This window comes from Oncorhynchus mykiss, chromosome 2 (assembly GCF_013265735.2).
Source record: "Oncorhynchus mykiss isolate Arlee chromosome 2, USDA_OmykA_1.1, whole genome shotgun sequence".
In the NCBI taxonomy this organism is placed as follows: domain Eukaryota; kingdom Metazoa; phylum Chordata; class Actinopteri; order Salmoniformes; family Salmonidae; genus Oncorhynchus; species Oncorhynchus mykiss.
In genome coordinates, this window is record NC_048566.1 from 26,428,296 (window position 1) to 26,549,187 (window position 120,892).

General features: G+C 44.2%; 1 protein-coding gene across 1 annotated transcript; it reads left to right on the forward strand.

Moving 5' to 3' along the window:
- Positions 1-24,385: 24,385 nt before the first annotated feature.
- On the forward strand, positions 24,386-119,208 carry LOC110539173 (E3 ubiquitin-protein ligase znrf2). Its single transcript, XM_021626136.2, has 5 exons — positions 24,386-25,498; positions 89,608-89,703; positions 113,551-113,656; positions 115,262-115,344; positions 115,599-119,208. Exons 1-4 carry the CDS (start codon positions 25,087-25,089, stop codon positions 115,317-115,319), a joined length of 672 nt encoding a protein of 223 aa, XP_021481811.2. The 5' UTR covers positions 24,386-25,086; the 3' UTR covers positions 115,320-115,344; positions 115,599-119,208.
- Positions 119,209-120,892: the final 1,684 nt, after the last annotated feature.

Here is a 120,892-nt window from a genome sequence, read left to right on the forward strand (position 1 = left end):
TATTACCATGTGGTCCTGACCCAACAGCCTGCTCAATAAAGTGTAACGACAACCATAGAGGCTCTCAGTTCAGTCTTTGAACATCATGGAGCATGGTGCAGTCAAGCTGGTAAACTGTATCATTACTAATGAGTTCCAGGGGTTTTCTGTTTTGTGCAGACGGAGTTGATGTGATACAAAAATACTCATCAAAATCCATTGGTTTAAGCTGTAGATATCGGATTTTTGCATGGGCTGCGTCTCAATCCACCGCATCCGCTAATGGCGATCCTCCGCATCATAAGTTTCATCTGAAGTCGCTACTGCTGATCTGCTAACTTCTGTCTGTAGCTTCCGAACGGTTTAGCCTACGAACACGTACATGTCAGTTGTTTTGCTCTGGAACGCCCACAAGCTTCACAAGACTCGTTTGAAGGTAGTCCGTTACCAGTAAAAAAAAACTAATGGAAGTAGTTTAGAGCAAAACAAAAATATGTTAAATATGGGTCATGTTTTTGTTTCAAAAATCATGATATTTCTTCTATCTCTCTGATAGAGGACAGACACTAAAACAAACTTCCTTTTGATACATGTTTTGACTGTTTTCCATGTATGAATATGTTATTCAAGTGTTTCTGTGGGCTAATATCAGGAAGGCCAAATTCAGTGTTTCATCAAAAGGGGTCCTAAAATTCATTATCAAAGAGCTAAATGATCCTTGGTATGACCATCTTAAAAACAATTCCATATGTTAATTTAGTAGAACTCCAACGCTGCTGGGTTTTTCACGATCAACAGTTCCCTGTGTGTATCAAGAATGGTCCACCACCCAAAGGACATCCAGGCAACTGTGGGTAGCATTGGAGTCAACATTGGCCAGCATCCCTGTGGAACGCTTTCGACACCTTGTAGAGTGCATGCCCTAATGAATTGAAGCTGTTCTGAAGGCAGCTGTTCCTAATTAGGAAGGTGTTCCTAATGTTTTGTACACTCAGAGTATAATCTACACAGGCGCTTCTAATCAGCAGGTTTGCATGAGTGAGAGTTTTGGCTTTCCATAGTGACATCACCATACGGTAAATTGGTTAACATACCAATAAGAAAGAGAGTTCCAAACCCGCTGCCAATAACAGCTAGTTTTTAGTTTTCCCCTCCCCACTCAGAACACTCCTAGACAGTCCTAGCAAAAATATTGCTTGAGAAATAGTTTTTTGCTTTAAAAGCATTTTTTGCCCATTTTAATGGAGATCTGTTACTGGTAAACTACTTAATAGTACTGTTATTAGTAAGATACTTAAATGATTGATATTGACATAAAACATATTTTTATTTCTACTTTGCAGTCTCAAAATATACCATTCCAGTGTTTTACTTGCTATATTGTATTTACTTCACCACCTTGGCCTTTTTTTTTTGCCTTTACCTCCCTTATCTCACCTCATTTGCTCACATCGTATATAGACTTCTTTTTATAATGTATTATTGACTGTATGTTTGTTTTACTCCATGTGTAACTCTGTGTTGTTGTATGTGTCGAACTGCTTTGCTTTATCTTGGCCAGGTCGCAATTGTAAATGAGAACTTGTTCTCAACATGCCTACCTGGTTAAATAAAGGTGAAATAAATTTTCACAAATTAAAAAACGGCTGCATTGGGCCTTTAAAACGTGATCACTGTGAATACTATGTGTACATATAGCTAAGGTATGCCAACCGTGTTTCACCAGCAAAATAACAGAACAAAAACAAGGGCGCAATGTGGCTCTGATATCTGGCTTATTTGAAGTGTTGATAGGCGAACAGCCATAAAAAGCCAAGTTATTAAGCAATTTAAAGCTTTAAACCCAGGTCATGATGAAAGTTTAATGATATCAGCACAAATTCCCTGTCACATAATCTCCCCATTTAATAAGTCTCTACTGTCAGCAGCGTTGACGAAAAACAAGCCTAATCCCTCTGATTGACATCTTCAAACTAAATTGTCTGGGAAAAATATTTCAGGCAATTAATAAGTGCATTCTTCTCTTTCTTTTGAAAGCCAGTCTGGAATGTTCGTTGGTGGTGTAGTTATAGAGGTGAGAGATTGACTAACTGAGGCATTGTTAGTGTATTGGTGAGGTCACAGACTGGTCATCTGTGATCTGTACTCATAGTTTATCTCTGAAGGCTATAGCTTAACTACAGTATACACACTGTATGTATCAGTTCTGGATCATTGTGATACTTCTGATACAGTACTGTATATAGAGCACTACAGGGATCACTTTCTGCCTCAGCATGTAGCTGGGAAACATAGGACACTGCACACACACACACTGCACACACACACACACACACACACACACACACACAAACACAGAGATTCATTATGCTAGATTGCTCATGAGACAGGATGTCATTAGACTTGAACCAGGCTCATGTTTCTGCTTAATAAGGGTCATCAGTGTTTTAATTGAACTTTAATCCCCTCTTACGTTTCACACACACACACACACACACACCTGAGCAGAGTGTAATGCTGTCAGTCCATCATCACAGCTGGTTCCTTAAATGGGAAAGGGCTTAGTTATCAGCTGACCCCTAAAGACGCATCCATCTACACCCTAATGTAAAGGTCACAGTAACAGGGGCAGGTGTGTGTGTGTAAAATAGGAGAGAGGATTCAAATAAAGCACTCCAACCATCATTTATTTGATGATGAAAACAACTTCTGGAGTGTTCAGCTGGCAGCTCAGTAAATAGAGAGTTATGTTGTTGGGTTTTGTTTATGACGTTTTGGATGAGTTGCTGCAGGTGTTTTGGGGCGTTTGGTGCAGACAGCAGACCCAGGTCAGAGACAGAAAGAGGGTTGGTATCAGAGCCTGCAGGCTGCAGCACACTGAGAGCGTAGTAAGGCTTCCAGAGGTTGACTGCTTTATGTTCCTCTCCTCCCCTCTCCTCTCCTCTTCTCTTCTCTTCTCTCCTATCTTACTTTTCAGCTCTATCCCACATAGCACACAAACCTCTGCCGAACGTAGGCACGAGGGATACCGGGAAGATGCAGTAGGCAAGACGTCTTGTAGATGTATTTAAAATGTCAACAGTTCTACATCGTTTATACTGTGTGTTGGCTTTTGGCACAGACCAAACTAAACAGAAGCATCGAATGAGAGTGTGGAATAGATATGTAGAAAAAACAAACAAAGAGAGGATTGACACAGTGGAGACAATGTAAACAAAGACAAAGATTCAATCGCCTGAATCCAGTGGAGGCTCCTCAGAAGAGGAAGGGGAAGACCAGCCTCATCAGTGAATTTTGTAAAAATAAAAATTGTGAAACATTAAAATCCTTTTTAGATAAAACTATACTAAATATATTCACGTCACCAAATAATTAATTAAAACACACTGTTTCGCCATGAAGGTCTACAGTAGCCTCAGCAGCACTCTGTAGGGTAGCACCATGTATAGCCGGAGGACAGCTAGCTTCCGTCCTTCTCTTGGTATATTGACTTCAATACAAGCCCTAGGTGGCTCATGGTTTTCACCCCCTTCCATAGACTTATACTGTAATTATGATAACTCAAGAGGACGTCCTCCAACCTATCAGAGTTCTTGCAGGTATAAACTGACATGTTGTCCACCCAACCAAAGGATCAGAGAATTAATCTAGTACTGAAAGCATAAGCTATAGCTAGCTAGCACTGCAGTTCATAAAATGTGGTGAGTAGTTGACTCAAACAGATAGAAAGATAATAGTTGAACAGTTTTGAACAAATTAATTTCTTCCAAAAATGAAGGAGAAGCAAGAACAAGAGAGAGAGAGAGAGAGAGCACTAGCTATATTTTGTAGTGTAAATCTATTTTTTTTTACTTTCACTTACTCAGCTAGTGAATGAAGCTAGTTAGTTTAGCCTGCTCAAACACCCGGTTCAAAAAGAGAGGGACGCTATGTTAGCTAGCTGGCTAAGGCTATCCCAAACTGGAAGTCTTCCAAGCCAAGGTAAGCTAATGGTTTTATTCATTTATTGCCACCAGGGCCCGCTGGTGTAACTTCTAAACAGCATGCTGTACACTGTGCTGTATGATTTTAGTGTGTTTACAAACACGTTAGCTCTAGTAGCTATGTCGACTATGACGTTTAGAGTTCAAGTCAGAAGTTTACATACACTTAGGTTGGAGTCATTAAAACAAATTTTTCAACCACTCCACAAATTTCTTATGAACAAACTATAGTTTTGGCAAGTCGGTTAGGACATCTACTTTGTGCATGACAAGTAATTTTTCCAACAATTGTTTACAGAAAGAGTATTTCACTTATCATTCACTGTATTACAATTCGAGACGGTCATAAACTTACATGGGAAAATCAAAAGAAATCAGCCAGGACCTCATAAAAAAAATTGTAGACCTCCACAAGTCTGGCTCATCCTTGGGAGCAGTTTCCAAATGCCTGAAGGTACCACGTTCATCTGTACAAACAATGGTACGCAAGTATAAACACCATGGGACCACGCAGCCATCATACCGCTCAGGAAGGAGACGCGTTCTGTCTCCTAGAGATTAACTTACTTGGTGCGAAAAGTGCAAATCAATCCCAGAACAACAGCAAAGGACCTTCTGAAGATGCTGGAGGAAACAGGTGAAAAATTATATATTTCCACAGTAAAACGCGTCCTATATCGACATAACCTGAAAGGTCGCTCAGCAAGGAAGAAGCCACCGCTCCAAAACTGCCATAAAAAAGCCGGACTACGGTTTGCAACTGCACATGGGGAGAAAGATTGTATTTTTTGGAGAAATGTCCTCTGGTCTGAGGAAACAAAATAGAACTGTTTGGCCATAATGACCATCGTTATGTTTGGAGGAAAAAGGGGGAGGCTTGCAAGCCGAAGAACACCATCCTAACCGTGAAGCACTGGGGTGGCAGCATCATGTTGTGAGGGGTGCTTTGCTGCAGGAGGGACTGGTGCACTTCACAAAATAGATGGCATCATGAGGTAGGAAAATGATGTGGATATATTGAAGCAACATGTCAAGACATCAGCCAGGAAGTTACAGCTTGGTCGCAAATCTTCCAAATGGACAATGATCCGAAGCATACTTCCAAAGTTGTTACAAAATGGCTTAAGGACAGGAAAGTCAAGGTATTGGAGAGGCCATCACAAAGCCCTGACCTCAATCTTGTAGAACATTTGTGGGCAGGACCGAAAAAGCGTGTGCGAGCAAGGAGGCCTACAAACCTGACTCAGTTACACCAGCACTGTCAGGAGGATTGGGCCCAAATTCACCCAACTTATTGTGGGAAGCTTATAGAGTCTGCCCGACATGTTTGACACAAGTTATGCAATTTAAAGGCAATGCTACCAAATACTAATTGAGTGTATGTAAACTTCTGACCCACTGGGAATGTGATGAAGAAATAAAAGCTGAAATAAATCATTCTCTCTACTATTATTCTGACATTTCACATTCTTAAAATAAAGTGGTGATCCTAACTGACCTAAGACAGGGAATTTTTACTCCGATTAAATGTCAGGAATTATGAAAAACTGAGATTAAATGTATTTGGCTAAGGTGTATGAAAACTTCTGAATTCAACTGTATATGGTGAAAACGATGTAGGCTGTGTGTAGCTGTTAGCTTCTATAAAGGTTTGGCTTGGAAAGGTTTGTTCACCTGGCCAGAGGCATCTGTTGTATTGTGCACTGAAGGCCACAAATGAAAGGAAAGATTACGGTCCCAATCACTCACTCAAGGATCCCACCTTGCATCTGATGGACTCCGGAAGTCCCCGGGCATCTACGCCTCTGAGAGGATTCGAGCTTAACCAAGTTCGTACAAGAGCCTCTGAAGTCTGCTGATTTACCTCGATGCAGCTCGGCAGGGCTACGCTGCCGAACGCAGCCTTAACACCCAAAGTTATCTGTATTGCTGTACTGCTGATCTTTATGTTTCTACCTGTCCTTTCAAGAGACCTAGCTCATTGGTAGGAATTAGCACTCTGGTGGGTCTTAAGGACAATGTTGCTTCTCCCCTTACTCGCCCCCCTCTCCATGCCACCCTGCTGCGGGGCTCATCCTCTCCGATAATCCGTGCAGGAACGTGTTGAACAGTGCTTCTGCGTCCAGACACCCTCTGCTGTTAGCGTGCGGAAATCCACTGCATGGTCGGTCATACTGAGGGAGTCCTGCTGAAGCTGGAGTAACTTCCGGGCAGCCTCTATCCCGGACACCGGAACCTCAAAAACGTTTCTCACCTCTGCCACGAATACCTCCAGACTGATGCAGATGGCGGATTGTTGCTCCCACACCCTCCTGGACATCAGCTTAATAATATACGCTATCCTCTTGTGGTCCGAGGGGAACAAAGAAGGCTGCAGCTCAAAAACGAGACAGCAAAGGGAGAGAATGTTCCGGGGAGGTTCTGGACTCTCCATCGTAGGCTCCGGGAGAGGTAAGTGGGGTTCCCTGGAAACCGGGATGACAGTGCTGCTACCAGCCGGGTTACTGAGGTGCTGGGAGATTACCTTCGTGGTAGGCTGCCTAGTAGACAACCCACGGAATTGCTCCCTCAATGTGTGCAATGTTAGATCGTGAGGTTCGGCCACGTCCTGGAACCCTTCCATCAGACTGCGAAGCAACTCCTCGTAGCCTACCAATGGTTGCTCCTTGGGAGGAGATGGCATTGCGGAGCTGGTCCAAGTCTGCTGGGTCAGTCATGGCCAGTTCGTACTATCATGTTTCAGGAAAGACCAAAATGCAGACTTTGTTGAAGTAACAATGTTTATTACAGCAACAGGGGCAGGCAAACAACAGGTCAAGGCAGGCAGGGGTCGATAATCCAGAGTAGTGGGGCAAAGGTACAAGAGAGAAGGCAGGCTCAGGGTCAGGTCAAGCAGAGGTTGGTAATCCAGAGTAGGGGCAAAGGTACAGGATGGCAAGCAGGCTCAGGGTCAGGGTCAGGCAGGCGGACTCAGAGTCAGGACAGGCAAGGGACAAAACCAGGAGGGTGACAAAAAGAGAGACTGGGGAAAAGCATGAGCTGAGATAAAACGCTGGTTGACTTGACAAACAAGACGAACTGGCAACAGACAAACAGAGAACACAGATGTAAGTACCCGGGGGATAATGGTGAAAATGTGCGACACCTGGAGAGGGTGGAGACAAGGACAGGTGAAACAGATCAGGGGTGACAAAACCTAAAATAAATAAAGAAGTAATTTTGTGTGGAAGTAAAACATTTGTTTCTTATTTTGGAGACAGACACGTTGCATATTCTCAGAACAACAAAACTGGGCCCTTCACATAGCCCTTGTCCCCTGTCTATAGCCCTTGTCCCCCACTGTTTAAGTGGCCCAAATGTTGATTTAGACATTCACAAATGTAACAGATTTTGACTATCACTATTGTCATGATAGGTTTGGTAAATGAATAAAGAAGGGGAAATATTTTGTGTAGATGTTCCTAAAACAGATTATAACTATATATATGGAAATGTGATAAAGTATGAAAAGGCTTATTCATTCATTCACATTTAATTTATCATATCATCATATTTGTATATGTTTTATTATATTTTTTATTATGTACTAGATCATATGTTTATTTTTTTCTCAGACATAAATCAATAATTCCAGGTGAAAGCCTGGTTTTAAAACGACATCTACCTCCACTGCCTGAATCACGCTACTGTGTACTCATAACCTTCTCTGACAATCTAATGCAAATCTATGTTGTGCTAATTTCTCTATCCATATCTCTTTATCCTCCTTCAGCAGTAGATAACAAAAAAATGGATTTAGGCTTAGTATATCATTTAGTGTGGAATATTAAAGACTGGCACCCTATTCTCTATCACCATAGGGCCCACATGGGGCTCTGGCCAAAATTAGTGCACTATAGGGTGCCAGTATATCTTGGACTTGCGTGACTAGCGTGAATAGGAAGTTCTCCCCATCTGTTGCTATGGGTACGCTGCGGAGAATGATGTTCCACTGTGTTGTATGGATGTGACTGGGTTACTTTCATTTATCCAGCACCGCCATCTACTGGACTAACTTGAGCATGGCACGCAATTGCTTTATCAACCATCGGACACGTTTGATTCTGAACCTCTTTGTGTATGGAAACACAGTAAAGAAATGACCCTAACAGTGGTTGATTTTGGAAAGACCCCTAGGCACAGCATACCAGGGTTGAGGTCAATTCCAGTCAATTCAGGAAGTACATTGACATACCAATTCTAATTATCTTCTATGCTTTTCAACATCTGGAATTAGAATTGGAATTTGGTTTGCTTTCTGAATTGACTGGAAGTTAAATGGAATTGAACCCAACCCTGCTGTATACTGTATGTCTTAATAGGTCATTGGAACAATGCTCTTTCTCTCAGTGAGTCCTAGGTGTAAGATATACCTGAACCTCATAGGGGCCTTTATGTGTTATTACTGTGTTATACTCTGCTCCTGAGGGGATTTGTTTATTCATTAACTGCCTTTGCTGGAAGGATGTTTGATCTGAACTCTTCTCTTCTTCTGCTTTGTGTCTTTATTTAACCCCTCAGGCACCGGCTGTGTCTAGAAACAGATCTCCCCGGCCCCCACCCCAATCCTGCTGCTCACTGTAATAAAATTCTAGGTGTTTCAACCAATTATTATTAAGTAGTTGGTTCCATTATTAAGTAACTGGTTTAGTCAACTTTTCAGTTAAAGTTGGCCCAAACTTCCGTCAACATAAAATTATGTGTTTGCTCAGCTTGACTCATATTTTCATTCCACTATTGTTTGGGCAGCTTAACTAAAAAAGGCTGTGCAACTAGTTACATACACAATGCTTTAACATACAATGTTTTCAATTTAGATATTTTACACAGGTTGACATACATGATTACTTTGTGCATGTTAATTTTTGCAGAAATTCTTATTCAACATGTCCTCACCTGAGATTTGAACTCACAACCTTTTGGTTCACGGCATTCCGATCTTCCTGTTATGACATAATATCTGTGTCAATCAGTTAATCTGCCATTCTCTCATCATTGATTTGATGTACTTATTATTTTTTTTAATTTTAGGGTTTTCTGTGTAGTTGTCTGATGTTGGAGGGGCATATTATTCTGTTTTAATGAAAAATCCAAGATGGCTTAGCAGTCGGACGTCTGTTTCGTCTTGTCCCGTCCCGTCCCACGTATATATCGTTTTCTTCATATATATTTTTTATATTTTTAATCTCAATTTCCATCTACGGACTGAACATACTCTCCTGCAACCCACCTCACCCAATGTGGTACGGATCTGCTATTTTTTACACTTTAGAACCGGAACCCCCATCAGAAGCTAGCCAGCTAACTAACTACTGGCTAGTAGTCAGTTAGCCACTGCTAGCGATCATCACCGTTAGCTCGGACATCAGCCAGCCTCAGCCCGGTAAATTCCTGCCAGTCTGCATGGCGCGATACCAACCCAGAGCATATCGGACTGCTTTTTCTCTACCACATCTCCGGATTCCTACCGCAAGCTCTGACACTTTACACTGGATCATCACAGCTAGCTAGCTGCTATCTGAGTGTCTACTCCTGACTAACGTCTGTCCCACAAGCACCAGTTAGCCTGGAGTTAGCCTCAAGTTAGGCCCATCTTCCGGCTAGCCGAAGAAGTCCTTCAGATATTTCTTGGGCTACAATACCTAATTTGTCAATTGGCCTGGACCCTTTTACTGCCGACATCCATCACGACTGATCTGCCAACGTAAATGTCTGAGAGGGTTTCAACAGGCTCTTCCGTTACGATGTCCCCCGGACGCCCATCTGCTAACCCGCTAGCTGTCTTTCTGAATTGACTGGAAGTTAAATGGAATTGAACCCAACCCTGCTGTATACTGTATGTCTTAATAGGTCATTGGAACAATGCTCTTTCTCTCAGTGAGTCCTAGGTGTAAGATATACCTGAACCTCATAGGGGCCTTTATGTGTTATTACTGTGTTATACTCTGCTCCTGAGGGGATTTGTTTATTCATTAACTGCCTTTGCTGGAAGGATGTTTGATCTGAACTCTTCTCTTCTTCTGCTTTGTGTCTTTATTTAACCCCTCAGGCACCGGCTGTGTCTAGAAACAGATCTCCCCGGCCCCCACCCCAATCCTGCTGCTCACTGTAATAAAATTCTAGGTGTTTCAACCAATTATTATTAAGTAGTTGGTTCCATTATTAAGTAACTGGTTTAGTCAACTTTTCAGTTAAAGTTGGCCCAAACTTCCGTCAACATAAAATTATGTGTTTGCTCAGCTTGACTCATATTTTCATTCCACTATTGTTTGGGCAGCTTAACTAAAAAAGGCTGTGCAACTAGTTACATACACAATGCTTTAACATACAATGTTTTCAATTTAGATATTTTACACAGGTTGACATACATGATTACTTTGTGCATGTTAATTTTTGCAGAAATTCTTATTCAACATGTCCTCACCTGAGATTTGAACTCACAACCTTTTGGTTCACGGCATTCCGATCTTCCTGTTATGACATAATATCTGTGTCAATCAGTTAATCTGCCATTCTCTCATCATTGATTTGATGTACTTATTATTTTTTTTAATTTTAGGGTTTTCTGTGTAGTTGTCTGATGTTGGAGGGGCATATTATTCTGTTTTAATGAAAAATCCAAGATGGCTTAGCAGTCGGACGTCTGTTTCGTCTTGTCCCGTCCCGTCCCACGTATATATCGTTTTCTTCATATATATTTTTTATATTTTTAATCTCAATTTCCATCTACGGACTGAACATACTCTCCTGCAACCCACCTCACCCAATGTGGTACGGATCTGCTATTTTTTACACTTTAGAACCGGAACCCCCATCAGAAGCTAGCCAGCTAACTAACTACTGGCTAGTAGTCAGTTAGCCACTGCTAGCGATCATCACCGTTAGCTCGGACATCAGCCAGCCTCAGCCCGGTAAATTCCTGCCAGTCTGCATGGCGCGATACCAACCCAGAGCATATCGGACTGCTTTTTCTCTACCACATCTCCGGATTCCTACCGCAAGCTCTGACACTTTACACTGGATCATCACAGCTAGCTAGCTGCTATCTGAGTGTCTACTCCTGACTAACGTCTGTCCCACAAGCACCAGTTAGCCTGGAGTTAGCCTCAAGTTAGGCCCATCTTCCGGCTAGCCGAAGAAGTCCTTCAGATATTTCTTGGGCTACAATACCTAATTTGTCAATTGGCCTGGACCCTTTTACTGCCGACATCCATCACGACTGATCTGCCAACGTAAATGTCTGAGAGGGTTTCAACAGGCTCTTCCGTTACGATGTCCCCCGGACGCCCATCTGCTAACCCGCTAGCTGTCTGAATCGCCGTGTCTCCAGCTCGCCTAGCTATTCACTGGACGCTATGATCACTCGGCTACACATGCCTATCCCTAATGTCAATATGCCTTGTCTATTGCTGTTTTGGTTGGTTATTATTGTCTTATTTCACTGTAGAGCCCCTAGTCCTGCTCAATATGCCAATATGCCTCCTTTTGTTCCATCCCCACACATGTGGTGGCCCCGCCTGGCTTAAATGGTGCCTCTAGAGACAAAACCTCTCTCATATTCACTCAATGCCTAGGTTTACCTCCACTGTACTCACATTCTACCATATCCTTGTCTGTATATTATCTCTTGAATTTATTCTTCCGCTCCCAGAAATCTGCTCCTTTTACTCTCTGTTCCGAACGCACTAGACAACGATTATAGCCTTTAGCCATACCCTTATCCTACTCATCCTCTGTTCCTCTGGTGATGTAGAGATTAACCCAGGCCCAGCAGCCCCCAGCACCACTCCCATTCCCAAGGCGCTTTCATTTGTTGACTTCTGTAACCTTAAAAGCCTTGGTTTCATGCATGTTAACATTAGTAGCCTCCTCCCTAAATGTACTTTATTCACTGCTTTAGCACACTCCGCCAAGTCGGATGTCCTAGCCGTGTCTGAATCCTGGTTTAGGGAGGCCACCAAAAATCCTGAAATTTACATCCCTAACTATAACATTTTCCCAACAAGATAGAACTGCCAAAGGGGGCGGAGTTGCAATCTGCAGCATAGATAGCCTGCAGAGTTCTGTCATACTATTTAGCTTCTACTATTAAAAATCCACCTTTCCAGAAACAAGTCTCTCACCGTTGCCGCTTGTTATAGATCCCATTCAGCCCCCAGCTGAGCCCTGGACACCATATGTGAATTGATTGCCCCCCATCTATCTTCAGAGCTTGTACGGTTAGGTGACGTAATTGGGACATGCCTAACACACCGGCCGTCCTACAATCTAAACTAGATGCCCTCAATCTCACACAAATTATCAAGGAACCTACCAGGTACAACCCTAAATCCGTAACCATGGGCACTCTCTTAGATATCATCCTGACCAACTTGCCCTCCAAATGCACCCCTGCTGTCTTCAACCAGGATCTCAGTGATCACTGCCTCGTTGCCTGCCTGCCTAATGGGTTCGCAGTCAAACGACCACCCCTCATCACTGTCAAGCGCTCCTTAAAACACTTCAGCGAGCAGGCCTTTCTAATCGACCTGGCCCGGGTATCCTGGAAGGATATTGACCTCATCTCATCAGTAGAGGATGCCTGGTTGCCCTTCAAAAGTGCTTTCCTCACCATCTGAAATAAGCATGCCCCATTCAAAAAGAACTAAGAACAGATGTAGCCCTTGTTTCACCCCAGACTTGACTGCCCTTGAACATCACAAAAACATCCTGTGGCGCCCTGCATTAACATTGAATAGCCCCCGCGATATGTAACTTTTCAGGGAAGTCAGGAACCAATATACTCAGTCAGTTACGAAAGCTTTTTCAAAAATACATTTTCATCCTGTAGCACTAATGGAGAAGAAGTGCACCTCCTCCCAGCTGCCCCCTGCACTGAGGATAGGAAACACTGTCACCACCGATAAATCTACGATAATCGATCATTTCAATAAGCATTTTTCTACAGCTGGCCATGCTTTCCACCTGGTTAACCTTACCCCGGCCAACATCTCAGCACCCTCTGCAATGTAGAATGACATCATATCCTCTACTTTGACCTCTATCAAATCAATACCGCTTCCTCTGTCTGGTTATACTCTGTGTGCTGGGTTGTTGCAGATGCCCCATGCAGTGGCGACCCGTCATTCAGGGCTTTTTTTAGGGGGCTTGCCTGTTTTGCATGTTATTTTTTTTCATTAATACAAGTCACATATCAGTTTTAAAACAATGTAGAAATAATATATATCACTGAGTTAATAAAGCCGCATACAAACATGATCTCTTTTTTGTTTTCTTGAGTAAGGCAGCTCCAAAATTCAGGTGCTTCAGCCTAGCTCAGTGCTTTCTGTGGTGGTGGGGCAAGCCAGCAGAAAAAATTGGCTCAGTGTTTCTACACTCATGGGGACATTACGTCACCGCAAAGTCTAAAAGGAAACCTCAAAATTTCTAGTCATTCGGTGTTGCCATAGAGTTACATTAGAAGTGCCCATCCAAGAAGGCTCAAGGTCACTGGCCACAGATAAAATGACATCAAATCACATTATATGTACAGCAGCTTTGATTGGACTGATCATGTCAACATCTTACTTTCAAAATCTTAGATAGCAGTCATCATCATGAATCAAGTCGACAATCTACTTGCAAATCTTTTTTAATCCTTGTCATATGAAGAGAAATAATGAAGATAAATTATGTATCGGTGCTCATTTGCCATTGGACATAAACATTACACAAAAAGTTGGAAATCGCAAAGGGTGGTTTGGAAGGAATCAGTGACAGTGGCTGTGTGGTCTCAAATCTGGGATTAAGGGGCTCTTTTCCAAAATTGAAATGATTAACATTCAACATTGGCCATGCTGTCAATGACGTATGATTTGTGTCGCGACCAAAACAACTGTTAACTCGAGAATAAACGAGCTCCGACTGGGAAAATAAGTTTTGAACGGTCATCCAAACTCGGAATTGTAAATCCGGCATCCAGATGTTTTGAAAGCACCATAAATCCAGAGATTGCCAAACTTTGATGACAAAAGTTGCCCACGAAGGACCACCGCTCCACCTTCCTGTTCAAGTGAGCACAGCACGACAAGGTGAGTCCAAAAATGTATTATATGCTGCTGCATAAATTATGTAATATGCCATGGAGATGTGTATACTGTAGCAAAACTATGAAATAACACATATGGAATCATGTAATAACCAAAAAAAGTGTTAAACAAATTTTTGATTTTAGATTCTTCAAAGTAGCCACCCTTTGCCTTGTTGACAGCTTTGCGCACTCTTGGCATTCTCTCAACCAGCATAATGAGGAATGCTTTTCCAGAACTCTTGATGGAGTTTTTACATATGCTGAGCATTCGTTGGCTGCTTTTCCTTCATTGTGCGCTCATCCCAAACCATCTCAATTTGATTGAGGTCGGATGATTGTGGAGGCCTGGTCATCTGATACAGCACTCCATCACTCTCCTCCTTGGTTAAATAGCCATTACACAGCCTGGAGGTGTGTTGGGTCATTGTACTGTTGAAAAACAAATGATAGTCCCACTAAGCGCAAACCAGATAGGATGCGTATTGCTGCAGAATGCTGTGGTGGCCACACTGGTTAAGTGTGCCTTTAATTCTAAATAAATCACATACAGTGTCACCAGCAAAGCACCCCCACACCATCACACCTCCTCCTCCATGCTTCACGGTGGACCACACATGCAGAGATCATCCGTTCACCTACTCTGCGTCTCACAAAGACAAGGAAGTTGGACTCATCAGACCAGAGGACAGATTTCCACCGGTTAAAAGTTTATCGCTTGTGTTTCTTGGCCCAAGCAAGTCTCTTCTTATTATTGGTGTCCTTTAGTAGTGGTTTCTTTGCAGCAATTTGACCATGAAGGCCTGATTTACACAGTCCCCTCACTACAGTTGATGTTGAGATGTGTCTGTTACTTGAACTCAGTGAAGCATTTATTTGGGCTGCAATCTGAGATGCAGTTACCTCTAATGAACTTATCCTCTGAAGAAACTCTGGGTAACTCTGGCTCTTCCTTTCCTGTGGCGGTCCTCATGGGAGCCAGTTTCATCATAGCGCTTGATGTTTTTTGTGACTGCACTTGAAGAAACTTTCAAAGTTCTTGTAATTTTCAGAATTGACTGACCTTCATGTCTTAAAGTAATGATGAACTGTTGTTTCTCTTTTCTTATTTGAGCTGATCTTGCCATAATATAGCCTTGGTCTTTTACCAAATAGGGTTATCCTCTATATATCACACCTACCTTGTAACAACACAACTGACTGGCTCAAACGCATTAAGAAGGAAAGAAATTGCACAAATGAACTTTTCACAAGACACAGCTGTTAATTTAAATACATTCCAGGTGAATACCTCATGAAGCTGGTTGATGAGAATGCCAATAGTGTGCAAAGCTGTCATCAAGGCAAAGGGTGGCTACTTTGAAGAATCTCAAATATAAAATATGTTTTGATGTTTAACACTTTTTTGGTAACAACATGATTCCATATGTGTTATTTCATAGCTTTGATATTTTCACTATTATTCTACAATGTAGAAAATAGTACAAATAAAGAAAAACCCTTGAATGAGTAGGTGTGTCCAAACTATTGACTGGTACTGTACATTTCAAAAGTGCTTAACAAATAGTATATTGACTAACTGACTTGCCTAGTTAAATAAAGGTTACAAAAAATATGTATATATGTATATATATATATATATATAAAACGTCCATCCTAGCTCGCTCATTAACGTCTTAATCGGAATTGCAGATTGCCTCTTATCCGCTTGTCGTCCCCTTATGCCATAGTTTGTACATCTCAATTGTCATTAGAAACCACATTTGTTTAAGCAAGTCAGCCATTTCATCTGTTTTTTTTTAAAGGCAGTAAATGAGGCTGAATGAACTGTTTCGCTGTCAGACAAGGCTCCACTGATAGCCAGGTGTATCAGTGGTAAGATGTTGGGACTGTTGTTGGGACAGCTTTATGTTCTTAAGCCCTAACAGTTTGTGAGTACCGTTTGTCACCTTTATAGTGCAATTATTGTATTGTATTGTTTAGTGTTGTGTAGTGGCTTTGCTGGCATGCATCCCACTTGTTTATTCTTTGCCCCACCAAGATTTACATGCTAAAATCGCCACTGGCCCCATGTACTCACTAATTACATTCAGATAGATCAGGTAATGGTGTTGTCTAGTTGTAGTTCTTACACTGGCCAGCAGGGGGAGGTAGCGAACTAGATTTATCTGAGAACTGTTGTGTGTTGTCATTGGAATACTCTGCTTCCCATGCAGCACATGATCTCCATATGTTCCTCTGATTGTCCTCATTACTCCAACCAATTAATCTATTGTAAGAGACTCACAGCACAGTGGAAAAATGCCAAGACTGACTTAGACAATCTGGTGCCTAACTGGATCTGCTAGATATAACTACAGTACAACAAGGGCTTTTCATGAAGTCATATATGAGCTTTAAACAATTTTAGAAATAAAGGCAGCAGCCAGGAGAAATATGACCCATGCTTGACATGCCAAACAGATCCAGCCCTCAGCCTACAATACCCTCTCAATTATGCAAGATTTGATGTATGTCTTAACAGAGATTACCTCTCAATAAAACCATGATAAACAGTTGATAACAGATCCAGGTCTGTTTCTGATTTATGTCTTTATCTTTGAAGACAGCCAGGGCCATTTGGATATATGATGGCGGGTGGGGTGAGGAAGGCAGAACAGCCAGGACTGTTCTAACGGTGGGAGGGGAAAGGAGGGCGAGGAAAGGCCGAGGAGGGAAGAACAGCCAGGACCATTCAGACAGAGGGAGGGTGGGGGTGAATCTATAGTTCTTATCAAACTTCCATATACGGTATGTCTCTAATAGATCTATAGGGTTCTGATCTGTCTCAGAATGGATCTATATGGTTCTGATGTGTCTCAGAATGGATCTATATGGTTCTGATGTGTCTCAGAATGGATCTATAGTGTTCTGATGTGTCTCAGAATGGATCTATAGGGTTCTGATGTGTCTCTGAATAGATCTATGGTGAAGGCCGTCATTGTGAATAATACTTCAGTCTTAACTGTCTTGCTTAGTTAAATAAAGGTTAAATAAAATAAAAACATTTAAAATGTGGTTCTTTTGTGTCTCGGAATGCATCTGTATGGCTATGATGTACAGTGCCTTGCGAAAGTATTCGGCCCCCTTGAACTTTGCGACCTTTTGCCACATTTTAGGCTTCAAACATAAAGATATAAAACTGTATTTTTTTGTGAAGAATCAACAACAAGTGGGACACAATCATGAAGTGGAACGACATTTATTGGATATTTCAAACTTTTTTAACAAATCAAAAACTGAAAAATTGGGCGTGCAAAATTATTCAGCCCCCTTAAGTTAATAATACTTTGTAGCGCCACCTTTTGCTGTGATTACAGCTGTAAGTCGCTTGGGGTATGTCTCTATCAGTTTTGCACATCGAGAGACTGACATTTTTTTCCCATTCCTCCTTGCAAAACAGCTCGAGCTCAGTGAGGTTGGATGGAGAGCATTTGTGAAAAGCAGTTTTCAGTTCTTTCCACAGATTCTCGATTGGATTCAGGTCTGGACTTTGACTTGGCCATTCTAACACCTGGATATGTTTATTTTTGAACCATTCCATTGTAGATTTTGCTTTATGTTTTGGATCATTGTCTTGTTGGAAGACAAATCTCCGTCCCAGTCTCAGGTCTTTTGCAGACTCCATCAGGTTTTCTTCCAGAATGGTCCTGTATTTGGCTCCATCCATCTTCCCATCAATTTTAACCATCTTCCCTGTCCCTGCTGAAGAAAAGCAGGCCCAAACTATGATGCTGCGACCACCATGTTTGACAGTGGGGATGGTGTGTTCAGCTGTGTTGCTTTTACGCCAAACATAACATTTTGCATTGTTGCCAAAAAGTTCAATTTTGGTTTCATCTGACCAGAGCACCTTCTTCCACATGTTTGGTGTGTCTCCCAGGTGGCTTGTGGCAAACTTTAAACAACACTTTTTATGGATATCTTTAAGAAATGGCTTTCTTCTTGCCACTCTTCCATAAAGGCCAGATTTGTGCAATATACGACTGATTGTTGTCCTATGGATAGAGTCTCCCACCTCAGCTGTAGATCTCTGCAGTTCATCCAGAGTGATCATGGGCCTCTTGGCTGCATCTCTGATCAGTCTTCTCCTTGTATGAGCTGAAAGTTTAGAGGGACGGCCAGGTCTTGGTAGATTTGCAGTGGTCTGATACTCCTTCCATTTCAATATTATCGCTTGCACAGTGCTCCTTGGGATGTTTAAAGCTTGGGAAATCTTTTTGTATCCAAATCCGACTTTAAACTTCTTCACAACAGTATCTCGGACCTGCCTGGTGTGTTCCTTGTTCTTCATGATGCTCTCTGCGCTTTTAACGGACCTCTGAGACTATCACAGTGCAGGTGCATTTATACAGAGACTTGATTACACACAGGTGGATTGTATTTATCATCATTAGTCATTTAGGTCAACATTGGATCATTCAGAGATCCTCACTGAACTTCTGGAGAGAGTTTGCTGCACTGAAAGTAAAGGGGCTGAATAATTTTGCACGCCCAATTTTTCAGTTTTTGATTTGTTAAAAAAGTTTGAAATATCCAATAAATGTGGTTCCACTTCATGATTGTGTCCCACTTGTTGTTGATTCTTCACAAACAAATACAGTTTATATCTTTATGTTTGAAGCCTGAAATGTGGCAAAAGGTCGCAAAGTTCAAGGGGGCCGAATACTTTCGCAAGGCACTGTATGTCTCAGAATGTATTTATAGGGTTCTGATGTATGTCTCAGAATGAATCTATAGGGTTCTGATGCAACTTCTGCTGCATGTCTCTCAGACAAAACAGCCCCATGGAGGTTTTCTGGTGAAATTAGATTGTCTGTCATGCATTCTATATGCCCATAAACTTTATGCATGCATAGACGTACATACAGTGGGGAGAACAAGTATTTGATACACTGCCGATTTTGCAGGTTTTCCTACTTACAAAGCATGTAGAGGTCTGTCATTTTTATCACAAAAATCCAGAAAATCACATTGTATTATTTTTAAGTAATTAATTTGCATTTTATTGCATGACATAAGTATTTGATACATCAGAAAATATTTGGTACAGAAACCTTTATTTGCAATTACAGAGACCATACGTTTCCTGTAGTTCTTGACCAGGTTTGCACACACTGCAGCGGGGATTTTGGCCCACTCCTCCATACAGACCTTCTCCAGATCCTTCAGGTTTTGGGGCTGTCGCTGGGCAATATGGACTTTCAGCTCCCTCCAAAGATTTTCTATTGGTTTCAGGTCTGGAGACTGGCTAGGCCACTCCAGGACCTTGAGATGCTTCTTACGGAGCCACTCCTTAGTTGCCCTGGCTGTGTGTTTTGGGTCATTGTCATGCTGGAAGACCCAGCCACGACCCATCTTCAATGCTCTTACTGAGGGAAGGAGGTTGTTGGCCAAGATCTCGCGATACATGGCCCCATCCATCCTCCCCTCAATACGGTGCAGTCATCCTGTCCACTTTGCAGAGAAGCATCCCCAAAGAATGATGTTTCCACCTCCATGCTTCACGGTTGGGATGGTGTTCTTGGGGTTGTACTCATCCTTCTTCTTCCTCCAAACACGGGGAGTGGAGTTTAGACCAAAAAGCTATATTTTTGTCTCATCAGATCACATGATCTTCTCCCATTCCTCCTCTGGATTATCCAGATGGTCATTGGAAAACTTCAGACGGGCCTGGACATGCGCTGGCTTGAGCAGGGAGATCTTACTGGTTGGTAGGTGATCAAATAGTTATTTCATGCAATAAAATGCTAATTAATTACATGCTTTGTAAGTAGGAAAACCTGCAACATTGGCAGTGTATCAAATACTTGTTCTCCCCACTGTAAGTGCACACTATATGTATAAAGTAACACTATTTAAAGTGACACTGATTTGGATCTCACTATACAAAACCCAGTGAGAGTTGTTGACTTTGCCACTTTGAGATTCTGAATTTCAATGAGCTGATTGTCTGGGTAACAGCTCTGAGTGACCTCCCTCCCTCTCCCTCTGATCACAACATCACGTTGAACATAATGACAGAGGGTTACCGTGGAAATCCTGCAGCATGACCATCGATTGATTGACAGGTAGAGAGGGCTATTCTGAGACGGGAAGAGGCGGGATGAGAATTAGTATTTTCATTAGCCAGCTAACTGCTCACCAGGCTGTACTTAGGTCAGAACATGATTTATTTTGGTCTATTTAAAGACAGAGACTTTGCGGAATGAGAACTCTGTTTCTTTTCTCCTTCTATCTCTCTTTCTCTCTATGTCTCTCTCTCTCTCTTTGTCTCTGAGGCAGGCAGAATATTCTCCTGTGAAGGCGTTTGATTGCTGAATGGTGGGTTGCAACTGCTGCAATTCGAGGAATTTTCTCCACAACAGCTAAGAGGAATCCGCCTTCAGCTCGGAGAGAGGGAGAAGGAGACAATCAGCCTGTTTTAGATAAGGAAATGTGAGGACTTACTGTACAGTTAGTTCATGGTTGAGTGTCAATGCTGAGGAGAGGTTCTCCTTCACTGTATTTAATGGGTGTTTCCCAAATGACATTCTATTCCCTACATAGTGCACTAGGGCCCTGGTCAAAGTAGTGTACTATAGAGAATAGGGTGCCATTCAGGGTGCAACAAATTCCTTCCCAAAAATGTCCACTGATAAGCTACATTAAATCTGTTTCAGTTAATGTCTAACTATACAGCAAACTCATCATTAACTGTAACCACGACTGCAGAGGTACAGTGTATTCGGAATGTATTCAGACCCCTTGACTTTTTCCACATTTTGTTATGTTACAGCCTTATTGTAAAATGGATTAAATTGTTATTTTCCCTCATAAATCTACACACAATGACAAAGCTAAAACAGTTTTTTTGACATTTTTGCAAATGTCTTTAAAAAAATGTCAACTGAAATATTACATTTACATAAGTATTCAGATCCTTTACTCAGGACTTTGTTGAAGCACCATTGGCAGCGATTCCAGCCTCAAGTCTTCTTTGGTATGACGCTACAAGCTTGGCACACCTGTATTTGGGGAGTTTCTCCCATTCTTCTCTGCAGAATCTCTCAAGCTCTGTCAGGTTTGATGGGGAGCGTCGCTGCACAGCTATTTTCAGGTCTCTCCAGAGATGTTAGATGCTATTTTCAGGTCTCTCCCCAGGACTCTGATTAGGTCTCTATTTCTCTCTCTGTTCCTGCTTCTGTCTTTGTCAGATTCTCGTTTGAGTTTCTCATGCCAGAACCAAACTATCGTCTTGTTTGCTTCTACCTTGTCCTGTCCTGTCGGAATCTGCCTGTTCATCTGAGGCTACGTGTGATCAGGTACCTCTGTCCTCTACAACACAGCTATTCTCCTCTGCTGCTAGAAGGGGACTCTAACCCAGCTATTCTCCTCTGCTGCTAGAAGGTGAACTCTTCTGTGATATTCAGAAGGAATTTATGTTTCATTTGTCGCCCTCTCTGCGGGTTGTTTATTTTGCCATCACATATATGTGAAGAGGATCTATGTCTTACCTGTGTGTTGACATTAAAGGACTCTGTTTTTGTTAAACCGCTTTTGGGTCCTCACTCACGTGCATAACAGGTTCATTGAACAAGCATGGGAAGCAGTGTGTAAATTCTTTACAATGAAGATCTGTGAAGTTATTTGGATTTTTATGAACTATCTTTGAAAGACAGGGTCCTGAAAAAGGGATGTTTCTTTTTTTTGCTGAGTTTAGATTTGGTTTTGATATGGCGTTGTGGACGGCGATGATCAATAGGCGTAAGAAAGCCATAGAATGTTGTTTTTGAGATTTGTTTTAAGCCTATCCCAAACCTTATCCCTTACCTTAACCATTCGGTGTTAATGCCTAAATGTAAGATTTCGGAGTCAATGTCTTAACCTAAAACACTTTGAAATTTGACATTTGCAACAACTTTGACGGTTTGAGAAACTGACTGTGAGAGCTAGTTTCAGCATTCATGGCATGTTCCATAGGTATAAGCTCTCCATTCAAATGTGATACATTGAATGATTAACACAAGAGCATGTCTCTAGCATAAGATCATGTAGTCCAATTTCAAAAGATTTGAGAAAGAAAAGTATAATGTTTCTGTGTAGAGAATATCTCAAATAATGTCTCATAATATTTATTTTATAAAGCGAAAAGATTATGTAAAAAATATACAAATAATTACTGATTCAAAATTGTGAATTAAAGAATGAATGTAGTGTTCAGAGCAGGGTCGCATCTCAGTAAATATACAGTACCAGTCAATAGTTTGGACACACCTACTCATTCAAGGTATTTATTTTATTTTGTATTATTTTCTACATTGTAGAACAATAGTGAAGACATCAAAACTATGAAATAAGTGTTAAACAAATCCAAATGTGTTTTATCCACCCTTTGCCTTGAATACCACTTTGCACATTCTTGGCATTCTCTTAACCAGCTACATGAGGTAGTCACCTGGAATGCATTTAAACTTGTTAGGGGTAGGGTCCTTTTTTCAGAATTTCCGCCTGACTGACGTGCCCAAAGTAAACTGCCTGTTACCCAGGCCCAGAAGCCAGGATATGCACATAATTGCTACCATTGGATAGAAAAAACTTTGAAATTTGTAGCAATGTTAAAATAATGTTTGAGACTATAAGACAATTGATATGGTAGGAGAAAATCCAAAGAAAAACCAACCAGAATTGATTTTTTTGTTGAGATCCCATACTCTTACAATGGATAGCTACGGGTCCGATGCAATTCCAGCTCCCAGATTGCAATTCCTATGGATTCCACTAGATGTCAATAGTCTTTGTTCAATGTTTCAGGCTTGTTTCTTTCAAAATGAGGAAGAATTTTGAGTTTTGGTACTGGGAATCACAGTTGGAAATCAATCTGTGGGCGCACGACGAAGAGGATGTGCACTTGATAATTGAACTTTTCTATTGAACATACTTCTTTTCGTATGAAATATTATAGTTTAATTACATTTGAGGGTACCTGAGGAATAAATATAAATGTAGTTTGACTTGTTTTAACAATGTCTAGAGGTAGCTTTTTGGATTCCTTTCTCTGCATGTTGAACTCATATCGATGGCGCCAACTAAACAGACTTTTGGGGATATAAAGAAGGATTTTATCTAACAAAACGACCATGTATGTTGTAGCTGGGACCCTTTGGATTACAAATCAGAGGAAGATTTTCAAAAAGTAAGTGATTATTTAATCGCTATTTGTGATTTTATGAATCCTGTGCTGGTTGAAAAATGTGTTGATGTGGGGCGCCATCCTCAATCGCATGGCATGCTCTCACTGTAAAGCATATTGTAAATCGGACAATGCAGTTAGATTAACAAGAATTTAAGCTTTTAACCGATATAAGACATGTATGTACCTAGATATTTAATATCCAGAATTTTTACAATTATTTATTTGAATTGTGCTGACGGGACACCTAGCCCTAAATATGCCAATTCTGTCTTCTTTATTCAAATGTATTACTGACTGTACTGCTATCTGAACGCTGCTATTGCTGATAATATGGAGAGAATACTGACAGAGAGAGAAAGAGCACACTGATATGTTTCGCTGGTTTGAATCGCCGAGCCGACTATGTGAAAAATCTGTCGATGTGCTTAATAAATATATTGCACCATTCTCTATGCATGTAGCCACTGGGATTTTAGTTTTCAAAATATGTGTTTGCAATAATGTTGATTATCTTTAAAAAAAAAATGGCTGTGTGTGTACTTAATTGAACATAACCAAATATGAATCAACAAGAAATATGTGACATCATCATCATCATTGTGACATCATCAACAAATTGAAACATTGTATAATGTTTTACTTGTTCCAGACAATGATATGCAAAATGTTGTGGCATAGGTTATTTTGATCCTGGATTAACCCTTTGTAGGTTACATGACAGTCATGTCTTAACTGGGTTACATCTGACCTACTATTCTAGATAAGTATGGCTGTAGGCCTCTGCAATAAATGTCACCAAAAAATAATTGAATGTTATGCATGTGAATGGATTCTTGAAACTGTAGTTTATCAGTTTATTCCTAGAGTCTATGGTTTATTATGTTTTATAAGAGGGACATGAACCATGACTGAGTTTGCAGGTTTGCCTAGATCTATTTGTGTCTCGTTTCCAGCAACAAATGCGTATAATTTAACAGGTACTAAAAGTATCCTCAGTCCTTTCCCACTGTCCTTGGTCCTATTGCCCAAACTTGCCACTCCTGAGTGAGGCTTGCTTTTGTTATTGATGTCGCTTGGCTTGTGCTCTGCTGGTGCTGACGTAACCTGACGCACAAGGACAGAGGATCCGCCTCCAAACTCGACTCACTCGGCAACCAAGTCAGTGCTCAGTGCTGTGCGCACGTAGCCCCGTCCCGGCTATTGTCGTTTCTGCTCTGCTGTTTCTGTCATCCCCTTCCCTCTATCACTTCCTCCTACATTATAATACTTTCACTGTGACTGCCTGCGGTCGGCTAACAAGGAAGCGTGGGGAACGTGGCTCTTTACTTTCGTATGATAGAGAGGACATATGGCGGCGGACTGTTATTATTCAGAAAACAACAGTCAAAGCATATTAATCCAAAACAAGCAACCGGGACGAGGAAAGATTCGATAACTGCAAAATGGCTACAACTACTTATTCTGGATTATGTTCGTGACATGTTATGAACTATTCGCAAAGTTTTAATGTCAAGCGTGTTTACTTTGTTTTAGCGCACCGTAAGGACAGCTTTCCAACCCGTTGTTTTGCATCGCTGTCAGTTACTTTTATTCATTGACATTTTCAACCTGTCATTGGGGTCGTAACGACGTATAATTTCCACTTTTGGTATTTTTATTTTAAACACTGCCCTGGACTGGGTGGTCGTGTGTTTGTGTCCCTTTGCGTTTTAAATGTGGCACACTCACTGACCGCCACCGTGCTGCACGAGCCCTTTAGTAATTCCGGGTAAATTTGTGGACGTGTGTTTGCACCAGCGACCGACATGGGGGCTAAGCAGAGCAGCCCAGCCGCTAACGGACGGACCAGGGCTTACTCGGGCTCGGATCTACCTTCGAGCACCTCTACTACCAGCAATGGGAACGGTAGGACTGCAGCGATGGCAATGAGCTATCACGTGTACGGCCAGTCGGCTCACGGGGCCTCGGGAACCACAGCGACCTCCAGTCAACACATTGGCCATAGGACGAGGTCCGTGGGAGGCAGTTCTGGAGGGTCAGGGCCAAGACCCCAGTCAGGCATCAACATCCCTGACAGCAGGGGAGCCTACAGCTCACAGGAGTCTGGCAGCAGCACCCCGGAGGAGGCAGAGAGGGACAGGTCCAGCGGGGGGCTAGGGGGTCCCCGGTTGTTGATTGGATCATTACCAGCACACCTTTCGCCTCACCTTTTTGGAGGTAAGAGACTGGCTGACAATAAGGTAGCAACATGCAGCAAGCAACGTGTGTCTGTGTAGTGTTGAATCTGTTTTATTCACTGAACTCTGTCTAAATGTGTTTTACACCTGTTACTCAACAGTGTGGACCAAATGTGTCCTAACCTCAGTTTTACAGCTACTTGCACCTTGACGACATGTTTGTAGTTTTAACTGTGTAACAATAGTGTTGTAACATTTTAGATGATCATAGATTACAGTCAGAATGGATAGGCTACGATTCAATAACCCCCGCCTCATCCTCTTCCTCCTCCTTATCTGCCCCATCTTCATCCTCCTCCTCATCACCATCATTTACTTTTACAGTGCACACCACAGTAAGGAGTGTTCATTATCAGCAGTGAATGTGATACCAAACAGCCTTTTTTGGAACGATGGAGAGCATTCATCTGATCCCTGCAACCACAACCCACATCATGTCCACTTCAGTATGACATAATAGTTGTAGAGGAGACCGGCTACACTAAATCTCACCACAAGTGCCAGCAGACAGACATTCAGGTTACACGGCTATAAACTGTCTGTGTTGAGTGATCAAAGTCCACTCAACAAGGCATGCCTGTTGCTACAAGGACTTGTGTAATATCGCACAATAACAAAGTCTGCATCTGCATCTAGTCTATTCCATTAGCATTGGGCCTGATGTAACTAACAGAGTGACAGTGATATCTGCTTGAAGAAGCAAAGGTATACTAGTTGGTTAATAGTCAGTTATAGCCTACTACTGTAGTTATTGAGCAAGCTAGTCAGTGATATGAGAATCACTCCTCATAAATGAGGCTACTGTCGGTGTCCAGTCTAAGGTGAGACCGCCTTGTCCAGATCAGACTGTCAACTCAGTATCCGCAGGGCTTGTTTGCCTTTCTCTTCCCGACATGCTGTTTGAGGATTAGCTTGGTCTAGGAATTTAACAGATTAGGTCCAGAAAACCACACAAAAGATTGTGGTTACTTTGCAGTGAGCTGCTAAATATGCAGACATGCTGAATAGAGAGAAACAGAGAGATTAATTTAGAGAGAAGTCATTTCACTCTGCTTTCTCCCCATCTCTGAGGGGAATTATCATCATAAAACAAGCGAGAAAGGGAGGGAGAATTTACATGGATTATCTGGGTCTGGGGAGTATTTGCTCAGCAATTATCTTGGCTGTGAATGTTCACTTGCCACTGCCACTTTAACTTTCAGAAAGGGAAGCTTCGACATGCCTCATCTAACATGCCTCAAGTAATTAATCAAATCCAACACGGGATGTATCTCGATAGCCACCCTATTCCCTATATAGTGCACTACTTTTGGACTATAGGAGTAGATTGCCAGTACCATGATGTTTGTAAGGTTACATGGCCATCTTTGGAACGTGTGATTGACCAGTGATGGACCATGCAGGTCAAGGAGGCATGTATTCTCCCATTAGAATGTAGACCTAAACAATCGAGCACCAACTGATTGAGCCATTCATCAATCATCAACTCAACCCATTGAATTTCTCTCCACATTCTGCAGCCCTGCTCATTCAGATGCTGCTTCTCTCTCCCTTGTGCCTTCTTTGATACACTCACCCTGATCTCAAGCTGCAATTAAATTAAAACCCAAATTAGATTTGACCTCCACTCACCTCAGCTGCGCTGTTCACTCTCGCATAACATGCACAGCGCGCAGAAGCCCTGCTATCGTTTCATAGGAAACAACCAGGTTCAGACTTCACAGATGTATTCAACTCAGCTGCACTGTTTACTCTCACAATAGAATAGACTCGCCAGCCTCCAGAAACTCTGATGTCACTTAATAGTCTTAAGAAGCATGTCTGGTAAAAGTTCAGACTACACGTACAGTATGTACAACAGGCCAGCTATTCACTCTCACACAATATAGCCTACAGACTGCAACATTCTTTTCTAACAGTATATGCCTTGGATATCATGTCTGGTGTAAGTTTCAGGCTTCACACAGCATGGAGCACCTGTGGTGAAAATAGAGCAGCCATGTCGTTGAGTGGTTGAGTCGTTGGTTGCTCAGATGGAATTTCCCCGGCAGCTCTTGGGTTCTGTGTTGAGAGGCCAGCCTGTTCTCTGCTCTCGACCTTCTTCCTGCACCCGGGTCGTGGCGTGTTCTGTAAGGGTGAGACTCAACCACATCAGATCTACTCAGATGTAAACACAGTTAGAATTTAGACTCCTGTGTGTCTGAGAGCTGAGGGGGGATATTGTTTTACATACATACATACATACTCACTCACTCACTCACTCACTCACTCACTCACTCACTCTTGGCTTGGTTTTGACTGTGCATGCTCTGACATTGATTGAGGAAACACTGGGGAGTACAAAAGACAGATTAACACGAGAACCCTTGGGCCTCGACAGACCCCCCCCCCCCCCCCCCCCCCCCCTTCAAGCTAATGAGCAGTCATTCCGACTGCAACATTCTAACAGTGCAATTAATACATTTCATATATGCTATCGCACATATAATCATTTAGTTGTGTTTATGAATGCCTTGGGTAACTTTAGAATAAATGCACAATAGCATTTTCATTACTTTATGTAACTACAGGCTACATGTAAAAAAAATATATATATATTTTGTTCAAATTTTCAATAAATTGTATTAATGGATTGCCATTGTTACAACTATGAAACAGAACGCCTATGTGTTGTATTACGGTAAAAGTTTATTTTTATAACGATAAAATAAATACAAATACCCCAACTACCAAGACGCACAGTCAAGACTCGCGGTCAAATGATGAAAACATCAGTACCCTAAATAGTGAAACGCAGCACAAACGCAATAATGGCATTCTAATGAATTTTGACAGCAGTCCAAATAAGTCAGCACGTGCTTCTGTGCGTCTTCACGCAATGGCATCAGTTGGATTTCATTTAGCTGTTATCCACTTGTCTCAATATTTGAGTCAACAGTTGACTCAATATCCGTACCTTTCACTTGCTTGACACACGTTGACATACCTTTGTTTGGTTGTAATACGTAATCGTCTCCGGTTTCCTCTCGTTGTGCCCCGTCGTTATGGAGTGCAATGGCTGTGCAGGTGCCTTATTTTGCACTGAGGGAGGGAGCTCCCGTCTCACTATGTTCACGGTGCTGGCCAACTTGTTTTCTTTGCAAGCAACTTGTTCGCCAATGACAGTGAAGTGAAGAAATTGTCCATGGTGACATTTCTCCCATTGCCAACGCAAGGTTCCACAAGCCTCATCACCACATTCTTCGACACTGGCTCACCTGCTGCCGATGTGTTTTTTTCCCAGAAACTGAAAGCTGTTCAGCATATACAATTACACACGCTCTCAGTAAGTAGCCTACTCCAAGTAGGTTAGAGTAGACTGATAAGACTTCTTTGATTCGGTGGACTGATGTAGGGTACATACCATCTGAAGATTATATTTAGAATGGATCAATACCAATAGAATGGCCCCCTCTGTTCTTCAGTCACAATTGGTGATTACATAATTATGCATTGTTTGCTCCCCCTCACTCATCAACTCACCTGTTCTCCCTCTGTCTCCCCATAATACTTGAATGAAATAATTTAATCAGTTATATGTGTGAAATTAGTTTCGGTATAGTTTATGTTCGAGGCAATTATCCGGGTGATTATCAGCTGGACAATGTGCTTTCAACTGTCGGTCAGGAGGCAGTGTGTTATATAGACTTATTTAGGACAAAGTCAAGGACTGAGCAGAGCAGGCCATACTGTCAGGAGGCAGTGTGTTATATAGACTTATTTAGGACAAAGTCAAGGACTGAGCGGAGCAGGCCCTACTGTCAGGAGGCAGTGTGTTATATAGACTTATTTAGGACAAAGTCAAGGACTGAGCGGAGCAGGCCCTACTGTCAGGAGGCAGTGTGTTATATAGACTTATTTAGGACAAAGTCAAGGACTGAGCGGAGCAGGCCATACTGTCAGGAGGCAGTGTGTTATATAGACTTATTTAGGACAAAGTCAAGGACTGAGTGGAGCAGGCCCTACTGTCAGGAAGCAGTGTGTTATATAGACTTATTTAGGAAAAGTCAAGGACTGAGCGGAGCAGGCCCTACTGTCAGGAGGCAGTGTGTTATATAGACTTATTTAGGACAAAGTCAAGGACTGAGCGGAGCATGCCCTACTGTCAGGAGGCAGTGTGTTATTTAGACTTATTTAGGACAAAGTCAAGGACTGAGCGGAGCAGGCCATACTGTCAGGAAGCAGTGTGTTATATAGACTTATTTAGGACAAAGTCAAGGACTGAGTGGAGCAGGCCCTACTGTCAGGAGGCAGTGTATTATATAGACTTATTTAGGACAAAGTCAAGGACTGAGTGGAGCAGGCCATACTGTCAGGAGGCAGTGTATTATATAGACTTATTTAGGACAAAGTCAAGGACTGAGCGGAGCAGGCCATACTGTCAGGAGGCAGTGTGTTATATAGACTTATTTAAGACAAAGTCAAGGACTGAGTGGAGCAGGCCCTACTGTCAGGAAGCAGTGTGTTATATAGACTTATTTAGGAAAAGTCAAGGACTGAGCGGAGCAGGCCCTACTGTCAGGAGGCAGTGTGTTATATAGACTTATTTAGGACAAAGTCAAGGACTGAGCGGAGCATGCCCTACTGTCAGGAGGCAGTGTGTTATTTAGACTTATTTAGGACAAAGTCAAGGACTGAGCGGAGCAGGCCATACTGTCAGGAAGCAGTGTGTTATATAGACTTATTTAGGACAAAGTCAAGGACTGAGTGGAGCAGGCCCTACTGTCAGGAGGCAGTGTATTATATAGACTTATTTAGGACAAAGTCAAGGACTGAGTGGAGCAGGCCATACTGTCAGGAGGCAGTGTATTATATAGACTTATTTAGGACAAAGTCAAGGACTGAGTGGAGCAGGCCCTACTGTCAGGAGGCAGTGTATTATATAGACTTATTTAGGACAAAGTCAAGGACTGAGTGGAGCAGGCCATACTGTCAGGAGGCAGTGTGTTATATAGACTTATTTAGGACAAAGTCAAGGACTGAGTGGAGCAGGCCCTACTGTCAGGAAGCAGTGTGTTATATAGACTTATTTAGGACAAAGTCAAGGACTGAGTGGAGCAGGCCCTACTGTCAGGAGGCAGTGTGTTATATAGACTTATTTAGGACAAAGTCAAGGACTGAGCGGAGCAGGCCATACTGTCAGGAGGCAGTGTGTTATATAGACTTATTTAGGACAAAGTCAAGGACTGAGCGGAGCAGGCCATACTGTCAGGAGGCAGTGTGTTATATAGACTTATTTAGGACAAAGTCAAGGACTGAGTGGAGCAGGCCCTACTGTCAGGAAGCAGTGTGTTATATAGACTTATTTAGGAAAAGTCAAGGACTGAGCGGAGCAGGCCCTACTGTCAGGAGGCAGTGTGTTATATAGACTTATTTAGGACAAAGTCAAGGACTGAGCGGAGCATGCCCTACTGTCAGGAGGCAGTGTGTTATTTAGACTTATTTAGGACAAAGTCAAGGACTGAGCGGAGCAGGCCATACTGTCAGGAAGCAGTGTGTTATATAGACTTATTTAGGACAAAGTCAAGGACTGAGTGGAGCAGGCCCTACTGTCAGGAGGCAGTGTATTATATAGACTTATTTAGGACAAAGTCAAGGACTGAGTGGAGCAGGCCATACTGTCAGGAGGCAGTGTATTATATAGACTTATTTAGGACAAAGTCAAGGACTGAGTGGAGCAGGCCCTACTGTCAGGAGGCAGTGTATTATATAGACTTATTTAGGACAAAGTCAAGGACTGAGTGGAGCAGGCCATACTGTCAGGAGGCAGTGTGTTATATATACTTATTTAGGACAAAGTCAAGGACTGAGTGGAGCAGGCCCTACTGTCAGGAAGCAGTGTGTTATATAGACTTATTTAGGACAAAGTCAAGGACTGAGTGGAGCAGGCCCTACTGTCAGGAGGCAGTGTGTTATATAGACTTATTTAGGACAAAGTCAAGGACTGAGTGGAGCAGGCCCTACTGTCAGGAGGCAGTGTGTTATATAGACTTATTTAGGACAAAGTCAAGGACTGAGTGGAGCAGGCCCTACTGTCAGGAGGCAGTGTGTTATATAGACTTATTTAGGACAAAGTCAAGGACTGAGTGGAGCAGGCCCTACTGTCAGGAGGCAGTGTGTTATATAGACTTATTTAGGACAAAGTCAAGGGCGGAGGGGGGCAGGCCCTACTGTCAGGAGGCAGTGTGTTATATAGACTTATTTAGGACAAAGTCAAGGACTGAGCGGAGCAGGCCCTACTGTCAGGAGGCAGTGTGTTATATAGACTTATTTAGGACAAAGTCAAGGACTGAGTGGAGCAGGCCCTACTGTCAGGAGGCAGTGTGTTATATAGACTTATTTAGGACAAAGTCAAGGGCGGAGGGGGGCATGACATAAAAAACGGCAGAGTAATAAAATGAATAAATTCATGAGCAGTCAAAATGAGAAGAATAAGGGTGACCAAAGGTGAAATAAAGGAGTGTGTGAGAGAGAGAGAGAGAGAGAGAGGAGGAGAGGAGTACATCTGACGAAATGGCTGCAGTGCAGAGCTAACACTAAACAGATTGAAAAATCAATTGCGGTTGAGCTGCCGATGGGAGTGAACATAATAATTATGGACTGAATATATCAGCATTTGTCTCCTATAACCGGCATGGTTGGATTACAGAGGAATTATTGGTCAAGAGAAAGTGTTTGTGTGTGTGTGTGTGTGCGTGTTTCACATGACTGTAGTGAGTGAGTGGTGAGACAGGCATTACCCATGCTGTTGTACTTTGATCACTGTCACATGAGAATTTACACGACAAAAACAATTCCTGAAGAGGCAAATCATTGTTATGTTTGTGTGTATAAATGTGTGTGAAACTACAATGACTTTTATGTCAAATCAGCAGTGAAAATACTGCTTCCCAGATGGATTCAAGCTGACCCTGAATAACGATTCACCTCTTCTGGAATTATTTTTGTCTTGTAAATTCTCATGTGACAGTGATCAAAGTACAGCAGCATGGGTAATGCCTTTCTCAAAACTAACTTACTGCAGTCATGTGAAACACACACACTCACTCACACACACACACACACACACACACACACACACACACACACACACACACACACACACACACACACACACACACACACACACACACACACTCACTCAGAGAGTGTCACTGTCTTGTTTTGCCTGATGACTGTCCTGTGTTATTCCCATATTGGACTACCATCCTCATAATCTAGCAATATTAGCATAAGAACCGCTTGAGAGGCCTCTCTCTCTCCGTTAACTCCTCCTCTCACCCCTCGTCTCTCCTCTCCAGCACAGCGTGCACTTGATATTTCATGCCTGCCTAACTGCCTGACTGATACCCAGTGCACTTGGCTGCAGACATTAATTAATTTGTGATGGCTCTCCTTCATTCTCTTCAGACTGGCACATTCTTCTGCTCTCAACTTGTAGAGGCAAGAGCTCAACGTGAAAGTCAGTTGAGGGAGAGGGAAAGAAAGAGAGGGGAGAGAGAGAGGGAGAGGGAGGGGAAGAGAGAGAGAGGGGAAGGGAGGGGAAGAGAGAGAGAGAGAAGGGTAGAGAGAGAGGGTGGTAAAGAGAAAGAGAGGGAGAGAAAGAGAGAGGGGGGAAGAGAGAAAGAGAGAGAGAAGGGGAGAGAGAGAGGGTGGGGAAGAGGGAGAGAAGGGTCGAGAGAGAGGGTGGTAAAGAGAAAGAGAGGGAGAGAAAGAGAGAGGGGGAAAGAGAGAGAGAGAGAGAAGGGGAGAGAGAGAGGGTGGGGAAGAGGGAGAGAGAGAGAGAGAGAGAGAGAAGGGGATAGAGAGGGAGAGAGAGAGAGAGGGAGGGGAAGAGAGAAAGAGAGAGAGAGGGAGGGGAAGAGAGAGAGAGAGAGGGAGGGAGGGGGGAGAGAAAGAGAGAGAGAGAGTGTGAGAAGGGGAGAGATAGATAGAATGATGAAAGTGAAAGATGAAAGTGATCAGGAGAGGATAGAGTAAAATACTAACAGGATGTCCCAGAATTCACTATGGGTTGTTGGGTATGGAGTACAGAATGGGTGATATGGGGGAGTGATAGATGACATGATGATGGGACATAGGGAGCTACCTTGCCCTTCTTTTCTCAGATAGGTGGGTCTCGTTCAATCATTGACCACTGTGACAGCTAATCTATACGGAGCCCTGCCTCACCTTAGTCACCTGTAGACAACCCACTCTGTCATTAAGATGGAAATTCCCCACCACACACACACACACACACACACACACACACACACACACACACACACACATACATGCACGCACGCACACACATACACACATTGTCATTCCGTTATGCCATGTCGCTGGTTAGTGTGTCCCAACAACAGGTTGTTAGTTTGTGGATGTGACTCTGCACAAGCTCTGCCTAATTATTAACCTGCCTCTTTAAGTTTCCTCTCTGTGATGAAAGCAGGCTTCCGTTCTGTTTAGACACCATGTGTTTGTGTCTGCCTGCCTGCCTGCCTTTGTCTTGTCTGTCTGCCTGTCCATCTGTCTGTCTGTCTGTTTGTCTGTTAGCCAGCAGCTGGTCTCCCCTCTCCGCCCCAGGCCTGACAGTCATCCATCTGAGCCGTGTCATCTATTGATAGGGCTGTGTGTTAATGTGGCAACATGTCTCATTTGTCCTGTCATTAACTCACATGGTCCTGGCTGCACCTGTAAAACTGGCATTCCACCTTTAACGGTCTGTCATTCCACCTTTAAAGATCTGTCATTCCACCTTTAAAGGTCTGTCATTCCACCTTTAACGGTCTGTCATTCCACCTTTAAAGATCTGTCATTCCACCTTTAAAGATCTGTCATTCCACCTTTAAAGATCTGTCATTCCACCTTTAAAGGTCTGTCATTCCACCTTTAAAGGTCTGTCATTCCACCTTTAAAGGTCTGTCATTCCACCTTTAACGGTCTGTCATTCCACCTTTAAAGGTCTGTCATTCCACCTTTAAAGATGCCGTTTTGTCTTTACGAGTGACACACTTAATGACAGGAGCGTCTGGTGGTCTCTGGAGAACTAGATGTGGAGGCTCATCTTGCTCTGCTGGCAGGGGAGGAGGGCTGGAGGTAGAGATCCAGTTTTTCAGTGTGTCTTTGTAGAGTGGAGCAGAGTAGTGCACACAGAGAGTCGGTTAACTGACAACTGCAGCACCTGCTGCTCACTCAACTGGCTCTAAGTCAACACACATGGAAATGCACTCACACACTCACACATGCACACACAAACCCAAACACACACACTTGTGAACAGAGAGAGCAGGACAAGAGTGGCAGGTAGGAGGAAGTGTGTGTGTGTATGTGGTCTGCAGTTTGCTCTTTGCTCTGTGGGCTATTAAGGTTGGCTGTCAGCAGGTATTGTGCTGGTGCACCAACCGGAACACTCCCGCCCTCCGCCCAGTGAACGATTGTGTGTACACACACCACTAGACATGCAGTATTAGGATAATCCGCTAGCCAATGGGTTTGTTTTGCAGCAGGAGCAGTCTGGAGTGGGAGGGAGGAGACTAAGGGTACTGTGGTGTCTTTGAAGAAAGGACAGGAGAGGAGGAAAGGGAGGAGAAAGCGTGGGGAGAGGGAGGTACTGTTGTGTCTGTGGCTTGTTTGCTGGTACTAAATCTGACTTCTGCTTGCTGGGTGTGAAACATGCGCTGTAAGGCCGGGGCTCTAGCTGTGGCCCTACTCTGCTCTGGTCTGCTCTGTGTGGAGACTCCACATGTCTTAACATGTCTTCTCTTTCCCTACCTTCCTCAAAACACTAACCCTAGCCCAAGTATTATCTCTTTCCCTACCTTCCTCAAAACACTACCCCTAGTACGGGTATTATCTCTTTCCCTACCTTCCTCAAAACACTAACCCTAGCCCAAGTATTATCTCTTACCCTACCTTCCTCAAAACACTAAACCTAGTCCGGGTATTATCTCTTTCCCTACCTTCCTCAAAACACTAACCCTAGTCCAAGTATTATCTCTTTCCCTATCTTCCTCAAAACACTAACCCTAGCCCAAGTATTATCTCTTACCCTACCTTCCTCAACACTAACCCTAGTCTGGGTATTATCTCTTTCCCTACCTTCCTCAAAACACTAACCCTAGTACGGGTATTATCTCTTTCCCTACCTTCCTCAAAACACTAACCCTAGTCCGGGTATTCTATCTTTCCCTACCTTCCTCAAAACACTAAACCTAGTCCGGGTATTATCTCTTACCCTACCTTCCTCAACACTAACCCTAGTCTGGGTATTATCTCTTTTCCTACCTTCCTCAAAATACTAACCCTAGCCCAAGTATTATCTCTTTCCCTACCTTCCTCAAAACACTAAACCTAGTCCGGGTATTATCTCTTTCCCTACCTTCCTCAAAACACTAAACCTAGTCCGGGTATTATCTCTTTCCCTACCTTCCTCAAAACACTAAACCTAGTCCGGGTATTATCTCTTTCCCTACCTTCCTCAAAACACTAACCCTAGTCCGGGTATTATCTCTTTTCCTACCTTCCTCAAAATACTAACCCTAGCCCAAGTATTATCTCTTTCCCTACCTTCCTCAAAACACTAAACCTAGTCCGGGTATTATCTCTTTCCCTACCTTACTCAAAACAATAACCCGAGCCCAAGTATTATCTCTTTCCCTACCTTACTCAAAACACTAACCCTAGCCCAAGTATTATCTCTTTCCCTACCTTACTCAAAACACTAAACCTAGTCCGGGTATTATCTCTTTCCCTACCTTCCTCAAAACACTAACCCTAGTCCAAGTATTATCTCTTTCCCTATCTTCCTCAAAACACTAACCCTAGCCCAAGTATTATCTCTTTCCCTACCTTACTCAAAACAATAACCCGAGCCCAAGTATTATCTCTTTCCCTACCTTCCTCAAAACACTAACCCGAGCCCAAGTATTATCTCTTTCCCTACCTTACGCAAAACAATAACCCTAGCCCAAGTATTTTCTCTTTCCCTACCTTACTCAAAACAATAACCCTAGTCCGGGTATTATATTGACCATGACTGTTATTGTCATTTCCCTACCTTCCTTATTGACGCACACACACACACACACACACACACACACACACACACACACACACACACACACACACACACACTATATATATATAAACACACACACACACACACACACACACACACACACACACACACACACACACACACACACACACACACACACACTATATATATAAACACACACACACACTATATATATATATATATATATATATATATATGAGTGTGTGTGTTTTGGGTCCATATATATAATATATATATAATATATATATATATATATATGCACACATTCATTTAGTACTGTAGATATGTGGTAGTGGTGGAGTAGGGGCCTGAGGGCACACAGTGTGTTGTGAAATCTGTGAATGTATTGTCATGTTTTTTAAATTGTATAAACTGCCTTAATTTTGCTCGACCCCAGGAAGAGTAGCTGCTGCTTTGGAAGAATCTAATGGGGATCCATAATAAATACAAAACACTAACCCTAGCGCAGGTTTTATATTGACCATAACTGTTATTGTCATTTACAGTGAAGGAAGATGAGATGAGACTAGTGTAGCAGGACAGAGCATATGGTACAGCTGACTGGGCTACAGTAAAGGACAGCACATAGAGAACAATGGTCTGAAGCAGGTCATTGTCATGGTTGTTAGTGGAACTGACAGCTTTTTAACTGCTTTGCAGATATGAAACAAACAGACAATCATAATATCAGAAAAAAATATCAAATTCCCAGTTTATGCTACAAAAACAGGTTTTAAAATAGGTTATATTCAAATCAAAATTCCATGATGTAGAGTAAGGCATTGTTGGCAGAATAGATGGATGCAGTTCAATGCCTGGCTAAAATACAGTGACTAAAAATATAACATGTAAAGTGTTGGTCCCATGTTTTATGAGCTGAAAATAAATAAATACAATTCCATAAAAAAAAGCTTTTTTCTCTCAAATTTTGTGAACAAATTTGTTTACATCCCTTTTAGTGAGCATTTCTCCTTTGCCAAGATAATCCATCCACCTGACATGTGTGGCATATCAAGTCGCTGATTAAACAGCATGATTGTTAAACTTTGTGCTGAGGACAATAAAAGGCCACTCTAAAATGTGCAGTTTTGTCACACAACACAATGCCACAGATGGGGCAGATGGGACAATTGGCATGCTGACTGCAGGAATGTCCACCAGAGCTGTTGCCAGAGAATTTAATGTCAATTTTTCTACCATAAGCTGGCTCCAATGTTTTTTTAAAGAATTTAATAGAACGTCTAACTGGCCTCATAACCGCAGTGGTTGGCGCCCGTATGGCGTTGTGGGCGAGTGGTTTGCTGATGTCAACGTTGTAAACAGAAGGCCCCATGGTGACGGTGGGTTTATGATATGGGCAGGCATAAACTATGGACAACAACCACAATTGCATTTTATCGATGGCGATTTGAATGCACAGAGATACCATGATGAGATCCTCAGGCCCATTGTTGTGCTATTCATCCGTGGTCATCTCCTAATGTTTCAGTAAGGATCTGTACACAATTTCTGCAAACTGAAAAGGTCCCAGTTATTCCATGGTCTGCATACTCACCAGACATGTCACCCATTGAGCATGTTTGGAGTGCTCTGGATGGGTGTGCACGACAGCATATTCCAGTTCCCGTCAATATCCAGCAACTTTCGCACAGCCATTCAATAGGAGTGGGACAACATTCCACAGGCCACAATCAACAGTCTGATCAACTCTATGCGAGGAAAGGTGTCATGCTGCATGAGACAAATGGTGGTCATACCAGATACTGTCTGGTTTTCTGATCCACGCTCCTACCTTTTTTTTATGTACAGTTGTGGCCAAATGTTTTGAGAATGACACAAATATTAATTTTCACAAAGTCTGCTGCCTCAGTTTGTATGATGACAATTTGCACATACTCTAGAATGTTATGAAGAGTGATCAGATGAATTGCAAGTCCCTCTGTGCCATGCAAATGAACTGAATCCCTCAAAAACATTTCCACTGCATTTCATCCCTGCCACAAAAGGACCAGCTGACATCATGTCAGTGATTCTCTCGTTAACACAGGTGTGAGTGTTGATGAGGACAAGGCTGGAGATCACTCTGTCATGCTGATTGAGTTCGAATAACAGACTGGAAGCTTCAAAAGGAGGGTGCTTGGAATCATTGTTCTTCCTTTGTCAACCATGGTTACCTGCAAGGAAAGATGTGCCGTTATCATTGCTTTGCACAAAAAGGGCTTCACAGGCAAGGATATTTCTGCCAGTAAGATTGCCCTGTGTCATGCCAACAGTAAAGCATCCTCAGACCATTCATGTTTGGGGTTACTTCTCAGCCAAGGGACTGGTCTCACTCACAATTTTGCCTAAGAACACAGCCATGTATAAAGAATGGTACCATCACATCCTCCGAGAGCAACTTCTCCCAACCACCCAGGAGCAGTTTGGTGACGAACAATGCCTTTTCCAGCATGATGGAGCAGCTTGCCATAAGGCAGAAGTGATAACTAAGTAGCTCGGGGAACAAAATAACAATATTTTGGGTCCATGGCCAGGAAACTCCCCAGACCTTAATCCCATTGAGAACTTGTGGTCAATCCTCAAGAAGCGGGTGGACAAACAAAAACCCACAAATTCTGACAAACTCCAAGTATTGATTATGCAAGAATGGGCTGCCATCAGTCAGGATGTGGCCCAGAGGTTAATTGACAGCATGCCAGGGCGGATTGCAGAGGTCTTGAAAATGAAGGGTCAACACTGCAAATATTGACTCTTTGCATCAACTTCATGTAATTGTCAATAAAAGCCTTTGACACCAATGAAATGCTTGTAATTATACTTCAGTATTCCATAGTAACATCTGACAAAAATATCTAAAGACACTGACACAGCAAACTTTGTGAAAATGTATATTTGTGTCATTCTCAAAACATTTGGAAACGACTGTATCTGTGACCAACAGATCCTTTTATCTGTATTCCCAGTCATGGTAAATCCATAGATTAGGACCTAATGAATTCATTTCAAATGACTGATTTCCTTTTATGAACTGTAACAGTAAAACATTTTAAATTGTTGCATGTTGCGTTTATATTTTTGTTCAGTATAGATAATTCACCAATACATTTCTTGGTACTCCAACAAATATTAGGTTGTCAGGTTGTAAATCACAGATGGTCTGTTGCATTGTTTGCTGCCTTCAGCCATTCAGGCTGAGACTGGGACAGTCCCAAAAAACATTTGACACTTCTCTGTTTTCTCAATGACATTCAAATCAGCATTGAAAAAAGGCGCAAGTTTAAATTTACTCAACGTGAGCGAGTCTGACCACACAAATGTGTTTGATGGATCGTGGGAAAAGAGCAGGAATAGGCTTTTTTAGGCCACAGTCCAAACTATGTCTTCCAATGGTGCGACTGCTGTCGGCATCCAAAGATTATCCAACTTGAATAAACACTTGGAGGTAAAGATGACAGCAGTGTTGTAGTCTACAGCATATGGATATCACTTATTATTGATATCTACATAGCGCATTGATGTGAATCACACTGCTGCTCTCTCATTTAGCTATTTGCGCCTTACGGATTGTGGTTGTTCTGGGTGGCTGTTCACAAATCTAAATGTGTATTTGAACACAATAATGGTTGAATTCAAGCAAAAAGGTATTTAGTCAGCCACCAATTGTGCAAGTTCTCCCACTTAAAAAGATGAGAGAGGCCTGTAATTTTCATCATAGGTACACTTGAGAAAAATTAGAAAAAAAATCCAGAAAATCACATTGTAGGATTTTTAATGAATTTATTTGCAAATTATGGTGGAAAATAAGTATTTGGTCACCTACAAACAAGCAAGATTTCTGGCTCTCACAGACCTTCTTTAAGAGGCTCCTCTGTCCTCCACTCGTTACCTGTATTAATGGCACCTGTTTGAACTTGTTATCAGTATAAAAGACACCTGTCCTCAACCTCAAACAGTCACACTTCAAACTCCACTATGGCCAAGACCAAAGAGCTGTCAAAGAACACCACAAACAAAATTGTAGACCTGCACCAGGCTGGGAAGACTGAATCTGTAATAGGTAAGCAGCTTGGTTTTAAGAAATCAACTGTGGCAGCAATTATTAGGAAATGGAAGACATACAAGACCACTGATAATCTCCCTCGATCTGGTGCTCCACGCAAGATCTCACCCCGTGGGGTCAAAATGATCACAAGAACGGTGAGCAAAAATCCCAGAACCACACGGGGGGACCTAGTGAATTGACCTGCAGAGAGCTGGGACCAAAGTAACAAAGCCTACCATCAGTAACACACTACGCCGCCAGGGACTGAAATCCTGCAGTGCCAGATGTGTCCCCCTGCTTAAGCCAGTACATGTCCAGGCCCGTCTGAAGTTTGCTAGAGAGCATTTGGATGATCCAGAAGAAGATTGGGAGAATGTCATATGGTCAGATGAAACCAAAATATAACTTTTTGGTAAAAACTCAACTCGTCGTGTTTGGAGGACAAAGAATGCTGAGTTGCATCCAAAGAACACCATACCTACTGTGAAGCATGGGGGTGGAAACATCATGCTTTGGTACTGTTTTTCTGCAAAGGGACCAGGACGACTGATCCGTGTAAAGGAAAGAATGAATGGGGCCATGTATCGTGAGATTTTGAGTGAAAACCTCCTTCCATCAGCAAGGGCGTTGAAGATGAAACGTGGCTGGGTTTTTCAGCATGACAATGATCCCAAACACACCGCCCGGGCAACGAAGGAGTGGCTTCATAAGAAGCATTTCAAGGTCCTGGAGTGGCCTAGCCAGTCTCCAGATCTCAACCCCATAGAAAATCTTTGGAGGGAGTTGAAAGTCCGTGTTGCCCAGCAACAGCCCCAAAACATCACTGCTCTAGAGAAGATCTGCATGGAGGAATGGGCCAAAATATCAGCCACAATGTGTGAAAACCTTGTGAAGACTTACAGAAAACGTTTGACCTCTGTCATTGCCAACAAAGGGTATATAACAAAGTATTGAGATAAACTTTTGTTATTGACCAAATACTTATTTTCCACCATCATTTGCAAATAAATTCATAAAAAAGCATACAATGTGATTTTCTGGATTTTTTTTTCTCATTTTGTCTGTCATAGTTGAAGTGTACCTATGATGAAAACAGGCCTCTCTCATCTTTTTAAGTGGGAGAACTTGCACAATTGGTGGCTGACTAAATAATTTTTGGCCCCACTGTATATCCCTGTTAAATGTAATACTATTTAAATAAAAAAACTTCTAATAGTCAAACAAAGCCAAAACAAATGCTAACCAAATCAAATCCTTCCTATACTAATACGCTCTTTCCTTCAGGGGTCCAAAGTATTTTATCTGACAATAACATGAGTTAATAAATCCTGGTTTTGCAAGCCGAAGGTTTATTAAGGGTGGGATATAGTAAGTTTTGTTAGATAGGACGGTTGTTTTGTACAAATAGTATAGCCATTAATTCAAAAGACATACCTAAATAAAGTTTTAACCTAAGTAGTCTACCTGTATATGGGAAGTAGTCTGACTATGAAAAGTAGCGGATAGATATACTAAAACAGGTGAGGATAAATTAGGCTTGGTGAGAAGGCAGGGTAATCCTAGGCGAACGGAGTAACTGAACCTATTCAATACTGAAATAAATAATATCCAAAAGAGTGGGAGGGAAACTTAAAATAGCGAAGTGAGATTTGGATAAATGCAACCCGAGTTTAACCAGGGATGTATGTCCCCTGGGTAATAACTGATAGATGTGGAAGTGAGATCTAATGTCCAGTCGATAGCAACGCTAGAGATACGTTTCCAGGGAAGAGAATTGTATAAATCCATACACATAGATTGTAACTAGGTAACGGTAAACAGCACATACATAGATCATAGATATACATACACATAGATTGTAACTAGGTAACGGTAAACAGCACATACATAGATCATAGATATACATACACATAGAATGTAACTAGGTAACAGTAAACAGCACATACATAGATCATAGAAATATATACACTTAGATTGTGACAGTGTAGAAAGAGAGGATCTGAATCCCCTAATGGAATTACCCAATCCCCAGGCGGGGGAGGGTGATCATGACAGTGGAGCGCGGGACCTGGGGAGCCATTCAGAGCAAAAATTATAGAATTATGTGCTAACCTAACGGAACATTACCACCGACACGCCAACTTCTCTAAGGTAACTGAATACAGACAGGGAGAAAGTGAGACAGTCAGTCAGTACCTAGAACGTTTAAAATATGTATTCAATGCTAACAGTGGTACGCCGGAAGCAGCCCCCGGGGGTGATCAAAATACCCCTTATCATGAGTAACTAAAAAAAATATATGCTGTCCACCATGAACAACACGGACAGGCAGTCAAAAGAAAAATATAAATGTTTTAATTGTAACAAAACTGGACATTTCGCCCGGGAGTGTAACACTCCCCGCAAACGTCACCACCGAGATTGTAATTTAACTGAGGGGGAGAATCTTGGTGATTTACATAGCATTGGTGGTTCAGTGGTGAGTGTAGCTGCCTTCCAAGCTGGAGTCCCGGGTTTGATTCTCAGCCAATGCACTAACTGAAATGTGAGTTTTTTGATTGTATTTAAACTATTTGTATGTTTTGCCTAGAAAGTTATAGTTGCTAGTGTTTGTATAAGATATAAACTGAACGTTTTAAATAGTTTGTTTGGTTCAAATTGAAAGACTAATTCATTCAACTTAAAATAAGGACGGAGCGAATTTTGAGGTAAGACGATGTCTGTTCACTAAATTATCTGTTTGAGTAAGGTATTGGGAATGGAGTTGTAATTAAAATGCTGAAAGTAAGGAAGATAGTTAGTTGCTGTGTAGGCTACTAATTTTCAGAGTAAGTTGTTAGAGGCAGGTAGATTTGGTGTGGAATAACGTAAAACTGCGTCATTACGTTGGATAAACAATAACGTTACTCAAATTGGTTTGACCGTTGTTCAGGTACACTCTTTTCTGTACTTCTGACAGTACAATTTTGATTGAGAGATGTTGATTGATGTTGTAAGTTCTATTCAAGATCCAACAGATGTGATAAATTAGGTTTGGTTTATCAAACCTGTCGCTGCGGCCTGGGCATGGACTCAGCGCCTGTTAATGACATCACTCACAATGCACTTTTGTCGCCACGACAATTAGATTGTGACTGAGGGTGACAGAGAAAATTGTTTGTGTCATTTAGAAGGAAAATGCATGCATTATTGTTTTGCGTCACTTTTCAGAATGTCCAAATACATTTTTAGGGTAGTCAGAAAATATGCTAAAACTAGCAACAGAGTCGCTAGGTGGGCATCATTGATTTGTGGCGTTCATTGGGCTATATTTGGCTGTAAGAAAGGGATATGTGAACGTTTGAATCGTAAAACATTGTGATAATGTATTCTGGTGGTTGATTCTTGGTTTGTTTATTTGGTTACTGGTTATGGTAGATTTTAGAAAAATATTCAAAATTAGCTCCATAATATCGACAGAAACATGGCAAACGTTGTTTATAATCAATCCTCAAGGTGTTTTTCAAATATCTATTCGATAATATATCAACCGGGACTGGTGGCTTCTTAGTAGGATAGAGAGAAACAATGGTCGCATTTGTCCTTTACTCACCAAACACTCTGAGAGACTTCAGCTGACCACTGACGCAATGTTGACGTTCAGACTCATTTTTCAAAATAAAAGACTGAAACTATGTATTGTGACACTAGACACATTAGGGAAGCCATAGACAAAGGAATCTGGTTGATATCTCATTCACTGCTCAATAGGGACGCATAGGAACGCAGAGCTTTCTAAATAAGAGTCCCTTCCTGATTGGATTTACTCAGGCTTTCGCCTGCAACATCAGTTCTGTTATACTCACAGAGAATATGTTTTCTATCCTAAGCTGTCAATTATATGCATATTCTAGCATCTTGTCCTGACAAAATTTCCCGTTTACTACGGGAATGTTATTTTTCCAAAAATGAAAATACTGACCCCTAGTCACAAAAGGTTAAGTTGTATTTTTTTTTTTACAGTAGTGCACATTACCACAGGTAATTTCAGACCTGTCACACACAATCCTTGTATAATGGTCATACAGGTAACCCAATACATCTGTTTGGAATAGCGAAGCTCCTATTATTTATCAATTCTAAACATTTTTAGAACATCAAATCAAAGATAACTTACATCATTCCTCCCAAATTCGAGAATAAAGACTATTTACCGTCATCCTGTAGACTGGGAAAAGCAATGCCGGTTTGATTCCGTCACCTTCTCTGTCAAGCTTAGACAACAAATACCGACCGGCCTGTTCTTTAACCTCAATTCAGAGGCCAGGTCTTTAAATAACGGGACTAGACCCACCCGTGCACGGTTTTCGGCTACTACCTTTGGATGACAGAGGCAGGTCTTCCGCTCTAAGGACCAATTGTTACTGTAATTTCATTATTCCAATATGTTTTCATTAATTGAATTCACTTAGTCTATTTTATGAGAATTTGTAAGATTCTTATTTGCATAAAATAGACAGAGACCAGTCTTATCAATAATAGATAGTATTTATTTTCGGAGCGCGCTGCCATGTAACCACGAACAACAGTTTATATACAAAATATTACTTCATAGGTAATAAAATATTATTTCTCCCAACAGTTTAAAAGTTCATTCGAGATAAACCTTCTGAAGTTTTCATCCATCACCATTCAGCAGACAGTTCCAACTAATGGAAAACCTAAGGAAACACACACTGCCTTATCTAAACATCTCAGAGCTAAGTTGAGTCGGTTCAACCATAGGTTAATGACCCTTTCTGCTTACTTAAAAAAAAACACTTCCAATCTTCTCCAACATGGCTGGAATGGTATTTATTTTATTTAACCTCTCTGATCTCCCAAACCCGGATCCGGTATCGTGACTACAGCCTCAAGCTCATTACCATAACGCAACGTTAACTATTCATGAAAATCGCAAATGAAATGAAATAAATATGCCATCTCGCAAGCTTAGCCTTTTGTAAACAACACTGTCATCTCAGATTTTCAAAATATGCTTCTCAACCATAGGAAAACAATAATTTGTGTAAAAGTAGCTAGCTAGCATAGCATTTAGCGTTAGCATTAGCGTTAGCATCCAGCACGCAACATTTCAACAAAAACATAAAAGCCTTCAAATAAAATAATTTACCTTTGAAGAACTTCTGATGTTTTCAATGAAGATACTCTCAGTTAGATAGCAGATGCTCAGTTTTTCCAAAAAGATTCTTTGTGTATTAGAAATAGCTCTGTTTTATACATCACATTTGGCTACCAAAAAAAAACGAAAATTCAGTCCTCAAAACGCGAACTTTTTTCCAAATTAACTCCATAATATCGACTGAAAACATGGCAAACGTTGTTTAGAATCAATCATCAAGGTGTTTTTCACATATCTCTTCATTGATATATCGTTCTTGGACACATGGTTTCTCCCCTATATCAAATGGAAAAGTACAAGCAGCTGGCAATTGCGCACCAAATTCCACGCAGGACACCAGGCGGACACTTGGAAAATGTAGTCTCTTATGGTCAATCTTCCAATGATATGCCTACAAATACGTCACAATGCTGCTAAGACCTTGGGCGAACGACAGAAAGTGTAGGCTCATTCCTTGCGCAATCACAGCCATATAAGGAGACAATGGAAAACAGAGCTTCAGAAATTCTGCTAATTTCCTGGTTGATGCATCATCTTGGTTTCGACTGTAGAATGAGTTCTGGGGCACTTACAGACAAAATCTTTGCAGATTCTGAAACTTCAGAGTGTTTTCTTTCCAAAGCTGTCAAGAATAGTCGAGCATCTTTTCGTGACAAAATATCGCGCTTAAAACGGGAACGTTTTTTATCCAAAAATGAAATAGCGCCCCTAGAGATCTAACAGGTTAAGTACCCCCTGTTTCAGGCTCCACAATCCCTCACTTATGAATTCATGTTGTTAATCAGATATAATAAAACAGAGTATAAGGTTACTTAGTTACAGTTCTATTTAAAATGGGGATATTGTTTAGTCATTATTCATAAAATTCCTAACACCATCTTAGTCACATTCCAGTAGAGAAAGCCACACGGTCTCTCAGTTAGATATGCATTGTAGGAGTATTATTCTCATACTAAGCAGTTCCGCTTCTTATATCGGCAGCTAAGCAGTTTTCTCCCATTGTTAAGCCGCGCAAACTGTTGCTGACAGTCTTAATTTTGTAGAGAATTTGCATCAAGGATGAAATCTAAGTGCTTTCGACAAGTCACTGCGGTGAAACGGCCACAACATGCGGCGAAGTGAACCATATTCTAATGGTTCCACACATTTGCTTTCAAATGGCCTGTCTGTGCTCTACTCAGTCACTCGGTAAATGTTGACTAACCATCTAATAGCCCAAGCAGGATTTTATTTCTTCATCACACAGAATTCCCTGATATATAAGACCCAGCATTTAACTGATGATCAGTTTGACTTTTACTATGAAAGGGGGTGGATCTTAATCTGGGTCTCCAGTTCTTGACCTGATTATTACTACACTGCGCTGCACTCTCCTGAGGGTACTAGTGTATAAGGCCTACTGCCTCGAGTATGCTGTTCAGATCCTGACTTTTGTCTGTCGTGGGGTAGACTAGGTTTGTTAGTAACATTTAGGATATGATCTGTCCTCCTGCCCAATAACATACACAGTTACACTGAAGAGGAAGTGGGACCTTTGACATTTATGTTGGGAAATAGTGGTGGTTGACCAAAAAGCAGAAAACATAGTTCTCCTCCGCTCCGCTGTTACAGGAGAATTACATCTGTATTTTCCCTGTTGTTTCTCTTCTCTCTTGTTCTTCTTCCCCTGTGAGAGTAAGACAGTTCCTCCTCCTCTTCCCCTGTAAGAGTAAGACAGTTCCTCCCCCTCTTCCCCTGTGAGTGTCACGTTCATGGTATGGAGGAGACCAAGGCGCAGCGTAAGATGAATACATACTTTTAAATGAAGACAAAGAACACTTAACAAACTATACAAAACAACAAACCAAACATGACGCTATATAATACTAGTGCAGACACAGGCAACTAGACATAGACAATAACCTACGAATTACCCAAGGAATATGGCTGCCTAAATATGGTTCCCAATCAGAGACAACGATAAACAGCTGCATCTGATTGAGAACCAATCTAGGCAACCATAGACATACAAAACACCTAGATAGTAAACAACCCCATAAACATACAGTACAAAAACACATATAATACTTGTCTCACCCTGACCTAACCAAAATAATAAAGAAAACAAAGCAAACTAAGGTCAGGGCGTGACAGTACCCCCTCCCGGCAGCACACCGAAGCCTATATGGGAGGGTCTGGGTGGGCATAACTCCGAGGTGGCGGTTCTGGTGAGGGACGTGGTCCCCGCTCCACTTCTGACTCGGCCCACTTACGTAATATCACTGCAGCGGGAACCCTCAACGCCGACCCCGGACTAGAGGACGCCTCTGGACTGAAGGGAGACTCTGGCGGATCCGGACTGGGACCCGTCGTGGTAGGTTCGGGACTGGGACCCGTCGTGGTAGTTTCGGGACTGTGACCCGTCGTGGTAGGTTCCGCACTGTGACCTGTCATGGTAGGTTCCGGTCTGCGGCCCGTCGTAGGAGGTTCCGGTCTGCGGCCCGTCGTAGGAGGTTCCGGTCTGCGGCCCGTCGTAGGAGGTTCCGGTCTGCTGCCCATCGTAGGAGGTTCCGGTCTGCTGCCCGTCGTAGGAGGTTCCGGTCTGCTGCCCATCGTAGGAGGTTCCGGTCTGCTGCCCGTCGTAGGAGGTTCCGGTCTGCGGCCCGTCGTAGGAGGTTCTGGTCTGCTGCCCGTCGTAGGAGGTTCCGGTCTGCTGCCCGTCGTAGGAGGTTCCGGTCTGCTGCCCATCGTAGGAGGTTCCGGTCTGCTGCCCGTCGTAGTGTGTTCTGTTGTTTGTGTGTAGTGTGTTTGTGTCTAGTGTGGTCTGGTGTTTGTGTGTAGTGTGTTCTGGTGTTTGTGTGTAGTGTGGTCTGGTGTTTGTGTGCAGTGTGTTATATTCAGGGCTGGATACTTGTCTTGTGTAATAGTGATGTGTCTCTGTTTGTTGGGGTCTGTGTTTTTTCACTCTGGAAAATTACAAGGACTATGGCTGTTTCGGTGGCTGCTGTGTTGTTGATATGTTTGGCCATTTATTACCGTGTTGTAACACTGAGCCATTGGAGCGACCATTTCAACTTGCCCAGATGAGGGCCTATCAGACCACTACAAATCTACCAAGACCTGGCCGTCCCTCTAAACTTTCAGCTCATACAAGGAGAAGACTGATCAGAGATGCAGCCAAGAGGCCCATGATCACTCTGGATGAACTGCAGAGATCTACAGCTGAGGTGGGAGACTCTGTCCATAGGACAACAATCAGTCGTATATTGCACAAATCTGGTCTTTATGGAAGAGTGGCAAGAAGAAAGCCATTTCTTAAAGATATCCATAAAAAGTGTTGTTTAAAGTTTGCCACAAGCCACCTGGGAGACACACCAAACATGTGGAAGAAGGTGCTCTGGTCAGATGAAACCAAAATTGAACTTGGCAACAATGCAAAATGTTATGTTTGGCGTAAAAGCAACACAGCTGAACACACCATCCCCACTGTCAAACATGGTGGTGGCAGCATCATGGTTTGGGCCTGCTTTTCTTCAGCAGGGACAAGGAAGATGGTTCAAATTGATGGGAAGATGGATGGAGCCAAATACAGGACCATTCTGGAAGAAAACCTGATGGAGTCTGCAAAAGACCTGAGACTGGGACGGAGATTCGTCTTCCAACAAGACAATGATCCAAAACATAAAGCAAAATCTACAATGGAATGGTTCAAAAATAAACATATCCAGGTGTTAGAATGGCCAAGTCAAAATCCAGACCTGAATCCAATCGAGAATCTGTGGAAAGAACTGAAAACTGCTGTTCACAAATGCTCTCCATCCAACCTCACTGAGCTCGAACTGTTTTGCAAGGAGGAATGGGAAAAAATGTCAGTCTCTCGATGTGCAAAACTGATAGAGACATACCCCAAGCGAATTACAGCTGTAATCGCAGCAAAAGGCGGCGCTACAAAGTATTATTAACTTAAGGGGGCTGAATAATTTTGCATGCCCAATTTTTCAGTTTTTGATTTGTTAAAAAAGTTTGAAATATCCAATAAATGTCGTTCCACTTCATGATTGTGTCCCACTTGTTGTTGATTCTTCACAAAAAAATACAGTTTTATATCTTTATGTTTGAAGCCTGAAATGTGGCAAAAGGTCGCAAAGTTCAAGGGGGCCAAATACTTTCGCAAGGCACTGTATGTCCATGCAGTCGATTAGTATGTCCCTCTCATGTTTCCGGGACTCTGTGTACTGATGCCCTGTCTGTGTGCCTGCTGTTGTATGAAGTCCACGTAGACACACCAGACCATCCATTCAGGAATCAGTAGTCAATCTTCCTCTTTATCGTGTGATGAACTACACCACCGCCTCGTCCGCTTGACACACACACATACACAGGCACACACACAAACACACACAAACACATAGACAGACATGTCTGGACGTGCAGGCAGGTAAGGTAGTCTGTGATACCGAGCCCAGTCAGAGCACGACAGAATGTAAGGTATTCATGATTCCACAACAAATGGAGTTAGTTATTAAGCTGAAGTCACATGAAGATCCTCCAGTCTAGCACCATAGGATGGCTGATGTCACTCACGTCCCTGAGACACTGCATATCATGTTCATGCATGTTGCCTTCACAAACACCAACTCAAAGTAGTCTGTAGTAGTAGACTGGCGGGAATACAGCCAACTCCGGACGACATATTCCCCATGAGAGATACTGGGGTCAACTCAATGTACACTCAAAACTCATATTAGAGAAAGGCACAAAATGTGTGTTTGTATGCTTCTGAGGAAGTTGCTTATGTGTCTCTACGTAGTAATAACATTCTGCAGCATGGTGAAGGTAACTTTACTATCTAGCTGGGCCCAAAGCCCAGACACTGTTCCCATGCTGAGCCCTCCTACAGGGGACAACTGTAGAGATATACTGCTACTGCTGCGCTGCTGACTGTCTGCTGAAACTATACCAGTCCTCTTCCTCGCCGCTTGCTACCCTCGCCACTCGCTGGTGTCAATTTGTCTTTACTCCTGTTCATAATAGTGAACTACAGTATATAGGGAATAGAGTGCCATTTGGGACGCAGAGTTGGAGAAAAAATGGTGGGCAATCACGAGCAGACCACCCTGCCATAGCATCACCACATCCCACTTCCAGTGCCTCAACATGCTGCGCTCCACTAACTCTGCTTCTCTAACCATTTGAAAGCCAAAATGCCGCACGAGTATTGAAACAATATCAACATATTGTGTGTGGCAGGGGAAATCATTTACCCAGACAGAAGTGCTAGACCTTGGCCCTTGTCTCGCTCTCATTCTCTCTCTCTCTATGTCCCTCCCTGTTTCTCTGTCTCTGTCTCTCTCTCTCATTCTCTCTCTGTCCCTCCCTGTTTCTCTGTTTCTCATTCTCTCTCTCTCTCTGCCCCTCCCTGTTTCTCTGTCTCTCTCTGTCTCCCCCCTCTCTCAATTTTCAATTAAATTAAATTTGCTTTCTTGGCATGATGTAACAATGTACATATTGCGTACTTTCTCTCTCTCTTATTCTCCCTCTCCCCGCACCCCGTCTTTCTCACTCACCCCAACCCTTCTTTTTTGAGGATGATTATTTATTTTGTGTTGAGGTAGATTAATCAAAGAATTTCCATGTCATTCATCCACTCAGCTATGTAGTGTACCGTCTCTTCACCTCACTCCTCCCTCCTTCTTCCCTCCATCCCTCCTGGAAAAAGTCATTCCCCACAGGGTCAGGGGTTTGAGAAGCCCATCTCCAACACAAGACGCAGGGCTGTAAATCTGTACATTTCTCCACGACATGTACAGTGTTGCTGTTTTTGTCATTCACAACATGTGTTGCTTGTACAATACTAACACCGTAGCTGTTCTCAGTTAAGTTGTTTTGTCTCCTTTGACTGTTCTGTTTTCATATCTCCTGTAGGGCTGCATGTTAACCAAGGACACTGAATGTGACTAGAAATGACTGTTCTGTTTTCATATCTCCTGTAGGGCTGCATGTTAACCAAGGACACTGAATGTGACTAGAAATGACTGTTCTGTTTTCATATCTCCTGTAGACCTGCATGTTAACCAAGGACACTGAATGTGACTAGAAATGACTGTTCTGTTTTCATATCTCCTGTAGGCCTGCATGTTAACCAAGGACACTGAATGTGACTAGAAATGACTGTTCTGTTTTCATATCTCCTGTAGGGCTGCATGTTAACCAAGGACACTGAATGTGACTAGAAATGACTGTTCTGTTTTCATATCTCCTGTAGGGCTGCATGTTAACCAAGGACACTGAATGTGACTAGAAATGACTGTTCTGCCATATTACCATATTATTGTGTAATGCTGTACTGCTGCCAACCACCTAAGCTACTCTAGGCCTTAACAGAAAATACTACACGTGTGCTGGGTTTTCTTTTGTTCCTTACTCATGTACTGCGCTGTTTGAATTGACTGGATCTGAGTTAGACAATACATCCAGTAAGTTTTCCATCTGGGTCAAAGAAACAGTTGCTGAATGACACACATGATGCTACAATATGGTTTGGTTTACATGTGTTCCAGCTGTTCCCTTTATCCTGGTAGTGCTAAGATGCCATGGCCTGGTTTAGGCTGTTCTCTACTGTATGCTGAGTACGTTATGTCCTAGTAGTTAAAACACACCTGCTTTACGTGTGCTACTCTACACTGAGGACGCTGTCATATCCCCTTATGATCCGGATCCTGCAGCGTTTGGTACCCTGATCCGCGCTATAAAGCATGTATGAAATGCAAACAAACCCTGGATGAAATGAATCCTGGACCTGTGTGAATATCGGTACCAGGTATTGTGACACGGCAGCAGGAGTCGCATGGAACTTTTTGGCCCATTGTAAGCTCGCTAACATCATGTAAAATGTGTGTCTTGCTAATCCTACCATGAAACGGTTATTTTCAGGTCTTGTGAAAGCAAAATGTATTTCTAGAATTCTCAAAAATGCTCCAGGAAACCGAACCAGGGTAACGAATTTCATGTAAAAATGCTGTTTTCCCTTGTATTGAAGGTGACTGGCGGTCTGCAGTATAGTACCACTGGAATGCCTGGGAAAACTGTAATATTTTTTTACAAGCCACTGTAGCAGAACATGTCCTTAACTGCTGCCTGGGTTGGCAATTTATGATCCTATTAAAAAGTTACAAAGGCACATGATTATCTGTGTTATGTTAGGAATGAGGCTCTTATTACACTGGGTTATTACACTAGGTGTGGTTTGACAGTTTTCTCCTTTTGTTTATAAGCCTGAGTCTAGATTCCCTGTTTGAAGCTATCGATCCATATATTGTGTGTCACTCCCAGGGTAATCAGGTCTTGTGTTTTCAGGGATTCTCTCTCTTTTGCTCTCTCTCTCTCTCTCTCTCTCTCTCTCTCTCTCTCTCTCTCTCTCTCTCTCTCTCTTTATACTGAGTTAAATATACAAAATCAGTGGCTGCTAATTAGTCTATATCTTTTTTAATCAGACACTATTCATTCTCTGTGTCATTATCCTTAACAGAGTTGTGAGGTAAATCTTTTAAAAAACGCCTACAGGAGATGATGATGAATCTGTCAAGAAGTAGGTGGTGTAGGCCAAGAGTTTTCAAACCTCTCCTCAGGGACCCACAGCCATTACATGTATTTTAACTATTGCTGAGCTAGGGAATATTTTACGAGATACCGGTATTGATGCACGGACCAGTTTGGGTTTTTACTTGACCTTCTATTGTGGTATTTGAATGTTTGTTTTGTTAAATGTGATACGCTGTGTGTCTCTCTCTCTCCCCATGCCGCTTTCCACACAGACCTAGCCCCGCCCCCATCACTCAAGGAGCACATTCAAGGAGTTCTGCCTTGACTACGAGACACTTGTGTTCAGTCTGCATGGTCAATGTAGCACATGCAACAATGTTGATGGCAACGATGCTGTTTTCACTTTGCTTCTTAATATAAATACACTAGTGTTCTATAATTACATTATATGTTTGTGTTTCTTACATCTGCAAACAGCTAGTTTGTCTTTTCTTAGCAAGTTGGGCCTAAATAATTTTAGCCGCTAATGCTAATCGCTAGTTAGCTGGCTAGCTAGCTAATAAATGTACTGAGTCAGAGCAAACATAATTAGCTATACAGCCTGTTAATACCAGTGATGGTGTAGACCTAAATCAGCATATTGTGTGTGCAACAGTATCTTCTAAATCAAAGAGGAATACTAGAAGCATGAATATGTTAGCTACATGAAGTGGATTAGAGAAAACATTCAATGTAGCCAAAGATTATAGGGTCCCCTAGGAAACACTTATCAACACTCTGGTTCCTACCCTGTCACAATAACTCCTCTCTGGCATTTTCATTCATTGTCACGTCCAACAACACTGTATTCAAAGTGCCCAGTTATATATTCTAACTATAGAATTAGAAAAGTCGTTCTATTTCCGTGATTCCAACAGTTCACCCAAGTGTTGCTCTCGCAAGTCAAATCGCAATTGCAACATTTGGTTAAAAATAAGGCCTAGATTGTTTGCCCATATCGTGTAGCCCTACGTAGCAGTGTGGACATTATCTCAAATGAGTGGAGTTTGGGGGGGTTGAAGATTAATTTAACAGTATTAAACAATCAGAATGGAGAAAGACCCATTGAAATCCCATAGAATGTGTGTGTTAACCACCCTAGGATCACTCACTACTCATAAAGCAAATGTAGAACTTGTATTATTTAAAAACATAAAATACTGTCAAATACCGTCATACAGTTTAAATGCCGTGATATGATATTTTGGCCATTTCGCTCAGCCATATCCTAAGCTAGCACACCTGATTCAGCTTGTCAACTAAGATAGTTGAGGCAGAGACAGACCAGACTTTATGCCCTGCATGATGCTGATGACTGTTTGTCTCTTCATTTACAGAAGACATGTCGAGGCACATACAGATCTCACTGTTCCAGCTCCCTTCATTTGCTTTCTTGCACGCTAGCACACACATACACACTCTCTCTTTCTCTCTCACACACACCTCCACATGTCTCACGCTTTATTAAATCTGCTGGATACTCTTAATTACTTCACTGATTAGAATCGATCACATGCTAATGATAGTACAGAGGAGATTTTTTTTTAAACAGACTGAGCATTATTAAGAGCATTGGGCCAGTAACCGAAAGTTCGCTGGTTCGAATCCCCTTGTCGGCAAGGTGGAAAAATCTGCCGTTCTGCCCTTGAGCAAGGTAGTTAACCCCAAACAACAACTGCTCCCCAGGTGCCGATGACGTGGATTAGGACAGCCCTCCGCACCTCTCTGATTCAGAGGGTTAAATGCAGAAGACACATTTCAGTTGAAGACATTCAGTTGTGCAGCTGACTAGGTTTCCCCTTTCCCTTAAGAAGATTCCTAATCAGTGAAGACTTAAGCCAAAGCTTATCTTTAGGTACTGTAGTCAGTTCGTACCAATGTCATTATTACCATTCCATGTCACAGATGGCCATTTGAATCTCTTCACTCATGGCTCTAGGGGTCAATTGATGACTGATTCATGAACTCCAGGTGTACCTTGAGCTCTTTAGTCTTTGTCTGCGCCCAAATGCCACCCTTTATAGTGCACTCCCGTTGACCAGTGTACATATGGCTCTGGGTAGAAGTAGGGCAGTGTAGGCTTACACTGGAATTTCACACTCTCATATGCAGATTTATTCTGTCCATTACGGTAATGATATTGCTGTGTCACTCCCATACAATGAGCTCAGTCCTCGCTCTCATGTATGTTCAGTAGGATATTCTCACATGTGATACTGTCTGAAATCCCACCTTTCAGAGTTAACACTCCATAGATTTTCACACAATAGATTTCTGCTGTACGTCCTGGGTAATTAAATTGGATTTTGACGAGGCTGTGCTGCAGATAAATCTAGGTTTTAGCCTCAATCAACTCTGACTCAAACCTAGCTGCAGCTTTAAATGGTGTGAAATGGCTGTTCAACATCACTTTGAGCCTGAAGATGAAAATGTCTGTGTGGTTACCACTAACCCTTTGTGCTGGTGGAGAACCCTGTAGGGTGGCCATGGTAACATGCAAGTGATTATGTGTGTTCACAGCATTTCGGTTACTGGCCCAAGGCTCTAACCACTAGGCTACCTGCCACCCCTGATAGACTAGCATTCAACAGACACACGTCATGCACACACTGATTGCAGAGCGGGCAGCAGTGTGATTAAAATGTACAGTGCTATGACGTTGATAGAGATAGAGGTAAAGACAGACCTTGCATTGTATTACAGTATCCTAGCAGCATGTAACTGTTTATGTAGTAGCAGTGACACTGAGTCATTGTAATAAAAAATCTGAAATATAGGAGTCTGTTTGCGGTGGTTGTGGCATACAGTACCGGGTCAAATACAAGTCAGAAATACTTTCAATTATTTACCTCAGAGTTTGCAAAAGTGTTTTAGGCGTTTGACCCAAGTCTGTTTGGAATTCATCTCGGGTTAACCTAGAGCCAAAATCTTGCATAATTTGGACATGTTTACATAATCTGTCCGAGAGAGATTAGTTTGGCCTATAGAATAAAAAAGTGAGTTGTCTCTGGCCAGGCTGGTGATAATGTTGTGTAGTTTTACTGCTGCTGCTGTGTCCTCTGTATTAAGGCTTGGGGGAATTCCAAATGGCACCCTATTCTCTTCATAGTGCACTACTTTTGATTAGAGACCTATGGGCCCTGGTCAATAGTAGTGCACTATAAAGGGAATAGATTGCCATTTGACACGGAGCCTTGGTGTTTTTGTAGAGGGGGGTTGCTGTGGGTTTGTTCAGACTACCTAAAGCCAGCTTTGAGCTCACCTTGTCTGGGAGCCAAAGAGGTCAGCCAGGAGAGCTCCAGTGTGGGCCAACAACACAGTCACACATTTTTCCACAGTGTGGAACAACACCGTCACACATTTTCCCTCTGTGTGGAACAACACAGTCACACATTTTTCCACCGTGTAAGCTGCATGAGGAAGGACTGTACTGCACACACTCACACAACACAGTGTGTCCTCCAGAGACAAAGATAAGCATAGTGGCAGAAATGAGCTGAGCAAAATTGAGCCTAGTCACTGAGAGGTTCAGACTCCACAACACCTACAGTATGTGGAACTAGGCCAACTGGGCTATAGCTATAGATATGGGGAGCTAGGCTAACTGGGCTGTAGGTATAGATATGGGGAGCTAGGCTAACTAGGCTGTGGCTGTAGATATGGGGAGCTAGGCTATCTGGGCTGTAGCTATAGATATGGGGAGCTAGGCTAACTGGGTTGTAGCTATGTAGCTATAGATGTGGGGAGCTAGGCTATCTGGGCTGTAGCTATAGGTATGGGGAGCTAGGCTAACTGCGCTGTGGCTGTAGATATGGGGAGCAAGGCTAACTGGGCTGTGGCTGTAGATATGGGGAGCTAGGCTAACTGGGCTGTGGCTGTAGCTATTTTTATTTAACCTTTATCTAACTAGGCAAGTCAGCTAAGGAACAAAGTCTTATTTACAATGACAGCCTAGGAATAGTGGGTTAACTGCCTTGCTCAAATCAAATCAAAGTTTATTTGTCATGTGCGTTGAATACAACAGGTGTAAACCTTACAGTGAAATACTTACTTACAGGCTCTAACCAATAGTGCAAAAAATGTATTAGTGAACAATAGGTAAGTAAAGAAATAAAACAACAGTAAAAAGACAGGCTATAAAAGTAGCGAGGCTACATGCAGACACCAGTTAGTCATGCTGATTGAGGAAGTATGTTTTTTTAAATGTTACCTTTATTTAACTAGGCAAGTCAGTTAAGAACAAATTCTTATTTTCAATGACAGCCTAGGAACAGTGGGTTAACTGCCTGTTCAGGGGCAGAACGACAGATTTGTACCTTGTCAGCTCAGGGATTTGAACATGAAAGCTTTTTGGTTACTAGTCCAACGCTCTAACCACTAGGCTACCCTGCCGCCACATGTATGTACATGTAGATATGGTTAAAGTGACTATGCATATATGATGAACAGAGAGTAGCAGTAGCGTAAAAGAGGGGTTGGAGAGTGGGGGGTGGGACACAATGCAGATAGCCCGGTTAGCCAATGTGTGGGAGCACTGGTTGGTTGGGCCAAATGAGGTAGTATGTACATGAATGTATAGTTAAAGTGACTATGCATATAGGATAGACAGAGAGTAGCAGCAGCGTAAAAAGAGGGGTTGGGGGGGGCACACAATGCAAATAGTCTGGGTAGCCATTTGATTACCTGTTCAGGAGTCATGGCTTGGAGGGTAAAAACTGTTGAGAAGCCTTTTTGTCCTAGACTTGGCACTCCGGTACCTCTTGCCATGCGGTAGTAGAGAGAACAGTCTATGACTGGGGTGGCTGGGGTCTTTGACAATTTTTAGGGCCTTCCTCTGACACCGCCTGGTGTAGAGGTCCTGGATGGCAGGCAGCTTAGCCCCAGTGATGTACTGGCTGTATGCACTACCCTCTGTAGTGCCTTGTGGTCAGAGGCCAAGCAATTACCGTACCAGGCAGTGATGCAACCAGTCAGCAGGATGCTCTCGATGTTGCAGCTGTAGAACCTTTTGACTTCCTCCCTATAGGCTGTCTCGTCGTTGTCGGTGATCAGGCCTACCACTGTTGTGTCATCTGCAAACTTAATGATGGTGTTGGAGTCATGCCTGGCCATGCAGCCGTGGGTGAACAGGGAGTACAGGAGGGGACTGAGCACGCACCCCTGGGGAGCTCCAGTGTTGACGATCAGCATGGCAGATGTGTTGCTATCTACGCTCACCACCTGGGGGCGACCTGTTAAGAAGTCCAGGATCCAGTTGCAGAGGGAGGTGTTTAGTCCCAGGATCCTTAGCTTAGTGATGAGCTTTGTGGGTACTATGGTGTTGAACGCTGAGCTGTAGTCAATGAATAGCATTCTCACGTAAGTGTTCATTTTGTCCAGGTGGGAAAGGGCAGTGTGGAGTGCAATAGAGATTGCATCATCTGTGGATCTGTTTGGGCGGTATGCAATTTGGAGTGGTTCTAGGGTTTCTGGGATAATGGTGTTGATGTGAGCCATTACCAACCTTTCAAAGCACTTCCTTTGTACGGATGTGAGTGCTACGGGTCTGTAAGTCATTTAGGCAGGTTGCCTTTGTGTTCTTGGGCACAGGGACTATGGTGGTCTGCTTGAAACATGTTGGTATTACAGACATGTTGAAAATGTAAGTGAAGACACCTGCCAGTTGGTCAGCACATGCCCGGAGCACACGTCCTGTTAATCCGTCTGGCCCCGCAGCCTTGTGTATGTTGTTGACCTGTTTAAAGGTTTTACTCACGTCGGTTACGGAGAGCGTGATCACACAATCGTCCTGAACAGCTGATGCTCTCATGCATGCCTCAGTGTTGCTCGCCTCGTAGCGAGCATAGAAGTGATTAAGCTCGTCTGGTAGGCTCGTGTCACTGGGCAGCTCGCGGCTGTGCTTCCCTTTGTAGTCTGTAATAGTTTGCAAGCCCTGCCACATAAGACAAGCATCGGAGCCGGTGTAGTATGATTCAATCTTAGTCCTGTATTGACGCTTTGCCTGTTTGATGGTTCATTGCAGGGCATTGCAGGATACCTTGTAATCTTCCAGGTTAGAGTCCCCCACCTTGAATGCGGCAGCTCTACCCTTTGCTCAGTTCAAATGTTAACTGTAATCCATGGCTTCTGGTTGGGGTATGTACGTACAGTCACTGTGGGGACGACGTCCTCGATGCACTTATTGATCTAACCAGTGACTGATGTGGTGTACTTCTCAATGCCATCGGAAGAATCCCGGAACTTGTTCCAGTCGTTCAGGGGGAGAACGACAGATTTTTACCTGTGTCAGCTCGGGGATTTGATCTAGCAACCTTTCGGTTACTGGCCCAACGCCCGAACCACTAGGCTACCTGCCGCAGCTATGTCTCAGTCCCTTCTAACCAGTTTAGTAGAAAGCCACCTTGATAAGTTAATCCTGTGTGGAGGGATCCTGTGTGGATGTAGGGATGTGTTAGAGAGGGAGCGAGGGATGGATGGATAGATACGTGCGTCTTGGTTCTCCTGTATGCTCCTGCCGGCTGACCTGCTTTCCTGCCTGCCTAATCTCTCTCTCTCTCTGCTGCCTGCTCAGTCCTCCCATCTGGATGGAGCAGGTGTAGTGTGTGTTTGTGTGGCACAAGTGTCTCTCCTCTTCTCTCTCCTCTCTTTCTCTCTCTTTGTATTTCTCTCCACTGACCCCTCCACACAGAGCAAGGGTCATGGAGGCCAGAGGCTTTATTGGTTCAGTGACACACAAATCCTCAGCATATCTTTAAGTTTTTTGGCTTGAGATGGAGAGGGAGAGCGAGAGGGGAGAGAAAGGGAGGGAGAGACAGACTGAGGGAGAGAGAGGTCACCTTCCAGTCTCATAGTGTCAGGGTCATTGTGTAAGACTGCCCCACTAGGTCAGTAGTTGACGCCAGTTATATGTGAGCTGACAGGGAGAAAGCAAGACTAATGTCTACTGGGGGAAACCCCTGTTCAATACACTGCATAGCAGATCACAAAATCAATGAACTGTCTGCCCTGGTCTGTCCAGCAGAGTAGACAGCCTTCAGATAACCTCATACCAGCACAGATATAGATAGTACAGTGGATGTGTGTCGTGTACAGTGCAGTATAGCCTAGCAGTGCAGTATAGCCTAGCAGTGTCTCTGTGAGCCCTGTGTAGTACAGTGCAGTATAGCCTAGCAGTGTCTCTGTGAGCCCTGTGCAGTACAGTGCAGTATAGCCTAGCAGTGTCTGTGTGAGCCCTGTGCAGTATCGTGCAGTATAGCCTAGCAGTGTCTCTGTGAGCCCCGTTCAGTACAGTGCAGTATAACCTAGCAGTGTCTCTGTGAGCCCTGTGCAGTACAGTGCAGTATAGCCTAGCAGTGTCTCTGTGAGCCCTGTGCAGTACAGTGCAGTATAGCCTAGAGGTGTCTTTGTGAGCCCTGTGTTACTGAGTGTTACCGATAAGCTCAGGCTTGCAGGACTAATGAGCAGCGGTATGGACACCATGGATACGGTTGCCATGTAGGATGGAACTCACCGGGACGGTTTACTGTGAGTGTGGGTCATTAACAGCCGGGAGCAGAGCTCTAAAAACACACTCCTTATTGTGACAACACACAGAGACAGCACAGTTCTTTAGTTGCAGTGCCGGCCTGCCAGGGTCTGTGGCTTTGTTTTCTACCTTCGCTTTGTTTTGTTGCTTCGACAATTTTTCATCTCTTTTGTTTTTTCTGTGTTGACCATCTGCTGGTTGAGGTGGGATGGCAGGCAGGCAGATGATGATTAACAGAGAGAAGAAAGCCTGCTGATGATAGATAGGTTAGCTGCCTATGCAAACACTCCAGGGCCTAGGGCTGACACTGCCTGTCCTGAACACAACATTTCTCTTCATAGCCCTCTGCTATCTGCTCCAAGGGGCTTGCTCTCGTGTGTGTGTGTTTGTGCGTCCGTCTGTGTGTGTGTGTGTGGTATTGAGATGTGAACAGACGGAGAGGAAGGACTCCCCATCTCCTCAACCTTCCAGTATCATCATCACCTTCACTTGTCAACTCGTCAGGAAGTACCCTACTTCTACTTTCCTCCAGTGACTGAAAGCTGGTTTATTTATACTCAACTCTTCCGCACTCTCCCCTCCTTTCCCTTCTTCTTTCTTCTTCTTCTCTTTTTTGACCCTCCTCCTGGTCCCCTTGTTTGATGGTGCAAGGACCCCTATTTCTCCCTCTCTCTTACTCTCTCTCCCTCTCTGTCTCTCTTTCTCTCTCGCTTCCTCTGTCTGTCTCTCTCCCTCTTTCTCTTTCTCTCTCTCTCTCCCTTTATCTTTCTCTCCTTCTCAATTAAATTTAAATTCAATTCAAGGGGCTTTATTGGCATGGGAAACGTGTTAACATTGCCAAAGCAAGTGAGGTAGATAATATACAAAAGATAATATCCTTCTCTCTCTCCCTCTATCTTTCGCTCTCTCTTTCTCTCTCTCTGTCTCTCTCTCCCTCTACCCCTCTCTCTATCTCTATCTTTCTCTCTCTCTATCTGTTTCTCTTTCTCTCTCTCTCCCTCTATCTGTCTCTCTCTCCCTCTACCTTTCTCTCCCTGTCTCTCTTTCTCTCTCTCCCTCTCTGTCTCTCTACCTCTACCTCTCTCTCTCTCTCTCTCTCTCTCTCTCTCTCTCTGTCTCTCTCTCTCTCTCCCTCTCTTTCGCTCTCTCTTTCTCTCCCTCTACCTCTCTCTCTATCTCTCTCTTTCTCTCTCTCTCCTCTATCTGTCTCTCTTTCCCTCTCTCTCTATCTGTCTCTCTCTGTCTCTCTATCTGTCTCTCTCTGTCTCTCTCTCTCTATCTCTTTCTCTCTGACTCTCTATCTGTCTCTCTCTATCTGTCTCTCTCCTTCTAACTCTCTCTCTGTCTCTTTTTCTCTCTGTCTCGCTCTCTCTCTCTCTCTCTCTATCTATCTCTCTCCCTGTATCTGTCTCTCTCTCTCTATCAATTTTCAATTCAATTCGCTTTATTGGCATGACGTAACAATGTACATATTGCCAAAGCTTACTTTGGATATTTACAATATAAAAAATAAATGAAAATCAAAATTGTCAATGGGACAACAGTAACAACAATAACCAAGTGTCGAAATCACCATACATTGAACAATAACAATAAGCATACAGTAAAGTACATGTGCAGGTTGATTGGTCTGTCAGACACTGTCCCTCATCTTATGTCAGGCAGCAATGTAGTGCGCTGCCAACCCACAGCTCTCTGCGTCCTCCTCCAACAGGACGGGTAGCCTACTCTCATCAGAGAGGTCTTTGAAACCTTGAAAAAGGGTTTCAAATTTGGGAAAATGACACTCTCTAATTGTTTTATATTTTTGACATTTTGTCAGGAAATGCAGCTCTGTCTCAGGTTCTGCTGTTGTGCAGTGGTTGCACAGCCTTTCCTCTACAGGGAGCCAGGTTTTCCTGTGTCTACCCTTCTCAATGTCAAGGCTGTGCTCACTGAGCCTGTACTTTGTCAAGGTTTTTCTAAGGTTTTGATCAGTAACCATGGTCAAATATTTAGCCACGGTGTACTGTCGATTTAGGGCCAGATAGCACTGCATTTTGCTTTGTGCTTGTGTTTGTGTTTCCCAATAAGCAATATACAGTGGGGAGAACAAGTATTTGATACACTGCCGATTTTGCAGGTTTTCCTACTTAGAAAGCATGTGGAGGTCTGTAATTTGTATCATAGGTACACTTCAACTGTGAGAGACGGAATCTAAAACAAAAATCCAGAAAATCACATTGTATGATTTCTAAGTAATTAATTAGCATTTTATTGCATGACATAAGTATTTGATCACCTACCAACCAGTAAGAATTCCGGCTCTCGCAGACCTGTTAGTTTTTCTTTAAGAAGCCCTCCTGTTCTCCACTCATTACCTGTATTAACTGCACCTGTTTGAACTCGTTACCTGTATAAAAGACACCTGTCCACACTCAATCAAACAGACTCCAACCTCTCCACAATGGCCAAGACCAGAGAGCTGTGTAGGGACATCAGGGATAAAATTGTAGACCTGCACAAGGCTGGGATGGGCTACAGGACAATAGGCAAGCAGCCTGGTGAGAAGGCAACAACTGTTGCCGCAATTATTAGAAAATGGAAGAAGTTCAAGATGACGGTCAATCACCCTCGGTCTGGGGCTCCATGCAAGATCTCACCTCGTGGGGTATCAATGATCATGAGGAAGGTGAGGGATCAGCCCAGAACTACACGGCAGGACCTGGTCAATGACCTGAAGAGAGCTGGGACCACAGTCCCAAAGAAAACCATTAGTAACACACTACGACGTCATGGATTAAAATCCTGCAGCGCACGCAAGGTCCCCCTGCTTAAGCCAGCGCATGTCCAGGCCCGTCTGAAGTTTGCCAATGACCATCTGGATGATCCAGAGGAGGAATGGGAGAAGGTCATGTGGTCTGATGAGACAAAAATAGAGCTTTTTGGTCTAAACTCCACTCGCCGTGTTTGGAGGAAGAAGATGGATGAGTACAACCCCAAGAACACCATCCCAACCGTGAATCATGGAGGTGGACACATCATTCTTTGGGGTTGCTTTTCTGCAAAGGGGACAGGACGACTGCACCGTATTGAGGGGAGGATGGATGGGGCCATGTATTGCGAGATCTTGGCCAGCAATCTCCTTCCCTCAGTAAGAGCATTGAAGATGGGTCGTGGCTGGGTCTTCCAGCATGACAACTACCCGAAACACACAGCCAGGGCAACTAAGGAGTGGTACAATGACATATTCAATTCGTTTTTGCTAAATATTAATAGGTATTTCAATTTGAATTAGCTTTTTAATGGCGTAGAATGCCCTGCGTGCTTTCTCTCTCAACTCATTCACTGCCTGAATAAGGTGTCCAGTTGAGCTTATTTTTAAACCTAAGTAATTGTAGTATGTACAGTACTCTATATATTTTGTACAAATTGAGAACTTTGGTCTAATTCCCTGAGATCTGGATCTTCTCTGGAAAAATCATTATTTTAATATTTTGAGGGTTTACTGCCAGGCCCCAGGTCTGGCAGTACTGCTCTAGCAGGTCCAGGCTCTGCTGTAGGCCATGTGCTGTGGGTGACAGCAGGCATAGGTCATCTGCGAAGAGTAGGCATTTAACTTAGGAATTGTGGAGACTAACACCAGGGGCTGAGGATTTTTCTAGAATAGTGGCCAATATGTAAATATTGAAGAGTGCAGGGCTCAGATTGCAACCCTGGCGAAGGCGCCGCCCCTGGTTAAAGAATTTTGTTCTTTTCTTACCAATTTTAATGCTGCATGTATTGCCAGTATACATTGATTTAATTATGTCATATATTTTACCCCCTACACCACTTTCAATAACTTTGTAGAACAGTCCTGTATGCCAAATAGAATCAAATGCTTTTTGGAAGTCGATAAAGCAAGCGTATATTTTTGTATTATTTTGGTGGACATGTTTATCTATCAGGGTGTGTAGGGTGTAAATATGATCAGTTGTGCGATGTTTTGGTATAAATCCAATTTGGCTTTTACTCAAGACATTGTGCTTATTAAGGAAGTTAAGAACTCTTACATTTATAATACTACAGAAAACCTTCCCCAGGTTACTGTTCACACAAATGCCCCTGTAATTGTTAGGGTCAAATTTGTCTCCGTTCTTAAAGATTGGGGTTATGAGTCCTTGATTCCAGATGTCAGGGAAATAACCTACACTCAGGATCAAATTAAACAGTTTTAATATAGCCAATTGAAATTTTGCACTAGTGAGTTTGAGCATCTCATTTAGGATGCCATCAGGTCCGCATGCCTTTTTAAATTTGAGAGCCTGAAGTTTCTTATAGAGCTCCTGGTCAGTAATTGGGGAGTCCAGTGGATTTTGACTGTCCTTTATAGCTTTTTCTAATCCATTCAACTTCTCATGAACTTGGCGTTGTTCTGTATTTGTGTCAATTTGAGTGTTTTAAAATGGGTTGTCCATATGTCACCATTTTGTATCGCTAATTGCTCTTGTTTAGATTTTTTAAAAGTTTTTTCCAATTTTGCCAGAAGTTGTGTGTGTTTATGGACTCCTCAATTAGTGTCAGCTGCTTGCTGTTGTACTGTGCTTTTTTGGTTCTGAGTGTACGTTTATAGAGTTTTAAAGTCTCACAGTAATGAAGGCGTAATTCACCATTATATGGGACTCTGTGCTTTTGCTTGGATAGTGTTCTAAGTTTATTCCTTATAATTTTACAATCTGCATCAAACCAGTTGTCATCTATGGTCTTTTTTGTTTAGTTTTTTTATTAATTTCAATTGTGCTTCTTTTGCCGTTTGCCTGAATATATAGTTGATGTTTTTTACTGCCAGATTGATGCCTTCTTCACTGTGAGTGAATGTGGTATCCAGAAAGTTATCTAAGAGTGTCTGGATATTTTGGTTACAGGTTGCTTTCTGGTATTCTTCTGTGTTGTTTTGGGCCCATCTGTATGAATGTCTGATGTTGTACAGCTTACTGGGCTGTGAATGTGTGGTTGTTTCCATGTCTGTTCTTTTGAGGAACAACGTAATTTGGCTGTGATCAGACAGAGGTGTTAGTGGCTTGACAGTGAATGAGCTGAGAGAGAAAGGGTCAATGTCTGTGATCATATAGTCTACTGTACTGTGGCAGTAGGTGAATCTCCCCGTAACCTACCATTAACAAAGTACAGACCCGGGCTTCTACAGAGATGCAAAAGATCCCTCCCGTTTTTGTTGACGGTGCTGTCACTGTTGTTTCTATGGGGGAGATTAAGACAGTTAGAGACACTATGGCCTGTAATAAAGCTGTCCCCTCGTGTGCTCGTTAGATCAGGTAGTGTTCCTGTGCGCGCATTTGTGTCCCCACAGATGAGCACATTTCCCCATTTCTATCTGTCTTTCTCTGTCTCTGTCTCTCTCCCTCTACCTCTCTATCTGTCTCTCAATTCAATTCAATTCAATTCAAGGGGCTTTATTGGCATGGGAAACATGTGTTAACATTGCCAAAGCAAGTGAGGTAGATAATATACAAAAGTGAAATAAACAATAAAAATTAACAGTAAACATTACACATATAGAAATTTCAAAACAATAAAGACATTACAAATGTTGTATTTACAATGGTGTTTGTTCTTCACTGGTTGCTCTTTTCTTGTGGTAACAGGTCACAAATCTTGCTGCTGTGATGGCACACTGTGGAATTTCCCCCAGTAGATATGGGAGTTTATCAAAATTGGATTTGTTTTCGAATTCTTTGTGGATCTGTGTAATCTGAGGGAAATATGTATCTCTAATATGGTCATACGTTGGACAGGAGGTTAGGAAGTGCAGCTCAGTTTCCACCTCATTTTGTGGGCAGTGTGCACATAGCCTGTCTTTTCTTGAGAGCCAGGTCTGTCTACGGCGGCCTTTCTCAATAGCAAGGCTATGCTCACTGTACATAGTCAAAGCTTTCCTTAAGTTTGGGTCAATCACAGTGGACAGGTATTCTGCCACTGTGTACTCCCTGTTTAGGGCCAAATAGCATTCTAGTTTGCTCTTTTTTTTGTTAATTCTTTCCAATGTGTCAAGTAATTATCTTTTTGTTTTCTCATGATTTGGTTGGGTCTAATTGTGCTGCTGTCCTGGGGCTCTGTGGGGTGTGTTTGTGTTTGTGAACAGAGCCCCAGGACCAGCTTGCTTAGGGGACTCTTCTCCAGGTTCATCTCTCTGTAGGTGATGGCTTTGTTATGGAAGGTTTGGGAATCGCTTCCTTTAGGTGGTTATAGAATTTAACAACTCTTTTCTGGATTTTGATAATTAGTGGGTATCGGCCTAATTCTGCTCTGCATGCATTATTTGGTGTTTTACGTTGTACACGGAGGATATTTTTGCAGAATTCTGTATGCAGAGTCTCAATTTGGTGTTTGTCCCATTTTGTGAAGTCTTGGTTGGTGAGCGGACACCAGACATCACAACCGTAAAGGGCAATGGGCTCTATGACTGATTCAAGTATTTTTAGCCAGATCCTAATTGGTATGTTGAATTTTATGTTCCTTTTGATGGCATAGAATGCCAATCTTGCCTTGTCTCTCAGATCGTTTAGGCCAAGGTATGTATAGTTTTTGTGTGCTCTAGGGCAACGGTGTCTAAATGGAATTTGTATTTGTGGTCCTGGCAACTGGACCTTTTTTGGAACACCATTATTTTGGTCTTACTGAGATGTACTGTCAGGGCCCAGGTCTGTCAGAATCTGTGCAGAATATCTAGGTGCTGCTGTAGGCCCTCCTTGGTTGGTGACAGAAGCATCAGAGCATCAGCAAACAGTAGACATTTGACTTCAGATTCTAGCAGGGTGAGGCCGGGTGCTGCAGACTTTTCTAGTGCCCGCGCCAAATCGTTGATATATATGTTGAAGAGGGTGGGGCTTAAGCTGCATCCCTGTCTCACCCCACGACCCTGTGTGAAGAAATGTGTTGTTTTTTGCCAATTTTAACCGCACGCTTGTTGTTTGTGTACATGGATTTTATAATGTCGTATGTTTTACCCTCAACACCACTTTCCATCAATTTGTATAGCGGACCCTCATGCCAAATTGAGTCAAAGGCTTTTTTGAAATCAACAAAGCATGAGAAGACTTTGGCTTTGTTTTGGTTTGTTTGGTTGTCAATTAGGGTGTGCAGGGTGAATACATGGTCTGTTGTACGGTAATTTGGTAAAAAGCCAATTTGACATTTGCTCAGTACATTGTTTTCATTGAGGAAATGTACGAGTCTGCTGTTAATAATAATGCAGAGGATTTTCCCAAGGTTACTGTTGACGCATATTCCACGGTAGTTATTGGGGTCAAATTTGTCTCCACTTTTGTGGATTTGGGTGATCAGTCCTTGGTTCCAAATAGCGGGGAAGATGCCAGAGCTAAGGATGATGTTAAAGAGTTTTAGTATAGCCAATTGGAATTTGTTGTCTGTATATTTGATCATTTCATTAAGGATACCATCAACACCACAAGCCTTTTTGGGTTGGAGGGTTTTTATTTTGTCCTGGAAGTGATTGAATTTGTTGTTGCCTAATTGTTTTTGGTAGGTTTCCAAACTGCATTCCTTCCATCTATAGCATTTCTTAATGTTACTCAGTTCCTTTGGCTTTGATGCCTCGTGATTATTATTGGGTATTGGGTATTGCTCTGTTCAAGTAGACTGTGATTTTGCTGTGGTCTGATAGGGGTGTCAGTAGGCTGACTGTGAACGCTCTGAGAGACTCTGGGTTGAGGTCAGTGATAGTAGTAGTCTACAGTAGTCTACAGTACTACTGCCAAGAGATGAGCTATAGGTGTACCTACCATAGGAGTCCCCTCGAAGCTTACCATTGACTATGTACATACCCAGCGTGCGACAGAGCTGCAGGAGTTGTGACCCGTTTTTGTTTGTTATGTTGTCATAGTTGTGCCTAGGGGGGCATATGTGGGAGGGAATACTGTCACCTGCTGGCAGGTGTTTGTCCCCCTGTGTGCTGAGGGTGTCAGGTTCTTGTCCGGTTCTGGCACTTAGGTCGCCACAGACTAGTACATGTCCTTGGGCCTGGAAATGATTGATTTCCCCCTCCAGGATGGAGAAACTGTCTTCATTAAAGTATGGGGATTCTAGTGTGGGGATATAGGTAGCACACAGGAGGACATTCTCTGTTAAGATAATTTCCTTTTGAATTTCTAGCCAAATGTAAAATGTTCCTGTTTTGATTAATTTAATGGAGTAAGTTAGGTCCCTTCCCTGTTTCACACCTGGTAGTTTGGTGGATGGGACTACCAGCTCTCTGTAACCTAGAGGGCAACCAGTGGGTCCGTCTCCTCTATACCATGTTTCTTGCAGGATGACAATGTCTGTATTACCGATTTCTTTGGTGAAGTCCGGGTTCCTGCTCTTTAGGCCAAAGACGGATGACCTCAGGCCTTGGATATTCCAGGATGATATAGTGAAGGCTTTTTGTTCCATAAAGTGTCCAATGTTGTTGGTCGTGGTATGGCCTCAGGCCAGTAAGTGTGACCAGAGCCTGCTGAGCATCTGGTACATGCCATTGGCTTGGGCGTGTGTAAGAGTGGGGGTTGGGCCTGTTTGCCCGCTCACTACCTGGGCGTATGTGTGATTTTCATGTTGAGGCCCTCTTTGCAGGGGTGGGGTGCATGGGGTGGGCAGGAGTGGCATAGGTCTGATCTGAGGGGGCCTAAATGGGGTGTGGGCATGGTTGACGTGGGGGGTGTTGATTGGTTGGGGTGGGGGTGTGGATGTGCCTGGGGGTGCTGTGGTCTGGATGTAAGTCCTCTTGGCGTGGGTCCTCTATGTGTAGGTCCAGGGGGGGGGGGTCCCGCAGGTCTGGGAGAGTGTCTCGCTGGTCTGGGTGGGGTGTCTATTGATCTGTTGCTCCTGTGTGAAGTGTTGGGCATACGTTTGAGAGCGATGTCCTTTAGAGTCCGGGCAAAGGTGGGCACAGCTGCCTTGTAGAGGTGGACCTGGTCATAGAGGCTGTTCAAGTCCAGGGTGGAGTGGTGGGCCAGGAAAACATTTGGTTTTGAGGCACAGTCACAGGGTGAAAGGCAGGGTGAAAGTATTTTCATGGCAGCAGGGTGGAGATAACCACTTGTGCGTTGTGGAAAGTAGAAGAAGCCTTTTCAATCACTCCGTTCAGTGCTGTGGCCACCCTTTTCTGCTGTGCTCTCAGGTCATTTGTGCCTGTGTGTATTATTATGTGGCTAGGTGAACCTAGTTGGTCCTCAGACAGAAGGTCTAGGGCGCGCTGGGTGTTTGGACACCAGAATTTAGACACACTGTGTTTGGGAAAAAGTTTATTTTCTTCTATATATTTCCCATTTGAGTCCATAAGGAGTACAATCTGTGTCTTGTGTTTGTCCTCAGTGGGTGTGGGGGGGGGGGGGGGGGGGGGGGGGGGGGGGGGGGGGTTCTTAGAAGGGCTAACAGGGGCTGACAGGGGAGGTGCTCAGAGGGGGTGAGAGCCGCTGGGCTTGGGGTTCTTAATTTGTCTGTTCTGCTGTGATGTCGACTCTATGGTCAGGGTCTGGTGTGGACTGTTCTGCTGTGGTGTCGAGACTTTTGTCGGGTGCTGAGGTGGGCTGTTCTGCTGGCTTCTCTGTGGGGATGGCCACCTCTCTAGTGGGTTGTTCTCTGTCACACGCCATCCCCCTCATCCTCTCCTCCATTCCCCTCAACCTCTCCTCCACCAGCAGTCTGATCCTCTCCTCTAGTCCTCTGTTCTGCTCCTCTTTCTCCTGTTGTCTCACCACTGTCCAGAGTGCAGATATGTCTCTGTCCAGCTCCAGCTCTCCGGGTCTGGTTAAGGGGGTGTTGTTGTGCTGCACTGTTGTCTGGGTCTGTGCTGACTGGAGTGTAATCACCTGCTGTTCCAGCTCCACCTGCCTTACCTCCAGCTGGGTGAATTTATCCTTCATTTCAATGAGGGAGTAGTAATCTGTGCTGGGAGGTTGACTGTCCGCTGGGGGTTGCTCATCTGTGGGGTTATATAATGAAGAGGTCTGACACGTTCAGGGTGGGGGTATCTTTATCAAGGGAGAGCTTCTCCTGCTGGGCTGATTCTTTAATTTGGTGCAAGTCCAGCTGAAACTGTTTGGGGTTACCCTGTACCATTAGTGTTCCGGATTTATAGAGGTTTATATTAGGACTCAGAGTCCTCGTGGTCAAGTCTTCTTTTTTGTTGTTGTTCTTGTAAAAAAAAAATTACCCCTTTTTCTCCCCAATTTCGTGTTATCCAATTTTTGTAGTAGCTACTATCTTGTCTCATCGCTACAACTCCCGTACGGGCTCGGGAGAGACAAAGGTTGAAAGTCATGCATCCTCCGATACACAACCCAACCAAGCTTCTTAACACAGCACGCATCCAACCCGGAAGCCAGCCACGCACTTGGTTAGTGCACACTGCACTGCGCCCAGCCCGCCACAGGAGTTGCTGGTGCGCGATGAGACAAGGACACCCCTACTGACCAAGCCCTCCCTAACCCGGGTGACGCTAGGCCAATTGTGCGTCGCCCCACGGACCTCCCGGTCGCGGCCGGTTACGATAAAGCCTGGGCGCGAACCCAGGGACTCTGATGGCACAGCTGGCGCTGCAGTACAGCGCCCTTAACCACTCCAAAATCAGGTTGCAGGTTTTAAGTTTTGATTTGAAGTGGGGGTTATGTTGTAGAGGGTAGAATCCAGTATGTGTTCCTCACAAAAAATCCAAGTTTATCTAACTCCTAATCTATCTTTTTTTAAGAAAATGCTGAAAAATGCAGGAGCTCATCTGATCGTGACCTCTGCTCTGCTCTCTCTCTCTCTCTCTCTCTCTCTCTGTCTCTCTCTCTCTCTCTCTCTCTGTCTCTCTTTCTCTATATCTGTCTCTCTGTCTCTCTATATCTGTCTCTCCTTCTCTCTCTCTCCCTCTATCTGTCTCACTTTCTCTCTCTCTCCCTCTATCTCTCTTTCTCTCTCCCTCTATCGTTCTCTATTTCTCTCTCTCTCTCTCTCTCCCTCTATCTGTCTCTCTCTCCCTCTACCTCTCTGTCTGTCTCTCTTTCTCGCTCTCTCTATCTGTCTCTCTTTCTATCTCTCTCTCTCTATCTGTCTCTCTCTCTGTCTTTCTCCCTCTTCATCTCTCTCTGTCTCTCTCTTCCTCTCTCTCTCTGTCTCTCTCCCTCTATCTGTCTCTATCTGTCTCTCTCTTCCTCTCTCTCTGTCTCTCTCCCTCTATCTGTCTCTCTCTGTCTCTCTCTTCCTTTCTCTCTCTGTCTCTCTCCCTATATCTGTCTCTCTCCCTCTATCTGTCTCTCTCCCTCTCTGTCTCTCTCCCTCTCTGTCTCTCTCCCTCTATCTGTCTCTCTCCCTCTATCTGTCTCTCTCCCTCTGTCTCTCTCTGTCTCTCTCTGTCTCTCTCTGTCTCTCTCCCTCTATCTGTCTCTATCTTCCTCTCTATTTCTATCTGTCTCTCTTTCTCTCTGGCTCAGGGTTTCACTCAATAGGATGACCCTTAATCGTCCCATTGACCTAGATCTACTCCCCGTCTCCCCCTCCTCTCCCTGTGTGGGTCTGTATGTGACAGTCACAGTGGACACCCATACATAAGCTTAGCCCGGTCCAACAACAGAATGCTTAATGTTAAGACCAGGTCAGTTCCAGAGTCATAGAAACGTTATCCTAAGTGCTATGCAAAATGAGAATGTTTGAGGCTGTAGTTTCAGGTCCTTAACCCCACCCCGCATGTATTAATACGGGTAATAGGGATAATATGGTAATGTGTGTATCCTCCCAGTCCCTCACTCCCTCATGCAGGCCCTCTGTGGCCTACACTGCTTTACTGTCAATGACAGTCAACAGGGCATGTGAGCTGATGAGAGAGAACAGGGCATGTGAGCTGATGAGAGAGAACAGGGCATGGTGCAGTGGCTGCAGTGGGCGGTATAGCTTCTATCATCTCTCTTTCTATTTTCTCTTCTTGTCATGATACTCTGTCTGTTCTGTCTGTCTGCTCCCTAGAGCTGATTGTTTCTGTCTTTCCAGATCCAAACCCAGCCAGGCCCCCCAGACACAATCAATTTCCTCCCTCCTTTTAGCAAAAACAGAGGAAATTACAGGCTTTCTTTTTCTCTTTTCCCTCCCTCCCTCCCTCCCTCCCTCCCTCCCTCCCTCCCTCCCTCCCTCCCTCCCTCCCTCCCTCCCTCCTTCCCTCCCTCCCTCACTAATACCATATCTCCCTCCCATACTATATTTCTGTAAATAGAGAGCCTGTCTGATGTGCCATCAGTGTTGTCCTTGTTCTCTGATTTTAATTATAGTCCCTGACATGTCAGACTGTGACACATGGGGAGAGTGAGGCTGTCTGGCAGATGGGTGGCTGGTGATAGTGTCTCTCTAATATTACCCTCCCCTCTTTCCTCATCTCTCCTCTCTTATCATCTCTCTGCTCTGCTCTCCTCCTCTCTCCTCGTCTCCTCACCCCTCCTCTCTCCTCCCTCTTCCTCTCAGAGAGCTCATCCAAAGAGTGTCATCACTTCACCTCTCTAATAAAAATGCCCTGAGGGGGCCCTAAAATAGGGTTGTGCCTCAAACAGAAGATTATAAACTGGGTGGTTTGAGCCCTGAATGCTGACAGCCGTGAGTATATCAGACAGTATACCCCGGGTATGACAAGGCGTTTATTTTTACTGCTATAATTACGTTGGGTATCCAGTTTATAATAGAAACAAGGCACCTCAGTGGGTTGTGATATATGGCAAATATACCATGGCTAAGGGCTGTGTCCAGGCACTCTGCGTTGTGTCGTGCATAAAAACAGCCCTTAGCTGTGGTATATTTGCCATATAAAACACCCCCTCGGGCCTTATTGCTTAATTAGACAGTGGTTCACTGGACTATTTATGGATATCACGTCTTTCTCTGTAATTAGAGTAGTTAAAACTTTGTGTGTGGTGACAGCCCAGTGCCTTACCTCCTCACTGTGATGTAGCAGTCAGGCCCGCTGGCACGGTTAACCTGGCCCCTATATTCACGCTCTACACTGACTATACTAAACATTGATGTCACTTCAACCAGTGTAGATGAAGGGGAGGAGACAGGTTAAAGAAGGATTTTTAAGCCTTGAGACAATTGAGACATGGATTGTGTAGGTGTGCCATTCAGAGGGTGAATGGGAAAGACTAAATATTGAAGTGACTTTGAGCGGGGAATGCTAGCAGGTGACAGGCACACTGGTTTGTGTCAAGAACTACAACGCTGCTGGGTTTTTCACATTCAACAGTTTCCTGTGTGTATCAAGAATGGTCCACCACCCAAAGGACATAGAGCCAACTTTACACAACTGTGGGAAGCATTGGAGTCAACATGCACTGGGCGATATGGCCAACATATAAACTCACGGTATACAAATAAGGACGGTTTGATGCTATTTCATGTTTTTGAATAGTAAAATCTCTAAACTTTCTTTATGTGTAGTGTGACCCTAGAGACAACACAAACATTCTAAGTGATTTCAATAGGTCTTTCTCCATTCGGATTGTTTTAGACTGTTCAATTCAACTTTAACTAATAATAATTTTCAGCATTTGCATCAACTCATTATTAGGAAGGTGTTCCTAATGTTTAGTATACTCAGTGTATACTCTCTTTCAATCTATTTCTCTCTATTTTACTTTCTATTTCACTCACTATCTTGCTCTCTCCCTCTCCCTCTCTCTCTCTCTCGCTCTCTCTCGCTCTCGCTCTCTCTCCCTCTCACTCTCTCTCTCTCCCTCTTTCTCTCTCTCTCTCTCTATCGCTCTCTCCCACTCCCTCTCTCTCTCCCTCTTTCTCTCTCTCTCTCTCTCGCTCTCTCTCTCTCTCCCTCTCTTTCTCTCTCCCTCTATCTCAGTCTATACTCATGCTTTTAACAGTAATCATACAACATTCATGTTTGTCTGTGTAATAATGTCCCAACCAGTCAGCCGGTCTACCCAGCCAGAGGAACTTTATGTACCACAGAGCTTATCAAGCTAAAGCTACGGAGGTTCCAGGGAGCAGGGAGGTTCCAGGGACCAGGGACACTAGCTCTGCTCAGCCCAGATCCCTCCCTTCATAGCCAGGCAGAGATGCTTCTTCCCTCAGCTCTCTCCTGGGGCTCCAGCCCTCAGAATCAATCATTGATGTGACAGAGAGAGTGCAGGACAGGGGACTGGGGAGTGGAGAACAGCTCCTTGATGGCAGAGAGAGTGCAGGACAGGGGACTGGGGAGTGGAGAACAGCTCCTTGATGGCAGAGAGAGTGCAGGACAGGGGACTGGGGAGTGGAGAACAGCTCCTTGATGGCAGAGAGAGTGCAGGACAGGGGACTGGGGAGTGGAGAACAGCTCCTTGATGGCAGAGAGAGTGCAGGACAGGGGACTGGGGAGTGGAGAACAGCTCCTTGATGGCAGAGAGAGTGCAGGACAGGGGACTGGGGAGTGGAGAACAGCTCCTTGATGGCAGAGAGAGTGCAGGACAGGGGACTGGGGAGTGGAGAACAGCTCCTTGATGGCAGACTCCAAGCTGCATGGCAGCACTGGCTTTTAGAAGGCTTTTTAGGCTGCCGGTCATAAATATGGAAAAGTTCATATTTTAGGCCATTGTCACTATTTATTTGCTGAGGCTTGAGGGTTTGAATATAATCCCCATCGTATTGTACGAATAGGACGACATTGTCCCTGTTCAGTATCATGATAAAATCCTGTCGTTTGAAGGTTTTTGTTGAAAAATAAAAGAACAAAACCTAGTCTCTTCATGCGATAATCTGATGGTTAAATGACTGACTGTGTGTTGCGTCATCTTTGTTGTCATAGTCAGGTTGGTTGTCTCTGCTTGGCTGTCCTGTCCAGCGTGTTAGTCTGGTGAGTGATTATGGGTACTACCTACATCACAAGGATGGAGACATTTTGACAGGATTGTTTTGGTGCTCATGACCAGAGCTGTTGTTTACCATAGGCAATTCCATTCGCATTTTATTTTAAGACTGTAACAGCCCATGAGAAAGGGGGTTCTCCTTTTTCTGAGATGTGTGTTACAACAAATGTCATACCATTTAGGAGCTAGATGTAGTGATTGTCCCTTCACACCATAGTCAACAGACAAGGATGGAAAAGCCTGACTGGGGCCCTGGAGGACTGGAGCTCTTCTCCACACCTGCTCCACTCCTGTGTGTGTGTGTGTGTGTGTGTGTGTGTGTGTGTGTGTGTGTGTGTGTGTGTGTGTGTGTGTGTGTGTGTGTGTGTGTGTGTGAGGGGGGGGGGGGGGTGCGTGTGAGTGTGTAGCTGGGTGGTCCTGGTGACACACAAATCACACAAGTCAAATCGAATCCAATTTTATTTGTCACACTTCGTAAACAAGAGATGTAGACTAACAATGAAATGCTTAGTCATGGTTCCTTTTCCAATAATGCAGAGTTAAAGAGAAAACTAAGAAAAAAAGGAAATCAAATAAATGATTGAAATAGTGACAATAACGCTGCACGGCTGTGAGAGGGGAAGGATGTGCTCAGGCCAGGCCCAACGCACCATCCCATTTAGTGCTAGCCTGCCGATCCATAAAATGATAATGTAATACATAAATGGGATTTAATAAGATCGAGGCTGGGGGCTAGATGGGATAGATGCTGACGCAGGCCTTTGGTTTGGCTTATAGGAGATCCTGAGATAAGGAAGGTGTTCCAATTTTGAACAGAACATGATGTAGCTAATGCTATTTGTTGCTGCAGTACCAAATCTTTGAATATTTGAATATCTGAATGGACATTAGTATTTGTTTACTTGGGAGAGTATTCATTTTTTAGAAAAAAATCTGCCTTTTTTTTTTAAGACGGAAATTTAATACAATGATCTATGTGACATTGCTACACAGCCTACAAGGATAGACCATCTCCTTCTCTACTCTCCATCTCCATCTCCTCCTCTCATCTCCTCCTCTCATCTTCATCTCCTCCTCTCATCTCCTCCTCTCATCTTCATCTCCTCCTCTCATCTCCTCTTCTCATCTCCATCTCCTCCTCTCATCTTCATCTCCTCCTCTCATCTCCTTCTCTCATCCTCTTCTCATCTCCATCTCCTCCTCTCATCTCCATCTCCTCCTCTCATCTTCATCTCCTTCTCTCATCTCCTCTTCTCATCTCCATCTCCTCCTCTCATCTCCTCTCATCTCCTCCTCTCATCTCCTCCTCTTATCCCCATCTCCTCCTCTCATCCCCATCTCCTCCTCTCATCCCCATCTCCTCCTCTCATCCCCATCTCCTCCTCTCATATCCATCTCCTTCTCTCATCTCCTCCTCTTCTCATCTCCTCTCATCCCTCCCATCCCTATCTCCTCCTCTCATCCCTATCTCCTCCTCTCCTCTCATCTACATCTCCTCCTCATCTCCTCCTCTACTCCCCATCTCCTCTACTCCCCATCTCCTCATCTCATCCCTATCTCCTCCACTACTCCCCATCTCCTCCTCTACTCCTCCTCTCACCTCGTCCTCTACTCCCCATCTCCACTACTCCTCTACTCCGAATCTCCTCCTCTCATCTACTCCTCTACTCCCCACTCAACTAACTGGTGACCCTGCACATTGACTCTGTACTGGCTTGCGAAAGTATTCACCCCCTTGGCATTTTTCCTATTTTGTTGCCTTACAACCTGGAATTAAAATATATTTTTTTTTGGGGGGGGGGTTGTGTCATTTGATTTACACAACATACCTAGCACTTTGAAGATGCAACATCTTTTTTATTGTGAAACAAACAAGAAATAAGATAAGAACACAGAAAACTAGAGCATGCATAACTATTCTCCCCCCAAAGTCAATACTTTGTAGAGACACCTTTTGCAGCAATTACAGCTCTCTTGGGATATGCTCTATGTGCTCTATAAGCTTGACACATCTAGCCACTGGGATTTTTGCCCATTCTTCAAGGCAAAACTGCTCCAGCTCCTTCAAGTTGGATGGGTTCCACTGGTGTACAGCAATCTTTAAGTCATACCACAGATTCTCAATTGGATTGAGGTCTGGGCTTTGACTAGGCCATTCCAAGACATTTAAATGTTTCCCCTTAAACCACTCAAGTGTTGCTTTAGCAGTATGCTTAGGGTCATTGTCCTGCTGGAAGGTGAACCCCCGTTAGTCTCAAATCTCTGGAAGACTGAAACAGGTATCCCTCAAGAATTTCCCTCTATTTAGCGTCATCCATCATTCCTTCAATTCTGACCAGTTTCCCAGTCCCTGCTGATGACTAACATCCCCACAGCATGATGCTGCCACCACCCTGCTTGGGTTCTCGGGGTGATGAGAGGTGTTGGGTTTGCGCCAGACATAGTGTTTTCCTTGATGGCCAAAAAGCACAATTTTAATCTCATCTGACCAGAGTACCTTCTTCCATATGTTTGGGGAGTCTCCCACATGCCTTTTGGCGAACCCCAAACGTGTTGCCTTATTTTTGTTTCTTTAAGCAATGTCTTTTTCTGGCCACTCTTCCGTAAAGCCCAGCTCTGTGGAGTGTACGGCTTAAAGTGGTCCTATAAACAGATACTCCAATCTCCACTGTGGAGCTTTGCAGCTCCTTCAGGGTTATCTTTGCTCTCTTTGTTGCCTCTCTGATTAATGCCCTCCTTGCCTGGTCTGTGAGTTTTGGTGGGCGGCCCTCTCTTGGCAGCTTTGTTGTGGTGCCATCTTCTTTCCATTTTTTAATAATGGATTTAATGGTGCTCTGTGGGATGTTCAAAGTTTCCGATATCTTTTTGTAACCCAACCCTGATCTGTACTTCTACACAACTTTGTCCCTGACCTGTTTGGAGAACTCCTTGGTCTTCATGATGCCCCATGCTTAGTGGTGTTACAGACTCTGGGGCCTTTCAGAACAGGTGTATATATACTGAGATCATGTGACAGATCATGTGACATTTAGATTGCATACAGGTGGACTTTATTTGACTAATTCTGTGACTTCTGAAGGTAATTGGTTGCACCAGATCTTATTTGGGGAATTCATAACAAAGGGGGTGAATACATATGCACTTTACCGTTTTTATTATGATTTAAAAAATTTAAACAAGTTATTTTTTTATTTTCACTTCACCAATTTGGACTATTTTTGTGTGTGTCCATTACATAAAATCCAAATAAAAATACATCTAAATTACAGGTTGTAATGCAACAAGACAGGAAAAATGCCAAGGGGGGTGAATACTTTTGAAAGGCACTGTATATGGTCTTGCTATTGTTATTTTACTGCTGCTCTTTAACTACTTCCTCCTCTACTCCTCTCCTCTTCTACCCCTCTCCTCCCCATCTCCTCTACCCCATCTCCTCCTCTACTCCTCTACTCCCCATCTCCTCTACCCCATCTCCTCCTCTACTCCCCATCTCCTCTACTCCTCAACTCCTTTACTCCCCATCTCCTCCTCTACTCCCCATCTCCTCTACTCCTCTACTCCTTTACTCCCCATCTCCTCCTCTACTCCCCATCTCCTCTACTCCTCTACTCCTTTACTCCCCATCTCCTCCTCTACTCCCCATCTCCTCTACTCCTCATCTCCTCTACCCCTCTCCTCCTCTACTCCTCATCTCCTCTACCCCTCTCCTCCTCTACTCCTCATCTCCTCTACCCCTCTCCTCCTCTCCTCCTCTACTCCTCTCCTCCTCTACCCCTCTCCTCCTCTACTCCTCCTCTACTCCTCTACTCCCCATCTCCTCTACCCCTCTCCTCCTCTACTCCTCCTCTCCTCCTCTCATCTACTCCTCTCCTCCCTATCTCCTCCTCTCATCTCCTCCTCTATTCTCCATCTCCCCCTCTCCTCCTCTACTCCCCATCTCCTCCTCCTCATCTTCTCCTCTACTCCCCATCTCCTCCTCTACTCCCCATCTCCTCTACTCCTCTACTCCCCATCTCCTCCTCTATTCCCCATCTCTTCTCCTCCTCTCCTCCTCTCCTCCTCTTCTCCTCCTCTCCTCCTCAACTCCCCATCTCCTCTACTCCTCTACTCCTCTACTCCCCATCTCCTCCTCTCCTCCTCTACTCCCCATCGCCCCCTCTACTCCTCTACTCCCTATCTCCTCCTCTACTCCCCATCTCCTCTACTCCCTATATCATCCTTTCCTCTCCTCCTCTACTCCCATCTCCCCCTCTACTCCACCCCTCTCCTCCTCTACTCCCCATCTCCTCCACCCCCCTCCTCCCCTCATATCCTTCTCTACTCCCCATCTCCTCCTCTCCCCCTCTACTCCCCATCTCCTCCTCTACTCCCCATCTCCTCCTCTACTCCCCATCTCCTCCTCTCATCTCCTCCTCTACTCCTCATCTCCTCCTCTACTCCGCATCTCCTCCTCTTATCTCCTCCTCTTCTCCCCATCTCCTCCTCTTTTCTCCTCCTCTACTCCCCATCTCCTCCTCGTATCTCCTCCTCTTCTCCCCATCTCCTCCTCTACTCCCCACCTCCTCCTCTCATCTACTCCTCTCCTCCCTATCTCCTCCTCTCATATCCTCCTCTCCTCTCCATCTCCTTCTCTCCTCTCCTCCTCTACTCCCCATCTCCCCTCTCCTCCTCTTCCCATCTCCTCCTCTCCTCCTCTCCTCCTCTACTCCCCATCTCCTCCTCTCCTCCTCTACTCCCTATCTCCTCCTCTACTCCCCACCTCCTCCTCTCATCTACTCCTCTCCTCCCTATCTCCTCCTCTCATATCCTCCTCTCCTCTCCATCTCCTTCTCTCCTCTCCTCCTCTACTCCCCATCTCCCCTCTCCTCCTCTTCCCATCTCCTCCTCTCCTCTCCTCCTCTACTCCCCATCTCCTCTCCTCCTCTCCTCCTCTACTCCCCATCTCCTCTCATCTCCTCCTCTACTCCCCATCTCCTCTCATCTCCTCCTCTACTCCCCATCTCCTCTACTCCTCTCCTCTTCTACTCCCCATCTCCTCTCCTCCTCTAATCCTCTACTCCCTATCTCCTCATCTACTCCCCATCTCCTCTACTCCTCTACTCCCCATCTCCTCCTCTCCTCCCCATCTCCTCTACTCCTCTCCTCCTCTACTCCCCATCTCCTCCTCACATCCTCTACTCCCCATCTCCTCCTCTACTCCTCTACTCCCTATCTCCTCCTCAACTTCCCATCTCCTCTACTCCTCTACTCTTCTACTCCCCATCTCCTCCTCTCCTCATCATCTCCTTCTCTCCTTATCTGGCTGTTGCTAATGGAAGCTGGCCTCTCCACTGAGCAAACCTCTCCTCCTCCTCCTCCTCCTCCTCCTCCTCCTCCTTCTCCTCTCTCCTCCTCCCATGGGACTGACTGACTGGGAGAACATTGGCTTGGGGATGTTTTTTAATTTCCACCTTTTGTTTTCTGTTCTGTTCCTTTGCTTGTATTTTCCCAAATATGATATTGAGATCAATGTTTTAGTAACCTCGACTAAGCATGTGTGTAAAAGAGGGGACAGGGGGGTCTTCCTCATTACCGTTCTGTATGGGCTCTATCAGGCTGACGTGTGAACGTCATCACCGTTAAGGTCATGCATACCTTCACTCATGCTGCCAAACATACCCTCGTAAAACTGACCATCCTACCGATCTTCGACTTCGGTGATGTCATCTGTAAAATAGCCTCCAACACTCTACTCAACAAACTGGATGCAGTCTATCACAGTGCCATCCGTTTTGTCACGAAAGCCCCATACACTACCCACCATTGCGACCTGTACGCTCTCGTTGGTTGGCCCTCGCTTCATACTCACCGCCAAACCCACTGGCTACAGGTTATCTACAAGTCTCTGCTAGGTAAAGCCCCGCCTTATCTCAGCTCACTGGTCACCATAGCAGCACCCACTCGTATCACGCGCTCCAGCAGGTATATCTCACTGGTCACCCCCAAAGCCAATTCCTCCTTTGGTCGTCTTTCCTTCCAGTTCTCTGCTGCCCATGACTAGAACGAATTGCAAAAATCTCTGAAGCTGGAGACTCACATCTCCCTCACTAGCTTCAAGCACCAGCTGTCAGAGCAGCTTACAGATCACTGCACCTGTACATAGCCCATCTGTAAACAGCCCATCTATCGACCTACCTCATCCCCATACTGGTATTTATTTATTTATTTTGCTCCTTTGCACCCCAGTATCTCTACCTGAACATTCATCTTCTGCCGATCTACCATTCCAGTGTTTAATTGCTATATTGTAATTACTTCACCACCACGGCCTATTTATTTCCTTATCTTACCTCATTTGCACTCACTGTATTTAGACTTTTTGTTTTCTTTTTTTCTACTGTGTTATTGACTGTATGTTTTGTTTACTCCATGTGTAACTCTGTGTTGTTGAATGTGTCAAATTGCTACGCTTTATCTTGGCCAGGTCGCAGTTGTAAATGAGAACTTGTTCTCAACTAGCCTACCTGGTTAAATAAAGGTGAAATAAATAATAAGAAATACCACCTCTGTCTTTTATAGCCTGCCATGATTTCATGACTTTATTATCATGTTGATTATCTTGACTATGTACCGTGACTTTGGGTGTCTTGAAAACCCACTGACTGTCAAACTGTCACCTCATGTTATTGCTCTGATGATGTCACTAACTCTCGTCTGTTTATCAAGATAAAGGTTCCACTTCAGCTCTCCTCCATCCCTCCATAGTCAATCCTTCAATTAAATGTCCCTCTCTCTCAACATTCACTTATAATTGAATTTAATTCCAGTTAATTAAACAACACCGTGATCAGAGAATGTATGTTTTTTATATACATGACACAAGATCAGAGCCCTGAAATGGAATAATAACCCAGAGAAAAGATGTAGACTAGCTGCCAAGGCTATGTTATGTTGTGCAACTTTTCCCTGCAAGGAGAGGAGAGAATTCTACACATAGTCTGATCTCACTTCTCTCTCTCTTGCTTTCTCTCTCTCTCTCTTCTCTCTTTCTCTTTCTCTCTTGCTCTCTCTCCCTCTCGCTCTCTCTATCTCACTCTTGCTCTCTCTCCCTCTCGCTCTCTCTCTCTCTCTCTCTCTCTCCCTCTCGCTCTTCTCTCTCTTTCTCTCTCTCCCTCTCGCTCTCTCTCTCTCTCTCTCTCTCTCTCTCCCTCTCGCTCTTCTCTCTCTTTCTCTCTCTCTCTCTCGCTCTCTTTCTCACTCTCTTCTCTCTCTCTTTCTCTCTCTCTCTCTCGCGCTCTTCTCTCTCCCTATTTCTCTCTCACTATCTCTTCTCTCTTTCTCTCTCTCTCTCTCTACTCTTCTCTCTTTCTCACTCTCTTCTCTCTCTCTTTCTCTCTCTCTCTCTCGCGCTCTTCTCTCTCTCGTTTCTCTCTCTCGCTCTCTCTCTTCTCTCTCTCTTTCTCTCTCTCTCTCTCTCTCTCTCGCGCTCTTCTCTCTCTCGTTTCTCTCTCTCCCTCTTTCTCTCTCTCACTCTCTCTTTCTCTCTCTCTCGCTCTCTCTACTCTTCTCTCTTTCTCTCTCTCACTCTCTTCTTTCTCTCTCTCTCTCGCGCTCTTCTCTCTCTGACTGTGTTGGTGTGTAGATCATGATAAATCCTTAGTGATGTTGACATAGAGGAACTTGAAGTTCTCGACCCGCTCCACTACAGCCCCGTCGATGTGATTTGGGGCGTGCTCAGCCCTCTGTTTCCTGTAATCCACGATCATCTCCTTTGTTTTGCTGACGTTGAGGGAGAGCTTGTTGTCCTGGCACCACACAGCCAGGTCTCTGACCTCCTTCCTATAGGCTGTCTCAACGTCATCAGTGGTCAGGCATACCATCGTTGTGTCGCCGGCGAACTTAATGATGGTGTCGGAGTCACGCGTGGCCACGTAATTCTCTCTCTCTCGTTTCTCTCTCTCTCTCTTCTCTCTCTCTTCTCTCTCGTTTCTCTCTCTCGCTCTTCTCTCTCTCTCTCTCGCTCTTTTCTCTCTCTCTCTCGCTCTTCTCTCTCTCTCTCACTCTCTCGCTCTTCTCTCTCTCTCTCTCGCTCTTTTCTCTCTCTCTCTCGCTCTTCTCTCTCTCTCTCTCTCTCTCTCTCGCTCTCTCTCTCACACAGACATAGAAACAGATGTTGAAACAAGATGAACATGATTACCAGTACAATTGAGCTCATTATTCCCCTTGCCAGACAGCAGGATTTCTGACAGTTACTGTCTACTGCGTGGTAGCTGGCTTGTAGGCCTATACATTTCATGCCAGTGGATTATCTTCAGATCTGTACATCTAGCTGTACCCCCTGCATAGTTGAGTTAGGCTTGATGTAGGTTGTTGCCTGAAGGAGTACTGGGCTCTGTGTGTGTTGGTGTAAGACGTTTGAGTTGCTGTTCTCTGGCAGTTGGTCCTGGATCTAGCCCTGGCCTGCTCTGTGTTGATGTGGTCATTGGTTAATATGCAGCTGCTCCCCTCCTGTGGCCATGGTTTACAGTAAATAACCCAGAGACACAGAGAGGACACACACACACACACACACACACACACACACACACACACACACACACACACACACACACACACACACACACACACCCACGCTGGCACACACACACACACCCACGCTGGCACACACACACACACACACAAACACACAAATACACACAGACACACACACTTACACAAAGGACAGTCATTAGATAGGAGTGTTACCTTTAACACCAAGCAAGCAGCCGTGTTGGGTTTGTATTACACTGCATGTGGTCAGACAGACAGATAGCTTCTCTTGTGAAGGCTGGAGATGTCAGGTGAACAGTCATACAAACAAACTAAACACGTAGTATGTGACGTTCTGCATCACCTTTAGATGATCTGTATTGACTCAGTGCATCCAGAGTCCAGACTGGCTGGACCTGACCTTTAGTCCCTACAGCTGGCCAGACAGGCCATACAGTCCCTCTGTGCCACTGTGCTCCATTCTGCCCTATAGGCCTAGTTGGCAGACATACCATGCTAGCTACACCTCCCTACTCTGTTTGCGCTATAGTGAGCACTGGGCAGACACAGAGACGGTCACAGCTGCCCTTCTCCCTGTCATAGTCTGCCTCGTCTGCTGTGCCAGAGCAGCAGGGTGTCATGGTGTCTAAATGGAGGGAAGGGGAGGTGAGCGAAGGAGAGATGGTTAACCCCCTCAGTTAGTCAGAGGAGGATTGCTTTCCCAATTTGAATGGATCTGTTGAGGCTTATGCTGAGGGAGTTGTGTAGTAGGTCAGCTTTGACTTTCTCACCTCTTATCTCCTCTAGTCCCTCCTGGAAGTGGGACACTCCTCTCCAATACCCTCCCAACAGAAAGGGATTAGCATTTAGTACAGCCAATATCTACACACACACACACACACTGGTGACTGTTTGTACACACACACACACCAGGATGAGTCATATTATGAAGAGGCATTTTTCAGGAAATTATTCTGAAAATACCCGGACGCACACACACACACATACACATTGGTGTCGGAAGTGGGATTGCACCGGTGAAGCTATTGAAGAGGCCTACAGGGGTGTGTGTTGTGACTGAGTATTTCCAGACTCATTTCCTGGAAAGTGCATCCTCGTAATACATCAGTCATCCTGGTGTGTGTGTCCATAGCTGGGGTTCCATCCAATTGGAGACAGATTGTCATGCGAATATTCTCAAATCTGCGTAAAAACAACATGTGCATTTTCCCACCAGAGGTTTTTCCATCAATCCGACTTGTTGTGAACAAAAGGCTGCGTGATGACGAAGTGCAGTAAAGTTCCCATGTACCAATTAAAAGACATACGTTACGTGGGTTTCAATCACAATCTCAACTACAGATGGTTTTGTCACACAAGCATGCACAATCTAGTTTTTCTTCAGGCTCTCTGTCTAGACAAGACTTGGCTGATAGTGGACGATTAGATGATTAGATATTGATAAGAGCGAGATCATTTTATTTGATAATTGGCAGCCAAGCACCGTTCATTATGTCAACAGCATTCAAATAATAGCCCATATTTAGCCGATTGGAAATGTGCATGATCACCATGCACTTAACCACCATGTGAAGTTCATCATAACTTATTTCATCTGCTTATGAACTTGAAATGCTTTTTCACGTTGTGACGGTGAGCGCATATCATGCCGCGATTCCGAGTTTATTTCAATATGACGGTTATTATATCAATATTTGTGGATAAAGGCGTCTCCAATGCCATTTCTCGCCGAATTCATTTTACCGACACAAGATCCCACCTTGTGGAAGAAACAAATGGTCTTTCGAGATGTATGAAATTGTACCGACATGACTGTCGTTTTAATGCGTCAGGTAATTCTTCTCCATGAAATGGTAAGATGGAAACCTGGTTAATGTGTCTATGGGTCTGTTTGCATGCACACATCAGGATGACTCATATATCACACACACACACACACACACACATCAATACATATACACACTCACTCACATACATACATACATACACAAACTCAGATACATACACACATTTACATACACACTCACTCACATACATACATACACACATATACATACATACACACACTCACAAATACACATACAAACACACATACAGTGCCTTGCGAAAGTATTCGGCCCCCTTGAACTTTGCGACCTTTTGCCACATTTCAAGCTTCAAACATAAAGATATAAAACTGTATTTTTTTGTGAAGAATCAACAACAAGTGGGACACAATCATGAAGTGGAACAACATTTATTGGATATTTCAAACTTTTTTAACAAATCAAAAACTGAAAAATTGGGCATGCAAAATTATTCAGCCCCCTTAAGTTAATACTTTGTAGCGCCACCTTATGCTGCGATTACAGCTGTAAGTCGCTTGGGGTATGTCTCTATCAGTTTTGCACATCGAGAGACTGACATTTTTTCAGATTCTCGATTGGATTCAGGTCTGGACTTTGACTTGGCCATTCTAACACCTGGATATGTTTATTTTTGAACCATTCCATTGTAGATTTTGCTTTATGTTTTGTATCATTGTCTAGTTGGAAGACAAATCTCCGTCCCAGTCTCAGGTCTTTTGCAGACTCCATCAGGTTTTCTTCCAGAATGGTCCTGTATTTGGCTCCATCCATCTTCCCATCAATTTTAACCATCTTCCCTGTCCCTGCTGAAGAAAAGCAGGCCCAAACCATGATGCTGCCACCATGTTTGACAGTGGGGATGGTGTGTTCAGCTGTGTTGCTTTTACGCCAAACGTAACGTTTTGCATTGTTGCCAAAAAGTTCAATTTTGGTTTCATCTGACCAGAGCACCTTCTTCCACATGTTTGGTGTGTCTCCCAGGTGGCTTGTGGCAGACTTTAAACAACACTTTTTATGGATATCTTTAAGAAATGGCTTTCTTCTTGCCACTCTTCCATAAAGGCCAGATTTGTGCAATATACGACTGATTGTTGTCCTATGGACAGAGTCTCCCACCTCAGCTGTAGATCTCTGCAGTTCATCCAGAGTGACCATGGGCCTCTTGGCTGCATCTCTGATCAGTCTTCTCCTTGTATGAGCTGAAAGTTTAGAGGGACGTCTTGGTAGATTTGCAGTGGTCTGATACTCCTTCCATTTCAATATTATCGCTTGAACAGTGCTCCTTGGGATGTTTTAAGCTTGGGAAATATTTTTGTATCCAAATCCGGCTTTAAACTTCTTCACAACAGTATCTCGGACCTGCCTGGTGTGTTCCTTGTTCTTCATAATGCTCTCTGCGCTTTTAACGGACCTCTGAGACTATCACAGTGCAGGTGCATTTATACGGAGACTTGATTACACACAGGTGGATTGTATTTATCATCATTAGTCATTTAGGTCAACATTGGATCATTCAGAGATCCTCACTGAACTTCTGGAGAGAGTTTGCTGCACTGAAAGTAAAGGGGCTGAATAATTTTGCACGCCCAATTTCAGTTTTTGATTTGTTAAAAAAGTTTGAAATATCCAATAAATGTGGTTCCACTTCATGATTGTGTCCCACTTGTTGTTGATTCTTCACAAAAAAATACAGTTTTATATCTTTGTTTGAAGCCTGAAATGTGGCAAAAGGTTGCAAAGTTCAAGGGGGCCGAATACTTTCGCAAGGCACTGTACATACACTCACTCATATACATACACACATATAAATACATACACACACACACACACACACACACACACACACTCACACTCACAGACATACACACACTCACTCACTCACGCATACACACTGTTACGCACGCCTCTATGAAGAGGGAACGCAACACCCTGCTACAACTAAACTCTCTGTGAAGTGAAAGAGGTATGGACTGTAGGCGCGAGTAAGAATGACGACAGAATGTGGTACCGTTTACAAGGACTTTATTCCTTTACACGGTAATATGGGGAAAAGGGGCTGGACTGAACCAAAGCAAAGAAAGTAAATCTCAAAGCCCCCTCTCCTATCTTACCTGCCTACCCACTACTTACCTAATTTAGCACCACCTGGTGCCCTAACCAAAATACAGGGGGTGGTCCGCCCAGGTCTTACCTAGTGTGCCTAGACAGTGAATATACTACGGGTACATGTATGCCCGCGGGCCTATTGCCTAAGCACTCCCAAGGTGCCTTCCCCTTCCCCCCTGGGAACAAATTAAACAGAATATTAAACAATTTCAAACAAACAAAGGACATCAACTAAGCTCTACCTGAGCAACAAACTCACAAAACATACCAACTCTCAGCAATGAACTCCCAGCAAAAATCAACCTCTATCAAAATCTCTCTGTAATGACCTCCAAGCAAATCTCTCTCAGTAATCCCTACCTCCAAAATCTCTCCCTCCTGAACAGAACACTGGCTTTTACATAGCTTCTGAATGAATGTGTAACTGGAGACAGCTGTGTCTTGACGAGGGGGCGGGGTCAGCTCTCCAATTAGCCCTGGAGTCGACCAATCAGCTGCTTGAGGGATTTCAGGAAGCCATTTCCTGAAATAAAACACATGCAAATACACAAACTACAACACATAAACTGGGGAACGTAACACATACACACACACACTCACTCACATACACACACACACACACACACTCATACACATACACACACACACGCTGCTTACCTATTGCAGACTCAGTCTTCCCAGCCTGGTGCAGGTCTACAATTTTGTTTCTGGTGTCCTTTGGCAGCTCTTTGGTCTTGGCCATAGTGGAGTTTGGAGTGTGACTGTTTGAGGTTGTGGACAGGTGTCTTTTATACTGATAACAAGTTCAAACAGGTGCCATTAATACAGGTAACGAGTGGAGGACAGAGGAGCCTCTTAAAGAAGAAGGTCTGTGAGAGCCAGAAATCTTTCTTGTTTCAATGAGTAGTAGCCAGTTTACTCTGGGCACCTTATTCATCCAAGCTACTCAATACTGCCCCCCAGCCATAAGAAGTGTTAACTGTTTAGTGCAGAGCTACCAAACACAATCATTAATAATCTCAGTTTAAAGGGCGTCTCTGCAATCTGCTGCATCATAGTGATAATGTCAAGACAAGCTTTGTAATCAGTGTTAAATATCACCTCATTTTAATTCATCTTTGTTAATATTGCAGGGAGATTATTGAGTGTGACTCATAGAATGTAATTGCAGGAGAATGTAATAGGGAGAACTCCGTTTGTAATGTCAGAGAGAGAATGTCGTGATGGCTGGGCGGAGGAGTGTGGGTGGGTGATGCTGTGTTATGGTAACAGCATAGGTACTTAATGATTTCCCTTTACAGAATTAGATTTCTGATATTTACCACTTGGTCTTCTTTTCCTCCTCCCTTCTCCCTCCATGCAGGCTTCATGTGCCCTGTCTGCTCCAAGTTTGTCTCCACGGATGAGATGGATCTACACATCGTCATGTGCTTGACCAAACCCAGAGTGACTTATAACGGTAAGACTGCTTACTTTACTCCCCTACCCCTAGACTGGTCTCCTTTGCTGAACGGGTGCTTGTGAAGGGGAAGGGCTTAGTGTGTGTGGCCAGACAAGACGTTGCCGTGGCTGTCTGTGAGTTAATTGACAAGCTAATTTATTGCAACATGGTTGCTGTCAGACAGTGTCTGAATGAGCTGCCTGATGTTTGGCAGTTGGAACGACTCCCCTCCTCCCCCTCAATGACTAAAGTGACTAGTGTCACGGCAGGTGTTAGCTCTGTGTCTGTGTAATCATAATGGCAAGACAGCGTGTTTTATGGCAGATCTGTTACAGAGGGGACTGTCACTGTCGCTGGACTTCCTGATCTGTCCAATACTGTCTGCCTAAATTGATCAAAATAGCTCTCCTCTCTCTGCAGTTCGATTCAAACACAAACTCTCTCTCTGTCTCTCTCTCTCTCTCTCTCACTTTAATTTGCCTCCCATTGTGTTGCCGCTTTAATGCCTTAATCAGTCTTTGCACCTTTTCAGTCATTGTCAGTGTATATTAACATATAGTGGAATTACTATGATGCCAAGTACATCATAACAGGCTGGGTAGGGGCTCAGTGGAAGAACAAGTCATATTACTATGGTTATGAGTGATCTAGTCCATAAATAATTGTAATCTAAGGTTCCTAATCAATTGCATCTCTCCCTGGTTTCTTAATCTCTTTCTGACGACTGGTCCAATTGATTTATGGGCCATGTCTTCATAAACAAACAGAGCAGGTCGCAAGTCTTAAGTGGACAGTGAAAACATGTAATGTATTTGATACTGTAATCTCTGCAGGGGAGATGTAAACTAGGATACAGCAGTGAGAGGGGAAAGTTGGAGCCCCCTAGCTTACTTTTAGCCCTGTTTACATTCCTGGTTGAGAAGAAGCAGAGTTCAACAAACACACACACACACTCAGAGCTCAGCCCTCCATCTTATATTAAGAAAGGTCCAGTGGTGTTTGTTTTATCTAAGAACTATCATATCAGTCTTAAAGGGCTGGCTAATTTCCTCTTGCTTCCTCAAGCTCACTGTGTGTTTCTGGAGCACAGAGTAGCACACACCACACACACACCACACACCACACACCCCTCCACACACAAACACACACGCACAAACACACACACACACACACACACACACACACACACACACACACACACACACACACACACCACACACACACACACCACACACCACACCCCCCCACACAAACACACACACACACACACACGCACCACACAAACACACACACCACACAAACACACACACACCACACACACACACACACACACATACACACGCACGCACACACACTCACACATACACACACACACTCACACATACACACACACACACACCCCACACAAACACACACTCAGGGCTGAGAAGCCATTTCTGCAGAGCCTCCCCCACTTGTATCTCCCTGCCTCTCTTTTCCACTCCAACTCTAGGTTTAAATACTTCCTACGATGGTCCCAGGCTCTGGAAGTCATTGCCTAACGCCCTAATGAGGAGTTTGTAGTGGCCCCTTCTAAGGGCTAAGTCAGCATGTAGGATTCAGTTAGTCAGAAAACAAATTACCTCATGTTGTCTGCATCCCAAATGGCACCTCATTTGACTAGAGCCCTATCTGCCCTGGGCAAAAGTAGTGTACTATATAGGGAATAGAGGGCCATTGGGAAGAAGTTCAAATCAAATCAAATTTTATTTGTCACATACACATGGTTAGCAGATGTTAATGCGAGTGTAGAGAAATGCTTGTGCTTCTAGTTCCGACAATGCAGTAATAACCAACGAGTAATCTAACCTAACAATTTCACAACAGCTACCTTATACACACAAGTGTATATGGTACAGAGTGATGGTACAGAACGGCATAGGCAAGATGCAGTAGATGGTATCGAGTACAATATATATACATATGAGATGAGTAATGTAGGGTATATAAACATTATATTAAGTGGCATTGTTTAAAGTGTCTAGTGATACATTTTTTACATGTATGGCAGCAGCCACTCAATGTTAGTGGTGGCTGTTTAACAGTCTGATGGCCTTGAGATAGAAGCTGTTTTTCAGTCTCTCGGTCCCTGCTTTGATGCACCTGTACTGACCTCGCCTTCTGGATGATAGCGGGGTGAACAGGCAGTGGCTCAGGTGGTTGTTGTCCTTGATGATCTTTATGGCCTTCCTGTGACATCGGGTGGTGTAGGTGTCCTGGAGGGCAGGTAGTTTGCCCCCGGTGATGCATTGTGCAGACATCACTACCCTCTGGAGAGCCTTACGGTTGTGGGCGGAGCAGTTGCCGTACCAGGCGATGATACAGCCTGACAGGATGCTCTCGATTGTGCATCTGTAGAAGTTTGTGAGTGCTTTTGGTGACAAGCCAAATTTCTTCAGCCTCCTGAGGTTGAAGAGGCGCTGATGTCTGTGTGGGTGGACCAATTCAGTTTGTCCATGATGTGTACGCCGAGGAACTTAACTTTCTACCCTCTCCACTACTGTCCCGTCGATGTGGATAGGGGGGTGCTCCCTCTGCTGTTTCCTGAAGTCCACAATCATCTCTTTTGTTTTGTTGACGTTGAGTGTGAGGTTATTTTCCTGACACCACACTTCGAGGGCCCTCACTTCCTCCCTGTAGGCCATATCGTCGTTGTTGGTAATCAAGCCTACCACTGTAGTGTCGTCTGCAAACTTGATGATTGAGTTGGAGGCGTGCATGGCCACGCAGTCGTGGGTGAACAGGGAGTACAGGGGAGGGCTCAGAACGCACCCTTGTGGGGCCCCAGTGTTGAGGATCAGCGGGGAGGAGATGTTGTTACCTTCCCTCACCACCTGGGGGCGGCCTGTCAGGAAGTCCAGTACCCAGTTGCACAGGGCGGGGTCGAGACCCAGGGAGCTTGATGACGAGTTTGGAGGGTACTATGGTGTTAAATGCTGAGCTGTAGTTAATGAACATCATTCTCACATAGGTATTCTTCTTGTCCAGATGGGTTAGGGCAGTGTGCAGTGTGGTTGAGATTGCGTCATCTGTGGACCTATTGGGGCGGTAAGCAAATTGGAGTGGGTCTAGGGTGTCAGGTAGGGTGGAGGTGAAATGGTCCTTGACTAGTCTCTCAAAGCACTTCATGATGACGGAAGTGAGTGCTACGGGGCGGTAGTCGTTTAGCTCAGTTACCTTAGCTTTCTTGGGAACAGGAACAAGTGTGGCCCTCTTGAAGCATGTGGGAACAGCAGACTGGGATAAGGATTGATTGAATATGTCCAAAAACACACCAGCCAGTTGGTCTGCGCATGCTCTGAATACGCGGCTGGGGATGCCGTCTGGGCCTGCAGCCTTGCGAGGGTTAACACGTTTAAATGTTTTACTCACGTTGGCTACAGTGAATGAGAGTCCACAGGTTTTGGTAGCGGGCCGTGTCAGTGGCACTGTATTGTCCTCAAAGGTCTTTAGTCTGTCCGGGAGCAAGACATCCTGGTCCGCGACGGGGCTGGTTTTCTTTTTGTAATCCGTGATTGACTGTAGACCCTGCCACATACCTCTTGTGTCTGAGCCGTTGAATTGCGACTCTACTTTGTCTCTATACTGACGCTTAGCTTGTTTGATTGCCTTGCGGAGGGAATAGCTACACTGTTTGTATTCGGTCATGTTTCCGGGAGCCTGTCTTGTAGGCTGTATGTCCTCTGGTCATCTCAGGAACTACCATCATGGTGAGGTTACTTGGGCCATCTATGGGGGAAAATCAATAACAATGAAGTGTTGGGTAAACATTACCTAGAATATGTTTCTGTCCTGCTCTACTAAACACAGTCTACTAATGATCTCTCCAAATAATGATCTGGATCATGTGTACACAGAGGAATGGTTTGGGATGAAAATAGGCATGTTACATCATTGCATGGAAGGCTGGCTCTCAATGACAAGGTACAATCCATGTCTGTTGTGTATGATTAATGTACAGTATACTGCATACTCTGATACTCACATCTAACATTGAGGCCAATGGCTGGTGCCGTTGCTGATTCCGTTGATGACCTCACATCTGAACGGCCCTTCATCGTATCGTGTCACACTGACTATGGTGAGAGTGCTGTTCCCACCACCAAGCCAAACTCGGTCACTGGCTGCCTTGCCCTGGTTAAAAGCAGTGGTTCGCGCTTTCAGTTTCGCACGAATGCTGCCATCAATTCACGGTTTCTGGTTGGGGAATGTTTTAATAGTTGCTGTGTGTACAATGCACTTGCTAATAAACTCGCTCACCGAATCAGCGTATTTGTCAATGTTGTTGTTTGTCACAATGCGGAACATATCCCAATCCACGTGATCAAAGCAATCTTGAAGTGTGGAATTGGGGGGGAATATATGCGGCTGTGATTATAATCGAAAATAATTATCTTGGTAGATAATGCGGTCAACATTTGATTGTGAGGAATTCTAAGTCAGGGAAACAGAAGGACTTGAGTTCCTGTATGTTGTTATGATCACACCACGTCTCGTTAATCATAAGGCATACCCCCCCCCCCCCCCCCCCCCCCCCCCCCCCCCGCCCCTATTCTTACCAAAACGATGCTTGTTTCTGTTGGCGCGATGCGTGAAGAAACCAGCTGGCTGCACCGACTCCGATAGTGTGTCTCGAGTGAGCCATGTTTCCGTGAAGCAAAGATCGTTACAGTCTCTGATGTCCCTCTGGAATGCTACCCTTGCTCGGATTTCATCAAACTTGTTGTCAAGAGACTGGACATTGGCGAGTAGTATGCTAGGGAGCGGTGTGCGATGTGCCTGTCTCCGGAGCCTGACCAGAAGACCGCTTCGTCTGCCCCTTTTACGGCGCCGTTGTATTGGTTCGCCGGCTGGGATCCGATCCATTGTCCCGGGTGGTGGGAAAAACACAGGATCCGCTTCAGGAAAGTCGTATTCCTGGTCGTAATGATGGTGAGTTGACGTTGCTCTTATATCCAGTAGTTCTTCCCGACAGTATGTAATGAAACCTAAGATGACTTGGGGTACCAATGTAATAAATAACACGTAAAAAAACAAAATACTGCATAGTTTCCTAGGAACACGAAGCAAGGCAGCCATCTCTGCCGGCACAGGAAGTTTACTGATAAGATTAATAATAATCACACAAATGTATTGTTAGCTCTTGTATACTCCATGACTTCCTCAACATCAACAACATAGCCCAGTGTGCATTCAACACTGAGACATAGTGACTTCTGATGCAATAACATGTGTCTGTTTCTCTTCTCTGAGCAGTCCTCTCACATGCCTCTGGCAGCTCATATGGCCAATATTATTTTTTTCAGCAGAGGTCAAATTCTGGACACTTCTATAACTGTTATATTATTGGATAATGGAGCTTCAGTCCACAGTGACTTGCTGTAAAAGCCTAGTCAAACAGGCATTCATCTTGGCTCAGGAGTGGGTAAGAGTAGCAGCAGCAGTTTCTCTGTGTCTACTGTGATGGAACAGCATTGGGCTGATGATGGCTGAAGGTCAGTAGACCTGGTTTGTCATTCATCAACAAGACGGAGGGAAAGGCATCCTTCATCAAACAGTGGGGGGGGGGGGGGGGGGGGGGGGGGGGGGGGGGGGGTGAATTAAGGGGTGGTAGCCCGTTTTGTGTGTTTGGGTATGTGTGTGTGTGCTTCACTCCTGATATTGTGGTTGTGTTTATGTGCTGTCTGTGACACAATCTCTCCCCTGCCTATCTATATTACAAGAGACCAAGTATGAGTCAAGCCCCAGACAGATGTATCAGTCATGTGGACTTTAAACCGCTTGTTTCGTCTCCCTCAGCCTGAAGAAGGGCTTTTTAAACACACCCAATTGACAGAGACGACAAGTGCTGCTGTTTAAAGATAATCCCCAGGTTTTAAACAGCCCAACAGCGTTTAAACAAAACCTGCTGGTCATCAGAGATGTGTCACATTCTCCAGTAATGGAGGCCATTTTACTGGGCTAATAGACCTTAGAGAAGACTGGCTGGGGTATGAGTGGTGAGTCACGACTTTCACTCTCTTTACTCCCCCCTCTCATCCTTCTCTGAATAGGTTTCTCCCCCTGTCCTGGCCTGTCCTGGCACCCCTGTAGACAGCCTCTTTTCAGCCAGTCATTATCTTCCTGAGCACTGTGTCCTATGCTGTCCTCCAGGCTTTCTGCACTCTCCACTCCTCTCTAGCTAATCTCTGTTTCAGGAGAGAGAGGGATAGAGGGGGAGTGAGGGAGAGTATGAGAGAGACAGGGATAGAGGGGGAGTGAGGGAGAGAGAAAATGAAAATTGAGAGGGAGATGCAGAAGGAGGGTGAGAGACAGATATACACTATACTCTTAGTAAAGAGTGTGTATGTTTCTGTGTCTGAATATGTAGAAAGAGAGAGAGACACACACAGAGAGAGGGAGAGAGAGAGAGAGAGAGAGAGAGAGACACAGAGAGAGAGAGACACAGAGAGAGAGAGACACAGAGAGAGAGAGACACACAGAGAGAGAGACACAGAGAGAGAGAGAGACACAGAGAGAGAGAGAGACACACAGAGAGAGAGAGAGATGATTGTTAGTGTTCCCTTTGTGCAGGTCTGGTCTGGCTCATCAGTCATGTGAGGAGGAGTGTAATGGAGGTAGACAGGAGAGATTATCACTGAGCCTTCTCCTCTCCTCCCTACTCTCCTCTCTCAGCACCACTCTGACAGCCAGCTCTGTGTTTCTACCTCTCCTATCCTCTCCTCTCTCAGCACCACTCTGACAGCCAGCTGTGTGTTTCTTCCTCTCCTCTCCTCTCCTCTCCTCTCCTCTCCTCTCCTCTCCTCTCCTCTCCTGTCCTGTCCTGTCCTGTCCTCTCCTCTCCTCTCCTCTCCTCTCTCAGCACCACTCTGACAGCCAGCTCTGTGTTTCTACCTGTCCTCTCCTCTCCTCTCCTATCCTATCCTCTTCTCTTCTCTTCTCTTCTCTTCTCTTCTCTTCTCTTCTCTTCTCTTCTCTTCTCTCCTCTCCTCTCCTCTCCTCCTAGTTCTCTCCTCTCCTCTCCTCTCTCAGCACCACTCTGACAGCCAGCTGTGTGTTTCTACCTCTCCTCTCCTCCTCTCCTTTTCTCTCCTCTCCTCTCTCAGCACCACTCTGACAGCCAGCTCTGTGTTTCTACCTGTCCTCTCCTCCTCTCTCCTCTTCTCTCCTCTCCTCTCTCAGCACCACTCTGACAGCCAGCTCTGTGTTTCTACCTGTCCTCTCCTCCTCTCTCCTCTCCTCTCTCAGCACCACTCTGACAGCCAGCTCTGTGTTTCTACCTGTCCTCTCCTCCTCTCTCCTCTCCTCTCTCAGCACCATTCTGACAGCCAGCTCTGTGTTTCTACCTGTCCTCTCCTATCCTCTTCTCTTCTCTTCTCTTCTCTCCTCTCCTCCCATCTCTCAGCACCACTCTGACAGCCAGCTCTGTGTTTCAACCTCTCCTCTCCTCTCCTCTCCTCTCCTCTCCTCTCTCAGCACCACTCTGACAGCGAGCTCTGTGTTTCTACCTGTCCTCTCCTCTCCTATCCTCTTCTCTTCTCTTCTCTTTTCTCCTCTCCTCTCCTCTCTCAGCACCACTCTGACAGCCAGCACTGTGTTTCTACCTCTCCTCTCCTCCTCTCTCCTCCTCTCCTCTCTCAACACCACTCTGACAGCCAGCTCTGTGTTTCTACCTGTCCTCTCCTCTCCTATCCTCTTCTCTTCCCTTCTCTTCCCTTCTCTTCTCTTCTCTTCTCTTCTCTTCTCTTCTCTTCTCTTCTCTCCTCTCCTCTCCTCTCCTCTCCTCTCCGCTCTCAGCACCACTCTGACAGCCAGCTCTGTGTTTCTACCTCTCCTCTCCTCCTCTTCTATCCTCTCCTCTCCTCTCTCAGCACCACTCTGACAGCCAGCTCTGTGTTTCTACCTCTCCTCTCCACTCCTCTCCTTTCCTCTTCTCTTCTTTCCTCCTCTCTCCTCTCTCAGCTCCACTCTGACAGCCAGCTCTGTGTTTCTACCTGTCCTCTCCTCCTCTCTTCTCTCCTCTCCTCTCTCAGCACCACTCTGACAGCCAGCTCTGTTTCTACCTCTCCTCTTCTCTCCTCTCCTCTCTCAGCACCACTCTGACAGCCAGCTCTGTGTTTCTACCTCTCCACTTCTCTCCTCTCCTCTCTCAGCACCACTCTGACAGCCAGCTCTGTGTTTCTACCTGTCCTCTCCTCCTCTCTTCTCTCCTCTCTCAGCACCACTCTGACAGCCAGCTCTTTGTTTCTACCTGTCCTCTCCTCTCCTCTCTCAGCACCACTCTGACAGCCAGCTCTGTGTTTCTACCTCTCCTCTTCTCTCCTCTCCTCTCTCAGCACCACTCTGACAGCCTGCTCTGTGGGTTTACCTCTCCTCTTCTCTCCTCTCCTCTCTCAGCACCACTCTGACAGCCAGCTCTGTGTTTCTACCTGTCCTCTCCTCCTCTCTTCTCTCCTATCCTCTCCTCTCTCAGCACCACTCTGACAGCCTGCTCTGTGGGTTTACCTCTCCTCTCCTCCTCTCCTCTCTCAGCACCACTCTGACAGCCTGCTCTGTGTTTCTACCTCTCCTGTCCTCTCCTCTTCTCTCCTCTCCTCTCTCAGCACCACTCTGACAGCCTGCTCTGTGTTTCTACCTCTCCTGTCCTCTCCTCTCCTCTCCTCTCTCAGCACCACTCTGACAGCCAGCTCTGTGTTTCTACCTCGCCTCTTCTCTACTCTCCTCTCTCAGCACCACTCTGACAGCCTGCTCTGTGGGTTTACCTCTCCTCTTCTCTACTCTCCTCTCTCAGCACCACTCTGACAGCCTGCTCTGTGTTTCTACCTCTCCTGTCCTGTCCTCTCCTCTCCTCTCTCAGCACCACTCTGACAGCCTGCTCTGTGTTTCTACCTCTCCTGTCCTCTCCTCTTCTCTCCTCTCCTCTCTCAGCACCACTCTGACAGCCTGCTCTGTGTTTCTACCTCTCCTGTCCTCTCCTCTTCTCTTCTCTCCTCTCTCAGCACCACTCTGACAGCCAGCTCTGTGTTTCTACCTCTTCTATTTTTCTGCAGTACGGGACAGGAGAGAGAAAGAGAGGGAGAAAGAGGAAGCTTATTTTTCACACCTGGCTCTACCCCCCAAGCGAATCCCATTACCTCTCTCACTTACCCCCCCCCTCTCTCTCTCTTTCTCTCTCTTTCTCTATCTCCTTCACTCTGTCTCCCTCTCTCTCTCTCTCTCCCTCGCTGTACTCCTTCTCTCTCGCTCTCTCTCTCTCCTTCTCTCTCGCTCTCTCTCTCTCCTTCTCTCTCGCTCTCTCTCTCCTTCTCTCTCTCTCTCCTTCTCTCTTGCTCTCTCCTTCTCTCTCGCTCTCTCTCTCTCCTTCTCTCTCGCTCTCTCTCTCTCCTCTCTCGCTCTCTCTCTCTCCTTCTCTCTCTCTCTCCTTCTCTCTCGCTCTCTCGCTGTACTCTCTCTCCCTCGCTGTACTCTCTCTCTCCCTCGCTGTACTCTCTCTCTCCCTCGCTGTACTCTCTCTCCCTCGCTGTACTCTCTCTCTCCCTCGCTGTACTCTCTCTCTCCCTCGCTGTACTCTCTCTCTCCCTCGCTGTACTCTCTCTCTCCCTCGTTTCTCTCTCTCTTCTCTCTTCTCTCTCTCTCTCTCTCTCTCTCTCTCTCTCTCTCCTTCCCTCAGGCTCATACATACACAATGTGATGCTGTTCATACTGTATGCCCCCCACTTTACTGCAGACAGAGGGGACCTATCTGCATTCTGTTCACACACACACACACACACACACACACACACACACACACTTAGTAGGAGAGACGTGCTAGGGGAGAGGTTTGCTCAGAGCTGCAGGGCTGTAGCAGGACATCCTATGGACCACTCTACATCCCTGTCACATGACACCATCTCACTAGGGAATACCTACCTACACTGTCCTGTTCCTGAGACACTCTGATTGGACCAGGAAACAGGAAGTAGCAGTAGGACTGAGCAACCAATGAGAGTGAGGGAGGGGACTCTCCCTCCACAGTCCAGGCACTCAAACTGGACACTCCAGATATTGCATCTACTGTCCAGCCCCCTCCTTGTCTGTGCACAAAACACACTCACACAGAGACACACAGTACAGTAGCCTGTCAGATGTACTGTTACAGAGGGGTGTTGGTGATGAACTCTGAGAACACTGCAGTACTGCTGTTAGTGCTGGAGACTGGTGTTGTGACTGTCTGTCTGTCTGGGGAGAATGTCTGGGCTTTTATTAGGGGGGCAGGGGGACATGTCGTGTGGGTGTCTACCTAAGAGGGAAAGGCAGGTGTAGCTTAGCTAGTATTAGTATATTAGGGAATAGAGTGTAAGTGTACTGTAGTAGTGTACTGGGAGACAGTGCTAGGACAGGGAAACTAGTGAGCACAGAACTGCTAGACGCCTTCTCAGCAGGGGATTTCTATCGTCATGGAAATGCACACACATCAGCAAAGATCAAAACACAGGTTCTCACATCCTTTAGTAACTTTGTTTTTCCACCATGTCCCAGCCAAGAATAACAGAGAAAAACAGGAGTGTTGTGAGGTGTCAATCATGGTACAATATTACCATAAATCAAACGGTGAAACCCTATTCTAACATGGAACAAACCGTAGAACATGTGGCCTATCTATTTCTATCTGTCAGAGCAACAGACTCTCTGACCACCACCAGGAGAGGGCTGTCTCCAGCCTCCACACTCCAGCCTCCACACTCCAGCCTCCACACTCCAGCCTCCACACTCCAGCCTCCACACTCCACACTCCAGCCTCCACACTCCACACTCCACACTCCAGCCTCCACACTCCAGCCTCCACACTCCAGCCTCCACACTCCACACTCCACACTCCAGCCTCCACACTACAGCCTCCACACTCCAGCCTCCACACTCCACACTCCACACTCCACACTACACACTCCAGCCTCCACACTCCAGCCTCCACACTCCACACTCCACACTCCACACTCCAGCCTCCACACTCCAGCCTCCACACTCCAGCCTCCACACTCCACACTACACATTCCACACTCCACACTCCAGCCTCCACACTCCAGCCTCCGCACTCCACACTCCACACTACACACTCCACACTCCACACTCCACACTCCACACTACACACTCCACACTACACACTCCACACTCCACACTCCACAATCCCACCACCACACTCCAGCCTCCACACTCCAGCATCCACACTACACACTCCACACTCCACACTCCACACTACCACCTCCACACTCCACACTACACACTCCACACTCCAGCCTCCACACTCCACACTCCAGCCTCCACACTCCACACTCCACACTCCCACCTCCACACTACACACTCCACACTCCAGCCTCCACACTCCACACTACACACTACACACTCCACACTGCACACTCCACACTCCAGCCCTGTGGTTCTATGCAGGCTGTGAGTAGGGCTGTTTTCAGACTGTGACTAGGGCTGTTTACAGACTATGACTAGGGCTGTTTACAGACTGTGACTAGGGCTGTTTACAGGCTGTGACTAGGGCTGTTTACAGGCTGTGACTAGGGCTGTTTACAGACTGTGACTAGGGCTGTTTGCAGGCTGTGACTAGGGCTGTTTACAGACTGTGACTAGGGCTGTTTACAGACTGTGACTAGGGCTGTTTACAGGCTGTGACTAGGACTGTTTACAGGCTGTGACTAGGGCTGTTTACAGGCTGTGACTAGGGCTGTTTACAGACTGTGACTAGGGCTGTTTACAGGCTGTGACTAGGGCTGTTTACAGACTGTGACTAGGGCTGTTTACAGACTGTGACTAGGGCTGTTTACAGACTGTGACTAGGGCTGTTTACAGGCTGTGACTAGGGCTGTTTACAGGCTGTGACTAGGGCTGTTTACAGGCTGTGACTAGGGCTGTTTACAGACTGTGACTAGGGCTGTTTACAGACTGTGACTAGGGCTGTTTACAGACTGTGACTAGGGCTGTTTGCAGGCTGTGACTGGGGTTGTTTACAGGCTGTGACTAGGGCTGTTTGCAGGCTGTGACTAGTGCTGTTTACAGACTGTGACTAGGGCTGTTTACAGGCTGTGACTAGGGCTGTTTGCAGGCTTTGACAAGGCTGTGGAGGGGAGAGTGCAGCTGGTTTTGGCCTGGTTGATTAAATGGTCAGTCTGGCTCTTTCTCTGTTTCTCTCTCTCCACCCCCCCTCTCGTTCTCTCTCTCTCTCCTCTCTTTTCCCTCTCTGGGTATGCCTGCCTGCCTGCCTGCCTGCCTGCCTGCCTGCCTGCCTGCCTGCCTGCCTGCCTGCCTGCCTGCCTGCTGCCCTGCATGTTAAAGCTGCTCCTCTTGGCTCAGTGTCAGAGCAAGGTTCTCTGCTGGGACTCTCCACATTCCAACTTACTGCCAACTTCCTTTTCAGCAAAAACACCACAGAACAGCCCGAAAAGCAGGGACTAATCGATACCTGTCCACACTGACTAATCATCATGGCTTTATCTCCCTGTCCTTCTGTAATTAGCCTATAGGGGCTTCCTGCCCAGCCCGTGCCACACAGAGAGGACTTCAGTGTGTGTGTGTATGCGTGGCCCTCCAGGTCTAAAAGGAGTCCTTGTGTCTTTAGAGTTACCCAGGATCTGTGCTGTTGAATCAGACTCAGGGCTCAGTGGTGTGTTGTGTTCACTGTTAAGAATGAGAGGAGGCTCAACATTGATCCTGTGGTATCGTCTAAATTAATCTTTAGCCATGGTTTAGTGCTCTGTTGTGTATGAACTGGACAGAGAAAGCAGACAGGGAATGTATTATACTAGATAGGATTCGTTATCTAGCCTAATACAGTCACGTTGGTCTAAATCATGTTTTTGAGAGAAGTAGAATACATTCTGAACACTATTGATGATGATTTTTATCTTGGTGGTGTTCATCTGTCGGCTACATTAGAGGGCATTCAGGTTAATAATACACTGTATTAATATGCCATTCCTTCTCTTGGTCAGCGCTCATGATTTAAATTAGGCCTAGTCCCAAATGGGCCCTGGTCAAAAGTAAGGGAATAGGCTGCCATTTGGGGCGGACACTTACTGTCACGTTTCCTTCCTCCCATTTCTAGCTAGAGAGACAGTTTTTCCAGAGATTGTTTTGCTAATCATCCGTTCTGTGTCTGTCTGGTATATAGACGACCCATGACACACGCTAACGTCACCGACCCCATTACCACAGTAACATGGTCCTCCATCACGACGCAGGCCTCTGACCTGTCGTTAGACTCAAAGATGGTGAATCAGCTGCGCATGTTAACGAGGGTGTGTGTGTGCGTGCATGTGTGTGTGTGCGTGCGTGTCTAATGAGGTGATTGAAATGAGTGTCCAATGGACTGTGTTGAGGGAGAAGCTAATGATGTCTTTATGAGGCCTGTGTAGTTTAATGTTGATCAAGCCTGTTCTCTGGGTCCCTAACTGTCCCTGTCTGTGTGTCCTGAGACTATGACTAGCTGAGCTCAGTCCAGACAGCACACACTAACAGAGGTTAGAAGCTGTAATCTTTTACTTTTAGCACACACTCACACATGCATGTACACACGTGTGTACAAACTCTATCTCTCTCTCGCTCTCTCACACACACACTCACACACCCCTTACACCAAACACACTCACTCGTAAAGACACACACACACTACATCCTGAAGGTGTTTAATCAGCATGTCCATGTGCTTCTGAGCTGTTTGCTTTGTGCACCTCAAGGACAGTCTCTAAAAGCCTCCTCGCTTCCTCCTCCCTCCCCATCCTCCTCCTCCCCACCTCCTCTCTCCCCCATCATCCTCCTCCCCACCTCCTCCTCCTCCCCCACCTTCTCCTTCCCCCATCACCCCCCCTCCCCCAACCTCTACCTCGTCCCTCCTCCTCCCCATCCTCTCATACCATCCCCATTGCCATCAATTGAATTTAAACACATGACATTGCCACAATGTCTCCTCTTTGTTTAAGCAAACAAGTATAGCCTGTAAAACTAGAATGGCCTAGAATAGTGTGTGTGTGTGTGTGTGTGTGTGTGTGTGTGTGTGTGTGTGTGTGTGTGTGTGTGTGTGTGTGTGTGTGTGTGTGTGAGAGAGAGAGAGGCACTCTGTTATCATAAAAGGGAGAAGGACAGATAGAGTAGGAAACAGGTGGAGGAAAGAGGGCTTACCCTGCACACTCCCCCCTCCCACCTTCCTTTATTGAGGGAACCAGACGAGGAAGGGAGCAGGGGAGGTCTTGACCTGGGTTGGGTCGGAGTGGAAAGTGTCAGAGGTCATGTTGAGATATTGTCTGATACCCTGCTGGTGCTTTGGTCTGATCACTCCCTGATCCTGCACTGGCTAGTCTGTTTCAAATCAAATTTTATTTGTCACATGCTTTGTAAACAACAGGTGAGACTAACAGTGAAATGCTTAGTTCCTGGCCCTTCCCTTCAATGCAGAGAGAAAAGAAGAAATAATAGAAAAATAATAACACAAGGAATAAATGCACAATGAGTAACGATAACGTGGCTGTATACACGGGGTACCAGTACCAACGTATTGTCACAGTCTCACGTCAGAGTTAGACATTCATCCATGTTTCTCAGATGTCAAATTTCAAAGATGTTCCAAATGTCACATTTTTAAGTGTTTGGTTACTTCTCTGTATCATTCCAAGTTTAAGTTTAGGCATTAACTCTGAAATCTTAAGGTTAGGCATTAACTCTGAATTCTTAAGGTTAGGCATTAACTCTGAAATCTTAAGGTTAGGCATTAACTCTGAATTCTTAAGGTTAGGCATTAACTCTGAAATCTTAAGGTTAGGCATTAACTCTGAATTCTTAAGGTTAGGCATTAACTCTGAAATCTTAAGGTTAGGTATTAACTCTGAATTCTTAAGGTTAGGCATTAACTCTGAATTCTTAAGGTTAGGCATTAACTCTGAATTCTTAAGGTTAGGCATTAACTCTGAAATCTTAAGGTTAGGCATTAACTCTGAATTCTTAAGGTTAGGCATTAACTCTGAAATCTTAAGGTTAGGCATTAACTCTGAATTCTTAAGGTTAGGCATTAACTCTGAATTCTTAAGGTTAGGCATTAACTCTGAATTCTTAAGGTTAGGCATTAACTCTGAAGGGGTAAGGTGAGGGTTAACTTTTGGAACCATAGGCAGATGCTTACACCTATCCGCCATCCCCGTCCACAACGCCCTAGCAAAACTGAAACCTAATTGAAAGTAACAGCCTCACTGTTGCCCCTAGTCGCCGGTTTCCATGTCATCTCCCAACGTCCTCAGACATGGATGGACGTCGAATACCGACTTGAATCACGGGTGACCTGGCTGACCAGTACAGAGTGGATGTGCAGGGGTGAAATGTAAATGAGGTAGATGTGTACATATAGGTAGGGATAAAGTGACTAGGCAACAGGATGGATAATAAACTGAAACAGCAACACGTATGTGATGAGTCAAAGGAGATACTGCAAAAATGGTCAATCAGATAGTCCGGGTAGCTATTGGTTAACGATTTAGCTAACTATATATGGCTTATATATGGCTGTTCAGGGTCCTGGTGGTTCCAGACTTGGTGCTCCGGTACTGCTTGCCGTGCGTTAGCAGAGAGAACAGTCTATGACTTGGGTGGCTGGTGTCTTTGACAGTTTTTAGGGCCTTTCTCTGACACCGCCTTGTATAGTGGTCCTGGAAGGCAGGGAGCTCGGCCCCTGTGATGTACTGGGCCGTACGCACTCCTCCTTGCGCTCAGATGCCAAGCAGTTACTATACCAAGCGGTGATGCAGCCAGTCAAGATGCTCTCAATGGTGCAGCTGTAGAACTTTTTGAGGATCTCAAAGGGCTTTGTACTGTTCACGCTACTACAGTGGATACAATATAAATAAACGTTATGCGTTATCTCGCTCGATGCTGCCTTCGAATCCCGTCTCAAATTCCTTTTCAGTTACCTTCTGGCAAAAATGCTACCAACCAGCCAATAGGTTGCAGGCAGCTGCCTTTGGATGGGGACACAGCCATGCTATATACTGTTACTGCATATATGATATACAAATAACTGCCAAAATAATGGCCTGCCTAGCATTTTATACATGACCCAAAGCATGATGGGATGTTAATTAACTCAGGAACCACACCTGTGTGGAAGCACCTGCTTTCAATATACGTTGTATCCCTCATTTACTCACGTGTTTCCATTATTTTGACAGTTAACTGTACACACAATGTGTATGTGCAGTTATGTGTGTGTGTGTGGTACATGGTGTTGTCCCTCCCTCTATCTGTCAAGGTCACTGAGAGGATGTCATAAATCCAGTCTAAAGCACTGACCATCCCAGTCTCAGCTCTGAGCAGCCTGCTGCCTGCAGCCCAACACATACCCACCACTCCAATGTCATGTACACCAGAAACACTGCTGCTTAGCTCTGTTTACCGTGCACGTACACACACACACACACACACACACACACACACACACACACACACACACATGCAGCCCAGGTCTATTCCTGTAGCAGTGGAAACAGAGTCCAGGCTAAGCTGAACACATACACACCACAGCAGCTGCCCTGTCACTGATCTCCTATTGGATAGAGCCTAGAACCCAACTGTTAGCAGCTCCAGCAGGCTTAAAGGTTACATCACAATCAGCTCTTGTCATGCCTGATGGCACCGATAAAGCACACACACACTGACAGTCACTAACGGTCAGCTATGGATTTAAGTTCAACTCCATTTAAGAGCCAATGCCACCTCACATGCTCTCATATCAATGTCCCTGTAACTCTAACTATAGTGAAATGAAAACAATTTGATCACCTCAGAATCAGATCAGAGAGAACACTGTATTGTTAAATAAGAGATCAATCATATCAATATTTTATTGGGCACATACACGTGTATACCAGATGTTATTGCGGGTTTAGCAAAATGCTTGCGTTTCTAGCTCCGACAGTGCAGTAATATCTAACAAGTGATATCTAACAGTTTCACAACATATACCCAATACACACAAATCTAAGTAAAAGAATGAAATTAAGAATATGTAAATATATGGATGAGCAATGTCAGAGCGGCATAGACTAAGATCATGAAGAACTGTAGCTTCTGGTTGGATCACACCCTATTCAGATCATGAAGATCTGTAGCTTCTGGCTGGATCACACCCTATTCAGATCATGAAGAACTGTAGCTTTTGCTTGGATCACACCCTATTCAGATCATGAAGATCTGTAGCTTCTGGTTGGATCACACCCTATTCAGATCATGAAGAACTGTAGCTTCTGGTTGGATCACACCCTATTCAGATCATGAAGTGCTGTAGCTTCTGGTTGGATCACACCCTATTCAGATCATGAAGTACTGTAGCTTCTGGTTGGATCACACCCTATTCAGATAATGAAGAACTGTAGCTTCTGGTTACATTACACCCTATTCTCTCTTTAGTGCACTACTTTTGACAAGGGCCCGTTTACTGTGGAGTGAGCACTATTTTGGGTTTATACTGTACATACTGCACTGCACTTACTCTTGCATGCACATATACTCTCTCTGACTCTCTCTGCCTCTCTCTTTCTCTCTCTTTCTCTCTCTCTCTCTCTCTCTCTCTCTCTCTCTCTCTCTCTCTCTCTCTCTCTCTCTCTCTGTGTGTCTCTCTCATATACCCACACACATCCACACACTGTCTATCAGGTACCTGCCGTTCCCCTGGTAATGCTTATTAATTAATTAATTAATTAACATTAATTGTCTCCAAGAGATAATAAATATAAAGTGCTGATGTCATCATGCCTCGTTCTATCGCTCTCTCTTGCTCCCTCGCTCCGCCATGCTGTTTGTCATCATAATTTTTCCACCCTCCTAATATTTGATGTTTGTCATGTCTCCTTTGTCCTCTACTCTCTGTCTTTCTAAATCTCCTGCTCCTCTCTCTCTCACTCCTCTTCTCCCTCTCCTTTTCCCTCTCTCCCTCTCTCCCTCCCTCTCTCTCTCTCTCTCTCTCTCTCTCTCTCTCCCCTTCTCCCTCTCCCTTTCTCTCTCTCTTTCTCATATATTCTTAGTATTGATGTTGTGCCAATCAAATCAAATCAAATGTTTTTGTCACATGTGCCAAATACAACAGTGAAATGCTTACTTACAAGCTCTTAACCAACAATGCAGTTTTAAGAGAAATACCCCCCAAAAATAAAAAATAAAAGTAACAGGGTACAGGGAGTACCGGTACAGAGTTAATGTGTTAGTAGAGGTAATCAAGGTAATTGAGGTAAACTGTACATGTAGGTTGAGCTATTAAAGTGACTATGCATGCATAATAACAGAGAGTAGCAGCAGCATAAAAGAGGGAGGGGGCAATGCAAATAGTCTGGGTAGCCATTTGATTAGATGTTCAGGAGTATTATGGCCTGGGGGTAGAAGTTGTTTAGAAGCCTCTTGCACCTAAACTTGGTGCTCCGGTACAGCTTGCCGTTCGGTGGCAGAGGGCCTGATTTAGAGGTCCTGGATGGCAGGAAGCTTGGCCCGATGATGTACTGGGCTGTACGCACTACCTTCTGTAGTGCCTTGCGGTCAGAGGCCGAGCAGTTGCCATACCAGGCAGTGATGCAACCCATCAGGGTGCTCTCGATGGTGCAGCTGTAGAACCTTTTGAGGATCTGAGGACCCATGCCAAATCTTTTCAGTCTCTTGAAGGGGAATAGGTGTTGTGGTGCCCTCTTCATGACTGTCTTGGTGTGCTTGGACCATGTTAGTTTGTTGGTGATGTGGACGCCAAGGAACTTGAAGTTCTCAATCTGCTCCACTACAGCCCCGTCGGTGAGAATGGGGGTGTGCTCGTTCCTCCTTTTCCTGTAGTCCACAATCATCTCCTTTGTCTTGATCACATTGAGGGAGAGGTTGTTGTCCTTGCACCACACGGTCAGGTCTCTGACCTCCTCCCTATAGGCTGTCTCATCTATAGGTCGACCAATTATGATTTTTCAATGAGATACCAATACCGATTATTGGAGGACCAAAAAAGCCAATACCGATTAATCGGACGATTTAAATATATATATATTTGTAATAATGACAACAATACTGAATGAACACTTATTTTAACTTAATATAATACATCAATAAAATTAATTTAGCCTCAAATAAATAATGAAACATGTTCAATTTGGTTTAAATAATGCAAAAACAAAGTGTTGGAGAAGAAAGTAAAAGTGCAATATGTGCCATGTATAAAAGCTAACGTTTAAGTTCCTTGCTCAGAACATGAGAAGATATGAAAGCTGGTGGTTCCTTTTAACATGAGTCTTCAATATTCCCAGGTAAGAAGTTTTAGGTTGTAGTTATTATAGGAATTATAGGACTATTTCTCTCTATACCATTTGTATTTCATATACCTTTGACTATTGGATGTTCTTATAGGCACTTTAGTATTGCCAGTGTAACAGTATAGCTTCCATCCCTCTCCTCGCCCCTATCTGGGCTCGAACCAGGAACACAACGACAACAGCCACCCTCGAAGCATCGTTACCCATGCAGAGCAAGGGGAACAACTACTCCAAGTCTCAGAGCGAGTGACATCACCGATTGAAACTATCATCTCGAAACAAGACGTTTATTCTTTCAGTGATATACGGAACCGTTCTAACGGGTGGCATCGATAAGTCTAAATATTCCTGTTTCATTGCACAACCTTCAATGTTATGTCATAATTACATTCAATTCTGGCAAATTAGGCAGCCCAAACTGTTGCATATACCCTGACTCTGTGTGCAATGAACGCAAGAGAAGTGACACAATTTCACCTGGTTAATATTGGCTGCCAACCTGGATTTCTTTTAGCTAAATATGCAGGTTTAAAAATATATACTTCTGTGTATTGATTTTAAGAAAGGCATTGATGTTTACGGTTAGGTACATTCGTGCAACGATTGTGCTTTTTTCGCATATGCGCTTTTGTTAAATCATCCCCCGTTTGGCGAAGTTGGCTGTCTTTGTTAGGAAGAAATAGTCTTTACAGTTCGCAACGAGTCATGTTATTAGGCAATATTAACTAAATACACAGGTTTAAAAATATATACTTGTGAATTGATTTTAAGAAAGGCATTGATGTTTATGTTTAGGTACACGTTGGAGCAACGACAGTCCTTTTTCGCGAATACGCACCGCATCGATTATATGCAACGCAGGACACGCTAGATAAACTAGTAATATCATCAACCATGTGTAGTTATAACTAGTGATTATAATTGATTGATTGTTTTTTATAAGATAAGTTTAATGAGCTAGCAACTTACCTTGGCTTCTTACTGCATTCGCGTAACAGGCAGGCTCCTCGTGGAGTGCAATGTAAAGCAGGTGGTTAGAGCATTGGACTAGTTAACTGAAAGGTTGAAAGATTGAATCCCAGAGCTGACAAGGTAAAAATCTGTCATTCTGCCCCTGAACAAGGCAGTTAACCCACCGTTCCTAGGCCGTCATTGAAAATAAGAATGCGTTCTTAACTGACTTGCCTAGTTAAATAAAGGTTAAATAAAGGTGTACTTTTTTTTTTTAATTGATCGGCAAAATCGGTGTCCAAAAATACCAATTTCCAATTGTTATGAAAACTTGAAATCGGCCCTAATTAATCGGCCATTCTGATTAATCGTTCGACCTTTAGTCTCATCATTGTCGGTGATCATTGTTGTGTCGTCTGCAAACTTAATGATGGTGTTGGAGTCGTGCTTGGCCATGCAGTAATGGTTGAACAGGGAGTACAGGAGGGGACAGAGCACACACCCCTGAGGAGCCCCAGTTTTGAGGATCAGCGTGGCGGATGTGTTACCTACCCTTACCTCCTGGGAGGGACCCGTCAGGAAGTCCAGGATCCAGTTGCAGAGGGAGGTCTTTAATCCCTGGGTCCTTAGCTTAGTGATGAGCTTTGAGGGCACTAGAGATTGCATCATCGGTGGATCTGTTGGGGCGATATGCAAATTGGAGTGGGTCTAGGATTTCTGGGATGATGGTGTTAATGTGAGCCATGACCAGCCTTTCAAAGCACTTCATGGCTACAGACGTGAGTGCTATAGGTCGGTAGTCATTTAGGCAGGTTACCTTAGTGTTCTTTGGCACAGGGACTATGGTGGTCTGCTTGAAACATGTTGGTATTACAGACTCAGACAGGGAGAGGTTGAAATTGTCAGTGAAGACACTTGCCAGTTGGTCAGCGCATGCTTGCAGTACATGTCCTGGTAATCCGTCTGGCCCTGCGGCCTTGTGAATGTTGACCTGTTTAAGTTCTTACTCACATGGGCTGTGGAGAGTGGGATCACACAGTCGTCCGAAACAGCTGATGCTCTCATGCATGTTTCAGAATTACTTGCCTCAAAGCGAGCATAGAAGAAGTAGTTTAGTTCGTCTGGTAGGCATGTGTCACTGGGCAGCTCTCCGCTGTGTAGTCTGTAATACTTTGCAAGCCCTGCCACATCTGACGAACGTTGAAGCCAGTGTAGTACGATTCGATCTTGGTCCTGTATTGACACTTTGCCTGATTGATGGTTCGTCGGAGGGCATAACGGTATTTCTCATAAGCTTCCGGGTTAGAGTCCCGCTCCTTGAAAGTGGCAGCTCTAGCCTTTAGCTCAGTGCGGATGTTGCCTGTAATCCATGGCTTCTGTTTAGAGTATGTACGCACAGTCACTGTGGGGATGACATCATCAATGCACTTATTGATTAAACCAGTGACTGATGTGGTGTACTCCTCAATGCATTCGGAAGAATCCCGAAACATATTACAGTCTGTAGCAAAACAGTCCTGTAGTTTATCATCCGCTTCATCTGATCACTTTTTTATTGGCCGAGTCACTGGTGCTTCCTGCTTTTATTTTTGATTGTAAGCAGGAATCAGGAGGATAGAATTATGGTCAGATTTGCCAAATGGAGGGCGAGGGATAGCTTTGTACGCATCTCTGTGTGTGAAGACTCTTGTTCTTCTCTAACTGTCTGGAATAAAGGAAGAATTGACAATTTAACAAGGAAACTAACACTGTGGGATAGAAGGGGTCCGATATCTCCAATACATAGTTCTTAAAGCTTTTGAATTGGACTATAATTAAATAATATTGAACTCTAATTAAATAATAATAACAATTTTCTTGAAATTGCATCATATTCCAGCTGAAGACACCTCCTGCAATGTGTGGGTTTGGGTGTGGGTGTGTGTACGTGTGTGTACGTAATGTATTTGTGTACGTGTGTGCGTGTACGTGCAAGGTCACCAACATCAAAACTCAAGTGGTAGTAGATTATTTATAGAGGAATGATCTCTCTCTCCCACTCTCTCGCTCTCTCTCGCTCTCTCGCTCCCTCTCTCCCTGTCTCTCTCTCGCTCTCCCTCTCTTTCGCTCTCATTTCAACTCAAAGGGCTTTATTGGCATAGGAAACATATGTTTACATTGCCAAACAAGTTAAATAGATAAGTAACAAAGGTAACATACACAATCAAAATGTACTGTAAACATGACAGTCACAAAAGAGGAATAGAGACATTTCAAATGTCATATTATGGCTATGTAAAGTGTTACAACAATAAACATAGCCACCTCCATCTCCCTCCCTCTCTCTCCCTCTCCCTCTCTCTCTCTCCCTCTCTCTCTCTCTCTGCCTCCCCCTCTCTCTCTCTCTCTCTCTCTCTCTCTCTCTTTCTCTTTCTCTCTCTCGCTCTCTATGCCTGCTGTCCTGCTCTCTGTTTAACACACACTGAGTGTGTTGGTCAGTTTTTACAGGAACAGTAGCCTGGTGTTTTAATGAAGCCATAACCCTCTGGTGTGTGTGTGTGCATGTACATGTGTGTGTGTCCTTTTTCTGAGTCCCTTGCCCCCAATCTGTGTTTCCTGTAGCTGTCAGCTGAGCCAGTAACATGTGTTTCTATAACACATCAGATAAAAATATCCAACAAATGAGAGAGAGAGAGCAGTGCATGAGAGCAGTTTTCATTCTCACTTGCTTCCAGTATGAGTAAATAATCAATTATTGAAGCAGGATTTGGTCTGAGGGCTGTAGATAACATGACATATACAACCACAGAACCAACTGTTGAAATAAAGATAGTGGTTGAGTTATGCAAATTATTAACCCAGGCAGACACAATGGAACAGGTATGCAAACACTTGTGTGAGTCTGACATGGTAAATAGATTAATATAGAGAATAGATGGTTGTAATGCCGTTCTGAGACCTCAGGAGGGATCCTATGACAGAGAAATGCTGTGTTGTCAGCATTTCGCTACACTCGCATTAACATCTGCTAACCATGTGTATGTGACCAATACAATTTGATTTGATTTGGAGCGATAACAGAACACTGTAGTAGTGGGATTCCTCCTATCAATTCCACACTATTGAGAGCTTGATGCAGAACAGCACTTGCTTTAAACTGTGTGTTGTTGTTTGTAAGGAGGAAAGACCAAATGCACCTCTCCACCTCCCCCTCCTCTCATCATGACATCACATGTCCCACTGCATTAGAGCCTGCTCCCAATGCCAGTTTGGTCCATATGGACCACTAGGGTTTAACCATGGATATAGAGCTCCCCCTTCAGGAATTGAAGTGTAAATGAAATCATTCTTAGCCAATAATGGCGGTATCATTTTGGTGTGTGTGTTTTGATCCTCATAGGTGTTCTCTCTATCTTTCTCTCTCTCTCCAGCCACGCTCCAGCCCTGTGGTTCTTTGCAGGCTGTGACTAGGGCTGTTTGCAGGCTTTGACAAGGCTGTGGAGGTACAGCTGGTTTTGGCCTTGTTGATTAAATGGGCAGTCTGGCTCTCACTCACTCACTCACTCACTCACTCTCTCTCTCCCTCCAGAGGACGTCCTGAGTAAGGATGCAGGGGAATGTGCAATCTGTCTTGAGGAGCTGGTACAGGGGGACACCATTGCTCGCCTGCCCTGTCTCTGCATATACCACAAAGGGTAAGTTCCCCTCTCTCTATCCCTCTCTCGCCCCTTCTTTCTGTATACCTCTCTCTTTCTCTCCCCCTCTCTATATCACTACATGTTTCTGTACAACCTATGACGAGGGATCTCTCCTGTTTTCCTCAACCGGTATGTGAATGCATCATCATTCCTGCTCTCTCGCTCTGTCTCCCTCCCCCATTCCTTCTTTTGTTCTATATACAGTGCATTCGGAAAGTATTCAGACCCTTGGCTTTTTCCACAGTTTTTTTACGTTACAGCCTTATTCTAAAATTGATTAAATTGTTTTTTCCCTCATCAATCTACCAGCAATACCCGTTAATGACAAAGCATAAACAGGTTTTTAGATTATTTATTTTTTTGCCAATTTATTAAAGTGATAAAACTGAAATATCACATTTACATAAGTATTCAGACCCTTTACTCAGTACTTTGTTGAAGCACCTTTGGCAGTGATTACGTCCTCGAGTCTTCTTGGGTATGACGCTACAAGCTCGGCACACCTGTATTTGTGGAGTTTCTCCCATTCTACTCTGCAGATCCTCTCAAGCTCTGTCAGGTTGGATGGGGAGCTTCACTGCACAGCTATTTTCAGGTCTCTCCAGAGATGTATGATTGGGTTCAAGTCCGGGCTCTGGCTGAGAAACTCAAGGACATTCAGAGACTTGTCCCGAAGCCACTCCTGCGTTGTCTTGGCTGTGTGCTTAGGGTCATTGTCCTCTTGGAAGGTGAACCTTTGCCCCAGTCTGAGGTCCTGAGCGCTCTGGAGCAGGTTATCATCAAGGGTCTCTCTGTTCTTTGCTTCGCTCATCTTTCCCTCAATCCTGACTAGTCTCCCAGGCCCTGTCGCTGAAAAACATTCCCACAGCATGACGCATCCACCACCATGCTTCCCCATAGGAGTGGTGCCAGGTTTCCTCCAGACGTGATGCTTGGCATTCAGGCCAAAGAGTTCATCCTTGGTTTCATCAGACCAGAGAATCTTGTTTTTCTGTGGTCTGAGAGTCCTTTAGATGCCTTATGGCAAACTCCAAGTGGGCTGTCATGTGCCTTTTACTGAGGAGTGGCTTCCGTCTGGCCACTCTACCATAAAGGCCTGATTGGTGGTGCTGCAGAGATGGTTGTCCTTCTAGAAGTTTCTCCCATCTCCACTCTGGAGCTCTGTCAGAATGACCATCGGGTTCTTGGTCACCTCCCTGAACAAGGCCCTTCTCCCCTGATTGCTCAGTTTGGCCGGGCGGCCAGCTCTAGGAAGAGTCTTGGTGGTTCCTAACTTCTTCCATTTAAGAATGATTGAAGCTGCTGTGTTCTTGGAGACCTTTGATGCTGCAGACCTTTTTGAGTCTCATAGAGAAGGGTCGGAATACTTATGTAAATAAGGCATTTCTGTTTTTATTTTTTATAAATTTGAAAAAATATATAAAAACCTGTTTCTGCTTTGTGTGTAGATTGATGAAGAAAACATTTATTTCATCCATTTTATAATAAGGCTGTAACGTAACAAAATGCGGGAAAAGTCAAGGGGTCTGAATAATTTCCGAATGCACTGTATGTAGTATGTGCTATGTTCTTCCTGACTGTGTCTCCTGTTCTCTCTGTCAGCTGTATTGATGAGTGGTTTGAGGTGAACAGATCGTGTCCAGAACATCCCTCAGACTAAAGGGCCTCGCTACTTTTCTCCACAGGTAAAATCCACATTTACTGAGTGTTGTTGATATTAATGCGTTACTGTGATAAGTCACTTTAATATTCTGTGGGAAACATTTCCACCGTAGAGTTTCCCAAACAAATGTTCTATTGTATTGACACAAAACAGGAAAAATATGGTACAGTATTATACCTTTTAGTTCAGTCGAGTTCTTTCTTTGTATTGTTTTGTTTCAGCATCACGTGTTAGCCCTCAGTATATTCAGATTTCTGATGTTTTTCATCTCTGCAGGTTTCTTACTTCCTCGTTAAGAAGAGTGATCTGCTCCAATAACAAAATTCCTTAATGTGAATCCCCTCCCCTTCCACGTTGCCAATGAGACTACTGGACAGACACACTGTGACTCTGTGGCCAGTACAGAACTGACACCTCACCCTGACCCTACCCCTCTATCCCCATCACCTCCAGTACCTCAGCCCTCAACACACCTCAACTCAAACCAGTCAAGAACCGCAGTGTGCCAAAACTCATTAAAAGCAATCTTCAGGGAAACTACATTTAATGCTGATCTATCTATTTATCTCCACACACACGCAATCGGCTCCGAGACAAGACCAGACAGACACAGACACACAAACTCACAAATACACACTCACAAACACAACCAACCTCTGCTTTGTCCTCAAAGACAGACAGACAGACCGACAGACAGACATACATGCTTATCTGCCAACCTGATGTTGAGGGGAAGACAAAACACCTCTGTTGCACAACTATCCAATCAGGAAAAACTGTTGCTCTCAACACGCCCTCTCACTCTCTGCCGCATCAATGAAACGGCTGTATATGCCACCCACAGACGTTTTGCATTTCATCCCATTGGCCATGCCCCAGTGATTGAGCTGCTTTGGTTGGCTGAGCTCCAGGGCTGCTGTGACTTGGAATTCCCTCCTCCTGTGTTATTGGACAGTAGATCCAGGTCTCCTCCCATCTGTTTGGTCTGAGTGATTGTACACCTGGACATTTCGGGGAGCAAGCTGAGGGGAGAAGGGGCAAGGGGAAGTCAGTCCTCATCCCCCCCTTTCCCCCTCCTCACCAACTGTGTCTACCAGTGCCTTCACCTTCAGATCCTAATGGCCTACCAGGGCAGAGTCAAGACAACAGAACAGAACAGAACAGTGCGATTGGTGGGTTGGGGACAGAGGGTGGGAAGTCAGGTATGAGTCTATACTATATCCTCCCTCCCTAGCCCTTCCCCCTGTGTGTTGGATGACTGGATGACGACAGACAGAGAGAGACCCAGCAGAGAGCTCGACTCAGCTGAATGTGAAACTCTGCTTATCTCTACCCTTTACTCCACTGGGACATGACTGGAGCTGGCCCTGGCTGCTAGCCACACTGAAATTAGAAGTGCCCTGCAATATGCTGTCCCTCTCTCTCTTTCTCACTATCTCCTTTCCCTTGACTAGCTATCTAACTCACAACCCCTCAATGCCTCTGTGGTAGCAACAAGACGTGAACTGGACTGTGCTACCAGAAGTGCGTGGCTCAGCTAGTAGCAACTACAACTCCCAGCAGGCACTTCTCTGAAGTGAGAACGTTAATCTTAGTTTTTGTAGCAGCAATAGCTGTCTGTCTGGGACATGAGGCCCTCTGTGCTTAGCCTGGATCCCAACGGAATTACTATGTTTCACAATTGGTTTACTGTGCATCTTCAGTTTGGCAATTGTGAAGAGGATCAATTCAGTTGGGATCCAGGCTACAATGTGCTGACCCCAGAACAGATATCCCCCTCCCCCAGGGGCCCGTTGACATTATGTGGTGTATATACTCTAGCCTTCTACAGGGTTCACACACCCATCCTCTTCTCTCACTCACTCACTTTTACTTTTAATCTTTATTTATCATCATGAGACTTATCAGTTATTATTATGCAAATTATTTTAAGTGTGCAGATTTGACATAATGGTGTAATTGCATATCTGTGTATGTATGTATGAGTTATAGTGAAACTAAGTTGGGCCTTAATGCAAAGAGAATGACATGAATAACTATGACTTCTATTCATGTTTGTCCATTTCAGTGCTGTTTCAAATAGCTGCCTGAGATTGCACACTTTTTACCCAATCATAATCATCTACCAATCAGCCTATCACAGTAGAGGTGAGATGGCGGGGCAGGAAGTAGGCGATTGGTGGAGCTCCATGCCAAAGCCAATCAGAATAAGGGGAAGACTGATATATTCAAAAAAGGTATCATTAGAATGTTGGATCCACTTTCTCAGTGTGTTTGAGTGTTTTACACATTTCTTATCTAATACATTTCAGCTTCCAGCAACCCTGGGTTGTAATATTTAAACAAGGCCTTGATGTTGTTCTCTTTAATGTTGTGAGAGCTTTCCCAGGATGCGCTGCTAATTAGTATACCAGTATACTAGACCTCCATCTTCACCATTGGGCTGCGAATAAGGGCAGAGTAAGAAACTGATAGACAAATTCAATGAATTAGACAAAAGGCTTTTAAATGGCTATGCTTTTCACAATCATTGTGGAGGTTTTTCAATCTCCACAGTTTAGAGATTTTAGATTATAGTATATTATTATGACAGATCTAGGAATAAGATCAATAGTATTTATATTGGTTGCCCAATTCAAACTAGTAACGACCAGTCAGACAAATTAATAAAGAGCATTTATAGGGGATCTGGGTATTATGGTATGGATATACTAAAGATAGTGTTACCATGGCTACTGGGTCAGTTACACCATATTAACTGGTTTCTCCAAAAGGGCCATCGTCATGCCTCTAAGACGTGCTGCTAACACTTTATACAGTACAGCGAGGCATACAGCTCTTTGGAATTGGACAATAAAAAGCCCCCACCCAAATGGACTGTTTCCCCATTTGTCATCATGTACTATAGCTAATAAAGTTTGATCTAAATCCAGATGGGAGTTTCTCCTCATTGCACATCAGTGAAGGAGAAACTATAATGTCTGGTCTGAAACTAGAATGTCTGGTCTCACCGCATGGTTTGTCCCATGGCTACTGTACTGTAAGCAATGTGATTTTTAAATGTTGTCGAATGACTCACGATTGTTGAAGCATACTACTGTATGTGTACAATATGCCCTTATTGTCATGGGTATGTGTGTAGCACGAGGATCCTCCCTAGCTAGCCTACCAGAACAGCCTTCTATGATCTACTGTAGCTAGAATCAGTTTAAATCACATTTGACCCCCATTTCAGTTTTGTTAGTCTTTTGGATGTTTGGGTTTCTTTGGGGGGCGAGTGGGGAGGCAGCCTAGCACCTAAACTGATTTCGTTATGTTTTTACTGTAGAGAATTCAGTTTGGATGTCAGGCCAGTGGTAAAGGAGGGGGGCTTATATGGTCATTTTGTGTAAATGTTTTGGTTTTGCTGCTTATGCTACAGTTGCCAATTTGAGCCCATATCGATCCAATCGGATCGATGTCTATCCAAATCTACGTGTTGAAAAGCTCCGTATGGATGGACTTGTGAGGATGCAGTGTTTAAAACTGTCAACATATATGAATGCGAGATGCGTTAGAGAACACACATGTCATCAGGTAGCTATACTTGATGTTCTGTTCATGATACTATAATATACCATGACAGCGAACATACTGTAGATGATTATTAGTTGGGGATGAGCTTGCTTGAATGAAGGTGGAGGTGTAGTAGGGCATTCATGTAATAGTTGAGAGGTGAAGGAAACTATTTTTATTTGGGTTATACCTCCCAAGGTACTTCAGAGACAGGCTGACAGTACATACCTAGAAATGTTATTTTAGAAACTATTTAGACATACAGTATGTTATAACATTCCATTTATGTAAAAATGTGTACAGAATATGAAATTAAAAGAGCAAAACTTTTGGAGTACATTCTTTTAGTTGTACTAGTGTGAATTACAGTGTGTCTTGGTAGTGTTTCACTTTCAATGCATTATGGCAGAAGCTTTCTCAACAGTCATTGAAAAAGTTACACTACCGGTCAAAAGTTTTAGAACACCGACTCATTCAAGGCTTTTTCTTTATTTTACTATGTTCTACATTGTATAATAATAGTGAAGACATCAAAACTAAAAAATAACACATGTGGAATCATGTAGTTACCAAAAAAGTGTTAAACAAATCTAAATATACAGTGCCTTGCGAAAGTATTCGGCCCCCTTGAACTTTGCGACCTTTTGCCACATTTCAGGCTTCAAACAAAGATATAAAACTGTATTTTTTTGTGAAGAATCAACAACAAGTGGGACACAATCATGAAGTGGAACAACATTTATTGGATATTTCAAACTTTTTTAACAAATCAAAAACTGAAAAATTGGGCGTGCAAAATTATTCAGCCCCCTTAAGTTAATACTTTGTAGCGCCACCTTTTGCTGCGATTACAGCTGTAAGTCGCTTGGGGTATGTCTCTATCAGTTTTGCACATCGAGAGACTGACATTTTTTCCCATTCCTCCTTGCAAAACAGCTCGAGCTCAGTGAGGTTGGATGGAGAGCATTTGTGAACAGCAGTTTTTAATTCTTTCCACAGATTCTCGATTGGATTCAGGTCTGGACTTTGACTTGGCCATTCTAACACCTGGATATGTTTATTTTTGAACCATTCCATTGTAGATTTTGCTTTATGTTTTGGATCATTGTCTTGTTGGAAGACAAATCTCCGTCCCAGTCTCAGGTCTTTTGCGGACTCCATCAGGTTTTCTTCCAGAATGGTCCTGTATTTGGCTCCATCCATCTTCCCATCAATTTTAACCATCTTCCCTGTCCCTGCTGAAGAAAAGCAGGCCCAAACCATGATGCTGCCACCACCATGTTTGACAGTGGTGATGGTGTGTTCAGTGTGATGAGCTGTGTTGCTTTTACGCCAAACATAACGTTTTGCATTGTTGCCAAAAAGTTCAATTTTGGTTTCATCTGACCAGAGCACCTTCTTCCACATGTTTGGTGTGTCTCCCAGGTGGCTTGTGGCAAACTTTAAACAACACTTTTTATGGATATCTTTAAGAAATGGCTTTCTTCTTGCCACTCTTCCATAAAGGACAGATTTGTGCAATATACGACTGATTGTTGTCCTATGGACAGAGTCTCCCACCTCAGCTGTAGATCTCTGCAGTTCATCCAGAGTGATCATGGGCCTCTTGGCTGCATCTCTGATCAGTCTTCTCCTTGTATGAGCTGAAAGTTTAGAGGGACGGCCAGGTCTTGGTAGATTTGCAGTGGTCTGATACTCCTTCCATTTCAATATTATCGCTTGCAAAGTGCTCCTTGGGATGTTTAAAGCTTGGGAAATCTTTTTGTATCCAAATCCGGCTTTAAACTTCTTCACAACAGTATCTCGGACCTGCCTGGTGTGTTCCTTGTTCTTCATGATGCTCTCTGCGCTTTTAACGGACCTCTGAGACTATCACAGTGCAGGTGCGTTTATACGGAGACTTGATTACACACAGGTGGATTGTATTTATCATCATTAGTCATTTAGGTCAACATTGGATCATTTAGAGATCCTCACTGAACTTCTGGAGAGAGTTTGCTGCACTGAAAGTAAAG

Excerpts from the sequence above, each read along its gene's own strand:
- LOC110539173 (XM_021626136.2), top strand. The coding sequence starts at position 25,087 with ATGGGGGCTAAGCAGAGCAGCCCAGCCGCTAACGGACGGACCAGGGCT. Across the intron at positions 89,704-113,550 it reads ACCCAGAGTGACTTATAACG|AGGACGTCCTGAGTAAGGAT; the intron begins GTAAGACTGCTT and ends CTCTCCCTCCAG. Across the intron at positions 113,657-115,261 it reads CTCTGCATATACCACAAAGG|CTGTATTGATGAGTGGTTTG; the intron begins GTAAGTTCCCCT and ends TCTCTCTGTCAG.